Source organism: Myxocyprinus asiaticus, chromosome 3, assembly GCF_019703515.2.
Source record: "Myxocyprinus asiaticus isolate MX2 ecotype Aquarium Trade chromosome 3, UBuf_Myxa_2, whole genome shotgun sequence".
Classification (NCBI taxonomy): domain Eukaryota; kingdom Metazoa; phylum Chordata; class Actinopteri; order Cypriniformes; family Catostomidae; genus Myxocyprinus; species Myxocyprinus asiaticus.
Window position 1 is genome coordinate 45,578,252 of NC_059346.1, and position 121,896 is coordinate 45,700,147.

Here is a 121,896-nt window from a genome sequence, read left to right on the forward strand (position 1 = left end):
AAAGTATTTACATGTCCCAATCAGGCAATGTCTTTTATTGAAACAATGGGTGAGGAACCATTGGGTGTTTTTCTTGTGAGTGGATTGACTCACTGTACATACTCTGGCTTTCGGAGGAAGCTAAGTGCCATTTTTGTTTCTTTTTGCATTGGCTCCGCCGAGTGGTTGGAGTTTGTTTTGTTTTGTGGATTAACACTATCCTTTTCCTTAAAGAAACATTTGCATTGATGGAAGATCACATTTACAATAAAGTTCCCGGGCAGATTGAGAATAGACACTACGGATGACTGCAAAATATCTACATGCCCACACAAAGGATGTATTATATAAAATTGGCGGACTTTGTAAATCATGGGATATACTTTTATGCAGCCTCCGAGTGAATTGACTCTTGACCATCCGAGAAACCGGGATGCATGTTTCGTTTCCTTTTGTGCTGGTTCTGCCTAGCGGTTGGAGCTTGTTTTGTTAAATAACATTACTTCGGGATAGTTATGGATGAATCTGTCAGTTCCTTTGCTTATGCCTCCTGCTGGCTGGAGTGTGATTTGTGGAGTATTTTTGTTGGACATTGGAATGATTATGTCATCTGCTGCACTCATCAGCTGGCTCACTGAAGATTCGTTTGTCTGACCGAGGAAACTGAATGGCTTTATATCGGCTGGAATTTATTTTGTGAAGGAACACACCTTTGAGACAGTTCTGTGACTGAGTCTACACGTTCTTTGTGTTTATTCTGCCTATTGGCTGGGGTTTGTTTTACAAAATATTTGATGTTATGTAATTTTGCCTTACAAATTTGTGAGGCAAAATTGAGCAATCCGATGGCAAAGTTGTCGCGGGGGCCCTTGTAGGCGTACATGGACTCTTTGAGTTTTAAGGGATTGATGCCGGTTGGCGCTTTCGTGCGTGGGGTTAATGCGCACGTTTTTCTTTTTTCTGTTTGTTTTGTTCGGGGCGAAGTTTGGGGTTTTATTGTTGCATTGATGTTGAAATGTGGTCTTCATAATTGTGTTTTTGGCACACAATTTATTTTTTCTATTATATCAAAATGTCGAATGTTGGTATGAGTGTACTATCTCTCTCCATATGGAATGTAAATGGGTTGGGGCACCCCATAAAAAGAAGGAAGGTTATTACTTTTCTTAAGCATAAGAAATATGATATAGTGTTTCTTCAAGAAATCCCCGCAGGAAGCTGAAAAATTTGGGAAGATATGGGGTGGACATGTTTTCTTTAGTGTTGCTCAAGTAAGAGCAAGGGAGTCATTATATTGGTAAATAAACATTTAAAATTCAAATTTCTCAAACAGTTTAATGATAAATTAGGAAGAGTCATTAATGTTTTAGCAGAAATTCAGGGGCAAAGTCTGATTTTGGCTAATATTTACGCACCTAACGCTGATGACCAGATCTTTTTTATAGATCTTGAAGGAATGTTGCAAGCCGCTGGAACCCCTCATGATATAATTTTGGGAGGAGACTTTAATCTTTTGATGGACTCAGTCCTTGATCATAGTGAAGCAAAAGTGTACAAGCCTCCTAAAGCAACATTGACACTTCACAGGATGTGTAAAAATCTTGGTCTTACAGATATTTGGAGACTTTTGAACCCATCTGGTAGAGACTATAAATTTTTTCATCAGTCCATAAGATTTATTCTAGAATAGATTTTTTTATATATCCAAATCCCTCATTTCATCTGTTGTTGATTGCTCAATTGGAAATATCTTAGTCTTGGATCATGCCTGGTGAGTTTAGAGGTGTTGCCACATATATAGAAAAAGAAATCATATAGCTGGTGCCTTAATGTGTCCCTTTTGCAAAATCCTGATTTCCAACAAATGATAAAGACTGAAATCAGTGTTTATATGGAGACCAACTGGTCCTGGGTATCCTCTGTGGGCGTGGCTTGGGAGTCACTTAAGGCGGTTCTTAGGGGTCGGATCATACAGTATGCCTTATTCATCAAAAAATCCAAGCACGAGAACTCGTGGAGTTGGAAGGAAATATTAAAAGTGCAGAGGCAGAGCTGAAGCGCCGTATGTCATCTGATAGCCTCAGAGAATGGACTCGATTGAAATACAGATATAATACTATTTTGTCGCAGAAAGTGGAGTTTTGGCAAGTCGGGGGACAAAGCAGGGAAGCTTTTGGCTAGATATATAAAGCAGAGGTGGCCTTTTTCTACCATTCCCTCAGTGAAATCTGCTGGTGGTGAAATATTTACCTGAGCCATTGATATTAATAATGCTTTTAAAGAGTTCTATCTTGCTCTTTATAGTTCCACATCTTCGTCTACTGATGAAGATATTAGAAACTTTGTGGAGCCATTAGATCTTTCTAAACTGAAGACTGAGCAAAAAAACGCTCTTGATTCTGAGATAACCTTGGAGGAGCTTGACGAGGTAATTGAGTCCCTACCTACTGGCAAGGCTCTGGGGCCAGATGGTTTTGCTGCAGAATTTTTTAGATCCTATACTACAGAACTGACTCCACTTTTGTTAGAAGTTTATACTGAATCATTAAAGAAGGGAAAGCTTCCTCCAACCATGACACAAGCCCAGATCAGTCTGATTCTTAAAAAGGACAAAGATCCGAGCGAGTGTAAAAGTTACCGTCCAATCTCCCTGATCCAACTAGATGTAAAAATGTTGTCAAAAATTTTGGCTAACTGATTAAGTGAAGGTATGACATCACTTATACATATTGATCGGGTGGGGTTTATTTGGGGCTGCAGCTCTTCTGATAACGTCAGGCGTCTCATCAATATCATGTGGTCAGTAGCAAATGATCAGTCTCCGGTCGCTGCCATCTCACTTGACGCCAAAAAGGCATTTGATATGGTAGAATGGGATTATCTTTTTAAGATTTTGGAAATGTATGTTCGGGAGTACATTTATTAGTTGGAGTAAGTTACTTTATAAACACCCCGTAACAGCGGTACAAACAAATTGATTAATTTCAGATTATTTTACTCTGAATAGGGGCACTCGGCAGGGTTGCCCTCTTTCCCCATTATTGTTCTGTCTTGCCCTGGAACCATTAGCAGCCGCGATAAGAAAGGAGGATGATTTTCCAGGGGTGACGGCGGGAGATGTGGCACATAAGCTTCTGCTTTATGCAGATGATATTTTATTATTTGTCTCTGACCCAACTAGATCTATGCCTTGCCTCCACAGAATTATTAATTCCTTTCCCAAGTTCTCAGGATACAAAGTTAATTGGTCTAAATCCGAAGCTTTGGCTTTGACAGCGTACTGTCCAGTAACGGCATTCCAGCCGGGCGCCTTCATGTGGCCCAAACAGGGCATTAAGTATTTGGGAATTTTATTCCCAGCAAATTTGTCTGATTTAGTCAGAGTTAATTTTGATCCCTTAATAAAAAGGTTTTCAAATGATGTGGACAGGTGGGCTTCATTACACATATCGATGATTGGGTTAAGGTTAATGTAATTCAAATTAATTGTATTCCAAAATTCAACTACCTGTTACAATCTCTCCCTATAGATGTCCCCCTCTCTTTTTTCAAGCAATTTGATAGCATAGCGAAGTCCTTCATTTGGAATGGTAAGCGTGCCAGGTTAAATTTCAATAAGTTACATAGGCCAATTGACAAAGGTGAGTTAGGCCTACCCAAGATTTTGTTTTATTATAATGCATTCGGTCTCAGACATTTGGCTCATTGGTCGCTTCCACCTGAGAGAGCCCCTCCCTGGTTTTGTATTGAAAAGGAAGCTCTTGCCCCTATCTCGCCTCTGCATAGTTTTTCAATCAAATTAATCGGAGAAGTTAAGTCACACCCCGTTATTTTGCATTTACAAGTCCCCTTTCTGTTGGTCAGATTGGATTGTGAAGGGGGTTAATACACTCGGTGACCTATATGAGAGTGGAGTATTGAGACCTTTTGAAAATTTGGTTCAAAATTTATTTTGTTCAGAAGTATTTACAGCTGCACCACCTACTCTGCACTGTTTTTGGGAGTGACACGCACCCCCCTAGTGCGGCAGATACTCTGGGAGTGGTGATTACTGCTTTTGGAAAAGGTCATGAGGCATCAGTGTATTACTCCCTGCTAATTCAGAGTCTGGGGGACGGAGCTTTAAATTCCCTCAAAAGATTATGGGAGGAAGATTTAAATTTGTTTTTGGAGGAGGGAGTGTGGGCTAGGATTCTTAAAAACATCAAGTCTGCATCTAGAGATGCAAGGGTGCGCCTTATGCAATTTAAGATTCTACATGGATTTTATTGGACCCCTGCTAAATTGTATAGACTTTGTCTTAAGGACACACCCACCTGCTGGCGTTGCCATTTATAAGATGGAGACACCACCCATGTTTTTTGGGGATGTCGTAAGATACAGGAGTTCTGGATGAGGGTCCAGAATTTTATGGCCGACGTATTGGGTACTCGGATCTCCTTTTGCCCCAGGCTCTGTATTTTGGGTGACGGGGCGGTCATTGATGTAGGAGATAAGTACATGAAGAATTGTTCCTGGCTGGTGTTATGGTGGGCAGACAGATTATCCTTAGAGGGATGGAAGTCAGTTGGAGCCCCTTCATTTCGTGAGTGGTGCGAGGAGATGGGCAGGGTGGCAGCTTGGGAAGAGTTGTCAGATAGAAGGCTAGGCAACATGGATATGTTTATCAGGAGATGAGGCAGCTATTTGGCCTTTTTGGAGGGCTTTCGGGGAGGGACATTGGAGGGAGATGTGTTGTTTTAAATGTGTATGTTGTAGCCTTTTTGTTTTTGAACATATACTTTTTTAAATTTATGTCTAAATATTTTCTTCTGTTTTATTGTTTGTTTGTGTGTCTTTGTCAATTGTATTTGACCACTGGGGTATCTATTTGTGTTGGGTTTTGGGGTGGGGTGGGGTGGGGTGGGGTGGTTAATGTTCGGGAGGAAGGGTTGAAAATAATATAATGTGATTCCAAATATTCTGTTATTTTTATTTATATATATATATTTGTTGTTATATGGAAACAATTAAAACTTTTAATAACAAAAAAAAAAAAGAAAAGGCTGTCTTCCATTCATCCCCCTCCCAGATGCGGATTAAATTGTAGGCATTACAAAGATCCAATTTGGTGTAGATTTTGGCATTTCGTAACTGCTCCAATGCTGCTGGTACCAGGGGAAGGAATAGCGATATTTGATGGTGACAGTGTTCAGGCCTCGGTAGTCAATACATGGACGAAGACCCCCGTCCTTCTTTCCTACGAAGAAGAAGGCAGCAGAAGCAGGAGAAGTGGATGGTCAAATGAAACCTTTTTCAAGGGACTCCGAAATGTACTCCTCCATAGCTTTAGTCTCAGGTTCGGCTAAGGGGTATATCTGTCCGCATGGAGGAGAGGAGCCTGGCAGAAGGTCAATGGCACAATCACAGGAACGGTGAGGAGGAAGCTGTGTAGCCTTAGATTTGCTAAAAGCCTCCTGGAGATCAGAATAACAACGTGGTAGGATCGAAATCTCCTTTTCAGGGAGAATTGTCGTGGTGCTTACAGGAGGGAGAGTGATGGGTTCAGGAAGGTTGAGGCAAGACTGGAAACAGGAAATACTCCAACAAGTGATTTGTCCATCTCTCCAGGAGATCTCTGGGTTGTGAAGTCTCAGCCATGGCAGGCCAAGAACAATTGGATTCTTAGGAGAGTGAATGACAAGGAACTGAATCTCCTCATGATGAAGGATCCCAACTTGAAGACAAATGGGTTGAGTGATTTGTAGAATCTTGCCGGAGCCCAGGGTTCGTCCGTCTAGCACTGAGACATGTAGAGGAGGGACACAAGGGACAAAAGACAAATTTACATTCGTGGAGAGACCCAGGTCAATAAAGTTACCTGCAGCCCCTGAATCTAAGATGGCAGATAATTGATGTTCACTATTTTGAACATGCAATGTAACAAAAAGTTCAAACTGTTCAATAAGAATTGTGTTTGAAATTTCTAAAATCACCGCCGCGAGTAGGGCAGGCAGCCAGTAAATGTCCCGACTGTTCGCAGTAAATACACAATCTCTCTCGAAGACGGCATTGTCATTCTTCGGAGGAGAGAGAAGAGTGACCCACTTACATGGGCTCATGATGACTGGTTACAGTGATATCAGAGTGAAGTGTCTGAAGGGGACTGACTGAACGACGGGCTCCGATTAGATTATCCAGGTGAATGGCTAGTTTGATGAATTCATCAGGAGATCTCCCCTCATCACAACATGCTAGCTCAGTCTGAAGATCAGGATTTAACCCCTGATGGAACAACAGCTTCAATGTGTCCTCCACCCACACAGTTTGCGCTGCTAGTGTACGGAAGGATAAGGCGAATTCAGCAGCAGACCTATTCTCCTGTTTTAAACTCAATAGAAGTTCTCCTGGGACCTTCCCACCCTCAGAGTGCTCAAAAACCTCCCGTAAACGAGCAAGAAAGTGAGACAGGGACCCCTTTAGAATGTTCTCACGACTCCAAACTGCCGTAGCTCAGTCTAGTGCTTTTCCTGACAGTAGTGATACGATGAAGGAAACACAAGCTTCATCACTGGGATACATGAGGGGTAGTTGAGACAGAAAAAGCTCCATTGTAAGAGAAATCCTCGACACTTACTGGGTGATCCATCAAACTTCTCTGGAAGCGAGAGTCGAGGATTTACAACAGCTGAAGAGTGCGTTGTGCAGCAGGCAGAGTTGTTAGTGGAAAACCCCTACGGAGATACTTGCGGATTTGGTTGCACGGATTAAAACATTTCTTCCATGATTGAGGTGAGCTTGCACAGCTGCTGGTGTAGCAAGGACGCCGAGGCAGGAGTGTTAAGATCCATATGCAGTTTTAATAATGGTATAAATAGTAAAACAAAGTAACAAAACAACAGAGAAAGAAGGCAGGCAGTGGTTCGGTACACAGGCAGACAGTCCAGAAAGGCAAATCAAGTAAATCCGATAGGCAGAAGGGTAATCCAGTAAACAGACAATAAATCCACAAAACTCACAAGCAGGCTGGGAAATACGACAAACAGGCAGGAGTGAAAAGACAAGGAAACCAGGATGGGTAAATAAAGCTCAGAAATGTTGACAAGGCAAACAAGACTTCGTACTGAATGCGAGAAAACAGGGAAATTAAATAACCAGAGTTAATGTGAACCAGATGTGAGAGTAATCAGTCTGAGCAGAGGATTATGGGAAATGTAGTTCGTGAGAAGTTAATACTCTGGGGATGGCGACCTCCAGTGGCGTACAGGAGAAATAGCAGGTACTGCAGGTGTAATACAAATAGCCACAAAGCAATAGCTAGCAGGCGCATTATTCAGCAAGGTGTGCGATCTGTGTCTAATAATACTGTAATAAGAAACCACGCTCCAGTTCCCTGCAATGCTTTGCATCATGAATGAATTATGCAGATTAGTGTGTACTGCTTAGCTTTACTTCTTGCCGATTTTAGATATACTGCTATTTTATTTGTTGTAACTTTCAAAACAGCAGAGAAATTCAAAATAAAAGTCATCAATGTTTCGTAACCTTATGACTTATTCATTAACTTTGCTCGTGTTCGCGGGGCCCCCCAGGCACATCAGGGCCCTAGGCCACCGTCTGTATCACCTGAAGTACGGTCCGGCCCTGAGTAAAGGGTAAGGATATCTGTTTTGTTTACCTGTCATTTGCGTTTACGACAATGTTGGTTAGGTTTAGGTTAAAGTTTTAGGTTAGGGAAGTACGTTTTACTCATTAAAACTTTAACCTAACATTCACCTTCAAAACCTTGTCTGATTACAACATAATTTCACTCGCTTTGCACCGCTGTTAAAACGCTCCTCGCATTGCATCATTTATATGTATAAATGTTTTCCAACTGAAAAGACTAAATATTAAATGAAACAAATGACAATAAAATGCAAAGCAATATCTTCAGTAAGTACAATACATATTTATATTGTAACTGAGGTAGAATACAGTTACTTATATTTTGTTCTTAAAAATTAAATTCTTAAATGCATTTTGTTTTTCAGCAACAAAAGTTAAAAAAGTAGGCAGTGACTTTCAGGATTCCACAGGGACAAATTACTTTAGGAGAGATCCACTTAGCCCTCATTTAAGTGGACGATCGTAACAACAGCAAGTTCATCCTTGAGAACACTGAGAATGAACCAGTAACATAACCTTTTAGCCCCTGCCTTTAGTTTTATTCCACTGATACAGTGACTAATAATAAAAAGAAATTATGTGAAGAAGTGTGTCATGCATTGTTGTTTTGTACTATCAAGTAATTCTCTTTCATATAAACATTTTACCATTCTGAATTTACCAGACATCCTTTTAACTTCCATTTCGACAGATACACAATTGATGGATAACATCAATCTTAAGTGTAAAATTTAAATGACAACAGACTATAGTCTGCCCATTTCCAGCTTATCATTAAAAAGAACAATATGCTCATTCAGAAGCAATTTAGCCGGTGGAACAGCAACAAGCAGGAAACCAGCCTAGTACAGACAATACTATATCCAGAGCACTGCACCTTTATAACACTAACAGAAATGTAATAATTGATGCTTGTGAGGTTTTGTGGAGCCTTTTGTGGACATATTCATATTAGTACTGGGATTCTATATTAAAGGCAGGTGAAAGCATACTGTACAGATACATGTGTACATTTCCCCAAACCTGTCAAGAACATGTCATATTTCACCCCCAAAAACTTCAGTTTCCTGGGAATAAAACCCATTAACTTGGCATTACTACTGCCATGATAATCACCAATACATCATAAATGAAGTCAGAATACACTACTAATCTGTTATATTTATGATTCTATTTAATGAGTGTCTGAATCCCATTTTGATACTCTTTTTATTAAACTATGGAAAGTTCCACTTTAAGTGACAGGGCTAAAGCACTATGCTCAAGCCCTGGTCACCTGTCTCTCATATGTTAAAGAGAACAACTGGATGTCCATCTAGGGCCACAGTTGTGTCGCTCAGTCTGTCAAGGCTTTTCCTTAAGGGCCTTCAAATGAACCTGAACACATGGCCCGCCAGCCTTATCTGTCACTGAACACGTACATATATTAGCCTGTGGTTTTATCCAAGGGTTCAACAGATGCTGTCATCTTACAAAATAACCTTCCCTTGCCTGTTAAACTCTACGTGCATAGAAGCATGTAGACACAACAGAAAAAGCTAGAAACTAGAGCTGTTACTTACAATTACTTAAAGGGATAGTTCACCCAAAAATGTAAATAAATAATTTACTCACCCTCATGCCATCCCAGATGTGTATGACTTTCTTCTTTCTGCTGAACACAAACAAAGATTTTTAGAAGAATTTTTCAGCTCTGTAGGTCCATACAATGCAAGTGAATGGGTACCAAAATTTTTAAGCTCCAAAATACACATAAAGGCAGCACAGAAGTAATCCAAACGACTCCAGTGGTTAAATCCATGTCTTCAGATGCGATATGATAGGTGTGAGAAACAGATCAATATTTAAGTCCTTTTTTGAAAATTGTACATCTGCCTAAAACAGTAGTCCCACAACTAAAAGGATAAATTAGACTTTACAGCTCAGATAACACACATTTTTGTATGGAATAATTATTAAGTGCTTTACAAAAATACAAGTTTCATAATTCTGCTTTTAAAAAGACTAACACTTTGAATTCAAAGTCCTTCTCCTGAAATCGTTGTGTGTGCTTACCAAAATTCAGACCTCTACCCCCAGTGGCAGAAGATGGAAGTGTTGTTGAGGTGAAATGTCCACAGGGTGGCACCAAAAGCTAGTTGTATTTTTAGTTGTAAATTATGTAATACAACCAACAGGAATATATTTTATTAACCCTACTCCCTAAGCTAAACCCCAACCTTAAACCTTATTGTCAGAGAAGTAAAAATTTAATTTTTAGAGCAAAAATGCAACCTCTGAATCGCGATGGGAATGCAATTGCTTCCTGTTTTCCATGGGACCAGAACCTGTGTCTCAGAGGATGCTCGTGCAAAGCGCTATCAGCACTCAGCAAGCAAACAATCGTTGCCAGTCCCCTGAATGGCCACTGCGAATGTTCCCTGAACGCCTTCGTGTAGGGTTCATTAAACGTTAAAAGAACGTTCAGGGGGATGTCCGCAGGGCTTCCAGTGAACATTTGGTGACCTTTAGGGAACGTCCCATGAAAGTGGTTTTCAGTGCTTTTCACCCCAGATGGAAATGGGTCCTGTAACGAATGTCCAAAATGGCCTGCATCCTGCATCGAACGTTACAAAATTAACCAAATGCAGACCTAAGTGGACGTTGGTGAATGTCCAGGGACATCCCCTACTTGCTGAGCAGTGCTGTAGGGAAAGGTGACCACAGTTCAAATGATGAAAAAAATCTGATGGGGGATGGTGCTTGTCAGTAATTCAACAGTATGGAGTTGATTTCAGGGTATGTCAATTTCCCGTGTGATCTTGTTGTTTTAAAGCCTCCAGAATGCCTTGCCCCATTGGCTTGAGTCGTTATAGCATTACTATACAGACAAAATTATTGTCTGTGGTAATCGACAGGATAAATTGAGCTTTAAATGACTAAGTTCATGCAAGCAATTCTGAATGATGTAAGCTGGTAGGTTCTTTGAACTTGTTATCTGTTAGCCAATCAGTCGCTCAATATGTCAAACCAATCAGTTCACATGATGTAAGATGATAGGTACTTTGGCATGAAATAAGCTAGCCAGTCAACTTGTTTACTCTCTTTGCCTAACATTTTATTTTGTTTAGTTTGCAAGTAAGCCGGTTTCACTGCAGTACACTGTAAGAGTTTTCTCTGAAACCCTCCACCTCCCCAGCTTCACTTGTCTAGATCGGCAGCTACATGGGGATTGCATTTATGTCTAATTGTGCAGCAGCATGCCATACATGCCTGATACAGCATGTCTTGTGTTTTTATAATTGTACAGCAGCCCAATGAGTTAGTGAGTGAGGCTCTACACACACATGCTTTACTCAGCAGCAGCGTAGAAGATCTTGTCCACCAAGACCAATATCCAATCAATATGTCATACCCACATTAACATACTAAACCTTTCATAAGAATTGTCATGACTGAACTGGTTTTGAACCCATTTCAGAAGTCTCAAAACTAAGTTCAAGATTCCGAAGTTCATTTAGAAGAGTCACTGGCCAATTTAATTGGAAATCCTGTTGCATTTGAAGGCACTGAAAATGTACCATGTTTTTCTGCATGCATTTGCATCTTATGAGATCTCATCCAGTGAGACTGTTTTTAAAAACAAACACAGTTTTACATTATCTGTTGACATTTGAAAGCACAACACACATTCAAAGACATCTCAAGGCTTCTTAGTGTTTACTGTAAATAGAAAGGTCGGCTAGTTATCATTTTCCACTCATGCCCCTTAGTTCCCAGGGTCTGGAGGAATTTGGCTCAGTTGCGGAACCAGTTGAACTGAGCTGAGAAAAGAGATATCAGGTTGGATATTAAGTACGGTTTGCTGCCTCTATCTTGCTTTCTTTATTTCACAGAACAGCCATTTGTAATGATCAGGTGTGGATTTAGGCATGGGTGACATGGGCAGCATCTTGCCAGGGGCAAGTCCACCATTCATCTCATCTCCAACCACCCACAACCCCCAGCCCCCTCCCCCAAATGAAAACGTGCTGAAGGGAGTTTCGCCCAGGGCAGCATACAAGCTAGAACCGCTACTGGCTGTGATGGTGGACTGCATGAGGGCAGGTGACAGGTGAGGTGAATCTGAGTGCTGTTTACAAACACATACATACACACACACACACACACACACACACACAAACACACATATTAACACACACAGCTAAGTCAGCAAGTCAAATGGAAAACAGCTTTCTAACAAAACTACTTTGTTTGTTTGCTTTTGTGAGTGAGCTTGAAGATCCTGCTGGGAGTCGCAGATGCAGATGGTTTTTCTCTCTCTCTCTCTCTCTCTCAATCAGGCCACTTCCACACACTAAAAACGCATTAATTTCATGATGTCTTGGCATTCCGTTCACACTAACACAGCATTTTGACAGCAAAAACTGAGCTTTTTGAAAACACTTTCCCAAGTGGATACATTTGAAAACGGCATCTTCGCGTTGTAGTGTGGACAGGGAAAATTAGATATTTGAAAACGATGACATATTTGTTGTCATGTGACACAGTCATGTGATCCATTCAACACAAAACAATCAAGATGGCGGCCCATGTTGTAGCAGAGTTGTTGTGCCTGTTGTCCACTTTTTTACACTAACAGTGACAATAGTGTTACTTTGTACAACCTTCACATTGCATTCCTTCAAAGGCTACGTGAAGTTTACTCGGAATTGCTGTCCGTCGACAGAACAGGAGACGAAAACGTCCTTTTCAAATGTATCCAGATTAATATGGATGTAGCCTCACTCACTCACTCACTCACTCTCTGTTAAGCTGGCTCTACACTAGCTGATTTTTCCAATGATTTTCAGGTATTAGCTTAATTAAAATCACCAGCAGTGCAGTGCTGATGTATATTGATCATGAGAGATCAAGAGTTCAAAAGTCTGATTGCTTGGGGGAAGAAGCTATCATGGAGTCGGCTGGTGCGGGTCCTGATGCTGCGATACCGCCTGCCTGATGGTAGCAGTGAGAGAAGCCCATGGCTCGGTTGGCTGGAGTCTCTGATGATCCTCCGAGCTTTTTACACACATCACCTGGTGTATATGTCCTGGAGGGAGGGAAGCTCACCTCCAATGATGTGTCTGGCAGTTCGCACCACACTTTGCAGGGCTTTGCGGTTGTGGGCGGTGCTATTGCCGTACCAGGCAGAGATGCAGCCAGTCAGGATGCTCTCTACAGTGCTGGTGTAGAACCGTGTGAGGATGTGGCAGTTCATTCCAAACTTACTCAGCCTTCTCAGGAAGAAGAGGTGCTGATGAGCCTTCTTCACAATGGCCTCAGTGTGGACAGACCATGTGAGTTCCTCAGTGATGTGGACACCCAGGAACTTGAAGCTGCTGACTCTCTCCACTGGTGCTCCACTGATGGTGATGGGGCTGTGTTCTCTTTCTCTTCTCCTGAAGTCCACCACCAGATCCTTTGTCTTACTGACATTGAGGGAGAGGTTGTGCTCCTGACACCAGCGTGTCAGAGTGTGCAGCTCCTCTCTGTAGGCTGTTTCATCATTGTCAGCGATCAGACCTACCACCGTCGTATCATCAGCAGACTTAATGATGGCATTGGAGCTATGTGTTGCCACACAGTCATGTGTGTACAGGGAATACAGGAGTGGGCTAAGAACACAGCCCTGCGGGGCTCCAGAGTTGAGGGTCAGTGATGAGGAGATGTTACTGCCCATTCTAACCACCTGGCATCTGCTTGACAGGAAGTCCAGGATCCAGCTGCACAGCGAGCTGTTTAAGCCTAGAGCCCGGAGTTTCTCATCAAGCTTGGAGGGCACTATGGTGTTGAATGCTGAGCTGTAGTCTACAAACAGCATTCTCACATAAGTGTTCCTTTTTTCCAGGTGGGAGAGAGCAGTGTGTATTGTAAATGCAATGGCATCATCAGTGGAGCGGTTGTTGCAGTAAGCAAACTGCAATGGGTCCAGTGATGGAGGCAGCACAGAGCAGATGTAATCTCTGATTAGTCTCTCAAGCATTTGCTGATGATGGGGGTCAGAGCAACAGGACGCCAGTCATTTAAGCAAGTGATTTTAGATTGCTTTGGTACAGGCACAATGGTGGACGTTTTAAAGCATGTGGGGACTACAGACAAAGAGAGGGAAAGGTTGAAAATGTCCATAAAATCACCAGCCAGTTGGTTCGCGTACGCTCTGATGACGTGGCCCGGAATGCTGTCTGGACCTGCGGCTTTACGGATATTCTCCTGTCAGAAGGATCGGGTTACATCCGCTACAGAGATGGAGAGTGAACTAACCTCTGTAGGTTCAGCTGTGAGAGCTCTCTCTGCTAGGGCTGTGTTATTTCCCTCGAACCATGAATAAAAAGTATTTAGCTCATCCGGGATAGAGGCAGCGGTGTTCACGGCGGAGTTTTTATTCCCTTTAAAGTCCGTGATGATATTAATTCCCTGACACATGCTTCTAGAGTTGGTGGTGTTAAACTGTCCTTCAATCTTGTTTCTGTACTGGCATTTTGCTGCTCTGATAGTTTCTCGGAGGGCATAACTGGCTTGTTTATGCTCCTCCGCGTTCCCGGAATTAAAAGCGGAGGTCTGTGCATTAAGTGCCGCGCGAACATCGCTATTAATCCAAGGTTTTTGGTTTTGGTAGACCCGTATTGTTTTGGATGGAACAATGTCCTCTACGCACTTTCTGATGAAACATGTTACGCTATCAGCGTAAACATTGATGTCGTCTTCAGAGGTGGACCGAAACATCTCCCAGTCCACGTGATCATGTAGCATAGAGTCTGATTGGTCCGACCAACACTGGATCATTCTGAGGGTGAGTGATTCCTGTTTCAGTTTCTGCCTGTAAGCGGGTAGAAGCAGAATGGAAGAGTGGTCCGATTTGCCAAATGGTGGGCGGAGGAGGGATTTGTAACCATCCCGGAAGGGAGAATAGCAATGGTCCAAAACCCAGTCCCCTCATGTGTTAAAACTGATGTGTTGGTGGTATTTTGGTGCAGTTGATTTAAAATTGGCTTTGTTAAAGTCCCCGGTCACAATGAACGTGGCCTCAGTGTGCGCGGTTTCCTGCTTGCTTATAATTCCGTACAGTTCCTTGAGTTCCCGGTCTGTGTTGGCTTGTTGGGGGATGTACACAGCTGTGATAATGACCGCTGTGAATTCCCTCAGCAGCCAGAATGGTCGACACAGAAGCATGAGAAATTCCAGATCAGGAGAGCAGAAAGACTTGATAGAATGTATGTTCCTCTGATCACACCAGGATTTGTTGATCATAAAACATACACCACCACCTCTGCTTTTACCTGAGAGGTCTTTCGCTCTGTCCGCTCGATGCACAGAGAACCCCGCGGGTTCAATGGCTGAGTCTTGAATCTCCGCAGACATCCAAGTTTCTGTAAGGCAGATAATGCAGCAGTCCCTCGTCTCTCGTTGGAAAGAGATCCACGCTCTCAGCTCGCAGAGCTTGTTGTCCAGAGACTGAACATTTGCCAGTAGAATACTGGATAGCGGGGGTCGATTTGCGCGATGTCTTACTCTGATGAGAACGCCGGCTCTGTTTCCCCTTTTCCTTCTGCGTTTTCACGGCTGGGCAGCCCAGACAAAGGGCTCCGCTGGCGTGTTTGTAAACAGCGGGTCGGCATTGAGGAATTTGAAGTCCGGTTTACGGTGTGTAATTGCAGAACCAATGTCCAAAAGTGTTGATCTGTTGTAGACAATAAGGCAGACAACATCCAAGACAAAAAACATAAGAACTGTAAACAAAACAAACAAAAAACTACAATGTTGTTTTGGAGCTCGCAACGCAGCAGCCATACTCATCCCCGTCTTAAGTCCAGTCGCCTGCTGCAAATGGATCATTGAGTCAGGGAGTTTAACTTGAGAACTGGATCTTTGGTGAATCATTCTTTTGAGTTGTATCATTTAAAAAAGATCGGTTGTTCCAGTTTACAGAACCAATCTGAATGATCCGTTCACAAACCAGACAATGCTACTTCCCGCATGAACTCTTATGAATGTGCCAAGGAGAGCTAGGGCGGATGTCAAGATTTAAATCTTGGAGGTCTGTTCCTCACAGAAAGCTACGCATTAAATGGAATATAGTTATACTGACCACTTTTATTAAAATGTTATGGTGTTTTTTTTTTATTTATTTTTTATTTAAATATATGGAAAAGCCACAGTCTAAGGACAGGACATTCTGTAAAAATTCATATCTCCCCAATTTCCATAGTTTTTTCTTAAATTAAGCATAAACTCCACTAAATTCTGTTAGAATTATCTGAAATCAAGACTTCTTATGTCACTGAAATCAAGATATCTTTTGTCATTCTGCTTTTTAAGATATTTTGTCTTGTTTTAGGGATTTTTTTATATTTTTACCAGAAAATAAGACAAAAATACAATTCTTTTTTTAAGTGTAGTTATTAAATCCTCTGAGGATAATTCAGTATATGTTCAGTTAGAAAGTGGAAGACAACCACAAACAGATACTCTTTACATGGGTATTGAATAGAAGATGTTGTACAACAGAATCATTAAGCAGGATTAGTGAACATAAATTGGCCTTTTGTTTCCGTCCACCTTTCTCACAGTAACACATCCTCCCACATCCTTTATAAAGGATTTTCCTTTGTGGTTTCTCATCTGAACGAAATTTCCTCAGCAAGACTTCACACCAGCCCCTGCAAAACGTGAACAGACTTGAATGGTGTCAAAAACTAAATGTGATATCGTTTGACCAGCATATTCACGGACATTTGAGGAGCCTGTGAACGGCATAACACAAGAACCCAGCTGAAAAAGACAGCTTTAACCAGCGTAAGATGGCTTGCTGGTCTTAGTTGGTCTCCTAGGCTAGTCTGTTTGCAGGTTTTAAAGGTGTGTTGGGCACTTGTATAGTAACCAGCTGAACACCAGGCTATGAGACCAGCAAACCAGCTTAGGCTGGTTTAAGCTATTTTGCTTTCCAGCAGGGAATATTTCTGAAAGGTGGCTCATGTGTGAAAAAAACTGAATTAGATAAGACTTAAGTAAACAGAGAAAAGTTTAAAGAGTGACATCTTCACTGTCATTCTTTCTTGAACCATTACACCATTCTTATCACTCTTATCACATAAGTACATTTTATCTCACCTCAGCTCTGTTTGACTTCATGAAGAGTGATAACAGTATCTAGCGATGGAGACAAGTGGAAGTTTGGTCATGGAAAGGAAAGCATTGATTTCTCATGAACACAACAGTGATCCCAAGGTCTAAAATTAACACTTGCCAAGCACCAAATGTGAATAAAAATGGCTTTGGTTAGTAAATAAAATTGCCAGTGGCTTGTAACTTTGTTAGAAACTGCAATATAATACATAGTCAAAGTTAAATGTTAGGAATGATAGTCTGAATAAGTTGATGTAAGTGAAGTGATCGATTCAAATAAAGGGCTCTATTTTCATGACTGCACAATGCGCAATGCACTACGACCCTGCACAACGTCTCCAATTTTCATGAGAGCGCTAATTCTAAGCGCAATTTTCGTGCCAGCGCATATGGCCTTGGGTGGGAGTGTTTGCGCTACTGTGGGTGTAAGCTCGCAAACTATAAACGAAGTGGCGCAAAGCGCAATTTGCTATTTTCCTAAGAATTTGGTCATTGCGTAAGACGTTTCAATATCACGTCTTAACTCAGTGCAAAGTCCAAATTCAGTTCCAGCATTTGCAGTTTGGAGGTCAAAATATTTGGATTTGGTATTATATTTTTGACCACTTTGTCACTTTGATTATATTTTTGTTTCGTTTGAAGTGTAATTTGAATTTAGAAATATTTTAAAATATTTTTCAATAAATTAATTTAATTTGTCAAAATCAATGTGAAGTGCATGCCAATACAATAACTGTTAATATTAGCCATGAATTTTGTGTCATTAGATGAAAAAGATTAATAATACTTACATTCTCTGTAATTTAAAAGAGCCTACATCCATATCCTGAACCACATTTTCCATGTGTATAAAAGGAAAGTGTCCCATTTAACAAGGATGCACAAAATAATTTAAATCCATATTTTTATTCTCCCAGTTCATTGTATACAGTCCCAGTCCATTTACACTATATGCTTGTACTGTCTTTGCTTATATCGTTGGTGGTGGAGGGAATGGACTGTATAATAGGATGGAGACGTGCCGGAGAAAAAAATCCACTAACCCGATTAGTGCCTTGCGTGCTCGATTTCGCCAAACCCACTTGCGCCTAGACCTAGCGCCCACTTGCACGAAAATACCAATACTTCATGGCCATGCCCATTGACTTTGCACTTATGAGTTAAGGCATTGCGCTTCGTTTAGCCCTTGCATGCTTAAAATAGGGCCCAAAAGCAAATAAAGAGCACATCTTTTGCAAATCTAGCATCTTATAGCAACTTATACCTCAGTGAAAATGTATCTAGAATCCCTAAATTTTTTTTTCTTTTTTTTTTTTTTTACACGTGTTGAATATTAATCATATCAAGCAACCGAAACTAAAATATGAGGAACTAAATCACAATGTGTTTTCATGTTTTTGTGTGCCGTTTCAATAAGAGATGGCCTGTGCTGTTTGTTACAAAGGAAAAACAGCTAAATAATCAGTAGAAAAATCTATATGTTTAATTTTAACCATTGGCAGATTGATCCAATTTAACAATGCTAGGTTAATTGCTGAAGTTTAGAGGAGACTTAATCTACCTGGGGTATTGTGACCTGAGATTTCAACAGGAAACTACATCAACATGATTCATGTTTAGCAACATTATCTTACATAAGAACACCCAGGGGTTCTCAAAGTTCATAGACTGTGTATGTTGTATGTTGACAAGGTTTGTAAAACTCTGCTTGCAGTGCTGCAAACTGAGACTTGAGAAAAGTTGTTATATGCTATTTATACAAAGACACACCACTAAGACAAACTGAGCAAAGTTATAATAGAATTGAATTTAGCTGAATTCAAAGGAAAAGGGAAAACAAGCTAAAGATAGATGTATTCTAATAGCATCTCTATAACAGAGGCATGTGTCATAGTCCCAGTGGTGGAACTTTATTTATGCTTTATTCCCATGAATGAACTGCAGATATTTACCCTGAGTTCCAGACAGCATGGAGCCAAATTGTTCTTTCTGATCAGTGATCCTTTAAGCTCCCATGACATCAAAACATTAGAACAACTCTTCCCTTTCAACAATTCAATTGATTAGAGCTTTTGAAATTAATGTGTTAAAGCTGAAGTATGTAATTTCTGCGACACTAGCGCCACCGAACAGAATTGCAAAAATAAACAATGTTTTCAAAATAGCTTTCCGAATACAGCCCTCGTCTGCAGTTGTTCAAACAATCAGGAATTTTTATAGCACCACAGAGACACAGTGTTTACAGTTGATGAGAAAATGAACGTATGAATGGCTTACTTATAGTTGTCTCTGCATATTAATCTTAATTCTTTGTCATTATTATAAAGTCCTTCCAATTTGTATTTTTGGAATATAAATTGTATTTGTGTTACATGGTTATAATTTGCCACTTGCCCTTTCCCTCAGTCTCAGCTGCCCTCAGCCCTCAGGTGGTTTAAGGTGGTCTCACAACCTGGAAGGTGCCCTTAACCATAAAACCAAAGATCAGCTAAGGCCAGCTAACCTGCTTAGGGTAGTTTTACCTTCTTTTTTTTTTTTTTTTTTCCAGAAGGGTAGTTACTAATATTTTGTTTTTATTATTCTGACACATGTAAGATCAACAGTAAAGTAACATATTCAAAAAGATTGTTATCATCTATTTATAGATCAAAAGTGAGGTCACATCACATGATTGTGGATGTGCAATGAGATTGGTGAGAATTAAGAGACATGGGGAGACATGGGGTCTGTACCACACATTTTCACTCAACCTCCAACAAACAAAAGGGGGAAGTACCTCTGTGTGACTGGCCCAAAGCAACTTCCTGTTTGTGATTATGTAGCCAAAAACAAAGGCCATGAGGGAACTGTCCTGCAGTTACAGCTCTATGGTGCATTACATGCGCACTGGGTGTCTGTCCACACACGGTATCTCTGTACAATGATGGGAAGCAGCTGTGGCCCTTTAAAAGAGACAAGCTTTTAGCCTCATGTGCAACCAGCTGTTAAACATGTAGCAGGTTCTATTGGTTTGATTATTGACTTAAATTGTACAGTTTGCTATTTCGTTACAGCCATTTCATTCTCATATCTTTGCCTTTCTACAAGAACAAATTCTTTAAAGTCCTTGGATTTTTTCATATTCCAAACATTAAGAAGCCAAGCGACAAATCAGTCTGAGAAGAATCCAGGGGGTCAGGATGCATAAACCAATCAATGATTCACTAAGGAAACTATTAGACTACAATAGAGCCACAATAGGACATTGTAGCAGTTTTTAGTGGGCTGTCCTAAAGCAACACCAGGGACCCTTATATGAAGATCACTAGGACAGCTATGAAGGTAGAATAGAGCAAAACATTAGGATTCCTGAAGCAAAAATGGCATTTATGTTCTTCATAGAGAAATTTATTTTTAACTTTTACATACATTACAACTTATAAACCTTACCATATAGACTTACTATGAACTCTGAGGTTAAAAGTAAGTGTTATTTCAACTTCAGTTACACATACACACACACACACACACACACACACACACACACACACAAAAGTCACGTTTAATAGTATTTAAAAGAGTTCCTGGTTAAGAACTACACTACCCATTATCCCGAAGAAGGACCACCAATCAGAGAATTCAATGTAAAAAATCTCAGGAGCTCAGCAGGGACTGCCTACCCCCATTAAGCATTGCAAACTTCAAACTTCTGTTTTTTATATATATGTTGTGCAATGATCATACAATATATTGTTTTGATTTACCTTTAATCATTTAGCAGATGCCTGTAATGTTTTCAAAATATCTTTATGAATATGCCCCTTGTCTTCAGTTGTTCAAAAAGTCAGATCCTGCCCCAGGTCACGTCATTGGTTGAGTAAAGTTGTAGGGGCGGGTCTAAGAGGGTCGCTCAAAACAAATAGGAATTTTTATAGCGCCAGAGAGACAGTGTTTACAGTTTTCGAGAAAATTAACCAATGAATCGCTTACTTAAAGTTGTCTCTGCATATTAAGCTGGGATTGAAGTAAGTATTTTAACACTAAAAAAGTTATATATTTCAGCTTTAAAAGAATTTTACGTTTTTTTATTTCTTTTTTTAGGATAAAAAGAATTTAAACTGACATAAACCTTATACTAAGTAATCTAAAGCACATGGAGGAAAACTACTTGTACTCAGAGGAGCATTACAATATTTAAGTAACATGTTACATAAATAATATCATGTTATTGAGCATTTTAATGGCACAGCTAAAGATTATCTGCATTAATAAATTTCAATTTTCATGTTTTTATTAAAAAAATTTCATGTTTTACTTTACACAACTGACATTATATTCATTGAATAGGACAAATTTCATAAATAGATGCAGAGAAAGACACATTTATACTGTATATAAGCGATATGAACTCAAACTTAAAAAGCACTTGGCATAGTAAAAAATGGATAATGAACAGAGCACTCAAGAGTGTTTACTGAAAAGTGTCAATGTCCTGCATAAAGAAAACACTGGGGAGAGGTTGGGACAATTAGACCAGTTCACTTAATTCACTAAACTCACTTATGTATTTTCATTTATAAGCCTGAAGATCTCTTGAAACTCTGCAGACAGAGATTTTGGTGGTAACTGATTGTCTTCAGTTACTGTGCTGGTATGCTGTATATGTAAATGGTTTTTAATCGGTGACTGGACATAAATATAAAAAACAGACTATATTGTAAAAGTTTGAATCACTGCAGACATCAGCTGAACATTACTGTTTGGCCTTGGTTAAAAGACTCATGTTAAATAGACCAAGGGGGCACCTGGTCAATTGCAGTGAAGGTCTCTCTTGCTGTTTTCACACCCTGGCAAAATGCCACTAATTAATCACTCTGCACTTCACACGCTTTTATGGTCAGAGGTGTAAACAGCTTTAGGATGTGCAAAATGTTTTTTTGTGTGTCAAACTTACATTCATGGACAGTATTTACTTCTTCACTTTAGATTAGCAGCCTGCTACTGTAGCTTCACTTTCACATTCAATATTCTTGATGGATTATCTCTTTAGCTGTAGAAAACTCTAATAGCACACAGTGCCAACTGGAATGTTGTGGTTTTCATTCGATCCCCCACAGATATGCAACAGAGTCCATAACAACAGACTCCACGCAAGAGAGAAAACCTTTTTTTTTTTTAGCTTGACATAGCTGTTTTGGTTGACTGTTGCAAACCACAAATGCTGTTTACAAGCCCTTAAAACACATTTGTTTAAGGAATGTTAGTGAATTTGAATATTTATGTTTCATGACATCCTTGTGATTTCTCAAGAAGAAATTGGGAGAATTTAGCTTTTCGCTGAATCCGATTCAATTAGTAAAAGGGCTTATCTGTGCATGTTTTCTGAATGAACAACATTTGATAAGAGAATGAGTTGTTTAATTAACAAAAGGATCAACCACTGAAACTGGATTACTTATTTGATCAATATATATATGTGTGTGTGTGTGTGTGTGTGTGTGTGTGTGTATGTGTGTGTGTGTGTGTGTGTGTGTGTGTACTGCATAAAAAAACATTGTAGAAACTCCCCTTATGGAGCAATTATATTCTCTCATCGTTTACCCTCATGTCATCCCAGATGTATATGACTTGCTTTCTTCTGCATAACACAAATGAAAATTTTTAGAAGAATATCTTAGTTCTGTAGGTCCATACAATGCAAGTGAATGACTTTAAAGGTACAAAAAACATATATAGGCAGCATAAAAGTAATCCATAAGATTCCAGTGGTTAAATCCATGTCTTCAGAAGTGATATGATAGGTGTAGGTGAGAAACAGATTAATATTTAAGTCCTCCCTGCCCAGTAGGTGGTGATATGCACAAAGAATGTGAATCACAAAAAAAAAGAAGAATGTGAAAGTAAAAGTGGAGAGTTACAGTAAAAAAAAAAAGGACTTAAATATTAATCTGTTTCTCACCTACACTTATCATATCGCTTCTGAAGACATGGATTAAACCCCTGGAGTCAGATGGATTACTTTTATGCTGCATTTATGTCCTTTTTGGAGCTTCAAAGTTTTGGTCACCATTTACTTGCATTGTATGGACCTACAGAGCTGAAATATTCTTCTAAAAATCTTTGTGTTCTGCAGAAGAAAGAAAGTCATACACATCTGGGATGGCATGAGTGTGAGTAAATGATGAGAGAATTTTCATTTTTGGTTGAACAATCCCTTTAAGAAACCCATTTATACTGCATGGAATTAAGACAAGCCGCTAACTTGACAAAATTAAATGCACAAATCGAAACGCAAACAAAGTCAAACATTGCAAGTACATGCAGGTGCCAGATAGGATGTCAGTTCTCATGCTTCTGATGCCAGCTTTAAATGTGGGAAGTGTTGTTGCATGTCCATACACAACTCTAATTATCTCCTTATCGTGGGTACCTCCTCTCCAAGCTCTTAGTTTTCCCTGGCCCTGAGGTCACACTACATCTTGAGACATTTCCCGCACACCCTCACCTTACCTGCAGCCTTTTTACATTCGAAAACACACACATACAAAGGTTCATAAGGATATGAAAGAGAAAACAATGCTTGCAGGTGCTAAAATATGCAAGTCACACCCATTGTTTGTTAACTACTCAAAGATGTCAGTCTTCTCATTTGTTACAGAGAGTCAAAAGTTTTTGCACATTCTTTCAAGGTCTCATCAAGAAAATTTTAGAACATTTTATCACTATAATTTCGAGAGATTAGATTCAATATTTTTCATCTGTTGTGTAAACGTTAAACAAGACAAAGAAGAATAAGCACGTGACTGGTCGTAATAACAGACAATTTTGGGTAATTTGGTCTGTTAACAAAACAATGCACATTTGTTTTATTCCATGTTGAAATCCTTACAAACATATGTGAAGCAAAGCTTAATAACAGACTGAACTAGTTTATATTTTAACACTAAATCTTGTATCCACTAAGAATAAAAAGAAACAAATCTCTGAATGAATTATTAGATAATATATTTAACAAAGCAACATATAGGCCTGCTGAACTACAAAACTATAAATAATTCAGTTCTATTTATTTATTTATTTTTTACATACTTAAAGCTACATATTACCATCTATTTACAGATCTTATCTTGTTAAGTCATAAAACTTATGCTATGGAATTTTTGTATTCATTGTAGGAGGAGTGGAGATTAACTGTGAGACGAAAGATAAAGCTCAACTCTAGCTTTTCTCTGTCAAAGGGTAAAACTAACATTATGCAGGTACTAATAAGAAAACTAATCATTAATGATATGGATGTTTCTCTTCACTGCTTTGGGGCTTAGGAATGGCCCTTGTGACATGATGAGGAGGCTCTTAGGAACCAGTTATACGTTTTTGAAGGGTTGTAGGTCCACTGGCTATAAGAAGTTGCTTAAGCAGCTTGGCATTACCACATCTTTGAAATGGACATGGACATTCTCAGTTTGAATCTTCTTTCCGAGTGTGTGTTTCATTGCAAAGGGAACAATTCACAACCTTTTAAAATCTTGCCCAGTGGTGGTGTAATACATTCAAGGATCTTCTAGCTGAAGGTTGTTATTTTTATCTTTTTTTCAGTCCATATGAAATCTTGGAGAAATCCCTTGGTGTCAATTGTTCAAGCAACTAAACACTGATAATCCATCTTTTCAAAAAGTTTCCAGTGAACTCCAGAAAACATGGATTATAAAAATATTAGACATGACCTTAAAGGGATTGTTCACCGGTCAATGGAAATTCTCTCATCATTTACTCACCCTCATGCCATCCCATGTATGACTCTCTTCTTCTGCTGAACACAAACAAAGATTTCTAGATGAATATTTTAGCTCTGTAGGTCCAGACAATGCAAGTGAATGATGGCCAGAACTTTGAAGGTCCAAAAAGCATGTAAAGTTAGTATAAAAGTAATCCATAAGACTCCAGTGGTTAAATCCGTCTTTTGATCTGTTTCTCACCCACACCTATCATATAACTTCTAAAGACATGGATTAAACCACTGGATTACTTTTATGCTGCCTTTATGTGATTTTTGGAGCTTTGAAGGTCTGGTCACCATTCACTTGCATTGTATGGACCTACAGAGCTGAGATATTTTTCTAAAAATCTTTGTTTGTGTTTAGCAGAAGATAGAAAGTCATACACATCTGGGATGGCATGAGTGTGAGTAAATTATGAGAAAATCTTCATATTTGAGTGAACTATCCCTTTAACTACTATGTACTTAAGCAAGATTCAATGTACTTATTATGCACATACGTGTTGTTGCATTGTACTTACCTTTAAAGTACCTGCATTTAATTACATTGGTAGTTACACTGTTAACCTAACCCCTAATCCTAAACCTAACCCTACACCAATTCTTACCCTAAACCCTAATCTAAACCCTAACTCTAAACCTAGCTGTACCTCAACCTCAGCAGCAACAAATGTGAATCTTGTAAGAATTTTGCAGAATAACATGTATTTACACACATAAATACATTGTATTGTGTGTATTTTAATGTTAGTTCTAGAGTGACCTGATTTTTAAAGTCTCAAACCGGGACACCTGGTTTGAGACTTTGTAATTGTATATATATATATATATATATATATATATATATACAGGTGCATCTCAATAAATTAGAATGTAGTGGAAAAGTTCATTTATTTCAGTAATTCAACTCAAATTGTGAAACGTGTGTATTAAATAAATTCAATGCACACAGACTGAAGTAGTTTAAGTCTTTGGTTCTTTTAATTGTGATGATTTTGGCTCACATTTAACAAAAACCCACCAATTCACTATCTCACAAAATTAGAATACATCATAAGACCAATAAAAAAAACATTTTTAGTGAATTGTTGGCCTTCTGGAAAGTATGTTCATTTACTGTATATGTACTCAATACTTGGTAGGGGCTCCTTTTGCTTTAATTACTGCCTCAATTCGGCGTGGCATGGAGGTGATCAGTTTGTGGCACTGCTGAGGTGGTATGGAAGCCCAGGTTTCTTTGACAGTGGCCTTCAGCTCATCTGCATTTTTTGGTTTCTTGTTTCTCATTTTCCTCTTGACAATACCCCATAGATTCTCTATGGGGTTCAGGTCTGGTGAGTTTGCTGGCCAATCAAGCACGTCAACACCATGGTCATTTAACCAACTTTTGGTGCTTTTGGCAGTGTGGGCAGGTGCCAAATCCTGCTGGAAAATGAAATCAGCATCTTTAAAAAGCTGGTCAGCAGAAGGAAGCATGAAGTGCACCAGAATGTCTTGGTAAACGGGTGCAGTGACTTTGGTTTTCAAAAAACACAATGGACCAACACCAACAGATGACATTGCACCCCAAATCATCACAGACTGTGGAAACTTAACACTGGACTTCAAGCAACTTGGGCTATGAGCTTCTCCACCCTTCCTCCAGACTCTAGGACCTTGGTTTCCAAATGAAATACAAAACTTGCTCTCATCTGAAAAGAGGACTTTGGAACACTGAGCAACAGTCCAGTTCTTCTCCTTAGCCGAGGTAAGACGCCTCTGACATTGTCTGTGGTTCAGGAGTGGCTTAACAAGAGGAATACAACAACTGTAGCCAAATTCCTTGACATGTCTGTGTGTGGTGGCTCTTGATGCCTTGACCCCAGCCTCAGTCCATTCCTTGTGAAGTTCACCCAAATTCTTGAATCGATTTTGCTTGACAATCATAAGGCTGCGGTTCTCTTGGTTGGTTGTGCATCTTTTTCTTCCACACTTTTTCCTTCCACTCAACTTTCTGTTAACATGCTTGGATACAGCACTCTGTGAACAGCCAGCTTCTTTGGCAATGAATGTTTGTGGCTTACCCTCCTTGTGAAGGGTGTCAATGATTGTCTTCTGGACAACTGTCAGATCAGCAGTCTTCCCCATGATTGTGTAGCCTAGTGAACCAAACTGAGAGACCATTTTGAAGGCTCAGGAAACCTTTGCAGGTGTTTTGAGCTGATTAGCTGATTGGCATGTCACCATATTCTAATTTTTTGAGATAGTGAATTGGTGGGTTTTTGTTAAATGTGAGCCAAAATCATCACAATTAAAAGAACCAAAGACTTAAACTACTTCAGTCTGTGTGCATTGAATTTATTTAATACATGAGTTTCACAATTTGAGTTGAATTACTGAAATAAATGAACTTTTCCACGACATTCTAATTTATTGAGATGCACCTGTATATATATCATGAAAATTGCATTTTGTTTTCTATGTAGTACTACCCTGAAGAAGCTATTTGACATACCAGATACTCACATATATTCCACAAGACAAAATATTAACTGAATTTACACAAATTATCCTGTTCAAAAGTTTACATTCCCTTGGTTCTTAATATGATGAATGGGTTGCTTTCTTGATGATCAATGACTGTTTGTGTAATAATTGTTCAAGAGTCCCTGCTTTGTCCTGTGCAGTGAAGCTGTCTACTTTACTTAAGAAAAATCCCCCAACTACTGTACATTCTTTGGTTTCCCAACATCTTCTGCACATTTTAGTTCTTCAGTGGCTATATGATGTTGAGATCCAGCTTTTCACACTTAGGACAAATGAGGGACTCATACACAACTATTACAAAAGGTGCAAACTTCATTGATGCTTAAGAAGGCAACACGAGAAGAACCAAGGGGGTGCAAACTTTTGAACAGGATGATTTGTGTAAATTAGAGTAAATGTTGTGTAGTGTAGCTTCTGAAAGGTAGTGATATACTATGATCTTTTTATCTCTTATATTTGTATACATTCTGAAAGGGGTGTGAAAACTTATAAAACAAAAGGGGCATGCAAACTTCTGCACTTAACTGTATATATAGTTTGTGAAAACATATATTTTATTTTATATTTTGTTTTTCAAGATTTAACCACATTAGTTTTTTTATTTAAATTTACAAATTCCATATAGCCTATTCTATCCATATGACGTCATATTGCATGTGTATTTACGAAATGACTTGTCATGTCAGGACAGGAAAACATTTTAACATTGGAACACTGGAACCTAATATTCAAAACACAACCCTCACATCTCAACATATAACTGCTTGTACAATGTAAAAAGTGCAGTGTATCTGTGACATTGTCTGATTTACCTCCATGGTGGTTGGGAAACAAACATTTGCAGTGACAGCAAAAACACCTCGTTTACATTTTCATGTGTTGCACGAAGAAATGGATCGGCTTCTTTCAGCTCGTTGTTGATAACAAATTTTTATTGGTGCATTTCTACTTGCACTGACTGACAGGACAACAAAGAGTGTGAGCGCCAAGCACATGACGTCATTGCCATGGTAACCAGATAAATTTCAGCTGATTTGCTGAAAGACTAGAATAAAAGTATGGTCAAATCAATATGCGACGAATCGAAATTGCAAAGTCTCGCAGCCCATCAACTTTGAAAACAAACGTTTGTATATGCTTAAATATGTGGGCTCCACAGCTTATACAAGGGCCCCTCAACAGGGTCCTGTGACTATGAGGGCCCCCAGCCCCCTTGCAGAAGCCATATCACCCTGTAACTCAAGACTGGTTGCCCACTGAAGCTAAGCAGGTTTGAGCCTGGTCAGTACCTAGATGGGAGACCTTCTGAGGAAAAACTAAGGTTGCTGCTGGAAGAGGTATTAGGGAGGCCAGCAGGGGGTGCTCACCCAGCAGTCTGTGTGGGTCCCAATGCCCCAGTACAGTGACGGGGACACTATACTGTAAAAAGGCACCGTCCTTCGGATGAGACGTTAAAACGAGGTCCTGACACTCTCATTAAATCTCTCTGTGACCAGGGCACTTCTCGTAAAGAGCAGGTGTGTAACCCCGGTGACCTGGCCAGATTCCACCCATTGGCCCTTCTCAATCATGGCCTCCTAATAATCCCCATCCATTTATTGGCTCTATCACTGCACTCTCTCCTCTTCACCAATAGCTGGTGTGTGGTGAGTGTAATGGTGCACTATGGCTGCCGTTGTATCATCCAGGTGGATGCTGCACACTGGTGGTGGTTGAGGAGGGTCCCCTGTTCACTGTGTAAAGCGCTTTGAGTGTAGTGTCAGAAAAGCGCTATATAAATGTAACGTTCATTCATTCCTTATAGGACCCTTTTGTCTTCCTGTTTCTAATTACATTTTTTTGAGCCACTCTTTAATCCTGTAATGCCGCCTGGTGAAAGTTCCCATGCTCTGCTGGAAGTAGAAGACCTTGTAAAATAAGTTCCAAAATAGCTATCTTCATATTTTGATGCACTTTGATGCATAAAGTAAAATTAACAATTACATTTATATTGTTACTGATATTTCAAAATTAGTATTTATTGAATTCAAGCAACATGTGCTTTAAATGTCATTGTTTTATAGAAAAATAGATTTAAACAGGTTTAAAAAACTATACATTTCTGACTATTATTTCAGATGTTAGTCTTTATAGGGTTAAAGCAGATTAAAGGTGCTGTAAGCGATTTTTTTCATGGAAAACTATGCAAAAAATGTTCCTACTCCCTTAAAGATATTAATGAAATAAGTGCCCTGGAGGGCGTGGTTTTGGAATGAGGGGCCATGGCTAATTCGACAGCTCAGTCACGTGAAAGCTTCAGAACACTAAAATCACTTACAGCACCTTAAAAGGGCTTGTGTGAAAGTTTTGACAGCTGAAGTTTGAAATTACAAACATTCCAAAACAGACTCGTAGCTCATTTAAATATTCTGTCAATTTAATGTAGTCTATGGGATTTTTGGACACTTTGAAAAGGCTTAAATAATGCCTTAACAGGGCTTTTCGATGGAAGAATAATAATAGTAGCCAAGCTGTAGGGTCATTCCATACACAATTTTCCAAAAAATGACCAAATGACCACTATTTTTGAGCCCCACACCTTTCAGCCCTTCAAAGCTCTCACAATGGAGGGTAAAGGATTTGTAGGAAATAGGGTGTAGGGATAATCACTTCTGAATGGAATGCACCCTATCATTCAGATGAGTTAGAAAAGATATAGCAGCACGAGCCAGAACTACCTAAACTCTTTGCTGAATTTCACCAAACCTACTGTATTTGTTAAATTCAGCAATATTTAAAGTGTTTGGGGGCCTGGGTAACTCAGCGAGTATTGACGCTGACTACCACACCTGGAGTCGCAAGTTTGAATCCAGGGCATGCTGAGTGACTCTAGCCAGGTCTCCTAAGCAACAAAATTGGCACGGTTGCTAGGGAGGGTAGAGTCACATGGGGTAACCTCCTCGTGGTCGCTATAATGTGTGGTTCTCGCTCTCGGTGGGGCGTTTGGTGAGTTGTGTGTGGATGCTGCGGAGAATAGCGTGAAGCCTCCACGCACGCTACGTCTCTGCGGTAATGCGCTCAACAAGCCACTTGATAAGATGCGTGGATTGACGTTCTCAGATGCGGAGGCAACTGAGATTCGTACTCCGCCACCCGGATTGAGGCGAATCACTACGCCACCATGAGAACTTAGAGCACATTGGGAATTGGGCATGCCAAATTGGGGAGAAAAAATATATATATATATATACATATTTAAAGTATTTGATGAAGTTAAAATATTTCATAATTTATTATGGCCCCTTTAAATATATGCATTTTTTATGCATAATTTGTAGCATTTATATTGAGTTCACATTATGTATAACATTATGTATAACAAACGTCACTTTTTAAGAACAGTGGCTGTTCTGCAAACGTGTTTGCAGTTTCTTTACCACATTTGTGCGGTGTGTTTACATTTACATTTATTCTTTTGGCAGACGCTTTTATCCAAAGCGACTTACAAAAGAGGAACACATAAGCGAATCATCTTAAGGAGACAGTGGTATGAAAAAGTGCCATATTACAAAGTTTCACTAGCATTAGAATAGTAGTATTCAAAAACAGATTTTTTTTTTTTTAGTGACTGGTTAAGTGCTCATGGAAAAGATGTGTTTTTAGCCGTTTTTTGAAGACAGAAATTGAGTCAGCTTCACGGATGGAGTTGGGAAGTTCATTCCACCAATGTGGTACGAGGAAGCCGAAAGTCCGGGAAAGTGTTTTGGTGCCTCTTTGTGTTGGTACAACAAGGCGACGTTCCTTAGCTGACCGCAGGCTTCTAGTGGGAACGTAGCTCTGCAGAAATGATTGTAGGTATGCTGGAGCAGACCCAGTGACTGTTCTGTATGCCAGCATCAGAGCCTTGAATTTGATCCGTGCATCAACCGGCAGCCAGTGAAGAGAGACAAGGAGTGGTGTAACATGCGCTCTCTTTGGTTCATTAAAGACCAGACGTGCTGCTGCACTCTGGATCATTTGCAGGGGGCCTGCAATGAGAGCATTACATAGTCCAGTCTAGTTTGAATTAATCTGACTCTAAATAACAGAACAGGTATTAAAAGAGACTTAAATCAATGAAAATCGATTGCGTAGAAAAGATAATTATCCGAAATATACAATCTCACCGTGAAAAACGCAATAGAGATTGTACCTAATTGTCAAGCACAAAAAGGGATTACAGGTGTTATTTTCTTGTTCCAAAGAAAGACGGTGGTCTTTGGCCAATCCTGGATCTGAGACATTTAAATCGCGCACTCATAAAGCTGTAAAGCAAAAAATTATTACTCAGAAACGGATCTTATTGCATGTACGCCCACACGATTGGTTTGCGTCAATAGATCTGAAGGATGCGTACTTTCATATCCAAATCGTACAACATCACAGGATATTTTTGAGATTCGCGTTCGAGGGAACAGCGTATAAATTCAAAGTCCTGCCCTTTGGACTATCTCTGGCTTCTCGCACATTCACAAAGTGCATCGATACGGTTCTCGCCCCTCTGAGACTGAGCGGCATACACATCTTGAACTACCTCGATGATTGGCTGTTACTGGCGCAATCAGAGGCTCTGTTATGCCAGCACAGAGACTTACTGCTTCAGCATCTAAACAGCTTGGGCCTCAATGTAAACTGGGTGAAGAGCACGCTCTCCCCCAGCCAACAAATCTCCTTTTTGGGAGTCCGCCTCGACTCCACGAGCGGGCGCGTGCACCTCACAAGCGTGTGCATTCAGGCCATTCTACAGTGTCTGTCTCAGTTCAAACTGGGGAGAACACTTCCACTGAAGCTGTTTCAGAAAGCATTGGGATTTATGGCCGTAGCATCAGCCATCATTCCTTTAGGTACCTTACACATGAGACCTCTTCAGTGCTGGCTGAAGTGCCATGTGCCACAACATGCTTGGCACCAAGGGCGCATGCACATCACTATATCCCGCCACTGTATAGCTGCTTTAGCACCATGGACAGCTCCTGAGTTTTACCAGTGAGGTGTCGCTCTGGGGTAAGTTGTCAGATGGAAAGGGGTGACCACGGATGCTTCCAACACAGGATGAGGGGCGGTGTGCGATGGATGCCCGACTTTTGGCACCTGGCAGTGGCGAAGAAAGCGTGGCACATCAACCGCCTAGAGTTATCGGCTTTATTTCTAGCCTTAAAGGCTTTTCAGTCAGAAATAGCGAGCTGTCATGTCCTGGTTCACTCAGACAACATGACATTTGTGGCATATATAAACCGCCAAGGCGGAATTCATTCACCGCCACTGTTGAGGCTGACGTGTCACCTCCTCCTATGAAGCGAGCATCATCTCCTCTCCCTGAGAGCGACATATGTCCCAGGCCGCCTGAATTACGACGTGGACCTACTGTCATGCCAGGTGATGATGCCGGGAAAATGGAGACTTCATCCTCAAACTGTATTGAGGATTTTGGAAATATTCGGCAAAGCAGAAATTGATCTATTTGTAGAGAATGCCCACTGTCCCCTCTGGTACTCGAAGTCCCAAGCCCTGTTGGGAGCAGACGCAATGACACACAAATGGCTGGCGAAACGCAAATATGCATTTCCCCCAGTATGCCTGATTCACTCTGTCATATGCCAAGTCCGAGAGGACAAGAAAACGGTTCTATTAGTTTCGCCAAAATGGCCCAACCAGCCATGGAGATGCTGTACAGCTCGCCATGGGAAATACCGCTGAGGAGGGATCTCCTCTCTCAGGTGCAAGGCACAATCTGCCATCCCCAGCCCCAGCCCCAGCTGTGGAACCTGCATGTGTGGCCCCTGAATGGGACACACTAAATGCACCAGAACTAACGCGTTCAATCAAGAACACCATTTTACAGGCCAGAGCACCATCCACAAGACACTAAGATTTCTTCAAGAGCGATTAGACACAGGACTCACTCTGTCAACAATCAAAATGTATGTGGTAACTATATCTGCGTATCACGCACATGAAGCCGGCACCTCAATAGGCAAGCACGATTTAATCATAAAGTTCCTTAAGGAAACAAGAAGATTAAACCCACCTCGGTCGGCTACAGTCCTGACTTGGGACTTAACTTTAGTCCTAAATGCTCTCGCAGGGCCCCCTTTGAGCCTTTGGACTCTGTTGATTTGCGCGTGCTCTCCGTAAAGACCGCACTACTGCTGGCTCTGGACTCAATAAATGGGTAGGTGACCTGCATGCACTATCAGTCGAAAATTCATGTCTGGAGTTTGGCCCCGGTCTTTCAAGAGCCACTGTCAAACAAAGGAAAGGCTTATACCTAAGATCCTAACCATGCCCTTCAAAGTGCAGGTGGTTCACCTTCAGGCCTTCTTCCCTCCTCCGTTTAATTTGGATGAGGAACAATCATTGCATTTGTTATGCCCTGTTCGGGCACTACATGCATACATTGAGCAGACTTGCCAGTTCAGACTGTCTGATCAGCTGTTTATATGCTATGGAGGATGCACAAAAGGAATGTCCATCTCCAAGCAAAGGCTCTTTCACTGGATTGTCGATGCAATTGTCCTGGCTTATGAGTCGAAGTGTAAGACTTGCCCAATTGGTATTAAAGCACACTCAACTAGAGGCATGGCCTCCTCATGGGCATGGACGAATGGTGTGTCCTTACAAGACATATGTTTTGCAGCGGGATGGTCCTCTCAAAACACATTCGCAAGGTTTTACAACCTAGATATAACGTCTCTTTCTTCATGAGTCTTCTTTGTTTGGAGCACTTGCTATTCATTGGCCAAATATATATACTTATGCCCCTCCCTTTAAGTATGGGCTCCCCATCATTAAAACAACCGTCTGCATTCAGGCCGTTATAATTTACCATAAAGTCACAAGTACTTTCATTATAAATAAACTCCCTTCCCAACTGGGTTCTTAAGGAGTTAATTCATACTATATGACTATAATTCATATATTGTTATGAGTGCTCTCCTCCTGACCATCACGAGGATCACTCACTGCGGCATACTCATGTCGGTCGCCGTCCCACAAGACTGCTTTTCCTCTCTGGGAAGTTATGCCGTGTAGTGCGACATGATGGGATTCTGTTCCCCATATGTGTTACTATGCAATGACGAGTGTACTGAGTCGTGAGGGAACGTCTCAGTTATGGACGTAACCTTGGTTCCCTGAGATGAAGGGAACGAGACACTGTGAACGCTAGCCACACTACAAGACTCAGAGTTCTCGAGGCATGTGCGAGGCGCTCCTTGTTCTCAGTCAGAAAATTGAGGAAATGGTGTTTGTGCACCTGTTTTTATAGCAGACAGTTTCACGCCAAAACAGGTGAGGCTCAAACACCATAGCTAATATTAGAATATTGGCATCATTGTAGAGAGGTTTCAACTAGGTCGTGTAAGAAGGCATTCCCATATGCGTTACTACGCAATGTCTCGTTCCCTTCGTCTCAGGGAACCGAGGTTACGTATGTAACCGAGACAATTTTTTAACATTACCTAGATCTTGCCATGTAAACAATTCAACCTTATGACAGAATCTTACTGGCTTATCCAATGTATGCAAGTGTTATGCGCATGCCTTTCACGGTTTGATGTCAAAACCAGAGAAACTTTTTTTTTTGCTTTGTCAGATTTGTTTTTAAATAAGCTGATTTTTGGGAGTATCAGTACTGTATTGGTGTAAACAGGCTATGTCTAATGCAACTAATTGGTACACTTTACCAGAATAACTAATGCCAGTCAAATAGAGAAAAAATCTGTAGCCTTAAACTGTATCTTTAAACCGGTTATATAGCTATCATACATGTTGCCTCATGAAGTTTCAGCCAAAATTACTGTACCCCACTTTAACTTTTTCAAATTGCCTTTTTAACAAATAACTTAAATCAAGTTCAGTCAACAAGAAAAAGTAAAAGCATAGTTTAGTGTAAAATTATTTAGTCAAAGATTTCAGATATACAGTATGGATGTATGTTTCACGCGTTATCAAACGATGTTAACTGAAATCATAGTTATAACAACTGCATCGAGTTGCAAACTGAAGTTGAGTACAGAAGCTTTTCCCGCGTATTTGTTTTTAAATCCCCCAACAGAGTTTAAAGGGGGGCGTGTTTTTCCCACTGCCATTTCAGAAAGTTTGTCAAGTAAATGAATAGCTAAAGCCGCTGATCGTAAAGTAGTGTGGCGGAAGGAGCACGCCTCTGGATGAGAGCAGGAGAATACATGATTTAATTCACACAACTGAGACTGCACGAGCAGCACCGGACGCACCGGAGCTCGTGGGGACAAGCCGAAAAGTGACATTTTTGGACCTTTCTTGATATATTGCGTGATTCATTTCCCTTTCTTCAACAGACCCAATGCTGGATATATGTTAAGTCTGCGTGGAATCCCACAACTATCCATAGGAAGGAATGCATCTTTTCCTCGTGAAACTAATTCTTCTGATATCACTCATTACTTGGACGCAAGGTAGGTTTCTTTAGAAGTTGCTTTCCATGTTATCGGAAATTCTTAGTTTCTACTCTAGCCTTACATTATGATAAACGTCTTTACTAATTATTAAATTCATTACTATAATTTATTGTAAATGAAACACCTTGTCCAAGAATGAATCACTTGTTGCGCGCTGATGCAGTAGGGGTAGGAGCGGCTCTCGGTTGTTGCACGCTACATCGATATTCGAAATATCAAAAAGAGCAGATAAATCGTTAAAAAATATGTTAAACTGAACAACTAGATGTCTTGTAACTTTAATTATTTAGATATATCAATATATTGTACTAGAACTGCTAAATTCCAACTAATTTGTAACTGAAGCAGCATATGACCTGTTTTCGTATTTTGTCAGCGCGAGATATTTATATTTAGGTCGTCACTCCGGATGATAAACAAGTGAACGCGCCAGACCTTTTTGTTTAATTGCTGTCACTCCGCATGCATGATCGTTGCTTCTGAGATGACTTTAGTATTATTGAGTGAAAATGGGCATAGGCTGCAGTCACGCAGTTTGAGTGAAGTTTCACTGAAACACTTACAGCTCGATGCTACCAATCAAATATAGTACATTCCCCAGAACAGCTGCAGAATGAAGAAAGCTCGCAGCAGTGTGCTGTCAGTTCCCTCTGTCCACAAACATCACTTTAAGGTGTTAGGAGTCACACTTTCCTTCTGGAGTCTCGCCAGTATTGCTGATTTTTGCACAGATTTCAACCAAAACGAAATTCCAGAAATATGTAGGCTATAATAAATATTTATAATGATGATTAACTTTAATGAACTTTAATAATATTAATTCCCAATTTTAAGATTTTATTTGGATTATTTAGATGATATCACTAAACTTCTAGTAATATTTAATCATTTTATTAAGATGATGCAACACCCAGTATTACCTCTGTATTACCCTCTTTCTATTTTTCCAGGCCTGGAATGCTTGGAAAAATGCCTAAATGGCGGTACATGTGAACCTAATGCAGATGGAAGAGGAGAATGCAAGTGAGTACTTAGAAGTCAGTTACATAAAAATTGCTGTGTCTGAACCATATCAAAGTGCTGGAGGAATTTATGGTGGGCCTGATACAGTGTTTTTGAATTGCGCATAACACTGATATGATTTCCTTAGGATGTGTTTCCAAAAGTTTGCCACTTAAAAACTTAGGTAAACCAAAATATTTGCTATTAATCAGAATCCCAACTTTGCAAAACAAAAATAGAAGTATGTTTCGCCCCTTAAATAATATGGCTCTAATCAGCTAATGAATGACATACCCAACCACTGATAAAGAGTGTCTGCCACCACCACACCCCCTCCGGGCCGCTTGTAAGAATGGGCCCACTTCTCCAGCCGAAAGTCTCAGAGACACCCAGAGCCCTAAATCTTATTTTGCTTCTCTTTTATGGAAGGACAGCTGGGGTTTGCCAGAAGCTCGGTGACCATTATTCTCCAGTCTAGATTAATTCTGTGTGACTAATCTGTTTGAGTCTTCCCAGAATGCCTGAGCCCCCTCCTTGTGCACCCTGCCCCTGCTCGGGTGTTTTGTCCTAATTTGAATGGCCTTTCACTCTCTGTGATTTACATTAGAAGGACAGATGGCAGTAGAGTGTAATTGGACTGGATGTTTTCATAATTGGTAGCATTGCACCAGTGGAAAATCCAGAGCTAACAGGAATCCGTAGCACGCATAACATCACTCTCCGTGCACAAATTCACTTACACATAAACACAACAGTTGACTGCTACTATTTTTGTGTTGGTTTGATTTTTTAATAGGGTTAACTCTCTTTGGCCCTGTGCACTTTCCTACTTGCATTCATCAGGGATGTGAATGCAGTATTGGATTGCAAGCATTTGGCCAGGGTAGCATTGTCTTTCTCTGGTTATCAGTGAGTTTATCAGGGTGGCTATGGAGGAGCACACTGGCAGGGCTCATTTGAAACGGGTTGGTGGCGGCTCTGTTTTTGGCCTCTCTCAGAGGACTGTGAGCACATGGAGCCGCACTGGCGGTGGGCCACATCTTAATTCTGTCTGGCGGCCTCCCTGCCTCAGTCGGGCCACAAAGCTACCATTGTGCCCTATCATACTCAGACTCCTCTAATTAAACATGGAGATACAACAAAGGCCGCTCTCCTGCTTAGGATGGCACATTACTATGTCTAGGACCTTTTATCTATTGTTCAAATGCAACTGATGGACAGACCACTTAGTTCTTCAGCATGTGTTACAAACTTTGGCAAAAAGTGAGTTCATAGGTTATTTTTGACAACACTGTCCCTCTATAATCAAATGAAATAATTAATGGCAACATACTTTGTGCATTAGGTGCCTGTACTGTAAAAAGGAAAAATGTTACTATTTCTACTTATTCTAATTTTTACCTTTCTTAAGAAGCTATTTATACCTAATCTTACCCTTTCACTGGTGTAACCTAATGCAGTCAGGTTAATTCAACAATATTACATACTATTTTTGAAAATGTATAGTATTTCCAAATTTTTTTTGTGTCTGTTTATCTTCAGAGACCATTCTCTTGTGGTCTCATTTATCAGCAGCAGCTATTGTATAGTTATGCAGTATTTTGAATCAGGTGTTGTTCAGATTTTTGAAAGATGTGTTGGTTCCACTTTACATTCCATGCCAGGAATACCAAACACTCATATCTGCTGCTTTGACAGTCATGCAAAGGGAGTGAATGAGCTGTTATCTTTGACGCTTTGGCAAGGCCAGAAGACCAACTGACAGTAATACAAGCCAGCTTCCACATCTGAATTCCATTTATGAGAGACGGCAGATTCAAATAAAAAAGATTAGTGTTCGACAAGGAGATGAGAGATGCAAGACCAGAGGGAGATGCTGAAAAGTTCACATGCGAACTTCAGGCCTTCTGACCTAGTCCTTGATGAGCTGTTGATGTAGTGGTCAAAGTTGCCATACTGTCTTCTGACTGGGTCCACATAGAGTCATGGAGATTTAAATAAGAGCGTTTGATGTAGGTGGGAAACACATTGTTGTAACTTATCACATGTGTCTGTGTCCAACTAATACATTTCAAACTAAATGGAGCTCAGATACGTAATCACAGTTTTGTTCTAGTGTCTGTACTTGCAGCGACATATTGCCAACCTTTCCCGTATTTTCTTTCCACAATTTTCCTGACCAACTGCTAAGCACTGCCATGATGACTCATGTTGCTGCTGCACTGTTTTCTAGTTCTAGTCTCCATAAGAGGCAGTGTAAGAACTACCAAAAATAGCTATCCAGACAAAGAACCACAACCATTTTTAATGTTAATTGGAATAAAAAAGTTCAGGCTCAACTTGTGTAGTTGTTAACTCGAAGTTGTTAATGATAGCAACGTAACTAACCTTGGGTCATAGCTTTATGTCATCAACCCACTCTTTAAACTTTGATGCCTGAGTCAGTTTCAAAAGACACATTTTTACAAATGTAATACGCTAAACATCACATTATCTGCTATGAACATGCGCTGATATGAATAAAAACACTGGAGACTGCAAAACTAAAACAGACTTCTGGAATGAATTGGGAGACAGTTTTGCATCCAGGAAAAAGGTGGAGATGAATATCTTGAGGTGTTTGAGATGTCCTAGATGGTTGCATGAATCCGTATAAATCTGAAAACTGCGTTTTCGTTTTCGAAATGCTCTCTGTCGACACTGCCGTTTTCAAAAGTTTTCCAAAAGTTGCTCGTACACACTGAAGTGTTTGAAAATGCTTCAATCCCCTTACTGCGTATGCGGGAAAAAACGCAACAAGTGTGGCCCTGCGTCATTTCCATGCATGGTCTGAAAACCAATTGTCCTCGTGTTCCATCACTGGACAGCAATTCTGAGTAAAGTTCTCGTCACCTTTGAAGGAATGCAACGTGAAGGTTGTACAAAGTAACATTTATCTTTAACAATGCTATCAAAGTGGATAGCAGGCACAACAACACCGACATCTTGATTGTTTTGGGTTGAATGGTTCAAATGATTGTGTCACAAGAAAACAAATACTTCATCTTCGTTTTCCCTGTCCACACTACAATGTGAAGAGGGTGTTTTCAAATGTATCCATTTGGGAGAGCATTTTCGAAAAGCTCAGTTTTTGCTGGACAAAAAGGCCAAAACATAGCTAAATTAATGCGTTTTCAAAAGAATTTGAAATTTGGCATAGCTAGTCTTTTGGGTAGTTGCTAGAGTGTTGCTACGGTGTTTCTAGAGTGTTGCTAGGGTCTTGTTGGTGGTTGATAGGGCATTTCTAGGTGTCATTAAAAAAGTGAAATCTCAGTATAATCAGTAGGACTGGGTTTCACCAACCACCTCACGATTCGATACTTATCACAATACATATGTCACGATTCAATAAGCTTTATTGCGATACATCACGCTATCATAACTGGATCGCAATTGAAACTGCACCAAGCAAGTGAGAAAAGTCCAACTTGTCCGCACCAAGAAACGCCGGTCTCAAAGTTTTTTTAGACAACCTCCTTCTTCATTATTAAACTGTTGGAAATGATATGAATACATGAATAGAATACAAATACCGATGCAGGGATCTGAAGTATCAATACAATATTGTGATGTGTATCTGCACAGCCCTAATAAACTATACATTTTACATATAACAAAAACTTGGTTTTGCATTTCTTTTAATTATTTGTAGAACAATTTGATACTGACATACCAATTATGTATATTTAGAGTCAGACATATAGTCTTTTAGTACAGATACAGGATGTTATCCCAAATTTGAGAATTTGTAATTATGAACCAGTACTTACAACCAATTTGTTATTGGTTGTAATTACCATTAGACAACCATGGTGTCTAATGCTGTAAACCAGAACTATTCAAATGAAATGGCCACTTGTCCTTGCAAGACACTTTCAATGCAAGCTTTGTTTGCTTTCTGGAGATGAGTTCCTCTGATTTCCTTGCTGCATTTAGATACAGGAAATACTAGACGTCCTGTGCCAAGGAAGAGAAGTTGTTGTCACTTATTATATTGCTGCAGAGACTTTAATGTCTTCATAGAGCTGCTGTGTGTCTCATTCTTGGCTTGAGCTTAATGGCAGAGCCACATAATATCTAGATTGACCAAAGTGACTTGTGTAGGCTAGCCTCCTGTTTGAAATCTGATTCTGCTGCTTTGTCCCTTATTGCATTTAGGAATTCAGCAAATTTTGATTGTATATTTTGTTATTGCAGATTGTTGTAGATTGTGTTCTGTATGTACAGCTGGCCAAGTAGAAAAAAGCAGAAGAAAAAACACCTAGGCGTGTGTTATTTTTGTTTGATGCTTTTGACCTGAGCCATCTGTCTGTGGAACACTGAATTACAAGTGATCAGTATCAAGGTAAATAATTCACAGTGTACAATGGCTGGTACATACATTCATGCCTGGCAGTGGCAGATGTTTTAAGTTGTTGTAACAGGTAAAGGGTGGGCAAGGAGGAGGCGGGAACCAGCAACATAACTTTAATGACACAAAAGAACTGAAACATAACATAAAACACATAAATGCACACATAGCGGCCGCGTGTGGCCTCTCTCTCTCGAACTGGCGTCTCCGGCTCCCCTTTATCTCTCTCTCCCGCTGAACCACACTCTCCTCCTTGTCATATTCCTCCACCGTCAGATTCAGGCTGGGGTGCCATCCGTACTGGCTTACTCCACCCCACCCCCCCCCATCTCTGGAGGGGAGATGCTGCCCTTCCAGCTGTTCTGCCACTCGATTGTCCTCCCCGCCTCCTGGTAACTTGGGGAGAGACGAGGGGAGGGAGAGGTGAGAGAGAAAGGGCGAGTGGGAGGGACAGAGAGAGACATGCCCCCGACACGCTGTCGCCTGGTCCTCAGCCACTCCTCCACCTTCTGGCGGACGACAGCCGCTCCTCCCCTGGTGGACGGAAAAGCTCCTCCCCTTGCTGGCGGATGGCAGCGGTTCCTCCGACTCCCAGCGGCCGGAAGCGACTCCTCCGTCCCCTGGCAGACGGCCATGGCTCCTCCTCTTCCTGGTGGATGGCAGTGGCGAGGATTCCGCGACTGCACATCCCTCCTCGTTCCCGGGTTTTCACATCAGTGTAACAGTTAAAGGATGGGCAAGGAGGAGGCGGGAACTGGCAGAACAGTCAACATAACTTTAATGACACAAAAGAACTGAAACATAACATAAATCACATAGACGGACACACTCAAACTGGCGTCTCCGGCTCTCCTTTATCTCTCTCTCCCGCTGATTAGGTGACTCAGTGCTGGCCATGCACCCTTAAGGCCCAGCCATGCCCTCCTCCTCATCAGAGTTGTTTATGATGTTTAATTTGGCTTTCATATCCTAACTATCAGTGTGAAATGACATGTATGTTTTAAAAAAAAAAAAATAATCCTTTTCCTTTTATATGTCCAGGATCATTTCACTCAATTGCAGAACTTTGTGTAGGGACATCTGCATTAACCTAGTTCTTAGCCTCATAAAAGCACCAGGAACAGCACTCATTAGAAGAGTATTGGGTCATTTAATGCCTTCTCCCTGTCCCCTGGCGAAACTGTCGTTCCCATAGGGTCCCTCAGTAATAGGGACAAATAAACAGAGTCCTAATGAACACTAACAGATGTAAGCCTGGAGGATCAGGTCTCCTCTAGTGGTTACAGAGGGAGTGCGAACAGCTCCGGGCCACTGTTTCATAAAGACCAGACAAGACTCAAAGTTGTTTGACTTACCTACAGGAAATTAGGGCTTAAAAGGGAGTAGAGTCTGTGTTATTGTTGTTCTGCTTAAGGGGAAAAACAAGTTAATAGTACAACCACCTCTAACAAAACTCAGATCTATCTCACAGGTAGCTTCATCACAGAAAATTGCTAATTCGTTACTTTTGGCATAGTATTTCAGTGCAAAAACCTGCATTTTATTCTCTAACCATTGCACTGCTCTTCTGGCGGGTGAATCTCATGATTTGAGCTTACCTGGACATCACCTGTGTGTGATCATGTCTGGGAAATATTCAGAACCAGAGTCACAACGTGCTATTTTCATGTTGATATTATGTTATACAATTAAACATTTAAAACTGAAACATTACTTGCTTTGATGAAGATAAAAAACACTCCTATTTACATATTTTGAATGAATGAATTTGACACATATAGCGCTTTTCTGACACTACACTCAAAGCGCTTTTACATAGAGAACAGGGGACTCAATCACCTCAGTCACCATCAGTTACCAGTATACAGTATATTACAATGATTATTCAAGCGTTTCATCTACAGTACTATTAATATTTGTATTGTACTACACTTATCAATTTAAGAGTTGAAACTCGCGATATGGCTGATACGAGATCAATGGAAGATGTTTTTTATTTTTAGAATTATATTATTGTACAGCCTCAGTTGATAATGCAAGTGAACTGAAATACTACAATAGTACGTCTATGCAAGGCACACAATAACACTGTAAACTAAAAACATAAAATGAGAATTCAATATTGATGAGGATAAAATATACTTTATTAAACATGAAAATAATATGCTTAAATATGCAATATAACAATTACAAGAAGTCAATTTCAGAAGTCATAAATATTAGTAAACATGTCACAGTACAACGTAGAAACATTGCGATCGGTTAACAAATGTTCAATTCATGCAAGCTTAAAATGATCTTCAACAACCCTACCAGACAACATATCCAAGCATTATAGCAGGCAAACAACTTTGCCAAATGGATAACAGATAACATCTATCCAGATTGCTGCAATGCTGTCCTGAACTGTGTGAGTGTGACTGACTGAACTGAATGTAGTTTTTCCAGCCGGAACATTAGCCTGCCGGTACTTCTTTCCTGTGTTTATGGACATGACGTAACGATGCAAGGATGAAAGATATTTTGTGCCAAATCTGACCCGACAGATCAAAAGACAAATAATTTTTATAGATTTACCGTAGTGAATTGGGGTAAGGTAAGGACATTGTTTTGAACCCTGATTGTTTATGTTCTCAATCAATAATGGCAATTTGTTAATTTTTAACCAAAGAAATCGTAGTGCAGCTTTAATTCAGCGCATTATACAATAGATTGCGCTTCATTCACAAAACTCTGTGCAATTTGCCTGGTGCAATAACATCACACTATTACCGCCCAAGGAAAGCAGGAGGTAAACTGAATATTATTTAAAAGAGATGTTTGTGTACATTTTCAAATGGTCATTTAGTGATAATTCATCAGATATTTTCCCCCATCTTTTTAATTACATTGAGGACCACAATAGAAAAAGCCTTTGGCTTTATTGTGTTTGTTTATCCTCTACGTTTTTTTAAATTGTATGGGATGTTTTGTATTTATCATTCTTGTACATTTTATAAAGCTTTTCAAATGAATCAAATCAAAATATTCAAATGATAGAGAAAAGCATTATAACCTTGCCTATATATCCAGATGTGCGGTGTAGTCAATTGCACTTTCAGCATGTTGAAGAGATGATTCATGTGTCTGGATCACAGTAGTGGAGGGATGCTGTACAGTCCCGACAGAGTGTGTCAAATCGCAGTGGTCTGCTGCATCTTCTGCTATATAGCACTCCTTTATTCCTGTAGTGAATTGGGCATTAAACCAGGGCAGACAGCGCGTGCAAATAAACTGCGTTTTTACCACGGCCAATTCATTCTTTGTGAATTCCCACCTCAGTTTTTAGGGCTGGCAGTATGAGGTTAGTGACCGTGCAAAAGTAGAAATATATCAACCAGTAAAAGTTTTACTTTACCGTTAAAGGGATAGTTCACCCAAAAATTAATTTAAAAAAATTTAATTCTCTCATCATTTACTTGCCATCCCAGATGTGTATGACTACCTTTCTTCAGTAGAACACATTTGAAGAAAAATAGAAAAATATCTCAGCTCAGTAGGTTCTTATAATTGAGGTGGATGTTAACGCTTTTTGATGCTCCAAAAAGCACAGACAATCAGCATTAAAGTCATCCATATGACTCCAGTGGTTAAATGAATGTCTTATAAAGCTAAACTATCACTTTTGGTGCAAAAAAGATCAGTATTTAAGTACTTTTTGTTGCCTACATGTGCACCACCTTGTCTCCTGAGCTCTCTGTCACTCTGAGGCTTGTTGGTCCAGCCTCCTCCATCTCCCTGTGCTCCTGGTCAGAGTACACAGGTTCAAATAAATATGGCTGTGCAAAAACAAATCTCCTCTTCTCCTAATAAATCAAAATCTTCAGTCTGGTCTGTATTGTTTGGTCTGTATAGTGTTCCTCCTACTCAGTTGTAAACAGCGCTGCTCTTCCGGGTGTGTCGCGCAGCATCACTTCTCGCGTGAACATGCCAACGCCAATACGTCACAAAAGAGACCGCGTGACCACAGCCCTCTCGTGAACGCGTATACCACTGCTTAATGGAAGCGATTATTTACAGTTAAAAGTGCTTAAATATTTATATTGTTCGCACCAGAATTGATCGTATCGTATAAGACATTAATTTAACCACTGGAGTCATACGGATGACGTTAATGCTGATTGTCTGTGCTTTTTGGAGCATCAAAAATTGTGTCACCATTCCATTATAAGGACCTACTGAGCTGAGATATTTTTCTTCAAATATGTTCTGCTGAAGAAATGAATATACATCTGGGATGGCATGAGGGCAAGTAAATGATGAGAGGGTTGCACTTTATTTTACAGTACGTATATTTTCAGTATTCTTACAGTGTACTTACCCAAGAAAATACTGCGTAATATTAGGTATAGTTGTTGTAATTATATAATACGCAAATGTAGAACAGTACTGTAAATTAAAGTGCTACTGATGAGAGAATTTTCATTTTTGGGTGAACTATCCCTTTAATAGCACGGTAGATGTTTTGCGCTGATATCAGGGCAGGGTTGCTTTATGTTAATTACGCATGAGAGGGATGAAGAAATTTGCAATAATGCAAAAATGGAGAGTAGAGACCCAAACAAGTCAAGACATGGAAGAACTTGTTATTAAGGGTTGTTGTTAGACTAGGGATGTTAATGAATAATTGATGATCGAGTTTTCGTTGTTAATAATTTGATCGATCGTCGATTAATAAATTTCAGCACAAATGCGTTCAGTAATCATGCGTTCAGGAATCATGTCAGCAGATACATTTCAAGCTCAACTCAACATATGTTCAACATTCGAAAGCTGTGCATCACTATAGAAGAAATAACCTTGCTATTAAAATGGAAAGGGATGTCATAACGCGGCTCGAGTGTTTTAATCATAAGCTGAAGTCCCAAATCTTCATCATCGAGTATGACAACATAACTTTTTCAATGAACACCCCAACGCTTTAGTAATTGTTTCATGTCTGTCCGAATTAGCACTGTGTGCCTGCTTAAAAACTAGTGGGAGTGTGTGCAGTTTCGGGTCACCTGCTGATCATTCCCTGATTAATCATATATCGATGTTGAGTGGTGTTTGCAAACAAAATGTTCCTAGACAGGAGACTTGAATAACACAGGAGGCTTCTCTATCAGCGGCTTGTTTTCTCTGCTAGCCATTTTCAACTACACAATACATGAATGCATTGAAAGTCTTTGGGATGTGCTGGAGAAGACTTTACGGAGTTGTTCAATTCTCCCGTCATCAATTCCAACTTTAGCTTTGATTACGGCATGCATTGGTCATGGCATTGTTTCAAAAATCTTATGCAACATCACAACATTATTTCCATCCAGAATTGCATTCATTTTTGGCCGAGATCTTGTATTGATGACGAGAGAGTCGAACCACTCAGTAAAGTCTTCTCCATCACATCCCAAAGACTTCAATGGGGTTAAGGTCAGGACCCTGTGGTGGACAATTCATGTGTGAAAATGATTCCTCATGCTCCCTGAACCACTCTTTCACAATTTGAGCCCGATGAATCTTGGCATTGTCGTCCTGGAATATGCCTGTGCCGTCAGGGAAGAAAAAATCCATTGATGGGATAACCTGGTCATTCAGTACATTCAGATACTCAGCTGACTTCATTTTATTAATGTTGCTGAGCCTAGACCTGACCAATTGAAGCAACCCCAGATCATAACCATTTTTAAATACAAACGGTGACTTTTTTTTTTTTGGTCAGGCAGTGTATATTTACAGTATTCTGTATCCGCATGTTTTTTTCCAGGAGTTCAAGCATGAAAGGGCTTCCTAGTTAGACTTTAACTTTTTGTTGTAAAAGACAGCCCCCTTCAATTTGTGACCTTTCAACGGCAGATGGCAGATTGGGCCGCAGTGGGTGGAAACCCCCTGTGTTTCATCTGGCTGAGGGTCAGGTGTCAGCAAAACATCTGCTCTGGCCTTGGCGAGCATTGCACAGTAAAACCATGTTGTCATGGGCTACTGGAGAGCACAGAATGAATCCCATCAGTTTACAAAGAACAAAGGTATTTCTGAGGGGATGGTTAAGGTTGATAACAGTATGGGCTTGACAGTGGGGTCATTCTCTGGTCACCAATTCTAAAATGAACTAGGACTGTTTACAAAACATTTGATTTATTTTTATGAACTTGTTTTGTCTGAATTAGAGGTAATCTAATCTTCATAATTTTAAAGAAATATCAGTGTGGGAAAGCCTGGTTTGCACTGTCTCTTAGGGAAACAAGTTTTAAGAAATGCATGCTGATTTTGTTTTTAGGACTTGAGGAAAACCATAAAATAGTGTATTTCCTGCTTTTATTTTATATTTGTGCTCTGTTGTGGCTTTGAAAAAGTATGCAATTTTAGGTAGCTTGTTAAACTAATGTGACAAGCATTTGCCAAGTTAATGAGCAAACTGGCAGAGTTTCCTACTGAAGTCCTCAGTGTACTCACCCTAATTCCCTAATATGTGATTTACTAGTGGGAGCCAGGGCTGACTAAGAGCCCTATGTATTTACCCCCTCCAGAAGTAGAACCATTTGCCAAGACGGGCAAGCATAGTAGACTTTCAAATGTGGTGTGACTTTTCACAGGGTACCGTTAAGTGCGGCTGCCAGGAGTCTTCATTGAGGAGTGTTGTCAGAGATGGGGACACAAAATGGGGTGAATTTTTAATGTAAACGGCTACATTCCACCATGGTCGCCAACTCCTCCCCTCAGGCAATAGAAAAATCCATTAAACCAGGTTCATATTCTTTCTTTCCGACAGCTTAAGTATATGAGACAGTGATCCATACATAATGGATTCTTACTAGACTTGTTTTTGGAAATAAACCTGAAAAACTAATTTATTTATTTATTTAGTTTTGGCAGACTAGCACAGTCCCGACATTGTTAATGTAATCCAGACTGTTAGGTATTGAAAGTATTTGTTAGGGCTGTGACAATATTGTATAAATACTTAGATCCTTGTATGAACAATTTAAAAATGTATGTGTGTATTTATATTATGTCGTACAGGGGTGCATTTTCCAAAGCCATATAGTTGCAAGTTCCATCGTTGCCAACATAGTTCCTTGATTTGGTGATTCCCGAAACTGTAATTCTAATGAACATTCGCAAACAGCATCCCAAATTGTGTGGTTGGAACTAGAGCTATTTACCTGTGGTTAGAAGCATAGTTCCTTGTTAGTTTGGTGTGTGTACATCATTTCACTTCGCTGAGGCTTCTATATCTTTTATTCCATATATATCTTTCATTCTCTCAGGATTTGACAACGTTTAAATGCACTTAAAAAAATGCTTACTCTGAGGTTTTGCAGAAAGCGGTGATCTGAAATGTAATGTAAACACGAATGCGGCCGTTTAAGGGATTAAAGGCTGTTAAGAGAAAGTGCTTATAATGCACATGGTTTCTGTCGGTGAAAACGGCTTATGTGTCCATGTTAACGTATACCGGTAAGTGAAGGTCATATATGTTTTTGAAAGTGCGCATGTACAGTTGAAGTCAGAAGTTTACATACAACTTAGCCATATACATTTAACTCAGATTTTCACAAGTCCTGACATTTAATCGTAGAAAACATTGCCAGTTAGGATCACTACTTTATTTTAACAACGTGAAATGTCAGGATAATAGTAGAGAGAATGATTTATTTCAGCTTTTATTTCTTTCATCACATTCCCAGTGGGTAAGAAGTTTACATACACATTGTTAGTATTTGGTAGCATTGCCTTTAAATTGTTTAACTTGGGTCAAATGTTTTGGGTATCCTTCCACAAGCTTCTCACAATAAGTTGCTGGAATTTTGGCCCATTGCTCCAGACAGAACTGGTGTAACTGAGTCAGGTTTGTAGGCCTCCTTACTCACACATGCTTTTTCAGTTCTGCCCACAAATTTTCTATCGGATTGAGGTCAGGGCTTTATGATGGCCACTCCAATACCTTGACTTTGTTGTCCTTAAGCCATTTTGCCACAACTTTGGAGGTATGCTTGGGGTCATTTGGAAGACCCATTTGCAACTGAGCTTTAACTTCCTGGCTGATGTCTTGAGATGTTGCTTAAATATATCCACATCATTTTCCTTCCTCATGATGCCATCTATTTTGTGAAGTGCACCAATCCCTTCTGCAGCAAAGCACCCCCACAACATGATGCTGCCACCCCCATGCTTCACGGTTGGGATGGTGTTCTTCAGCTTGCAAGCCTCACCCTTTTTCCTCCAAACATAACGATGGTCATTATGGCCATTTTGTTTCATCAGACCAGAGGACATTTCTCCAAAAAGTAAGATCTTTGTCCCCATGTGCACTTGCAAACTGTAGCCTGGCTTTTTTTATGGCAGTTTTGGAGCAGTGGCAAATGTACCACAATGTGTATGATATCATGAACTATTAGGCAATACCCAGTCTTAGTATTTGGATAGTTTTCTTTGTTTCAGGCTGGTTTTGAGTTCAACTGACCCCAAACTAATGCACTTATTAGGGGACCTTTGCATAAAACATGTTCTTGCATTCAAAAGCAGCTAAACGGAGCGTAACGGAATCAGACAGAATAAAGGGGTGTTGAGTCTTGTGTTTTTAAATGTTGGACTTTTACTTTACACATGTTTTAAAATGCTTGTGGCGATATGCTAAAAAAAAACAGTGCAAGATGCGATGCATTGACCGAAGGTGTCCGTTTGTATGGCTGTAGCGGTGGTGATTTAAAAGAATAATTCACCCAAAAATGAAAATGCTCTCATGATTGACTCACCTTTAAGCCATCCCAGATGTGTATGTCTTTCCTTCTTCAGCAGAACTGAAATTAAGATTTGTATAAGCACATTTCAGCTCTGTATGTCCACACAATTAAATTGAATGGGTGCCGTGAGGCTGCTGGCTGTTTGATGGTCCAAAAGGCATATTTAGGCTGCATAAATGTAATCCACAGGACTCCAGTTGATCAATGAATGTCTTCTGAAGCAAATCTATAGGTTTGTGTAAAAAATAAATAGATAATTAAAACTTTAGTAACTTTAAAAAAATGCTTTCTGCTACCAGTCGACCCATCACGGAGCTGTCACGTGACATAAGCGTGATGGCGCATTCACGTGAAATGACGGAAGTGTGCGCTTTGTTTACAACCAGCAATAAAGTGCTGGCAGAATGTAACAATTTAATTTTAATTATCGATTTGTTTCTTACACAAACCTATCAATTGCTTCAGAAGACATTCATTGATCAACTGGAGTCGTGTGGATTACTTTTATGCAGCCTAATTATGCCTTTTGGACTGTCAAACAGCCAGCAGCCTCATGACACCCATTCAGTTTCATTGTATGGACATTAAGGCTGAAACAACTCATTTATAAAATCGATAATTATCGATAATGGAAATCATCTACAATGAATTTCATTATCGATTAGTTGGATATTTTCAGTATGCACGGAGAAGCCCCTTCCGTGACGTCACTTCACAGCCAAGTGAAAAATGTGTTGCATTATGAATAGAGCCCGACTGATATGGAATTTTTGAGACCGATACCGATTTTAGAGAGGGAAAATTCACTGATTACCGATATGGTGGCCGATATAGTAAATTTTTGAGCTGGAATGAAAACAGACCATTTCTATGTGGATTGTGCACCGATATGACTATGCAAAGATACTCAGAAGGCTGCTTTCTTAAACAAAATATTTTTTTTATCAAAGAATATTTAACATTATTATTATACATTGTCAACAAATTCTAGAAATGAACACTGAGAAAATAAAAATAAATAAAAATACAATAAATAGCTTAATAAACATCAGTACTATATGTTTAGTATCAGTCAATTGCTGAGCATTAAAATAAAGAATAAATAAAAATAAAATAAATAGCTAAATAAACATCAGTACTGTTTAGTATCAGTTAAATGCTGACCGTTTAAATAAAGAATAAATAAAAATAAAATAAATAACTAAATAAACATCAGTACTGTTTAGTATCAGTTAAATGCTGACCGTTTAAATAAAGAATAAATAAAAATAAAATAAATAGCTAAATAAACATCAGTACTGTTTAGTATCAGTTAAATGCTGACCGTTTAAATAAAGAATAAATAAAAAATAAAATAAACAGCTAAATAAACATCAGTACTGTTTAGTATCAGTTAAATGCTGACCGTTTAAATAAAGAATAAATAAAAATAAAATAAATAGCTAAATAAACATCAGTACTGTTTAGTATCAGTTAAATGCTGACCGTTTAAATAAAGAATAAATAAAAATAAAATAAATAACTAAATAAACATCAGTACTGTTTAGTATCAATTAAATGCTGACCGTTTAAATAAAGAATAAATAAACATAAAATAAATAGCTAAATAAACATCAGTACTGTTTAGTATCAGTTAAATGCTGACCGTTTAAATAAAGAATAAATAAAAATAAAATAAATAACTAAATAAACATCAGTACTGTTTAGTATCAGTCAAATGCTGACTATATTAATACTGCCGAGTCAAGATAAACAGATAAGCAGCGGTGTTACACCGTATTCTGCTATACAAGTTCAGGGTTAAACTTTCAACGGTGGAAAACCAGACTTTTAAATATTACATTTTATTAATGCAACAACTGGAATTTTTGGTTGAAGGGGGTACCAAACTGTGAATCCTGAACAAAACAGTTTGGTGAATACATGTTTACACACTAGCTTCCACTCATCTGACAACAATGAAAGTAGCTACGTGATTAGCTAGTTAGCTATAAGCTCGTTGTCATGGAGAGTAAAAGATGGACGTTGTTTATTTACTTTCCAGCATTGGGTCTCACCAACTAGGTAACAACATAGCGTGAGTTCAACACTCATCAGACACAATCCACCACTGCACCATTGTCTGCTCAGCTGCAAAAAGATGCTCTGATGTTTATCTTTCAATCTGCTACATTACTTACTGCACTGACAATCTATAGCTAGCTAACAGCAAACAGACATGAGTTACATGGTTGTCAGGGACAGGGTTAACATTATATTAGTTATATTGAATAGGGAAAATGATGGGGTCATTGTTTATTAAGTTTCCAGTATATATTTCACAAACTAGTTTAACTTACTGAGACACCGCTCAACTCCGCCCTGTCTGCAGAGCCACCGTCAGCTCAGAGTCAGCTCTGTAAACAATGGAGTCGGAGTGCGCTCTGCTGGACAAACTACGCTATGACACCAATTCTAAAGCATTGTTTTCGGCAATATATATTCTGAAAAAAGTTTTCATATTGGTGCATATCGGTAAAATATATGCCGATACCGATAAGGCCGATATATCGATCGGGCACTAATTATGAAATTTGTTTGAAAAACAATGGAAACAAGTTGAAGCGGACAAAACACGGCCCAAGTTGTCCAGTGCATGAGAGCGCTTTATAAACACTTCAAAGAAGATCATAATAAGCATACAGTTTAATGTGGAGCGGTTGCTGCATCAGGTGCATTTACACAGAGTGCTTGTGCTGTTTGATGCGCGAGAGTTGTTTCTCTCCAGCGCATCACTTACATTTGACTGCTATTTTCTATGTTTTATAATGTAGGCTAAACATGTTATGAATTCAAAATCAGCTGTGTATTTCGCAAAACTGTTTGTTCTTACCACAACCGAGTCTCCGTTAAACATTAATGAGCAATCGAGCGCGCGCATCTGCGTCAATCAACCTGATGGCAATGGAGAAAGGGAGCGCAATCACTTTGATTAAACAATCCAACATCATACCATGATTTCAGTTTCAATGTAATCAATTGTGCAGCTTTTGTGGATATCAGACTGAAGTCTCAGCAGTCAAGGTGTGCCGGTTTTTAAAGTGTTTTCTCCTGCTCATGTAAGCACATGTAAAACAGTGAGCACAGGGATGAGTCTTTTCAGCACAAGAGCGAATTTGCACAGGTTTGACAGATGATTGTACTATATTAAACTGTATTTAATGCTGAATATAATGTATAATAATGCTAAGGGTCCTGATATTTGAAAGTCCTCCTGATAATGCCGCATGTAATGTCTGATTTCACTAGTAAATATATCCTATGGCAAACATTATTTTACTGGATAAACATACACAATTTTTTGACAAGAATAGTTTAGAAACATGTAATAAGTGAAAATACTATTTTAAAAACTATAAGATTAAAATACTTAAATGTTTGTGATCAGTGACAGTGTGCAAGCATATGTATCTAACAAAATTGTGTTTTTTTCAGCTGGGCATAATTATTAATATTGCTATTCTTGTGTCACTATTGCCCTCTGCTGGGTTGATTTTTTGTCCCACTCCATCCCCGATGGATCTTTTTACTCTTTAATGATGATAATTTTTTGTTAAGTTTTACAAGTAAAGGAACTGTTTCACATACACCCTGAAAGAAATAATAATAAATTCAAACTTAACTTTTCATGATTCAGGCTTTGTTCAAAGTTTTGTTTGTGTAGAATCGTAATTTCAGTCATGTAAATCAGCCAAAATCCTTACCACCTTTATCATATCAGTTTTTTGAAAAATCATATTTTAATAAAATATAGGGAAAACAAATGTCTTTTTTTTAATCCGATTAATCGTAGAAATAATCGAAGATTAATCAATTATCAAAATAATCGTAAGTTACATTTAATAATTTTCATTTTTGGGTGAACTAATATTTTAAAGGGGATGAATCTAAAGAAGCAACTTTTCCAAGAGTTTAATTGTGCAAACTTAACAAGATGGAGATATGCCCAAGAGTTTACTGGACATGCTTGGACATGTTGAGTCATGTTGTTTATGCAGGCAGTGCAAGTTTGAATCTGACTTACAAAATATCCCATTCACCCCATTGTTTCCTGTCATATGTACATTCCCTTTAAATAAAAAGATGCAAACAAGTCTAAAATATATAAAAATCATTGCAACTTCTAGGAAAGTTAAAGGAATTGTTATCTGTTAAACTAAGGGACAGTCAGCCCACTGCTGTGGTGTATGACTCAAGTCTGACCTCATCATCCAGATATGAACTGCTGAAGATAGGAGGAGAACCAAGGGAGGCAAAAGGTAGGAGGTAGTGAGAGTCATACATGGTGGAGTGCGATGAGAGCTCTACACCAGCCAAGTAGGAAGGAAGTGAAGAGGAGTCTAGAAGATAAAAAAGGGAGGCCATGTTGAGAACGAGAGAGATAGAGAGGTGATCGAGGGATCAGATGCAGGGGAGGGAAAGAAGAGTAGGTTTAACAGCTGAATGCACACTCAGAAGGGCTAGATGCACCCAGACTGTGATCGGCTCCACTCTTAATGGCTGCTGGAACAATGGGCCTTCTCATGGAGCCTGTCTGCTCTGCTCTGTGGTGGGCAAACCATTCAACTGCCTGCTGCCTCGGCCCTCTTATTCTCTTTGGGAAAGTGTGGGGGGAGTTTATAAGTAGAGAGTCGGGTGTGCTGTGACCAGCAGCTGCCGCTCCCTCATTAGCATGCACACCTGCTCCCTGAGGCCTTTTTGGAAGGCCGACACAGGTCCTCATTGCATTGTTCCAACTCATATCTGAAAATATCGATGCACTGTCTGGGTCCAAACTGGCCTAATTTTCCTGCATCAGATCTCAGATATTTCTTAGGTCTTAAAGGGGTCATTTCAGGAGGAACTGAAACTTCCTTGATCTTTTGAGGTAAAAGTTCTTGATGTACTATGAAAACATACAGTAACTTTTCAAACTCAAAACTTATTCAAAACTGTAAAAATCTTTCAGATGTCAGACAGATAAGTACATCAACACGTTGTCTCCATTCACACATCAATAATGCTTAGGCATGTGCCGATGTCCAATTTTCATATTGTGATGATTGCTGAAGCTTTTATGGTGGTATTTGGTATTATTGCTGTGGTATTACATTACAAACAGGCTGAAAGATAAACAAAATTTATTGTTGTTCTTAATAACAAGTTAATTGCTTTTCAACACCAAATTTGCCTTTTAAATTAGAAGATCACAAAGAAAGTAACTTTGAAAAGAACCTTGAACTTTTAAGAAACTGAATAAACAGTTAAAGAAATGCACAAATAAACTATATATTAAAATATCTCCACACTTCACACATATCTAACACCTATTGGGTGATAAGAAACTTGGCCCACCCAGTAGGGTTGCTCCGATACCAAAATTTTGACATTGGTACGATACCAGCCCTGGTACCTCGGTATCGATACTAACTCTCGATCTACTTAGGCAACAAATAAAAAACTCAGATTTTTGATGAAATTACACAAAAAAATTACTTGTCTAAAAGAATTGCATAAAGTCTTATAGATACAAATTATGCCTTTTCTGTTGAAATTTTTCTGGATTCCATGTTAAATGTTTTAATTAAATGTTATGATCAAATTGTGTTTAATCAAATACATACTGTACAGCTTTAATCAAATGAAAATTTTATATATATATATATATATATATATATATATATATATATATATATATATAAATGATTTTATTATTATATTATTTTTGGAAAAAAAAAAGATGCACAACAGAGCTTTACAGTATTAATACATTAAATGAAAACAATCTGATTACCTAAGGAAAAAGGCTGCCATGGCTGAATCACAATATGCTGAAATTCAGTGCACATGCTTATGTGATATTTTTCAGTCGTAATGTCTTAAATTTCATGAATCCATTTAAATAAAGCTCTCATTTCAGGGGGACTTTTATTTTGAAAGTTCTTTGAAATTCTTCCTCTTTGTGAAGGGTTTGTTATATCAAACTTCCCGCAACTCGCGAGCTGAAACCTCTGAGCTGCAATGGGGAAAGGGTTCATTTGAGAGTTCACAGCCGTTTATACACTCAACACTGATCTGTGGCTCTGCAGATGGATTCTATTGGACACACTGCATGAAAATCAAGCATTAGTAGTGTGTGTTGCATTTGTATGTGTGTTTCGTGCCTGTGTGTGTGTGTGAAGGAGATGACAGGGCAGAGAGGCGCCTCTTATTCATACTGTGGTGCGCAGCGCATGTGACTGTATATTATTTCATTAAATGACATCCTTCTGCTGTTTAATGATCACACTTGGCAATATAGAGGCTTTTTTATTATTATTTTCAAATGGTCTTTGATTTAATCTCAAAATTCTTACATTACATGACATTTTGCTAAAGGCAGCATACTTTAATATGGTACCGAAATTAACAACAAGAGGACATCGTACCGTTTTTAATTTTTTGGTATAGCGATATTTTGTTAGTACCGGTATACCACACAACCCTACCACCCAGTCAAAAATTGGTAATAAGGAGGAAGTAGGAGAGATACTATTATTCTATGTTCCATTCAACTCAGAAAAGGTCAGAATTTCCAACTTCCTACTTGGAAAATTGCAATAGAATGCCACTTGAAGTTGGACTTTCAACTTGGAATCTCGGGATGCAGGTGCATGAAGTCACTGAAACATGTCAGTACCCAGGCAGATGTACAAAGTTTATGATAAACATTAACTTTTAAGCTAATAAAAAGCATCAGTGAGTCAAAGTTCCTAGATTACATGATAATAAAACTTCGATTTAAGGACAGGTGTGTAAAATATTCTAAACAATACTCTCTTTTGATAGTTGCACACCTGTAGAACAAATGCTAGCATTGCATAGCATCATTTATCCTCTGCAGTTTGGTTGCTAGTGCTAGAAGACGTCTCTTGTGACTATCGAAAACATGCTAAACTTTCGAGTGTTGCAGATGTTTCTTTAAACGTCATCTCCTGAGCATCGGGCAATGGAATGGCTTTATGGTCGGAGATCGGACAAATCAAGTAAGAATATCCTACATCCGACTTTGAAAGGGGAGCAGCATTAGTCTTAAACACCATAAGAACTAACAACAATAGTAAAATGTGGGTACATCTGTCCAACTTTGTGCTGTTCCTAGCTGTGTGTAGCACCTGCCCCTCTGCACATCCTTGTGAAAAATACCAATGTTAGAAATCGGTCGCTGTGGTCATTTTTAACTAGGACCTTAATCATTTCAGTCTGACATTTACATTGCACATTTCAGCACAGATTGCTTCATGAATCTGTCAATGTAATGTTTTGAAAGGCTGTTATTGAACTACGGGGCAGTTAAAAAGTATATTGGGTCCAACAGCCAATCGAAGCCTTTGTCTTAGTGGAGTTATGCGCTGTTTCTGAGTTCACATATGAAGGGTGGAAAATAGTCACCATTCACTTGCATTGTATGGACCTACAAAGCTAAGAGATATTTTTCTAAAATTCTTTGTTTGTGTTCTGCAGAAAGTCATACACATCTGTGATGGCATGAGGGTGAGTAAATGATGAGAGAATTTTCATTTTTGGGTGAACTATTCCTTAAGACATCAAGATTTATAACACTTATGGAACTTAAGAGAATTTGTTGTTGTGCTAGTGATGTTTAAGAGGTTTGTGTTGTTTATTTAGTATTGCAAAACCCTGAACTAGCCTCCAAAAAGAGTCAGAGTGGCAATGGGACAATGAGAGGAAAGGTAGCATTGTGGGCAGCAGTGCAGTTCCCACGGCGCACTTAATGGTTTTGTCGTGCCTGGCTCTCAGTCCCCTGTGTTTTCTTTTTCCTGGTTGAAGTTATTGGCCATCCTAATCCTGTTAGAGACACTGTAAAAACACCCACCCCACTGAGGGGGGCCCTGTTTGGATCAGACAACAGTGCACTGGGAATGTGTTGAGATACTTGCACTTCCCCCTGAGGCCAAAAACATGGCTTAGGTATTCCAGAGGCTCTGGATGGCTTTAGCTTTTTGCAAAAGGTTATTTCAGCATAGTCATGTTGGGGAAGGGCCTCTTTTGTGTCGCTGAGTAAAACTGGCAAAAGATTACTTTCAAGCCATCCGAGGACAGACCTGTTATGAAGTCTGTATGGCTCTTTTACAAAGTTTTTGTGGTGCCGTCTCTGTATTCCCAAAGTCCTGATTGATGCTGGAGAGAGCTACTACTGTAGAAGAATAGCAGGCATTGAGGTGGTGGAAGACAGCTTTGAAGTCCTAATAATGTTAGCCTGAGTTTAAAGACCCTTGTATAGACACTGCCTTGTCCTTTGAGTGAATGAATTCATATTCATTCAGAAAGACTGAGGTGCTCAGATTTTCTCCTAAGAGCTGTTGATGGATGGCTGCCTTTCATGGATCTGTTTGAAACAGGATTAGACCTGTGAATCAGTATCCATATCTGTTAGAGGTGGGAAAAATATTGATATGTTAAAGTATTTTTTGCATGCCAAATATCAATATTATTATTTAGCCAACATTTTTTCCACATTAATATTGTGGTGATGGGAAATGTTTTCTCTTTGCCAAATCAACCTAGGAATTCAACAACTGTCCCTTAGAAGGTGCAGTTATAATGCTTTACACATAATCACCCTCCCTTGCTAAAATGTATCATGATTTTACAGTAGTAACATTAACTGAGGTATTTTGACACAAATGTTAGTATCATACAAAATAGGCTTACCTTTTAGGTGAAATAAATTTTACCTTTGTGTATTGAAACTGTGTTGTAATAAATCATGTTTTTAAAATGTTAAGGCTACTACTGTATTCATAAATACTATTTATTTTCAGAAAGACTAGCCACATTGACCTAACCACAGAAATAGGGAGCCAGTATGGTCTTATAAGCTTATGGCTTTGCATTGTACATAGATGTTAGGAAATAAACTGGCCTTGTTTTGTAAACTAGCACTTTTATATTAATTTAACAATGCATTTGGTGATTTGGAATCAGTTCTCTTAAGTCCGATGAAGACGAATGAGAAACATTGAGTGAAATATCGCAATGTGTTATAGTTTTGATTCGCAATACACCAAAAATAAAGGATCACAATAATAATGTATCGATATTATATTGTATCGCTAGTTACCTTGTGATTCCCACCCCTAGTATCTGTGAGGGAACCTTAAAGGAAAAGTTCACCCAAAAATGAAAATCCTGTCATTATTTGCTCAAATTCATATGACTTTCTACTGTGAAGCACACACACACACACGCACACACACACACAAAAGATGTCTGGCAAAATGACAGCTTCAGTCACCATTCACTTTTGTGTATGGAAAAACGATGCAATGAAAGTGAATGGTGACTGAGGCTAACGTTCTGCCTAACATCTCCTTTTGTGTTCTATGGAAGAAAGAAAGTCTTACAGGTTTGGAACAACAAGAGGGTACTTAAATGATGATGCAATTTTTATCTTTAGGTAAACTATCCCTTTAAACGGTCATTATACTTTTATATGTTCAGATATTTTAGTTTGTCAATGCACTCACAGTGGACAATCATTGGATAATCAGTTACCAATACCTCTGTGCCATTGCACTTTTGTCAAAAGTGTTGTGTTTTTTCTCAAGTATACATGATATAGATGGTTCAGATTAAATTTCAGTGGTGCATTGAATTTTTTATTTTTTTTATTTTTTCTACTGTATTAAAGTTTTAATCTCTAGTAGTACATTTGCCATTTTTTTAAATGATGTACACTTACATGAGACTTCAGTCATATCAGTGGTCTAGAAAAGGCTATTTTATTCTACAAAAGGATGGTCCCACCTTATGGTGGCCAGTACTACATATGTTTTCTCGGTAACCTTAACTATTGTAGGATACTTTTGGTTGCAGAACAAATCAATCGTAGGTGACAGATACACCTACAAAGAGGCATCAGGAATGAAAAACATTTGCTTTGTTGTGAGGCTGAATCCACAATGTGATCACACTGGAAATGACATGCTTCTTCCGAATTTTCATGTACCCTGAAATTGACCCCATTGTAGCTCATTACTAAATGCCATCCCCCATCAGACATTTTTGCATCAATTCAAACTTGTTTACATTTCCTTGTGGACAGTGTTGGGGGTAACGTGTTAAAAGTCATGTACGTTACGTAATCGGATTACTTTTTCAAGTAACAAGTAAATTACATGAATTTTTAAAAATAATTTAGACCATAATATCTTGAGTTATTTTTTAAAACAAGTAATGCGTTGCTTTTGTATACCTCTCCTTTCCCCGTATTGCGATAAATCCGGAGTAAAATTGTGCAAACTTTGGGGAGGGCATTGTAGTTCTAGAGAGTGTGAGGCTTGCCTATCAGAGATGCACAATGAAGCTGTAGTATGTGTGCGCGTGATGGGTATTGTATTTCTAGAGAGTATCAGCCATGCTTATCAGCGATGGGCAGAGCACAACAAGTCTTCTTTTAGCCCACCCTGAGATTTGTTTTAAAAATGGCAAAATATTGCTAGTAAAGGAATGTAAATCTGAACGCTTCAGTAAAATCCAGTTGTAGTCATCATTTGCAGCGGTTGATATGTTGTGCACTGGAGCTTACATGAACAGCCCCATACACTTTGCCTTGTCATGACAGTCACACTGAGAGTTAAGAGATGTGTCCTCATAAGGCTGAATAAAATTCGGGTAAGTGATACTTTGATTCTCGCGATTGATTCATGTACGCTGCATTTAAAAGTGAGTAAACGTACGTTTTCGTGGTATAATATAGCACAGGCATAATCCCGGAGAAGTCTTCCTGTGGCCATGGCATGATTATACAGTTACATACAACGTGGAATGATCGCTGACTGTTTGTGCATCTGAATTGCTTTGTTTTAAAGCTGCCTGTAACCACTACTCTAGGATCACTTTGCATCCTAACTGCTCCGTGTTAAAGCATTTAACATTCAATATTCAGTTGAATGAAACACGATTGATTCATGTGTAAATACACGCTGCATTAAAAAATCAGTAAACGCGTTTAGGCAGAGAGATTATAAGACTAGTCTTCCACTGGCCACGACATGATGCACAGGGTGAAATATTCACTCAATTAACTTACTTACACAGCCAAACTGCTCTGTGTTACAGCTCCCTGTAACTGGGAGACTGGGATGAGAAAAGCTGACTCTGGATCAGTGGCTCCGAGCAACGTTCTACATGGTTTGTGTAAGCAGAGAAAATGTCTTAATTTCTTAAAATATTCTACATACTTGTTCTATAATAAATAAGTAATTTGATTCGTGAAACATAACGTTTTTAAGACACTTTGTTAGCATTAAAAATGATTCCATTCAAGTTGTATCAACATGTGCATTTGAAGTAGGCTGTAGGCTACGCAGTACTCACCGTGGATCAACAAGCTTGCACTGAGATGACTTAAGTGAAAAATATTCATTTATTCATCAAACTTATTCCTTGAACATGTTAAGTTGGCATTCCTCACTGAATTTTATCCTGACTTCTGAAAAAATCTCAAGTTGACACTGGCATTGTCGATGGGCACCGCATATGATTACATATATGATGCAGGTTCAGATGTTGAACTTTACTGCTTTAGGTAAGACGGTGGTTATTCTTCATTATACATGTTGGCTGCCATGATGATGGAAAAACAAATCATGCATTTTCCTGTTATTGAGTCTTTATCATAAATATCCAGTGAAGACCTACTGACTGTAGACTTTCTAAATATCTGTTTGTTTAGTAGCCTATGTTTCTTTTTACATGAGTGTTGTACAGTAGCTAGTATGAACTGTAATATCTCTACATATCTCTTGTATTTGTATTGAATGCATAGCATAGCAGAAGAGAGAGTGGCGGTGAGAAAAAAGCAGCGCAAAAATAACGCAAAAGTAACGTTATGCTTTACTTTCCATAAATGTAACTTTTTAATTAATTTACTAACGTTACCCAACACTGCCCGTAGATCAATATCTGAGACACAGGTTCTGGTCCAATGGAAACCAGGAAGTAATTGCATTCACAGATTCAGGGCCCGTGGAAACCTCGAAGTAATCACGTTCACATAAACAATGGTGAGAGTGCGATTCAGAGGTTGCATTTTTTTACTGTAAAATATCATTTTAACTCCATGACGGTTAGGTTTAGGATTGAGGTTTGGGTTAGGGAGTAGAGTTAATAAAATATTCATTCCTGTTGACTGTATAGACCTTATTCACAGCTGAGCCATCTTTGATTTTTTGTGGGAATCAAAACGAGGCTGTGAGGGATAGACTTACTGTCTCTTCAATGTCATGCACTGTATAAAGCTATCAAAAAGCTCCCAGATCACATCTAATATTCCACAACTCATGTTGTCTGGAGTTTTTTGTCTACTAAAATTTTTTAGAAAGATATTTTTTCAATGTTTCGTCAGCGGAATGATCCAAAACACTTTAAACAATTGTACAACCCATTGAAGAATCTGTATGTCTCTCCCTCACAGCCTCGTTGTCATTCCCGTCAAAAATCAAAGATGGTGCTGCTGTGAATAAATTCGATTACGTAATTTACAACAAAAAATGGAACTCACTTTTGGTGCCACCCTATGGACATTTCACTTCAATAACAATTCCAGTATCAGTCACTGGGGGCAGTGATTTAAATTCACAGTGTGATCAGTCTGGCATCTTTGCTGATAAGTGTCATTGTAAAGTCCAAGGCCACTGTCATTATTAATGTGTCATTTTGGGTGGTCCAGATTTGCATATACAGGTGCATCTCAATAAATTAGAATGTCGTGGAAAAGTTCATTTATTTCAGTAATTCAACTCAAATTGTGAAACTCGTGTATTAAATAAATTCAGTGCACACAGACTGAAGTAGTTTATGTCTTTGGTTCTTTTAATTGTGATGATTTTGCTCACATTTAACAAAAACCCACCAATTCACTATCTCAAAAAATTAGAATACATCATAAGACCAATAAAAAAAAACATTTTTAGTGAATTGTTGGCCTTCTGGAAAGTATGTTCATTTACTGTATATGTACTCAATACTTGGTAGGGGCTCCTTTTGCTTTAATTACTGCCTCAATTCGGCATGACATGGAGGTGATCAGTTTGTGGCACTGCTGAGGTGGTATGGAAGCCCAGGTTTCTTTGACAGTGGCCTTCAGCTCATCTGAATTTTTTGGTCTCTTGTTTCTCATTTTCCTCTTGACAATACCCCATAGATTCTCTATGGGGTTCAGGTCTGGTGAGTTTGCTGGCCAGTCAAGCACACCAACACCATGGTCATTTAACCAACTTTTGGTGCTTTTGGCAGTGTGGGCAGGTGCCAAATCCTGCTGGAAAATGAAATCAGCATCTTTAAAAAGCTGGTCAGCAGAAGGAAGCATGAAGTGCTCCAAAATTTCTTGGTAAACGGGTGCAGTGACTTTGGTTTTCAAAAAACACAATGGACCAACACCAGCAGATGACATTGCACCCCAAATCATCACAGACTGTGGAAACTTAACACTGGACTTCAAGCAACTTGGGCTATGAGCTTCTCCACCCTTCCTCCAGACTCTAGGACCTTGGTTTCCAAATGAAATACAAAACTTGCTCTCATCTGAAAAGAGGACTTTGGAACACTGGGCAACAGTCCAGTTCTTCTACTCCTTAGCCCAGGTAAGATGCCTCTGATGTTGTCTGTGGTTCAAGAGTGGCTTAACAAGAGGAATACGACAACTGTAGCCAAATTCCTTGACATGTCTGTGTGTGGTTGATGCCTTGACCCCAGCCTCAGTCCATTCCTTGTGAAGTTCACCCAAATTCTTGAATCGATTTTGCTTGACAATCCTCATAAGGCTGCGGTTCTCTCAGTTGGTTGTGCATCTTTTTCTTCCACACTTTTTCCTTCCACTCAACTTTCTGTTAACATGCTTGGATACAGCACTCTGTGAACAGCCAGCTTCTTTGGCAATGAATGTTTGTGGCTTACCCTCCTTGTGAAGGGTGTCAATGATTGTCTTCTGGACAACTGTCAGATCAGCAGTCTTCCCCATGATTGTGTAGCCTAGTGAACCAAACTGAGAGACCATTTTGAAGGCTCAGGAAACCTTTGCAGGTGTTTTGAGTTGATTAGCTGATTGGCATGTCACCATATTCTAATTTTTTGAGATAGTGAATTGGTGGGTTTTTGTTAAATGTGAGCAAAATCATCACAATTAAAAGAACCAAAGACTTAAACTACTTCAGTCTGTGTGCATTGAATTTATTTAATACACGAGTTTCACAATTTGAGTTGAATTACTGAAATAAATGAAATTTTCCACGACATTCTAATTTATTGAGATGCACCTGTACTGTTTGTTAAGAGATATTCGGTTAAAAACTATCTTTTGTTTTCAGGCTTTCATTCATATTAGATTTAAACTGAAGCATATTTCCTGTTAGTAGTCTGACCCAAGAGACCTATCAACTAATGTCTAGCTTTCTCAATACTCTACAGTTTCTTTTTACTACAAACTGTTTGGACATCTCCATATATACATGCAAATAAAATGTAGTCTAAAACAGTTCTCAGTATAGCCCAATTACCACCATTTATGTTGACATTTTATCCAGTACTATGCATTTACTTGCCAATGAAATTGGCCTTATGACTATGTACACAGAAGGCAGTATATACTAATTCTGCTGTTGTTGCTGTCCACTCTGCAGGTGTCTGGGGATGTTTGCTGGGTCGGTGTGCCAGTTCCGCAACCCTTGTTTCCACCCCCCATGCAGAAATGGCGGATTGTGCCATTTGATTACTCAAGTCAACAAGGTGGACTTTGTCTGCAACTGCCGCTTGGGCTACACGGACCGACTGTGCCTCACTCCCACCGATAATGTGTGCCTTAGCAACCCGTGCCGAAATGGAGGGACTTGTGAACTCACCAGCATCCATAATTACAGGTGTAAATGCCCACCTGGCTGGTCAGGTAAGAGTCCATGGCAAATGTGTCAATCACTTTTTAAATTTGCCTGCTTAAAATGATGGATATGAGAAGTATAAATGAAAACTGTAACATTACAAGTTGTCATTCTCAAAGTCCTAACATCCCAAAATCAGACAGAGAAAAGCATATTCTGAGTAGTGATGTGTCAGGATGGTCGACTAATTGATTGGAAGACTAGTCAATTAGTAAGGACCACTAATGATTTTTTTCCCTTTTTTTTAACTATAATATTATTTTAGTGCTGTTGCAATTAAGAACATAAATTTAGAGACAGTAACAGTAACTGTAAAACCCTCTCTGAGAAGTTGCATTTCTAAATTCATCAGCTATAGAGATCAAAGCTGTGTTTTTGTAACAAATCTACTGCTTTCAACAATACATTAAAAACATTTACACCTGGACTTCAAATATTTTTGAATTGTTGGTCTACGTACACATGCAGATGTCTCTGAACGTTGTATCTTTGCTTTTTTTAGTGTCTTGCACCATGAGCATTGCATTTCTAAGAAGTTAAAAATAGATAAACTTTTAAAAATGCGTCTTGATACACCAGCATTCTGTTCCATTCTGTTGTGCTCCATCCAGTGGTTTTGAATGCAAGAGCGCATCCTGTGTGAATGCCCCTAAATAAATGTGTCTGATCGGTGTCTAGTAGACCCTAAACCAGCCTAATAATACAGGAAATTAACCCAAAAATTAAAATACTGTCATCGTTAACTCACCCTGATGTCATTCAAAACCTATTTGACTTTCTTTATTCCGTGGAGCACAGAATAAGATGTTGGGCAGAGTGTTTGGAACTGTCAGCCTCAGGCTCCATTCACTTTCTTTGAATGGAGAAAAGAGCAGCATCAACATTCCTCAAAATTTCTCCTCTTGTGTTCCACGGAAGAAAAAAAGCCATGTGATTTTGGAATGAATTGAGGGTCAGTAAATAAGAATAAATTTTTTTGGGTAAAGTAATCCTTTAAGACCGACTTGTTGACTAGTCATTCAGACAACCCACCGATATTTGATTTTGAAAATACATTGTTTGCTCTTTCTGAAAGCTGAAGCTCTTCTCTATCACTAGGTAAAAACTGCCAGCAAGCTGATCCTTGTGCCTCAAATCCATGTGCCAACGGCGGTCAGTGTAGTCCCTTTGATTCCGACTATATCTGCCACTGCACGCCTTTCTTCTCAGGCCAGACCTGCAAACAAGACATCAACGAGTGTGCTCAGAGTCCCTCGCCTTGCAAGAATGGCGGTGTATGTGAGAATGAGGTGGGCACGTATAGCTGCAACTGTCCTGCAGAGTACACAGGGAAACATTGTGAGACCCTTTATCAGCCTTGTAACCCCTCTCCGTGCTACCACGGGGGCACCTGTGTACAGAAGGGAGAGACAAGCTATGAATGCTCCTGTTTGCCAGGTAGGTTTCATAAAGTCTATCTAAATGCTGTATGTATGTATATACAATATATATATATATATATATATATATATATATATATATATATATATATATATATATATTTATTTCTTATGCAGTTAAAAAATTTAGTATAGTGAGGATGTTTTCAAAAATAATGGCATGCATAATTTGTGTTTAAAGGATTAGTTCACCCAAAAATGAAAATTCAGTCATTGTTTTCTCATCCCTGACCTGTTATAGCCCCATATGACTTTTTTCTTTTTCTTAACACAAAGGGAGAAATTGTGAAAACACACCACCAAGCTTCAAAATAACACAAAAGTATAATTCAGAAGTCTAGTAAATTATTCCATGAGACTCATGATTGTTATGAAAGCATACAATAAGGTTTGGTGAGAAACAAAGTGAAATTTATGTATTATTTAGTGAAAATGTTCACTGACTGTTGATCTCCTGTGCACATTCATGATAGAGCACGAGAGCAACAGTGCACGCAGCCCCCTCACATCATTGGGGCGTTCAAGCGAAATTTGTTTTGTTTATCTAAAAACAGGTCCTCCACAGCAATAGCGACAAAAAAACTAACAGAGCTGTACACAAAACAGAGAACAGAAATGACTAAACATGTCTGAAGAGTTTGTAGTCGAAGAATTGATGTATTTCTTTGCCCAGCCTTATTTTAACCCTAAACAGAAACATAGAGGAGGCTACAGGCAGCCACAGTCACACCGTGTCCTAACATTACCTTTAATGACACGTGATAAAAGGTATCTTTTCTATGTTAAATCAAAGTTTTTGTTCTAACCAGCAATAACAAGCGACGGTACATTGTATCGATCGGCTGTTTTTTTTATTTTCGGCATTGCGCGGGTAACTCCATCCGCTGTGAACTGGCACCGGTCCAAAAAATTAAATAAATATGGCTGGACGTAGAAATGCATCAATTCTTTGACTACAAACTCTTCAGACATGTTTAGTAAGTTCTGTTCTCTGTTTTGTGTGCAGCTGTGTTGTGTTCTGATGTTGCTATTGTTGTGGAGGACCTGTTTTTAGATAAACAAACAAGTTTTCTCTTGAACGCCCCAGTTTTTCGAGAGCGCTTTGGGAACTGTTACTCTCGTGCCCTATCATGAGATCAACAGGAGATCAACAGTCAAATAATTAGGGCTGTCAGAATTAACGAGTTAACGCATGAGATTTATTAAAAAATTTAAAAAAAATAAATTCTTAATCGCATTTACCATTAGTACAGCATAAACCCTGGTGTGAAGGGCAGTATCCGCCCGGAGTCATTACACTGACGCACACGCCACAAACAGACACACAACAGTGCCAGAGCCCTTTTACCAAGGGGAGCCTACAAAGCTTAGCATAAAACAGCATAACGCGGCACTCCCATACGCATTCTATGGGCGGTACTGTCGTAACACACTAGTTGACTGTTACGCTTTCTTCTAAGATTGAGCTGTGGATGTTGTTATCTCAGTAAATAGAATCTCTGACAGCGATCCCTGTCAGTGATAAAATGATGGCGAAAGGAGCTCTTAGCACTATTTGATGTACAAAACAAGACCAGATGGGACTTGTGATAGAAATCAAGTATTTGTCAGCCTATGTAATGCACATTTTAGTTACCACAGAAGCACACCAAATCTTAACTATCACCAAAACGCAGAATGAGATGTGTTTGTTTACAAGCGCTTTTCATATTAAGTTCAAAGTGCTGCTGGGCGCTGGTGTTGATGCTCTGATGTGAAAAATCAACGCAGCTTCACGATTACTGTAACAAAGTGGATAGCCACAGCCTACCGGCAGATTAATAACTTCCTTAAAACTTCAACGTAAACACCCACTGTTATGATTGGATAACATTGTGCAGCCCCTCGAATATAGCCATATTTGAAACTCAGTCGACGGGGATGAATAAGCACCAAAACATTATAAAACTAAATGTCAGGGTTTACACATAACGCACATCCAACACATTGCATCTGAATATATTAAACTGTTCATCTCAAAAACAACTGTTAACACTCACACCCTGTCTACACTGGATGCAAGAGTCTCATCAAAAGCATTAGAACCCATTATAATCCAATGGTATAAAATGGTATGTCTACCACGGAAGCGCCCGTTGCTGTGCATCATGTTGCGCCGACAGTAAACAGATGTCCCGTTACATTTTGCGTTACACATGGTGGTGATACTACTGCCAACAACACAAATAAACGATTTAGAAAGTTTGTGTCGACGCATCCAGTGTAGACAGCCTCAAGTTGTTGCATCGCGCCACGTCAACGGACGCGCCCGGTATAAACAGGTGTCAGCAAAATAAGCCATCACACAGTCATGACATATGAAATATTCATAAATTAAACTATTTATTCTCGTTTTTTGCAATCGCGTCCAATTGTGAGCCGAAAATACAATCCACTCTAAAATACGCTGAAGACAAATCCACGTCTAGTTTCCAGTATCATTCCATCATGTTTTCATACACCAACAACTAAAAATAGCGCAGATGAGTGAAAGAGCGCAAGGCAGTAGCTGAATGAGAGAGAGCTTCTCCTCTTCAGAGTTGTAACTTGACAACGCATCTTTTAAAAGCGGCCCTGATATGTCAAAAATGTCTGCAATGAGAAAAACATTTAAATTCAGACAGTCACATGAAAGTGTCCTATCTAAGTCCACTTTGGATGAATCTCCCATGAGAGGCCCTTTCTCTCTCCTCTTCACCTGTGTGACTGACTGAGCACCAGTGGGCAGGGACAAGGGTGTAATGATGGAAAAATAGCCATTGCATATTGTGGCAGGGCGGAGGGCGGGGCCGGGTCGTGATTCCGCACACCCGGCCCCTAATTGGGCTGATTAGCCCGAGAGGGATAAAGGCCGACTGGAGATGGCAGTGCGGCAGAGAGAGAGTTACGGACAGCTGTCCGACACCTATGTGTGTGTTTGTCTTTTTGGTTTAAGTTTCTTATTAAAATATTATTTAAATTGTCAAGCAATTTAAACATTGTTGTGTTACACTGGTTACACTGGTGCCGAAACCCGGGCTAATCATCCCAATTAGGGTGTGCAGAATCACGACCCGGCCCCGCTCTCCGCCCTGCCACACATATGCATTGCACATGACTTGGAGGATCTTGCTGTGATACGTCGATCGATCACTGCCATGGTGGCGAAATTTACTGATGTGGTCACAAGAGTGGGGGATGTCGAGAAACGGATCAATTATCTGGAGTCATCGGAAAGGGAATTATCTGCTAATCAGCTAGCGACCAAGGTGGATTTGGAGCGTGTCTGGGAGAAGTTGGAGGACATGGAAAACCGTAGCCGGCGGAATAACATCCGTATCGTGGGAGTCCCAGAGGGAGTGGAGGGACAGAATATGGTGGAATTCCTGGACGGGCTCTTTCCAAGTCTGCTTGACATAGCAGGCCATAAGCTGGAAATTGAGCGAGCTCACAGGGTTCTGGCTCAGTGATATGCTGAGGGAGACAGGCCCCGATCAATTCTGGCCAAATTTCTGAGATCATCCGATAAAGATCTTGTGTTATGTGAGGCGTGGACTAAAGGAAGGCTTTCTTGGAAGAACCACAGCATTTTCTTGTTCCCAGACTTTGTGAACTCGACAAGAGAGAAATGTGATCAATTCAAGGAATGCAGGAAACTTTTACATCAACGGAAGGTCGCTTTTGCACTGATATTCCTGGCCAAATTGAGAATAGATGCTAAGGATGGCCGTAAAACATTCACATGCCTACAGCAAGCGATGTCCTTCATAAAGTCAGTGGAGTGAGTGGGTCATGTTGTGGTGCTAACGTTGCAGCCGAATGGACCGGCTCACTGAACATTCGCTTGACTGTTTGAAGATTCTGCACGTTCTTTTTGTGCTGGTTCCGCCTAGTGGCTGGAGTTTATTTTGTAGAGTAACACACCTACGGGACGGTTTTTTGGATGAATCTACGCGCTCTTTGTGCTTATTCCACCTATCGTTTGGAGTTTATTTTGTGGAGTATTTCTGGCAAAGTCATTGGCGTGAGTAAGTCATTTGCTTACAATCATGTTTCAGCCGAATGGGCCGGCTCACTGAACATCCACTTGAAAGTTTGAGGAACCTGCATGTTTTTTATTTGTGCTGGTGCCACCTATGGGCTGGAGTTTATTTTGTGGAGTATTTCTTGCAAAGTAATTGGGAGTGAGAAGTCATTTACTTGTTCTCACGTTGTAGCCATGTGGACCGGCTCACTGAACATTCGTTTGACTGTTTGAAGAATCTGCACGTTCTTTTAGTGCTGGTTCCACCTAGCGCCTGGAGTTTATTTTGTAGAATAACACAGCTTCAGGACATTTTTGTGGATTAATCTACATGCTCTTTGTGTTTATTCTGCCTATTGGCTGGAGTTTGTTTTATAGATTATCTTTTGCTGTGTAATTCTGTCTCACAGAATTGGTATAGAAACACCGGACTTGAGCAATCCGATGGCAAGGTTGTCGCGGGGGCTCTCGTAGGCGTACACGGACTGTTTGAGTTTGGAAGGATGGGCGCTGTCGTGCACGGGGTTAATGCACGCTCTTTTCTTTTTTCTGTTTTTTTTTTTTTTTTTGTTCTAAGGGATGTTCGGGGTTTGATTGTTACACTAATGTTGGAATGTGGTCTTTATAATCCTGTTTTTGACACACAATAAATTTTTTCTTATATGTCAAAATGTCAAATGTTAATATGAGTGGATTGTGTCTCTTCACGTGGAATATTAATGGGTTGGGGCACCCCATAAAAAGAAGGAAGGTTATTTCTCTTCTTAAGTGTAAGAAATATGGTTTAGTGTTTCTTCAAGAAACACACCTTTCTGCTGAAAAATTTTGAAAGATATGGGGTGGGCATTTTTTTTATAGTGCTGGCTTGGGTAAAAGCAGGGGAGTCATAACATTGTTAAGTAAACATCTACAATTCAAATGTCTCTAACAGAGTAAAGATAAATTAGGTAGTCATTATTGTTTTAGCTTAAATTCAGGGACAAAGTCTTATTTTGGCCAATATTTATGCACCTAGCGTCGATGATCAGGGCTTTTTATAGATCTTGAAGTGATGTTGCAAGCCACTGGCACCCCTCATGATATAATTTTGGGAGGAGACTTTAATCTTTTGATGGACTCTGTCCTTGATCATAGTGAAGCAAAAGTGTGCAAGCCCCCTAGAGCAACACTGATGCTTCACAGGATGTGTAAAAATCTTGGTCTTACATATATTTGGAAGCTTTTGAACCCATCTGGTAGAAACTATCAATTTTTTTCATCAGTCCATAAGATTTACTCTAGAAAAAAAATATATATATATATATATATATATATATATATATATATATATATATATATATATATATATATATATATTTAATATCTAAGTCCCTCATTTCATCTGTCATTGGTTGCTCAATCTGAAACATATTAGTCTCAGATCACACCCTGGTGTGTTTATAGGTGTTGCCACATATGAAGAAAAGGAAATCATATAGTTGGGCCTTTAATGTATCCCTCTTGCAAAATCCTGAATTCCAACAAATGCTAAAAGCTGAAATCTATGTCTATATGGAGACCAACTGGTCCTCAGTATCCTCTGTGGGCGTGGCTTGGGAGGCACTTAAGGCGGTTCTTAGGGGCCAGATTAAACAGTATGCCTCATTCACCAGAAAGTCCAAAGCACAAGAACTCGTGGAATTGGAAGGGAATATTAAAAGTGCCGAGGCAGAGCTGAAGTGCTGAATGTTGTCTAATGACCTCAGAGAATTGACCTGATTGAAATACAGATATAAAACTATTTTGTCGCGGAAGGTGGAGTTTTGGCTATTCAGGGCAAGGCAGTCATACTTTGAGTCAGGGGACAAAGCAGGAAAACTTCTGGCTAGATATATAAAACAGAGAAAGTCTTTTTCTACCATTCCCTCAGTGAAATCTTCTAGTGGGGAAATATTTATCTCAGTCACTGATATTAATAAGTCTTTTAAAGAATTCTATCTTGATCTTCATAGTTCCACATCTTCGTCAACTGATGAAGATATTAGAACATTTTTGGAACCATTAGAATTTCCTAAACTTGATTCTGAGATAACCTTGGAGGAGCTTGGTGAGGTAATTAAGGGGGACAGACAGCTTTGCTGATGAACTTTTTAGATCTTATGCTACAAAACTGGCTTCACTCTTGCTAGAAGTTTATACGGAATCATTAAAGAATGGAAAGCTACCGCCAACCATGACACAAGCCTGGATCAGTCTGATTCTTAAAAAGGACAAAGATCCAAGCGAGTGTAAGAGTTACCGTCCAATTTCCCTGATCCAGCTAGAAGTTAAAATATTGTTAAAAATGTATGACATCTCTTATACATATAGATCAGGTGGGGTTTATTCGGGGCTGCAGCTCATCTGATAATCAATCAATATCATGTGGTCAGTGGCGAATGATCAGACTCCGGTCACTGCCATTTCACTTGAGATGGGCAGTGAGGGGCAGTGGAGGGAAATTTGTAGTTTTATTTTTTTTTTTATCTATTCTTAAGTGTTTCCTCTTGTCTGTTTTTATTTTTTATTTTGATTTGTATGTGTGTATACTTTCATTTTGTGTCAGACCTTATCATTTTGTGTTATGTTGGGGGGGGGGATGTTCAGGGGATGGATATATAATTTTATTCTGTGTGTGTATGTTCTGTTTCTTCAATCCTGTTTTGTGAATCAATAAAATGTTAATATAAAAAAGCAAATATCTAACCGCATAACACGCAAGCAAACAGTGACCAGCTACACACAAAACTCCAACCAATCGCACTTCCGCTAGCCAACTAGAAATTCCACCCACCTTTCGAAATATAGTGAACTCGCTGAGAATATTGTGGATACATAGTGAATTTTCAGTATATATATCCTAGTCCTAGTGTTAATGTGATTATATAATTAGCTGACTAGTGCTGAATCATCCTATTCCTTGGCTTGATAGGCATTAACCGTGGTATCAATTCAAGGCCTTGATGTCGTAAAGCTAGGAGGAACATCTTAAAAATGCTCACAGTCTATAACTAGCTTTGAAAATCACCTCTCATGATAAAAAAAGTGTATGACTGGAATCTTAGAGGGCCTTTTAATTATAATGAGGGCTTTAACTGACATCACTTACATAATAGATGAGATCATTAAATGACAGATCAATGGCAGCCTCTTACACTTTGACTCACACGTGTCCTGTTGACGACATATGTTCCAGAAGCAAGACAAATGTTACCGGCCTGATATCCGGGTCAACACTCGAGGTAGAGATTTTAGAGTTTGCAACAACAAAGCAGTATCTGTGTTTTCCATATCTATGGGACACAGAACAGCCTACCTCTCCCAGCCTGCTCTCCTCTCAACCTGACACAAGTCAAGCCTAGCTGTAGCTGTAGCTCTGAGTGTGGGTGCAAACAAACCAGCAGGAGAGTATTTGGGCTTATCGTGAGGAAGCGTGTGAAGGACAACATCTTTCTGCTGGTGTCCCTGGGTTAGAGTCAGTGTAGGGAGAATTACATTTGCAGAAACACACACATTGCTTTGAGTCACCTAAGTGGACCTCACTGGACCTTGTACCATGCCTTGTACCAGTCACCCTCATGTTGTTTCAAAAACATATTACTTTTTTTCTTCAAAGTAAAAAGAGGCAGCATGTTAGCCTCAGTCACCATTCACTATTATTACATCTTTTTTCCAAATAATGAAAGTGATGAAATGATGACTGCTGCTGTCATCCAAACATCTCCTTTTGTGTTCCACTGAGGAAAGAAAGTCATGCATGCATGCAGAAACAACACGAGGGTGAGTAAATGATTACAGAATTTTCAGTTTTGGGTGAACTATCCCTTTAAACAATTTCTGAAATATATCCTAACTGCACATTCTGGAGTGAAATGGTAGGAAATTGTGGTTGAGTCGGTTGAGTCAGTTGAGTTGTTTTCGTTTGTGCCTCCAAGTGAGACCTGGTTCTGCCAATCTTTTCAGAAGAGGAAGACCGTTGACCGCAACAGCAATAACATCTGTTTTTGAATGTAATAGGGAGTTTCACAAACACTTGATCCTTTTGTTTACACTGGGAAATAATCGAATCGAGATTTAATGCCCATTGCAATGAATATGCAACCTATGTGGGGGCTAGTTTTTTCAATTAGTCAAACTCCCACATGTTACTTGAATTGGTGCTATTTTAGTGCATTTCTATCTTTATACTATGGAAGGCTTTATTTGGAAAACGTTAATAAAGCATTATATTGTTACATATTGTTCTGTTTTCTTTCCAAAGAAGGAGATAAATTCATTTTGACAGGAAAATATGTATATTTAGTCATATTTCAGCACTTTCAAAATCTGTGATTAATCACGATTAAAAAGCGACTGACAGCACTTCTAAAAACTTTTGAATGCTAGATTTGTTTTCAATATTTTTGTTTATATTACCTCTTCCTTTCCAGGCTTTAGTGGTCAGAATTGTGAGGAGAACATTGATGACTGCCCAGACCACCGCTGCCTTAATGGAGGGACATGTGTAGATGGAGTCAACACTTACAATTGCCAGTGCAAGCCAGAGTGGACAGGTACTAATTCTTATTCATGTTTAAGCAATAATGTACAACAGGCCGTGAGACATTGGAAATATATTCACTGAAATAGCATGACCATGAGTACGTTACTGCTTTTTTAAAACAATTACTACAAAATATAAATATTAAGGACACAAATTCTCCTCACACACAAAAAGCCATCCTTCCATTAGACTAGAGGATATAGTCCCTGGCATTTAATTAAACGTGCAATATGTAACAATTTTCATGTAATATTCGGCTTTTTTTTGCCAATGTGTGAACGGCTTGTAACGCAACTTAAAAAAATGAGCCCTTCCCGGACTTCCTAGGTTGCCTATTAAAGCCTGTAGACTGATTTTCATGCAAAGGGAGCGGGTTGCTTTTGCCGGGAAAATCCAAAGGATGTGACGTTTATGCGCGCTCCCGAGAGCCTTGCCTCAGACAGTAGCGTCTCTTCTGCTATTCAACAGCGTCAACAAACTGCAACACTAGGTAACGTTATCTTAGAGATGGAATCCAGCAAACGTCCGGCTCCCAGCACACCACCGACTCCTACACAAACTCAGAATAAGCCAAAAAAATAAACAAACAAAAAACATTTATCTACTGAATCCCGTCTGGCTAAGCGGGAACGTGATCGTGGCCGAGCAAAAACTAGAGTGAACATCGGAAGGGCATTTGATTCCTGGAGGGACCTTCATTCGGTTTTGGGGACCCTGAATTGGCATTCTTCTTATTGGACAGGTGAGCTTACATAACTGCAAAACATGTGAAATATAGTGCCATAAGGATTGATCTGTGTAATTTTAGCTAAACTACAATAACACATGAAATGAATGCTAGCCAATGTTCAAGATAATGCAAAAAGCTCCATTCATTAGTGTAACATAACTTGGTTATACAGAAAATATATACAATCTATTATTATAAAACAATAGCGCATTGATATATCAAAACAACAGTTGTGATTGTATCACATCAATACTGAATTGTGTCAACATATTTATAATGTACAGTCTATTTTATAAACAGCTACTGTCATCATCCACCAAATTTAGCTAACAGCTATTGATAAAGCTGGCTAGCTAGCTAACACCGACATAGGCTATCGTATAAATGCAGTCAATGTATCATGCAAAGAAAAGTGATTACTTCAAACTACAGTCTCGCATAGCCAGACCTATATCCACACTTTGTTTTAGCCCTGTTCCAGCACTGGAGAGTCAAATATAATATACAGTCTCAAAGTTTGTAGTAAAACAATCATAACTGTGTAATTTTAATTATGCTATCTCATCTGTCAGCATGATGTCGGTGAATCATGTTGTCTCTTTGTATGTTACGTCATTGTTTTGTCCGATGCTCATGTCCCTATGGAGTGTGTGCGTGAGCAAGAGCAACAGGTAGCTGGCTGCAGTTCACTTAACGGCCACAGGTGTCATTAATAACAAGGGTTTCGGAATCTTACATACTGCACCTTTACAGAATTGTGGGTCCATATACAGTAGTGTTTTAAAATGAATGGTTATGTACTGAATGCTAATTCCTCAGGTCAGTTTTGTACTGAAGACGTCAATGAGTGCGATTTGATGCCCAATTCCTGTCAGAACGGTGGCACCTGCTTGAACACGGAGGGTGGATATCACTGTGTGTGTGTGAACGGCTGGACAGGGGATGACTGCAGTGAGAACATCGATGACTGCGCTGATGCTGCCTGCCATGCAGGAGCCACATGTCATGATCGGGTGGCTTCTTTCCTCTGCGAATGCCCACACGGTCGCACAGGTGTGCATAGCTGTTTTCAGCTATGTTTTCATGGCTGTATTCTCATGGAATTATTTGAGCAAGCTTTGTGCAAATCCACTGAACATAACTTAGAATCTGCTGTGCTGTGCAAAATTTATTAAGCAATTGTCTTATTTTAGATTTGTTTTAATTTGGTTTAGGTCTGCTGTGTCACTTGGCTGATGCTTGTATTAGTAACCCCTGTCAGAAAGGCTCCAACTGTGATACCAATCCAGTCAACGGCAAGGCCATCTGTACCTGTCCACTGGGTTATGTTGGCCCAGCATGTGACCAGGATGTTGATGAATGCTCGCTGGGTGAGAACCGACTTCTTTTTAAAAAACAAAAGTATACCATTTATTGTCTCTGTAAACATTGTTAGTACTGTTGTGGAAAAAAGTACAATTATTTTTTGGACATGTTACCATTGGAAGACCATGGTTTCTTGTACACCTACCATGACAATATCATGTTTTAGGACATAGTATTGTAGTACCATGGTATAATATGAGGTACTATACCTTGGAATTACATTCAGATAATTCAATTTTAGTGTCAGAAACGTACTTTTTATATATATATATATATGTATAAAGGGGCGATATTTTCCTCCTATAATTGACTGTCAGGGGCATTTTTACCTACAGTATATGAGGGCAATATAAAAACACCTTTGTCATCCATTTATGTCAAATACTTCAAATGAATCAATTAATTTAAGTACACTCTCTGGCTCTTTTCTTTAAAATCAATAACTACTTCATATTAGCTACATATTCAACAACAATGCATATATTTGACAGCTACAGGTCCCTGCAGTGTCTGAAGAGGCACTAACCAATCACTAAATAGGCCTAGAATAGAATTTTGAAATATATAATGCATTGTTTGATAATAGATAGTAAGTACTACAGGGTATTTTTTGCCTTCATATTTTAAATATCTGGGGCATTTTTGTCACACGACAAAAGTTATTTTTTGACCCTATTCAGTATTATATACCTAAGTATCATGGTATTATAATCTGATACCATCCAAAGGTACCTCCACTTTTTGTAAGGGATGTTTGAAAGATTTTTTTTTTTTTTTTTTTACTGTCTCTGTTCTAGGTGCAAACCCTTGTGAGCATGCTGGAAAGTGTATCAACACAAAAGGCTCCTTCCAGTGTAAATGCCAGCAGGGATATGTGGGTGCTCGATGTGAACTGGACATAAATGAGTGCATGTCCAATCCATGCCAGAATGATGCTACATGTTTGGATCAAATCGGAGGCTTCCACTGCATCTGTATGCCAGGTAACCAAATGACCCTATAAGATTTTATAGAGATAAAATCCGAGCGAGAAGATAATTAACAACATTAAAGCAATGGCTGTGTCCAATTGAAATTGAACTGAATTGAAAAAATGGTGATGTCATTACCACTCATACCAATCTGCGATCCAATAAATAGCTTCTTTGGGTCTTAACACTAATGAGACTGACTCCTGATTACATAAAGCTCATATATTCAGTTTATTATACACAAAAAGAAATACTGACGGCATCACTAAACATGCTGAATTTTCTTGCTAAATCTGGAGCTTATTCCCCTATGCTAATTGGCAGGCTATGAGGGAGTCTTCTGCCAGATCAATACTGATGAGTGCGCCAGCATGCCCTGCCTTAACAATGGGAAGTGCATCGACAAGATCAACAACTACCAATGCGAGTGCCCCACAGGTGAGCACACAGGGGTCAATCACCCCCCAGGACAAAACAGAGAGGAGCACACTAATCCTGCCTTGAGGCAGGCTTACTCAGTTCTGGCTAAAATACTCCATATAGAAGCTTCTAGAAATTTAGAATTTCAGTCAGTTTTTGTTTGAATAAGTTAATGTGTGTATTTTATGATGCATAGCATGGTTTTGCTTATGGCTTTTATAGTGCATTTATAGTATAATGTTAGTTAAATATGCATTGCTTTGTCCCAAAAGGAAATTTTAGCAGTTATTTTTAATGGAAGCAGAATAGTTTTATAAGGCGAGGCAAGTTTATTTATATAGCACATTGCATACACAGTGGTAATTCAAAGTGCTTTACAGGGAAATGATAAAGAAAATAAAAAATAACAAGAAAATAAAAATAAGAATAAAATGACATAAGTATTTAAAACTAAGTATTTAAATTAAATCACATTTACAAATTGTTATGAAACTCACAAATGCAAAGCAAGCACATAAAGTGTGTTAACAAATATGTTTTTCCCAGACAAATATTTCTCAGTTAAATCACCTAGTCACATATTTTTTTTATTATTAAATTATAATATAATTTATATAATATATATATTTTTATATATTTTTATATATTTTAATTTTTTTTATATTTTATATATACATTTTAAGAATTACAAATTTACAAAGCTTTGAATTTTTTTTATTAAAATGAAACTTAATTCAAAAATGTAAATGTAAAAGTTATGCAATTTTGTATCACTTGAAATTTACTTTGATTTAGATATATATTTGTGAAAAAATATATAAAATATAATATATTTATTAACATTTTTAATTTAATTGAAATGTTAAAATTCTGAAAATTTGTATTACTTAAAACTTTTGTATTACAAAAAAAAATAATGTTGTTTACAGATGACCAGCATTTTTTTTTTTTTTTTAATGTTTGATTATTATTATTAGAATTATTATAATTTCTTTGGTAGAGATTCTCTCTACCTCTAGCTTGATTTACTTTTATTCTATGACCAGTTCCAGGGGCGTGAAAATAATTTTGGTGAAAATGTAGCATGCAACCCATAAAGAGATCAAAGGGAGGTTTGTGAAAAAGGCTCTTCTTGGAGGTAAAAAACACATTTAGGATGCAGAAATATTCACGCATACATGAAAGGGTGTAGAGCTGAGGTACAATATCAGGCGTGATGAGGTTGTGTGAGCAGAGGGGCCTACAGGGACTCTAAATTTCAAGAGTGGTGTTGGAGTTTGGGAGGTAATAAGCTGAAGAAGTGCAGCCTAGGCCCCTTCACTGTTTCAGATGGAAATCAGAGCCCCTTTTCAGCATGCCATGCAGGGCTCCTTTTCAGTAGTGTACACACTGAATCCATGGCAACCACAATGGGCACTTTTTGAAATGTGGCAATAGGAAGAAATTCCTGTTTTCTTGAAGATGCATCCAACAGACCTTGATTAAAGATAGCAGGGGGTCTCTGGGAATGACATGCTCTGGTTAATAATTACTTTCTTAGTTTATTGGTGGCTAAGTTAAACAACAAATGTCTTTTCTAAATGACTGGACATACAATCTTTGCGTGGCGTACGATAAAATGGTTTAAAAAAACAAAACAAAAAAACACCCTAGCAATCGCCTAGCAATGCAAGAGCAACTTCCCAGAACACCTTAGTAATGCCTTAGCAACCACCCAGAACACTTTTGCAACCACCTAGCAATTCCCTGGCATCCTCCTAGAACACCTTAGAAATCATCTAGTAATGCCCTAGCAACCACCCAGAACACTTTTGCATGCACAAGCCCCACTCCTTAATCATTAATGTAGTTGTTTATTTATTGTTTTTAAGAACTTTAGTCTTAAACCATGATATATGCACCATAAGTCCCAGCACTGATGGATTTGTAGCCCTTAATGTGTTCAGACTTTATATTTGAACAGCAGACGTATTTAGAGAGGGATTAAAATAACTGAGGGAGAAAGCTCTAATGTTGGAGGTTCCTGAGCAACGGGGGAGCTGAATAGCAAGAGGTCAGGGGTTGCATGGGGCTCTGTTGGTAAGACAGACTTAGAGAGGGGGAGAGGCAAGGCTGGGTGGGAGAATGCACATTGTGATGGAAAACTTCCACAGGACAAAGGAGGCAACTGGCATGGCTTGCCGTTCCATTAAATAGACAGTTCCTCTTTGTCTGGTGCCCTTGGCCAGGAGAACTTGGAAAGTTTTCTACCCCCCCTTCTACCAGTTCTCCCCTTCTTAATATGATGGTTTGTTGAAAAGCAGCTTGAAAAGCTGAGAGAGGGAAATGGAAAGTTTGTAGTAGAGTACTAATGAATGCTAGATGAGTGTGGAGGAATGAAGCCTTTCCACCTTTGCCTTTTCTTTCTCCCCACACCTCCTTCTGTTTCTCCCCTCAGGATTCTCTGGTAGCCAATGCCAGTTCGACATCGACGAGTGTGCTAGCACCCCCTGTAAAAATGGGGCCAAGTGTATCGATGGGCCCAACATGTACACCTGCCAGTGCACTGAAGGTATGAAGATGCCAGCTTGTTGTTTTGTTTCTCAAATACAGGGAAGATTGCCTAACATTGCCTTGTCATAAGGACACTTAGAAAATTATAAATTTAGTACAACTGTTAAAGTTTTGTAGAACAATTGCATGTCCCCTTGAATGAAAATATCACCCAGTATCTCATATAAAACAAACATATTCACTGTCATGAAAAATCTGGGAATATCTGGGAATTTTACATTTTTGATTTCCAGGACTAAAAACATCATGGAAATTAAAGCTAAAGTGTGTAATGTTCGAACAGGTTTCCCTGAACACTTCCCTCACCTTAAACTGGTCAATCAATAGTCCTGCCCCAAACTCACACCATTGGTTGAACCAGTGTTGCTGCGTCATGCTGGTTGGGATACTCAAACAAACTCAAAAATGTTTTATAGCACCACAGAGACACAGTGTAGGGGCGGATCTAGAGGACAAAAGCCCGGCCACCCCCCATGTGCCCCCACACTCACAGTGATATAACACTCCCCCCGGTCCCCCCCTCCCCGGTCGGATGGAATTTCAGTACCACCACAGACTGATGACGGTACCCTGCCCGGCCCCCCCATGAAAAAATCCTGGCACCGCCCCTGTTAAGGTCGGATAGGAGAAAGTATTTTGACATATAGAAATTACACATTTTACTTTTAATAAAAATGTTTGGAAAGTCATGGAAATTTCTATTTTGTGAATATAAATTTGTCCAGTTATGCAAATTTCTAAAATATGTATTGGTCTTTGTGAGGGCAATCACTATAAAATGATTTCAAAAAAATTTATGGAATGGACATGGAAATTAATTGGACAAAGTTACGAGAGCTCGGTTTTATAAATGTGTTTTTTCCTTTTAGGTTACACTGGGCAGCACTGTGAAACAGATATAGATGAGTGTCTATCAAACCCATGTCACTATGGCACCTGTAATGACGGCTTGGCGTCTTTCACCTGTAACTGCCGTGCAGGTTACACGGGCCGTCTGTGTGAGACCAACATTAATGAGTGTCTGAGTCAGCCTTGCCAACATGGAGGCACCTGCCAGGATCGTGAGAATGCCTACTTATGTGTCTGCCCCAAAGGAACAGAAGGTGCCACTAGAACTCTATTAGGCTGAAATTTGCCAATTATTAAGATATCAATCAAAGTCGAACGTTTTTCTGGACATTTACATTGCCTACATTTTGTGTTCATAGGTGTTAACTGTGAGGTCAATCTAGATGACTGTAAGAGCAATCCATGCGATTATGGAAGGTGCTTTGACAAGATCAATGGTTATGAGTGTGCCTGTGAACCAGGATACACTGGTGAGTGGTGTCAGAGTGTGTTTTTAAAAAACTGAAAACTGAAAAGTGAACCAAGTGAAAAAAGACCCAGTTCTCTTTACACTAATACTGTCCTTGGCTTTGGAAGTGGACTCAGATCTCATTTTGGATAAAAGTAGGTTTTCCATTCACACTGTGTTTGTATGTTTGTTTGTTTGTTTACTTTGTGGAACCCAGGCCATTTAAATATTACTGTAATATAATATTGATTTGACAGCCCTAGGCTCTGTAAACAGCATAAAGTTCGGGTAGTGGGACATGCATTTTTATCCAGAAAATATAGCCAATCAAAGAGAGCTCCCTCTGCCTTTTTGCCTTTTATTTTGCCAACATCATGTTGGAGAGAGGGTGTGTGGTTAAAGAAAGTGGGGTGGGTCTAATTTTAAAGTCTAGTGAAAGTTAGCATAACAATGTCAAAACTGTGCTCAGATTTACCAAGATGCCAAAGTCTGCAAACAAAAATCAGAGACTGGATATAAACTCAAACATTTCTCATCAAATTCTTTATATTATCTGGGCTATGCACATTAAATCTACATAATTTTTTTTAAGCTCTGTACTCTAACTGTATGTTAACATTTTTGTCTCATCAGTGTCAATTGTCCTATCGTCCCTTAGGAATTTTAGAGTATCTAAAGTATCTAAGACAAAGCTGATACTTAATTAAAGCATAATATATAAAAGGAACAGTTCACTCAAAAAATCATTTACTCACTTTCATGCTATCCCAGATGTGTATAACTTTCTTTCTACTGCTGAACACAGACTAAGTTTTTTAGAAAAATATCTCAGCTCTATAGGTCCATACAATGCAAGTGAATGGTGGCCAGAAATTTGAAGCTCCAAAAATCACATAAAGGAAACATAAAAGTAATCCATACATCTCTAGTGGTTAAATCCATGTCTTCTGAAGCAATGCAATCACTTTGGGTGAGAAACAGATCAATATTGCAAATTTTTGAAAATGTGAAAGTGAAAGTGGATATTAATAGTAAAAAGGACTTAGACTTGGATATTGATCAGTTTGTCACCCACACTTATCATATCACTTCTGAAGTTATGGATTTAACCACTGGAGCCTTATGGATTACTTTTATGTTGCCTTTATGTGATTTTTGGAGATTCAAAGATCTAGCCACCATTCACTTGCATTGTATGGACCTATAGAGCTGAAATATTCTTCTAAAAAACTTAGTTTGTGTTCAGCAGAAGAAAGAAAGTCACACATCTGGGATGGCATGAGGGTGAGTAAATGATGAGAGAATTTTCATTTTTGGGTGAACTATCCCTTTAACACTCTTGAGCTTTGAAAAAGCAACTTCTGTATGTGGTTTCAGCAGCTCTGTCTTGAGTTGTAGGTGGTATGTTTAGCCCAGGTCTTATTATTGTAAAAGAGAGGTGGAGTCAACAAAGAGTTCAACAGGTGAGACAGGGTGGGGAGAGACAGCTGGCCAGCGAGCACACACTTTGCCCAGGCTGCGGTGTTGTCTTACAGTCTCACCCAATCCCTCACCTATCAAACAGACACACAAGCCAACCCCACTCCCCCATTCAGCCAAAAGATCTCCAGGACATCTGGGAGTTTGAAAGAAGAAAAGATCTGCAAACGATTTGCGAAAGTCGATCTTTTAAAAGGGGAAAGTTGGCCAGTGCTTTAAAGACAAGTGACAAATGAAACCCCTGCCTTTATGCTAGGCATTGCGTTTGGTGAATTGTGGTGCTGCCTGAAGTGGAGCCTAAAAGCTGGGCCTTAAGCCTAGGATTTCAAGAAAAATAGGGAATGGCCAAATGAATGGTGCCAATTCAGGACTTACAGTTTGATTTTTGAAGAATAAGTTACTATATTACTGTACTGTACTGATACTGTAAATTATAATACTCAGCAAAAACATCAACAACAAAAATTTGCTCAAGGATTTGAAAATACGACACTCTTTAACCTTTGTTATAATCCTTTGTTTTTTGTAGGGAAAATGTGTAAAATCAACATTGATGAATGTGCCATCAACCCCTGTCACAATGGTGGAACCTGTGTTGATGGAGTCAATGGCTTTATATGTTTGTGCCGAGAGGGCTACCATGACACAACCTGCCAATCACAACTCAATGAATGCCTTAGCAACCCCTGTATCCATGGACACTGTGAAGACAAAGTCAATGGGTCTGTTCTATTTCCAAAACATATGCAGACTGCATATTTAATTTCCCTGGCATGTAATTCTTACAAAACAAACATATAGTCAGCTACAATTTGTACAAATCATAGTTTTTTTTTTAACGTAAACTACACAAATTTATGACTGATACAAACTGAAGGTGGTCAAGCTGGTTTTTGGAAAATGGCAGCTAGTTTTTTGCTGGTCCAAGATGGTCTACCAGTACGAATCTGTTTCCACTTTCTTGACACCCAGCTAATCAACCATCTAGACCAGACTGCACCAGCTATTGACCATAAATGACCAGCTTGGACCAGCTAGAAACCATGTACTATAAAACCGGCTACCACTTTAAGCTGGTTTTAAGTGGATTTTCAAGCCAGTGAAGAAGCTAACAGGTCCAAGTCTATGAGTAAAAAAGTAAATATCTTGTTTCTTACAGATATAACTGTATTTGTGATTCGGGCTGGAGTGGGGTCAACTGCGACATCAACAACAACGAGTGTGAGTCCAACCCCTGTATGAATGGAGGCACCTGTAAGGACATGACCAGTGGTTACGTCTGCACATGCCGTGCTGGCTTCAGTGGTTAGTATGATTCACACTGCTAATGGACAACTGTGTGGTCTCCTCACTGACCCTGACTCAAACTCACTGTGTCTTTTTAACCTTCGATTGTAGGTCCTAACTGCCAAACTAATATCAATGAATGTGCCTCCAACCCTTGCTTGAACCTAGGAACCTGCATTGATGATGTGGCTGGATACAAATGCAACTGTTTGCTACCTTACACTGGTATGTGTTCAGTTTATTCAAGCCATTTTGTGATTGTTCTTTGTGGATTGTAATGTTAATTTGTTTCTCACCCACATCTATCATATCACTTCTGAACACATGGATTTAACCACTGGATTCATATGGATTACTTTTATGCTGCATTTTTGTGCTTTTTGGAGCTTCAAATACCGTGCCACCATTCACTTGCATTATGAGGACCTACATAGCTGAAATATTCTTCTTAAAATCTTCGTTAGTGTTCTGCAAAAGAAAGAAAGTAATTCACATCTGGGATGGCATGAGGGTGAGGGTAATTTTTGGGTGAACTAAACCTTTAAGTACCCCACAGCACCATCAGTAAGGCTCAAGTTCCCCTTCATTGACACAAAACCAAAGACTGGTACCAAAAACTAAATATTGTTTAACGGCATCATTAATATAGATTACAATTCATCAATCAGTACTGAGTTGATCTATTGACATCCCTATTAGGGGCTGGGTATTGATAAAGAATCACAAGCTCTTGATTTGATTCAAATCTGATTTCATTTTGACATATTTCAGTTATAATGTCCATTTTGTATACATATGAAAGAAATTCTGTCTCAGCTAATGCTGTTAATTATACAGGGAACCTTCTAACTTCATTCATTATGAAATATTTATTTTACAAATTGTATTTTATCATTATTTTGATTACATTTTAGCTTTTTTAAAAAGATTTTTTATTTTTTTATTCCATAAATAAATATGATGTCTTCTTTTGAACTAAAATAAAATGTTAAATTTTTAGCCATGCATTTTGCTTTATAGGCTCAAAATAGTTGCAAAATCCAATTCTTTTCTTGTACCCCCTGGAACCTCTTTGGGGTAGGCGTAACCTCTTTGGGAATCACTGCACTAGCAAATAGTCGACCTCAGAGCTAACAGATGAATCTGATAAACACAAGATTCCATTTTTGATTTCAAGGTGTCTTTAAATAGCTAGCTATTTTTTGTTATTAGCTTGTGGTTGTTAACTACAGTACTTTAGTAGTTTTAGTGTAGTGTAGTCCCTGTTTGTTGACAGTGGCCCCACAATGAGCCTTGCAAGCATCTCTGGTGACAGTACAGAAGATGTGTTTTCAGTAGTCAACACATTCTTTCCTCTCATTGTGTTATGACAGAACAGATAATGATGTTCTGCCTCTGGATTCCAAATCATATTTATTCCCAGTAACTTGCTTTTTTGGAAAAATCCACATGGTGTTATATCAAGAATAACAAAAATCTACTCCTATCCAGGGTGGGAACAGTAGCCTGTCACATTTCCTGTTTGCCCTACTTCCTCTCTCACAGAAATGCAAATGGCCAGACAATGGCAGGAAAACACACTGGCTTCCTGCAGGGGATGGTCATCGTGGAAACTGATAGGCCAAATGTGCTTTGCTTGCTAGTACTGACAGTCTAATCTCCAGCAGAGTATCTTGAGAGAACGAGTGTCGTCTTCAAAATTTAGGACTGTTGAGATTGCAAGAATGTCTAAGAACGTTTCCTAAGAAAGTCTTAAATTAAATATATCTATATATTTATATAAAATAGCCTTGAATCCCTCGATGATTGAAATTTACAGAGTTCACTGTAATCAATCATTTTCATAATCAGTATTTTTGTCTTGTTTTCCAGTAGAAAAAACATCCTTAAAACAAAATAATTTTACATAATAAGCAAAATTTCACAAGATAATAATAAAACGAGAAAACTAGAATATATCTTGAATTGTTCATTTTTCTTACCCTCATTGGCCATGAGTTTTTTCTTGTTTAAAAGCATAAATCTGAGACAAAGTTGTGAGGTTCATGATGAAAACAAGACAAAGCAATTTGCCAATGGGGTAAGAAAACTAAATTTAATTAAATATACACTACCAGTCAAAAGTTTTGAAACACTTGACTGAAATGTTTCTCATGATATTAAAAATCTTTTGATCTGAAGGCGTATGCGTAAATGTTTGAAATTAGTTTTGTAGACAAAAATATAATTGTGCCACCATATTAATTTATTTCATTATAAAACTAAAATGTAATAATAAAAAAAAAGTTTTTGAAATTGATGACATGGACCAAATAATAAAGAAAAGCAAACAATAAGTGCCCAACATAGATGGGAACTCCTTCAATACTGTTTAAAAATCATCCCAGGGTGATACCTCAAGAAGCTGATTGAGAAAATGTCAAGAGTACATGTCTGCAAATTCTAGGCAAAGGGTGAAGATGCTAAAATATAACAGTTTTGATTTATTTTGGATTTTGTTTAGTCACAACATAATTCCCATAGTTCCATTTATGTTATTCCATAGTTTTGATGACTTACTATACTATTATTCTAAATGTGAAAAAAAAAATTATAATAAAGAATGAGTAAGTGTTTCAAAACTTTTGACCGGTAGTGTATATATTCTGAAAACATGCCTTAAAGGTGCTGTAAGCGATTTTTTTAATGGAAATGTATGCAAAAAATGTTCCTACTCCCTGAAAGATATTAATGAAGTAAGTGTTGTGAGATATCTCACCGGCCTCTGTGACAGCTCTAGACTGTAAACAGCAAACAAAAATGTGTCCGCGGACAGTGACGCTTTCTGCCTTTCAATCATTTTGTGTGATCTCATAGCATTGTAGTTGCAGTGAATTATTGAGGCATAATGCATTTTTATGCCATGTTGTTCATAACAGTTGTCAGTTGAGGGAGCTATTTTACTTCTGTTGTTTTTAACAACCGTTTCTGCTCTCAATAAGGCTGATTTTGGTATCTTTGGAGTTTGGGGTTTTGGAAAGAGGGGGTGTGTTTAATCCAACGGCTTAGTCTCGTGGAAGTAGAATGCTGAATCGACAGCATATGTGGCATAATATTGATTACCACAAAAAACTATTTTGACTTGCACATCCTTTTCTTTAAAAAAAGCAAAACTCTGGGTTCCAGTGTGGCACTTACAATGGAAGTGAATGGGGCGAATCCATAAGCTGTAAAATACCCACCATTTCAAAAGTATACCCACAAGACATAAACAAAATGCATGTTAACACAATTTTAGTATGATAAAATCACATACTAACCATTTCTGTAAAGTTATATCCAATTTTACAACTTCGTTGCCTTGATGATGTAATGTCAACAAACTCTAAAACCCTAAAATGACTGTGAAAATTATGATTATGAACTTTACAGCTCAAATAGTACATGAGTTTTAACAGAATAATTCATGTCATCGCTTTTTTTAAATTGTAAGCTTCACATTTCTGGCTTTAAACCCTCCAGAAATTGGCCCCATACACTTCCATTGTAAGTGCCTCACTGTTACCTCGAGTTTTGCTTTTGTTTTTGTTTTTTAAAGAAAAGGAGGAACAAATGCTGTCGATTGAGCTTAACTTGTATTGAACACAGAATATTCCTTTAAGGTTGTTTCGATGTATTTTAAGTAATACTGATTAAGAAAGTTATTGTGGTGATTAAAAAACCCTCTTAAATAAAAATAAATATTTGATCTGAATTGAAATTTCTGTAAGATTTTATGTTTTGACATTTTATTCACTAGGTGAGAACTGTGAGACATTGTTGGCTCCATGCAGCCCTAAACCCTGTAATAATGGAGGTGTATGCAAGGAGTCAGAAGACTACGAGAGCTTCTCTTGTGTGTGTCCTGAAGGATGGCAAGGTAATGAATCACACACTTCACACACACACACACCAACAGCGAATTCTGTCATCTGTGCTTATAAGACCAACATTGATGGTCACCCAGTGTTTTGGGTGCTGGTCCTCCAGCATGGGATGCTGGTGTCTGCACCAGGGTTTTAAAGTATCTTAACCATCTTCATCAGAAAGACCATGCTGGTAAACCAGCTTCAATGGCTAGGTTTTGCTGGTTAAAAGCATGGCTATGCTGGTCCACCCGCTAAACCAGCACCAAACCAACATTAACCAGCAAAAATAGGAATTGCATGCTGGTTAAGCTGGTCTTTTTAGCATCAACATTATGCTTCATTGATAAATTATATTTATACTTTGTGCTTTGCTGTAAACCTGTCCCACTGTAGGCCAAACATGTGAGGTCGACATCAACGAATGTGTCAAAAACACTTGTCAAAATGAAGCAACCTGTCAGAACTCTGTTGGCAGCTACAAATGCAGCTGCAAGTCAGGCTACACGGGCCGCAACTGCCAAACAAACATGGACGACTGCAAGCCCAGTGAGTGTCCACTTTTTGTCTTATTTTTTCATCTCATTTATCTTGCCCTGATGTCTAAACCTTTGTCTTTTTCCTTCAGACCCCTGCAGTAATGGCGGCTTCTGCAAAGATGGTGTGAACACGTTCACCTGCACCTGCCTACCAGGTTTCCGGGGCACCAGATGTGAGGAGGACATTAATGAATGTGACAGTAACCCGTGTAAAAACGGTGCAAACTGCACTGATTGTGTAAACAGTTACACCTGCACCTGTCCACCTGGCTTCAGTGGGATACACTGTGAGAACAACACACCAGACTGTACGGAGAGGTAAAAAATATGCACTCAACTTTAAAGCGATTTGTTTCTTAAGGGTAAATATTGACCATTACCAACAGTTTGTTACTGTTTTGGCTACAATAGGCAATTGTAAAAAAAAAGTGAGACAAAAAAGGCGACAAACAAACCCAACTCTGCTCCCTTTAGACATAAACAAACAGTAACAGATACATACCAGAGAACAATTGGCCAACCAAAAATTCACAATTTCTGCACAACAGTGAAGGTGTCAATGTGATATAAGGTCTTGGGCAAACTAACAAATTCAATAAATGCAAGAATACTCAACTAACTCTTGCAGTACTGAATTAGGACTATAACTATTTAAAAATTAATTAATTAATTAATTAATTGGAAATATGCTATCTGTCCCTTAAATACAGAAAACAATGGCCAACACGATCAGTTTACAGAGACATAAATGATTACAAAGTGTTTGTATATACACTACTGTGCAAAAGTCTTAGGCACATAAGATGTTTCACAAAAACATTTGTCGTAAGATGGTTATTTATATCTACTACTTTAGAGTGTCAATAGGAAATATACATTTTATACTCCCAAATATTACTTTTGCAAATAAAATAGAATAGAATAGAAGAACAGGGAGCCCTGCAACAGATGTCATGGCCCTCACAGAGCCCCCCACTGAACATCAGGTCATTCTGAGATTACATAAAGAGACAGAAGCAACAGAGACAGCCTAAACAGATAGAAGAACTGTGGTGAATTCTCCAAGAAGCTTGGAACATCCTATCTGCCAACAACCAAGAAAAACTGTGTCCAGGTGTAAGTAGGAGAATTGGGGCTTTTTTGAAGGCAAAGGTGGCAACACCGAATATTGATTTAGCTCTTTTTCTGTTTACTGGACTTTGTATGACATTAATTGATTAATGAAAACTATTTATGTCATTATTTTTTTAAGAAATCCTTACTTTGAAAGTTTTTCACAAGTGCCTAAAACTTTTGCACAGTACTGTACATATAAATTAATATAATGTCTCCATAAAACATGGTCATCATAAAACAACAGATCTTAAGCTAAGTTTTCTCATTGAAAATAAGTAGATAATAGCGTTGGTGCTGCTTCCTCCTCTGTTGCCTATTAGCGCCTCCTCTGGTGAACACATGACAATGCAACTAGATTAGATCTGTAATCAAAGAGTTTAACAACATGGATTGCTTGAGCTAGTTAATCTGTCACTTTGTAACTGATATCTATTCTTGATTTCAGTTCTTGTTTTAATGGAGGCACTTGCGTGGATGGCATCAACAGCTTCACTTGTCTGTGCCCAGCGGGGTTCACTGGCAACTACTGCCAGCATGACATCAATGAGTGCGATTCTAGACCCTGCATGAATGGAGGCACCTGTCAGGATAGCTATGGCACATACAAGTGCACCTGCCCTCAGGGCTACCATGGCCTTAACTGCCAGGTAACACAACAAAGATATGGACAGATTGCTAAATGGACAATAATTTACAGTAAAATTTGGCATTCATAAAGCATTCATGATACTGTACATTCATTGTATTTTCACAGTCTTATATTGTAGCCTATGGAGGTTTATATTAGGTGTCTTTAACTACTATGTACTAACATTAAAATGCATACAATGCAATGTACTTATTGTGTAACTCCATGTTGTTCTGCAAAAATTCTCACAAGATTCACATTTGCTGCTACTGAGGTTGAGGTAAGGGTAGGTTTAGGGGTAGGGTTAGGGTTAGGGTTAAGATTAGGGGTAAGGTTAACAATGTAACTACAGATGTAATAAATTGCAGGTGCTTTAAATGTAAGTACAATGCAGCAACACGTATGTGCATAATAAGTACATTGTATCAAATGCTTAAGTACACAGTAGTTAAAGACACCTAATATAAAGTGGGTCCCAGCTGCATATTGCATGTATATTAAATGTTATGAATGTTTAAAATTATAGATATATGGCATATATTCTCAATGCACATTGAACAATTTATAATTACAGAAAACAACTGATCCTTCTATATTATATTTAGTGATCAACTGTTATAGGTTTAGTGTTGGTGCCAATAACTAAGGATATCCAATGACCATCAAAATAATTAATAACACAACAATTTAATAACCTTTTATCTTTCACAACATTAACTTAAAATTCCCCTTAAAAATATTTGGGGAATATAGAAATGCGCATTATCCACTTTCAAAGCTGCTGGTTGATTTATATTAAATTCCACTTGTGTTAAGTGGTCGATGCAATATTCACTGGTTAATTGATATATTAATCTCTTATTAACAGCAATACTTTCAGATGTTCCCAAAAGGATATCAATTTAAAAGCAATTTTAGATCATTAAGATTTTAAGAAATTCATTTTTGAAATTGATATCAATGTGTGACTGCATGTATTTCATGTGTTAAAATGTGACAGCACTGTATAAATTCTTGTTGATTCCCAGGAGCTGGTGAACTGGTGTAAACCCACTCCCTGTAAGAATGGAGGGATCTGCAGACAGAGTGGCACCAGGTATAGCTGCCAGTGTCAGACAGGCTGGACGGGTCACTACTGTGACGTCCCTAGTGTTTCTTGCGAGGTGGCGGCCAAACAGCAAGGTAGGTTTAGTCTCTGTACATGTGTCTCAAAGCTGTTAGCAGTCCGCCTTACAATTCTGTTGGTTCACTCAATCTGTTCAAAATTATTGAACATTTTCTGTGTTGAACTACCCCCCCCCCCCCCAACCACTTTTAGGTGTAGATGTGGTTCGGCTGTGTCGCAACTCTGGCCAGTGTTTGGATGCAGGAAACACACACTATTGCCACTGTCAGGCCGGATACACAGGCAGCTATTGTGAGGAGCAGGTGGATGAATGCATTCCCAACCCCTGCCAGAATGGAGCAACCTGCACCGACTACCTGGGCGGATATTCCTGTGAAGTAAGTCAAAATTCATTTAGAACATCTATTAGTTAGGATGAAGGGTGAGGTTATTAAATACACATTTTATCGCTTTAACAAATCCCATATTAGCATGATAAAGAAGGCCAGTAACATACTGTATGCAGCTATGCAAATACATATGCAAATGCCTTGCCAATGCATTGCAAGCACAGTTTCTCTTTTTTTAACTACAGTCGAGATACAATTTAAGTTTTCAAACAAATACTATTTGCCCCGAGACTGAGCACTTTTAATAAAATTAATGGGAGAAATTGGGACACCCAATATGGCAGATGTTGAAAAGGAAGACACGTCTTACATGTAAAAAAAAACAAAAACAATCACCTTTTAGATACAGATATCACCTGTCAGTCAACTCAGGAGCAAGCATGCACATTAGCTAAACCAGCCTGAAAAATAGCGTTTTTTAGCATGATCAGAGCTAAAGAAGCACAGTTTATGATACCATTGTTGTCAGATTTTACTGCTGATTTGAAATATGTTCTTTGTTCGTAATCTTGACCAACCGTTTTTGAGATTCTGTTCTTTCCCCATTCAATTAGATTGGATATGTACTTTATGCAGCTTGTATACATAGAAAGTAGCTGTCCGGGAGCATTTCTAAGATTGTGGCCTAGTGGACTGATTTACCTTGGTTGCATTCTAAGTTGTGTTCTGACACATTAAGGAAAAATCAAACTTGCGTAGCTAGAAGCGTTTGCATTAATGTACTTGTACAGAGTATGCTCTGGGCCTTAGAAAACAAATGAAAGAGAGAGAAAGTTCTAGTAGAATACATGTTAGTAATAGTAATAGTCTTTGAACCTTATGATGTAAATCTCCCTTCTTTGTAAAATAATTGCTTGTTTTGCAAAGAGAGCAGAAACTGCCAAGTAAACAGAAACAGGCTTGTTTCATGTTTGGCATTCATTTGCCTCACTCTTTTTCTTATTTCTTGAAGTGCGTGCCAGGTTATCATGGAGTGAACTGCTCCAATGAGATCAATGAGTGCCTCTCTCAGCCCTGCCAGAACGGGGGCACATGCATCGACCTGATCAATACCTACAAATGCTCCTGTCCCCGGGGAACACAAGGTCAGCTTTCACTTCCTCCTCTGTTTTGCTTTCTTTGCCCATCCCAATCTTCATTAATTAGGACTTAACTGTTATCAACAGGCTTAGATGTTGTTGTTTTTTTCTATAATTGATTTAGTCATGCATGTAAAAAGCATATGCTTAATTACATCTCATAGTTGGACTATACAATAGAAACATAATCTGCAACAGTGTTATATTACCCAGCCCAATTTTAGCTAACTGCCCTTTCTCGAAGTCAACAGTTCTATTCCAAATCCTAGACAGCAATTTAATCTCCTGAGACCCTTTTTGATTTGAAACAAGTAGCACCTAATAAACATGGAATAATAATAATAATAATAATAATAATAATTCTAGAGCAAATAGTTTTCATAAACATTGATGGCAACATATGTGGACAGCAGGACTAAATTGTGAAATTTTAAATAATACCAAGCTATATTTTTACAGGAGTGTTGGTTATTCATGTTTTTGAGACGTTACAGACATTACATCAGAATTAGCATGATTAATTCTGATTCAAATTAATGACCAGCATTATCCAATTGCTGCCAACCATGTTAAAATAAAATTATGCATTCTAAATTCTGAATCGATGTACTGATTACCATTGTCCCATGTCTGCCAAACATATTGAGTGGTCCAAACATCATCTGCAGCCTAAAACTGAACTTTTGGTTGGATTTTAGGAGTGAATGCACTTAGCTGCAGAGAGAGCTATAGGATACCCCCTTGCTCCCTGTTTAGTAAATTACTTAACCTCCAGTGTGCTGTCTGTCTGCACTGGTCTCAGAACCATTCGAAATTCACCTTATTTTAATTCTAACTCCACATTAAGCCCCTGAAAGCTAAATTTTTCAGCTTTTGAATGACAGGAAAAAATGTGCTAAAGTACACATTAGTGAACATTGTGTTTAGTAGCGTGGCGTTTTGCGATAAATCGCAAAAATTTAAAAAATGGCATATCGGATGAAACTAGAGGCTCATTCTTTTGACTCAAACAGGTTTCAGTGTAAAAACGTAATTAGGTGTAATGTGTGGCTGGAAACAGGCAGATGAAGAGATGATGACGTGAAGATGAAGAGAACCCAAGTGCAGTTTATTTACAAAGTGCAGTAATCCAAAACCCTAACTATAAACGTAAAACATGAACTTGACTAGACTTAAAACTTGACTTGACATAAACATAACGTGGCTTGACTTTGCTAGAACAAAACACATCCACATACATTCAATACTTGACAATCGACAATGGCAAACACGAGGGCTTAAATACAAGACATGGGAGAACATAAACCAATGAACAAACAGAACTGTAACAAGATAATTAAACAATAAACCAATGAAAACATGACACATGAACATGGAAAGAAAACATGAAATCACATGACAAGGGAACAGGAACTAAACTTTTCAAAATAAAAGACATGAATCAACAAAATACACATGACATTAGGTTTCTTACTAGATTAATTTTTGTTGGAGTTTCTCCAAAAGACAAACTCCGCTGTGGTCGGTGCCATGTTGTTTGGTTGTTTAGTCTCCTGAACTGAGATCAGTCAGTTTAAATGAATTTAAATTATGCGTTGTATAAAGCAAAGCCAAATTACAACATCCGCGCAAGTAACCTCATGCGGGGTCGCAAGAGGTTAAGGTATTATACAATAGGCATGCTTCCAATTGTGAATTGAAGCAAGAGAAATGTTTTTATAAAATGTGATTATAGATATATTTCATTCACTGCTAAAAACATTCTGATTAAAAAAATCTATTTAAATCTTTAAATGATTAAAACAAACAAATTTCTATCTTTATTGGAATCCATATTCAGTCAAGTCTTCTGTGCTGAGTGCTATTTATGTCGCTGTGCATTCCAAATAAGTTACTTTTGAGGTTTGATTTCAGTTAGGATGCTGCCTTTGAATGTAGATGACTATGTGGGTGGTACACAGCAAGGCAGCTCACTAGGTTTTAGAAAAAAGCCTACTATATCTACATCTCTGCAATAGTAAGAGGTTTACTCTCTCCCCTCTCTCAGGTGTGCACTGCGAGATCAACATTGATGACTGCACACCCTTTACTGACCCAATCACCCAGGAGCCCAAGTGCTTTAACCAGGGCCGCTGTGTGGATCGTGTGGGTGGGTATCACTGCATCTGCCTGGCGGGATACGTGGGGGAACGTTGTGAGGGTGACATCAATGAATGCTTATCCAACCCTTGTGACCCCCGCGGCACACACAGCTGCATTCAGCTCACCAACAACTACCGCTGTGACTGTCGTACCGGATACACAGGTACAATACAGGACCATAATGTGTTGATTTAGAGCACTGTAACAGCAATGCTACAGTAAGGCTATGCAGTTCAGTGTGTTTGAGCTTGTGTGCTTCATGGTTTGAAACTAATATGAGCTTGTTTTTGTGTTCCGACAGGTCAACACTGTGACAAAGTGTTTGATGGGTGTAAAGGGAAGCCCTGTCGTAATGGAGGCACCTGCGCTGTAGCTAGCAACACACCTCATGGCTTCATCTGCAAATGTCCACCGGTTAGTACAATACTCTGGGTTGACACGATGAACTGATTAATAATTAATAAAATATCTTAGTGTATATTATACCTATTAAGACAAATAAAATATGAAATATGGAAAAATCTGAGCTGTGGCCTAGCAGTTAGCACACATGCAATGAGCCATGTTGCTCATCATGCATCACAAGTTTAATCTGGCTTGCAACATATCTTTTTCTTGTCTCTTCCACCCCATCATTTCCTGTCCTTTCTTTACTGTGCCTATAGATTAATGTGGCAAAATGGCAAAGAATAAAATTGAAATAAAAGAAAAAGCTTTTCTATTTCAGTCATGAGGTCACAGATATATTCAAATATAAAGTAATTTATATATTCTGAACACAGCATTACAGCCTGCATATTACACGTCAGTTTATCATAATAATGCATTTTGCAAATAATCTATGTCTCTTTTAGGGTTTTACAGGCTCAACCTGTGAGTATGACGCTCATGCCTGTGGGAGCCTCCACTGCAAAAATGGTGGTACTTGTGTTTCTGGTCACAAAAGCCCCAAATGCCTGTGTACCCCTGCATTTACTGGCCCTGAGTGCCAGTATGACACAGAGGGCCGCTGCACCCCCAATCCTTGCTATAATGGAGGCACCTGCGAGTACATCTCAGAGGCCCCGTACTACCATTGCATCTGTCCTGTTGGCTTTAATGGCCTCTTTTGCCACATCCTGGACTTCAGCTTCCCAGGTGGCTCTGGACGAGACATCACACCTGCTCCAGAAGTGACGGCGAGCTGCGAGATTGCAGAGTGTGCCAGCAAGAAAGACAATAAGATCTGTGACAGCGTGTGTAATAATTATGCGTGCGACTGGGATGGAGGAGACTGCTCTCTGAACTTCATTGATCCATGGCAGAACTGCTCAGCCGCGCTGCAGTGCTGGCGTTATTTTAATAACGGGAAGTGTGATGAGCAATGTCACAACGCTGGATGCCTCTATGACGGGTTTGACTGTCAGAGACTGGAGGGCCAGTGCAAGTGAGTGGTGCTTTATATTTGAGAATTTGGTTTTAATCTATTGAAATACTGATATATCGGCCAGGACAATTAAACCAGACGATCTTTGGCTATTTTGAGTTAATCGACTGATAACTGTGCAGTCTTGCCCAATAAACAGAAGCCATAGATGAATAATGCAAAAAAGGCTCATGCTACTCTCCGCGATACACGCACAACTCACCACGTGCCCCATAGAGAGCGAGAACCACTAATCGCGACCACGAGGAGGTTGAACGTGACTCTACCCTCCCTAGCAACCGGGCCAATTTGGTTGCTTAGGAGACCTGGCTGGAGTCACTCAGCACACCCTAGATTTGAACTCGTGACTCCAAGGATTGTAGTCAGCGTCAATACTCGATGAGCTACCCAGGCCCCCTGTAACTGTAAACTTCTTTTAGCACCAGCCACAAAAGAACACAGAGAAATATAAAATAAAAAAGTATCGCAACTATCGGCATAGATTTTTGCAGATAACTGATCCAAAAATATCGGCACCGATTGATTAATCGGTTAAACCGATATATCGGTATACCTCTAATCTCTATCATTAGAATTAAATGCTTTAACTAGGCCTGTCGCGATTATTAAAAAATCATCTGATCGGGGTTATTTGATCTAACCGCCGTTATTTGAGATAACCGCGAATATTGTGCACTTCAAATTCCAGTCACATTTAAATGCCCAACTAAGGAAATTTTAAGCGAATATATAAATGCCATCAACTGAATGACACTGAGCACTGCGGATGTCAAATAGAGCTTTCCCTGTCCGGAAGTGCTCTTGAAGAGCTTCTCAAGCGCTCTGAAGCGCGTGCCGAAAACAGAGGCTCACGCCAAAATATATTAAAAAAAACAAATATAAACTTTGATAGTGAATGCAAAGCTCTCTGGCTTCACTTTACATGAACGTGTAATGCAAGTGTTCCTGGTCAAAGCGGGTTAATTCACATAGTATTAATGACACACAGTGACACAGAGGAGGAAACGCGTGCTTACTATATTTCTTGGAGTGATACAATTATGAAAGAAAATCTCTAAAGGTTTTGCTTCATGAGAAATAAGAGCTCATGTGTTTAATCCAAGTGCATTAAAATAGCATGTGAAATAGGGCTGCAACTAACGATTATTTTGATAATTGATTAATCTAACGATTATTATAACGATTATTCGACTATTCTGCGATTACTGTAATGATTAATTATTAGCTCTTAACTGATTATTCAGCTTGTGCTCCGACTTAAAAAGTTGTATTAAATGTGCTTGCTAACAATAAAGAGGACAAAATTAAATTTTTAAAATACCTCTAAATGACATTCACTGAATTAAAGGGGAAAAATACTTTTTATTAAGTTTAATTCAGTAAAGAAATTCACTGCAAAAAATCCTATTGTTACCAAGTGTTTTTGTCTTGTTTTCCATTTAAAATTGCCTAAAAATCCTTAAAACAAGATGCATTTACTTGAGAAGCAACATAAGTTATTTAGACTTGCTTTAAGAGAATGTATCTTAAATATAAGTGTATTTTGTATATAAGTGTATTTTTTCACTTGGTTATACTTCTGCGAGTGCAGTTAAGACAAAATAAACTCTCTCTTATTAATAAAGCTGCGTATTGCTAATTTTCTTCACGATAAGAAATGCACAGTGACATATATTATGATTCAATAAGTCCTGAGCCATCACGTTATAATCTAGCTGCATTAAGCACACACGCTTGAGGGATGAGCGTCAACGCGACAGTGTTCATCAGCCAGGTGCAGTTTCAATCTCTCCCCCTTAGATCGGGACATTCGGGCAACTCATAGAAGAAGCGCTGACCGCACAGAGAAATGCCAGTTTCGGAGTTTGTAGTTATTTACATGATCTGCTTCCGTATTATTTGAACTTTAATAAAGCTATAACGCATTAAATATAACTGCATTTAAGATGTAACACCAGGGTGTTTCCTTTAAAGATGCTCGACACGCAAGTTTTGCTGCAGTGGAGCAGCATCTCCAGCTCCGCTTATTCCACAACCAGAGTGCTTCTGTATTTACTTATTTTGTATTTTTGTATAATAATTCCCTCATATTTTGCATATCTACATCACCTGAAGCTGTTCGGAAAGTTTAGAGTGCATCTTGACTGTGAGCTGTGTAATTCTTCCTCTCCTCAGTGAGGCTCGAGCTGCAGTGCTGCTCTCGCGCATCATCATTAGTTTCATATCCGTTCTCATGTTACGTTAATGAGATCAAACGACTATCCGACAACGAAAACATTTTTTGACAATGTTTTATTGTCCACGTTGTCAGTAACGTCGACTAATCGTTTCAGCCCTAGTGTGAAAGTGAAGAAACAAGAACAGAAATATTTTACTATTACATAATATAATATAATATAATACAAATATAATAGAAATACATAACACATTTATATTTAATTTTTTATAAAAAATATACTGTGTAAATGTAAAATTGACCAAAACTAAAGTTGACCAAAAAGAGACATGTGTTTCAAGTGTTTTTTGTTTTTTTTTCACTTTTCCCTTTTTCACCCTAAATTGGAATGCCCAATTCCCAATGCGCTCTAAGTCCTCGTGGTGGCATAGTGACTCTCCTCAATCTGGGTGGCAGAGGACAAATCTCAGTTGCTTCCGTGTCTGAGACCGTCAACCTGTGCATCTTATCACATGGCTTGTTGAACGTGTCACTGCGGAGACATAGCACATGTGGAGGCTTCACGCTATTCTCCGCGGCATCCACGCACAACTCATCACGCGCCCCACTGAGAGCGAACCACATTATAGCAACAAAGAGGAGGTTACCCCATGTGACTCTACCCTCCCTAGCAACCGGGCCAATTTGGTTGCTTAGGAGACCTGGCTGGAGTCACCCAGCACACCCTGGATTCAAACTCGTGACTCCAGGGGTGGTAGTCAGCGTCTTTACTCGCTGAGCTACCCAGGCCCCCATGTTTCAAGTGTTTTAAGTATTTAGAAATATTTAGATTTTTAAAACATGATTTTTCATTCACATGTTTTTAAAGCGTTAAAAGGAAATCATATATCCCTATTTTATTACTTGATTTATACTGTATATTTGAAGTTAAATATATAAAAATTACTTCTTAAGAAAGATGTATGAAGCACACATGCACCTGAAGAAATATGACAATTTAATAACAATAAATCGTCATAGCCCTTAAACAGACAATTAATCATCATAATTGCAATTTTTTTTTTGACAATTAATCAACAACCAAATTTCATAATCGTGACAACCCTAGCTTTTACTAAACTGTATTAGCCTACTTCACATATATCTGCATTATATCGATTATATTCAGATCAACATCAGCCAAAAAGAGATTCCTTGAATGACTTTCCCCGCATGAGTAATTTTATTTTATTCAAACATGCTGCATTCCATTGCTTAGATCTTTGCTTTAAATTTCAGTATAGCATAGATTAGCCAGTCATGTGTAAGCTCCTCTTGAATATAGTTCTCATGGCGTTCAGTACTTGTGGATTGCAGGATAATCTGATAACAGATGGGTCTCCAAATGCAACATTGTAGACAGTTGAAAAAGAGTATGAAGCAAAAAGTAGAGTATGAAAAAGAAATCAATCAATCAATCACATTTATTTCTATAGCACATTTAAAAACTACACATGTTGACCAAAGTGCTTTACATAAAGGAAACAAATAAATCATGCATATTCAGAGAACATATATACTAAACCAACACAAATAAATGTAGTTGCACACACTAGACACAGTCAAAAGCAAGAGAGAAGAGACGAGTCTTCAAATGAGATTTAAAAACATCAGCTGTGGTACAGGATCTGATATGGAGAGGCAAACTATTTCAAAGGCAAGGGGCCACAACAGAGAAGGCATGATCTCTTTCGATTTTAAATTAGATTTCGGAATGATTAAAAGAAGACTATGTGATGACCTTAGAAGTCTAGAAGTAGTATATTGCTGAAGGAGTTCCGCAATGTAAGGAGGTGCCAAGCCATTAAGACCCTTAAAAACAAATAGTACAGTCTAATACTGAATTCTGAAGTAAGAAGAAATAAGCTATTAAGCTATTATTAGCTATTACAATATACAATTTTTTGACATTTTTATTAATTATTCAATACTATCCAGGTCATCCAGGTTAAATGGATAGTTCACCCATTGTGTCAGCATATTTTGTCTTTCAAGAAACACAATATTTAGCAATATTTTTAAGAATGTCTGAGCTGTTCTTTTGCATACACTGAAAGTAAATGGTGAGTTTTACTATCAAGTTCCAAAAAGGACCCAAAACATAATAAAAGTGGTACTGGTCCATAAGATATATTCCAAGTTTGAAGCCATACTTCATGTGAAGAATATATTGTTTTTTTGGAAAAGAAAAGAGCAGCTCAGACATACATTCTGCAAAATATCTCCTTGTGTTTCACATAAGGGAAAAAAGTGCACTGTTTAAAAATAGCATAAGGATAAGTAAATGAAGCCTGAATTTTAAAATTCTGGTGATCTATTCCTTTAGTGTGGTCATGCTGGTTTTTGAAACATGATTGCTGGTTTGTTCATGGTCCAAGCTTGCCTACCAGGTCAAAACCAGATCCACAAGCTGATAGTCCAGCTAATCAACCATCTAGACAAGCTTGGACCAGTCAAAAACCATGTAAAACCAGCTACCATCAGAAACTGATTTTAGCTGGATTTTCCAACATGGATGTCATTTCTAATCATCCTGCTCTCCTCTCTCATAGTCCACTCTACGATCAGTATTGTAAGGACCACTATGCAGATGGCCACTGTGACCAGGGATGCAATAATGCAGAGTGTGAATGGGACGGTCTGGACTGTGCTGACAACATACCTGAGAAGTTAGCTGCTGGACACCTGGTTGTGGTGGTCCACATTATGCCAGATCAGCTCCGAAACAACTCCTTTGGATTTCTGCGGGAGCTCAGCCGAGTGCTCCACACCAACATTGTTTTCCGGCGTGACGGCAAGGGAGACGCAATGATCTTCCCATATTACGGCAATGAGCAAGAGCTGAGGAAGCACAACATCAAGCGATCTCTGGATGGCTGGAACGATGTTTCTACCAATGCTTTAAGCTCAGAAAAAAGTAGCATTTACAATATTATGGTGGAAGGAGGGAGAAGTCGCAGAGAACTGGATGAGTTGCAGATCGTAGGGTTAGTATGTGTATATAGTATAGTATATTTAAAAATATTATAAGCTAGATTTAGAGCAGGGGTCTTCAACCTTGTTCATCCCCTGTTACATAATGAGTGTTTCATTTTAAAGGGATAGTTCACCCAAAAATAAAATTCTCTCATCATTTACTCACCCTCATGCCATCCCAGATGTGTATGACTTTCCTTCTTCTGCTGAACACAAATATTCTTAGAAGAATATATCAGCTCTGTTGGTCCACACAATGCAAGTGAATGGTGACCAGACCTTCAAAGCTCCAAAAAGCATATAAAGGCAGCATAGAAGTAATCCATATGACTCCAGTGGTTAAATCTATATCTTCAGAAGCAATATGATAGGTGTGGGTGTTTTTACAATGGGAAAGAAAGTGAAAGTGGAGATTTATAGAAAAAAAGGACTTAAATATTAAATTTGCATTTATGTGTTTGGCAGATGCATTTATCCAAAGTGACTCACAGGTCATTCATTCATTAAATTTTGTCAGTTTGTGTGTTTCCTGGGAATCAAACCCATGATCTTGGCATTGTAAGCAGCATGCACTACCAATTGAGCTACAGGAACACCTAGTCTACAAAATATTGATCTGTTTCTCACCCACACCTATTATATTGCATCTGAAGACATGGATTTAACCACTGGAGTCGTATGGATTACTTTTATGCCACCTATATATGTTTTTTAGAGTTTGAAAGGTCTGGTCACCATTCACTTGCATCGTATGGACCTACAGAGCTGAGATATTCTTCTAAATATCATAGTTTGTGTTCATACACATCTGGGATGGCCAAAAGGTGAGTAAATGATGAGAGAATTTTCATTTTTGGTGAACTATTCCTTTAATGAAATATATTTACATGCTTTGCTATCATGTGTTCATTGCAAAGCCATCAAAATAATCATTATTGATGTACATACACATATATTATGTCATATACATTTTGGTCACGGTCCTGTCTTTCTGTCAGTCTGGGTTTTGGTCTGACAGGACCGTGGCATTATCCACCCATGTCTGTCTTTGTGTGAGCGTGCGGTCTCTGTTTGTTGTGTTTCATGTCTGGAGTATGGTCTGGGTCCTGACTTCCTGTCTAGTTCTGTTCCGGTCTGTGTTGGGACCCAGACATTCACACTCCTTGTCTGTCTGTTATTGGCGTGGGTGCATCATGCTCGTGTCATCTTGGCTGCATGCACTCGTGTCAATAATCTATGTCAGTCTTTGCATCTGTCTCTCGCATCCACAGACACGCGTTGCGGTCGCTTTACACCACGTGCCCGGGTCGCGAGCTGTCTTCATGTTTGTGCTAAGGTTCGGTCACTTCATTCAGGTGTCAGGTGTGTGTATGGCCGAACTCTCACACAAGTGTCTTCTCTCGTCTTGTTTGTCGATTGGTATGAGTGTATATCGCATCATTGTCTTGGCGATGTGCACTGTTTTGCCTTCTTGTGAGAACCCGTGGCTTTGTTTCGGTATCGTGCATGCTTCTCTCTGTTACGTCACACCCCGCCTCCTTGTTTGCTCATTATTGTTTTATTAGTAACACCTGCCCTTTATTAACCCGCTTGATTTTTCTCCATATTTTAGTCTTGTGTATGCTGTCCAGTGCCAGTTCGTCTTGTTCTCTAGTCTGTCCTGTATGTCTTTTATAGTGTTCTTGTTGATCATGATCCCCAACCTAGTTCCCAGTCCGGTCGGTCCTGTTTTCCTCTGCCCCAGTCTGGATTCCCCTGTTTCCCCTATGGGGTAGTTTTTTTGGTTTCCCCCTCATGGGAGTTTGGTTTATTGTAAATAAATTATTTTGTTTTTTCATCTCTGTGTTTGGGTCCTCATCTCTGCTAACAAACGTGACATTATGAACTGGCCATATTGGACCCAGCAGAGAATTTTTATTTCCTTCAACTGGTCACTCAATGCACTGCGCTATTAAGCAGCTTTACGGGCTATGGCACGAGGGCACCCCTCTCATAGAGATGGAATCACGCCACTCCTCAACCTCCATTTTGCCTGTTTGTGCAGACTGGGCTCAGGGTCCAGCAGCCCCAGAATATTTTGATGGGGATCCAGACACCTGCGAAGTGTTAATGGCCCAGTTCCACCTGCTTTTGAAGGAGCCATCTTTTCTGGTCATGGCCGAACATCAAAGGGTCACTAACATCTCCCTTTTTCTGACCTGGCGGGCAAGATGTTGGGTAAAATCACTGCAGTACCTTGACTCTCCTTGTCTCAGGAGTGTGGCGCTGTTTACTGAAGGCATCAGGGCTGTCTTCAGTCATCCTTTCGTAGGCAGAATGGTCTCAGGGGGTCCCATTCTGTCCACTGCTGCTCCCTTGGAGGCATCCGCCTCACCTGAGCTTGCTGCTACAGACCACCAGGAGGCAGAGGCTGCGTCAGCAGCAGTGTCACACACTGCCTGGAAGAGGAGGAGGAGGAGAAGGGCAACTGCCACTCAAATGCCCATACCTGCCACTGCCAACGAGCCAGCGCCCACACCTGCTACAGCCAACGAGCCAGTGCCCATGCCTGCCATGGCCAACGAGCCAACACCCACACCTGCCACGGCCAACGAGCCAGCGGCCACGCCTGCCACGGCCAACAAGCCAGCGCCCACTCCTGCCACAGTAAACAAGCCTGTTCCTGAAGCCTCGTCCATCCCAGAGCCAGCGTCTGAAGCCTCGTCCATCCCAGAGCCAATGCTTGAAGCCTTGGCCGTCCCAGTGCCCAGTCATGACAGACACTCCCATAACAGTGCTCCCGGTTGTCCAGAAGAGGAGGAAGAGAAGGGCTCCTGTTCCCCAGTCGCTGCCAGTGCTCCCGGCCACGGAGGCCATTCCCCAGTCACTGTCTGCGCTCCCGGCCACGGAGGCCGTTCCCCAGTCACTGCCAGCACTCCCGGCCACGGAGGGCATTCCCCAGTCACTGCCAGCGCTCCCGGCCATGGAGACCGTTCCACAGTCGCTGCCAGCACTCCCGGCCACGGAGACCATATCCCCAGTCTCTGCCAGCGCTCCTGGCCACAGAGGCCGTTCCCCGTCACTGTCTGTACTCTCAGGCATGAAGGTTGTTCCCCCATCACTGCCAGTGCCCACGACCATGGAGGTCATTCACCCGTCATCGTCTGAGCTCACAGCCACTGAGACTATTCCCCCGACACTGCCAGAGCCCACGACCACGGAGGTCGTTCCCCCATCACTGTCTGAGCTCACAGCCACTGAGAGTGCTCCCCTGCCATTGCCAGTGCTCACGACCAAGGAGACTGTTACCATGTCACTGCCCGTGTCTGAGCCTTCCATGGCTTCGCCCCCTAAGCCTTCCATGGTTCCACCTCCTAAGAATTCCACATCTCCGCCCCCTGAGCCACTCCCTCTTGAACCATGTCCTGTGGCCACTGTCCAGTTCCCTCCTTACCCCTGTCCAGTGGCCGCCGCCCTGAACTCTGACCCCTGTCCAGCAGCTGCCGCCCAGTTCTCTGTCCCCTCTGCCTTGAGGCAGCCTCCCAGGCCTCCTGACCCTGTCCCTGCCCTGTGCCCACCTCACAGGCCTCCAGACCCTGTTCCTGCCCTATTGCTGTCTTCTAGGACTCCAGACACTGTCCCTACCCTGTGGCCGCCTCCCAGTCCTCCAGACCCTGCCTCTGCCCTGAGGCACCCCCCAGGCCACCGGACCCCACCCCTTTCCTTAAGTTCCCTACCTGGTTTCCCTCCCTTCCCTCCCTTTTTGTTGTATCTTCTGTTCTATGTTAGTGCTCGTTTTGTCTGACTTGTGTTTTGTTTGATGTTCCCATTTTAGGATGCCAGGTACTGTCACAGTCCTGTCTCTCTGTCAGTCTGGGTTTTGGTCTGACAGGACCGTGGCATTATCCGCCCATGTCTGTCTTTGTGTGTGCACACGGTCTCTGTCTGTTGTGTTTCATGTCTGGAGTATGGTGTCTGCTGACTTCCTGTCTAGTTCGGTTCCGGTCTGTGTCGGGACCAGGACATTCATATTCCTTGTCTGTTTGTTATTGATGTGGGTGCATCACGCCTGTGTCAACTTGGCTCTCGCGTCAATAATCTATGTCGGTCTTTGTGTCTGTCTCTCACGTCCAAGGATGCGTGTTGCGGTCGCTTTGCGCTGCGCGCCCAGGTAGCGAGAGACAGACGCAAATACCGACATAGATTATTGACGTGAGTGCATGCAGCCAAGTTGACACAAGCACGATGCACCCACATCAATAACAAACATTGTTATTTCTCTCCCTGTTTTAGTCTCCTCGTGTGTGCTGTCCAATGCCAGTTCGTCTTGTTCTCTAGTCTGTCCTGTATGTCCTTTATAGTGTTCCTGTCGATCCTGATCCCCAACCTGGTTCCTGGTCCGGTCAGTCCTGTTTTCCTCTGCCCCAGTCTGGATTCCCGTTTCCCCTATGGGGTAGTTTTTGTTGGTTTCCCCCTCATGGGAGTTTTATGTTTGGTTTATTGTAAATAAAGGATTTTTGTTTTTCATCTCTGCGTTTGGGTCCTCATCTCTGCCTACAAACGTGACACATTTTAATTTTACTTAATACATTTTAATTTTGGAGGGACATTGAAAGCTAAACTTTAGCTTCTTCTTAGTTGAAGTTAACTTTTATTTGATTTTTATTTATTTTTTACCATTTTTATTTAATTTTTTAGATTAAACAATAATTTAATAATAATTAACTAAGACCCCCTGTAGTATCGCCATGCCGTGGGCACCTTATGGGTCAATGACCCCATGTTAAAGACCCCTGTTTTAGAGGAAGGAAATCAGTGCAAAAAACTGTCTTATTTAAAAATTATGAACATTTCAACATTGATTCATTTGATTATTCAACAGCTCTGTAGTGTACCTGGAGATAGACAACCGTCAGTGCTACCAGCAGACCTCTGAGTGCTTCCAGAGTGCAAACGATGTGGCAGCTTTCCTCGGAGCCTTGGCTTCTAGTGGCAATCTGAATATGCCTTACATTGAGGCTGTCACAAGTGAGTAATCAATGTGCACGCACACCTCTTCGTTGGCACGAGCATTGTCGTGTGCCTGACGTCTTTCTCATAATGCCCTTAATCAAGACTAGGCCTCCCATCTCACTTAATATATTCTAACATCATTCACCACCAACAACCCCCAGCCTTTAACCCCACATTGCCTCCTACAACGGATTACAGGGATCACTTTGAAGTTTGTGTGCTTCTTCTATATAACAATGAAGAAAATGTGCATTAGACGGACTAAACAATCAATGCTGTAGTCTGGACCCAAATCCACTGGCTCCAGGCACCAAAATAGTTAATTGATGTAAATCATATCAAGACATTTGTCCCAACAATATACTTGCAAGTACATCCATACATGCATATAGCCTATACGTATTTGACACGAATCTGAAATGATGGGGGCTGGTGCAACCTTAACCTTGTTGAATATACCAGGACTTAATGCATCCCCAAGGGTTTAGGTGAGCAGAGTTTATCATTTCAAAATCGTTAGTGGAGAGAGTGTGAAAAAAAGAGGAGGAAAATTGATCGGGAGTGTGCTAGAAGTTGGGAGTCTTTGTTATCTTGAAAATCCTAATAAATCCTTGGTCTTTACAGCTTAAAGTGTGCGCAGTAATTTGAAGTTCATTAATCCCTCCCTTTTTTTCCCTTAAAGAAGAAGTGGTAAAGTTGTCTCCTGGTACCCTGGGCTGAGAAAGGCGAGAGGAGGTGTTCTTTCCTTGCTTTTTTCTGTCCTCCACTTTTTCCTATTTGCTAGTTCCTTTTTTGATGAGAAGCGGTTAGCAAATCTGATTACCACAAATGCACGCCACACTTTAGTTCATCCGCTCATCTCCGGGATTGTACAAGCAAATTGTGCCTCATCTTTGGGGCGAGGAACTGGACCCATCACACCTGTCCCGCACTCTTCTGTTGGTCTGACATGTCATCTTTTATTCCTGTGACAGGTAAGACTGAAGGACAGTCGTCTATAGAGCTCTATCCAGTCTATGTGGTTCTGGCAGGACTGGCACTGCTGGCCTTTGTTGCTGTGGGAATGGTCGCCTCTCGCAAACGCCGCCGTGAACATGGTCAACTCTGGTTTCCGGAGGGTTTCAAAACCAGCGAGCCCAGCAAGAAAAAAAGGAGAGAGCCAGTCGGTGAAGACTCTGTTGGTCTGAGGTCAGTTCGTCAAGTCAGCTTTGGGGATCTTTGGTGACATAATATTTTCACAAATAAAAAAAACTGGAAATATCAGGGAATTTTAAAATAGGGATTTCCAGGCCTGGAAAAGTCATGGCAATTAGGTAAATCTTAAAAATTATGAAACAGTCCTGGAAATTTCAATAGTGAGGATACATTTTTCAAGTTATGCTGTGCTCTAAATAATTTAATTGACTATAATTTTTTTTTTTTTTTTTTTTTTTAAATGCTTATCGAGTAACCTAAGCGACTGAAAAAGTCTTGAAAATTAATTGGTCAAATGGTGTGGGAACCCTGAAGATGGAAATCTTTGATGAATTGCACTAATGATGGAATTGGTTAAGTTTAATTAATGGAAATGTTTTTGAAAAGGGGAGGAGGCTGATTAATGACAGCTTCTGGTACTGGGGCACAAGCTTTCAGGTAGCTTAGCTGAGATGTGGTAAAATGCCAAAAGAGGTTATTTCAGCTTGTTATAATTTTTGTAATAACAGGCCACTTAAGAACTCTTCAGACATATCATTAATGGATGACAACCAGAATGAATGGGGAGAAGAGGAAACATTAGACACCAAACGCTTCAGGGTAAGCAGAGAACTAATGAAAATGTCTCATTTATAAGATAAAAGAAGCACAACAATTATTTTTATTAATTCATTTACTTCATTTAACACTTTTTTTTTTTTTATTTTGTTTTACTTATTTTGTTATATTTATTTGTTCCATTTAAATTGTGTAATAATTTGTAACATTATCTGATGATTTTGATTTTAACAAAAACTCTTACATGTATTGATTAATAAGGATGAAAAAGTCTGTGTTTTCGACTTATTGCTGTATCCTTCTTGTCTTTTAGTCTGAGGAGCAGGCAATACTTGAATTAGATGATCAACCAGATCAACGGCAGTGGACGCAGCAGCACTTGGACGCAGCTGACCTGCGCATCCCATCCATCGCTCCCACACCCCCTCAGGGCGAAATAGAGAACGACTGCATGAATGTCAATGTCAGAGGACCAGGTTGGCCATGATTATATGATTTCATTATATGAACCTACTAACAGTTTTTTTTACATTTGAAAAAAAAAAAAAAAACATTTCCTGTAATAATATATATATATATATATATATATATATATATATATATTTTGTTGTTGACTATTGCTGGCTTTTTGACGAGAACAGTAATTACTGTATATAGCAAATTTAATAATGTTTCCGGATTTAATGAATATATTTATGTGTAAATAATTTATTATATTATATCATTTTTTAGATTATATTATGTGTAAAATAATTTTACATATATAGTTAGTATTATTTATTATTATATGTTATTTTTATTATATTTTATTTTTATTTTATTTATTTACAAATTTATTTCAATTATATTTTATAATTATATATTATTATAGCCTCTTTAACAAGGCTAAAATACATCATCATTTTGACTGGCTCTTTTTTTGAGAGAGAGATTGCAATTTTATTATTTATTTGTTTGTATTTATATTTATTTGTAATTTCTATATTCAGTATATTTTTGCTGTTATTTTGTTCTACAACCACACATTTAGGCAGGGAAAATTTGATATTTCTAGCAATCACAGAGATGAGGAGATCATATTCATTCGGATTTTTTTTCAACCAGTGTAAAAGATATTCTTTGCTCATGAACTACACCTGTTCTTTGGTTTACATATTGTGTGTGCGCATGTCAAGTGCTGAGATGAGGAACTGAATTGAGCTCTAAGTAGGAGTTAATGCTCAGGGCCCTGTGGGGAAAGGAATCCACTTCAAAGGCTCTGAATGAAAGCTATAAACCCTAGGGAGTGAGCAAATGTTACCAGTTTTAACGATTCATTCTGTGATATCATTCTGCTTAAATGTGTTCTGTTAATTAAAACATTTTATGAGATGCCCTTTCCTTCCATAAGCACCAATATATCCCTGACAGCACTTGAAGATAGTCAAAGGCAACATTCTTTTGCAATATATTTGCAAGCTTTTTCCTTTTTTTTTCTACTCTTTGTGTGGATTGATGTTTTTAAATCGACCAAATCAGGCCTGATCTGGGAATAGCTATTCTTTTGAAGCTCAAAAGCCCCTGTCGAAGTCAGCAAAGAAAGTAGCTTCTCAGAGATGATAATACTCAGTTTTACCAGTGGTTGAGATTTCAAAGCCTGGCTTGCTTTCCTGAACTTCGCCAAATCGCCACGCTTGATTAGAATCCGTTATCGAAGTGATCTGAGGAGATTCAAAAAGGCAATGTGTCAAATCCAACTTCGATTTGTTTGTTTCTTTGCCGTTTGTTACTTTGTTCCATCACTTTGAGAAAAACTTTTAGCTTGTTCTCAGACTAGCCCTGTTTTATGGTTTAGAGGTTGCTCTTTTATAACTTTGTTTTTTTTTTTAAATATCTATTTTGTCTCAAATGTTTATCCTAAAATTCCTTATAATGAGTAATAAAAATGGAAACAGATGAGAAAATTGTCAACATGAAGCATGAGAGCTATAACATGAATGTGGATAACATAGAATATCTGAGTGAAGTTTGTTACATAGGTGACGTAGACACTAGAAGAGACATTGAGATTACGAGCATCTTTTTCTGTCTAGGAGAAACAACGAGATATTAAAGGGATCTAATTTGTAAATGTTTTTTTCCAGTGGATAGTTCAATGTACTGTCTCTCTACAGTTTTGTGTTATATTAGTATTAGAGTACCGAGATATGTATAATCACTCTACATTTCAAACATGTTATATTCATGTTCTGAAGAATGGTTTTCTTGGAACTTAGAATTTGCTAAATTTAATTTGGAAAATGCATTTGCATCATGTTACTTTCTCCTTAGGACAAATTGCTTGTAGTATTCCACATTTATGTCACTTTGGAATAAAGAGTTGTTTGAATGAATGTAAAAGTAATGGACTTTCTCTCTTTTCTCTCTTTAGATGGCTTTACTCCTCTCATGATTGCATCCTGTAGTGGAGGGGGGCTAGAAACAGGGAACAGTGAGGAAGAGGAGGATGCTTCAGGCAATGTCATAAATGACTTCATTTACCAAGGTGCCAACCTTCACAACCAGACAGATCGCACAGGTGAGACTGCCTTACACTTGGCTGCCCGCTATGCCCGCTCAGATGCTGCCAAAAGACTCCTGGAGGCCAGTGCAGATGCCAACATCCAGGACAATATGGGCCGGACTCCATTACATGCTGCTGTTGCTGCAGATGCACAGGGTGTCTTTCAGGTGTGTGAGCTAGAAGGCAATACAGTGTGATATTAAGGGGGTGTAATATTGCGTATTTGCACTGATATGAAAGGGATAATGTACAGTAAAAATAAACATTTCTTAATGTTTTATCATTAATAATGACTAAACATTCACCGGCTTATTACATGGCTACTTAGCAATTAAATAAATTTACATGAAATATTGAAATGCAAATGATTTATTATGTAAGAAGAACAAGACCGCAGGGTAATACGAAAGACATAAAACTAGCACAGATTTGTTGGAAATACACTAAGGCTGCCCCCTAATAGTCGACCAAATGTTAGTCGATGAGAAGAGTCTTGGTCGACCAAGTTTTGATTGGTCGGTTGGTCACAGAAAAAAAAACTCCACAGGAAACCAACGAACACCGGTATTACCACTGGTTGGATGCCAGGTGGTACTATGGGGCAATTTTCGTTAAGCAGGGTTAGGGTTAAGCCTACACAATAAAGCAAGACACCTTGATTTCAAACTTTATTTTTTATTTATTTTAATTAAAAATTCAAATGAAACTGGAAAAAAATTAAGTACAATTAAAATGTGAGTTGTTCAACTTTTTGAAAGATGGCTTTACAACAGTTGTGAAGGACAACATCTCTCTAGCAAAGAACCTACTTTGTCTGTGCATTCTCTACCGGTCAGGTATTTCGTTGTCTGGGAAAATACATCATGTGTGTGAATAAATTTGTTTTGTTCCCTCCTTCACGATATATATAGCAATATCCAATTACATCGGCAACCCCTGGGCTGAGGGATTGGTGAATATTCCTGATTTGTTCAATAGAGGGGCGAAGCCGTGGAAGGCAGAGCCGTGGCAGGCTCGAGACAATGAGTCCTGGATAACTGGGAAATGATCTTCGTGGTCGCGAACATAGGAAGAGACTCGGGAACAACCTCTGGTCGTAAAAACTGGCAGAGACTCGGGAACAGTCTCTGTGGTCGTGGGCATGGACAGAGACTCGGGAACGACCTCTGTGGTCATGAACACTGGCAGAGACTCGGGAACGACCTCTGTGGTCGTGAACACTGGCAGAGACTCGGGAACGACCTCTGTGGTCGTGAACGTTGGCAGAGACTCGGGAACAACCTCTGTGGCCGTGGACATTGGCAGAGACTCGGGAACGACCTCTGTGGCCGTGGACATTGGCAGAGACTAGGGAACGACCTCTGTGGCCGTGGACACGGGAAGAGATTGGAAACGACCTCCGTGGTCGTGGACACAGGAAGAGACTTGGAAACGACCTCTGTGGTTGTGAACATGGGAAGAGACTTGGAAGTATAGCCTTTCTTCAGGCTGGCAACGCCGGCTCTGGGACGGACGAGGCTGGCAACGCCGGCTCTGGGACGGACGAGGCTTCCAGTTCGTTGGCTTTGGCAGGCGTGGGCGTTGGCTCGTTGGCCGTTGCAGGCGTGGGTGTTGGGCGTTGGCCGGCGTGGGCGTTGGACGTGGCAGGCGTGGGCGCTGGCTCGTTGGCCGTGGCAGGTGTGGGCACTGGCTCATTGGCCGTGGCAGGCATGGGCGCTGCCAATTTGTGAGGAAGGGTCTTCATGGCCCTACGTACCGACATCAGTGGCAGATCATTCAACTTGGAGATGGGCCGTGGAAGGCGTCGAGACAGGGGCCACGGGAGGCTTGGAGCAAGGAGTCACGGAAGGCTTGGCTGTGACATGGCGTGGAGCAGACTCAGACTTGGCTGTGACATGGCGTGGAGCGGACTCAGACTTGGCTGTGACATGGCGTGGAGCGGACTCAGGTGTGGAAGGCTCAGTAGCCGGGAGTGAGAGAGGAGGATCCTCTGAAGCAAGAGTTTCTAGAATTAGCTTCACGTATTCCTCCCATGTGTAATTTGTGGTCTCAGGTAATTCCCTCCACTGGCAAGCTGTGAGTCCGATCTGGTATATGGATTTCAGAGTGGAATCTTCAAATCCTGTGTGGCTGGTAATGGTGGTGAAAAAATGGGAGTATTCCCTTATAGATAAATCTGCCTGGCTCAGTTGGACGAAGTATGCTGCTAGATCCATTTGTGCGGCGAGTTGTTCTGTAACAATTCGAAGGAAGTCACAAGAGCAGGATCTAAGTATAGTCCGGGGAAAACAGATGACAGAGGCAAAACATAAGGCGAAACAACAGTGAATCATGACATATGTATAAGTAACCACCGTTCCACTAAACATGCAGGCGGAAAATTATTTACACAAATGACGCCATAAAAATAATTATAAATGTAAAAATAATAATTATAATGATGATAATAATCACTGAAATATAAATCATGGTTCAAGGTGAATGTGTTTTTGTATTATTTTATGTTTTAATCACAGATGTTTAGGCTGCAGAGTTGTGGTCACAATGAACTGCTCTGTGGAAATAAAACGAACTCAAAGCACCTCCTGAGCTGAGATGTCTGAGATCATTTGCAGCACTCATAGACAATACTGTTCTTGCAAAAAAAATTCAGAAGACAGAAACAAAGAAAGAGTGAGAACCTTTTACATACGTGTTTCACGAGACTGTACGCCTCCAAACAAACTGCGTGTCATACATGTGCATAGACGGCTTTTCTGTCATCTGTTCTTAATAATATAATAAAGTGTGTTTCTTCAAGCGAGTATCTGTGTGTCTACGAGCAAATTATTTGTAATATTAATTTGATAATAATAATAGCCTAATAATGATAATAATAATTGAATACATTAATGGGAAAACGAGCCAAATATCGTCTTGACATCATCAAAGGCTTCAGCTATTGGCGATCACTCTGACCAATGTCGATCCCCAAAATCATCGTTTGTCGGCACAACCCTAATGTGTCGAAATAACCCATTTCTCTATAAATTAACAAAATGTTCAGACAGTCTCCTTGCTGGTTTTTCCCGACACATTCAGAAACATTAACGCTTTTGCCGGTGTCGCTACGGCTCGTTTCGTGCGTGCACTTGTAAAATTTATATTTTAAAAGCTCATTATTATGGTTTAGGTATTTCTCTGTAATGTAGAACAGTGTTAGCAATGTTACTTATAACATTCTTTTTCAGCCCTGGAACTCAAACCATTTTCTGATGCCCCCCAAAATATATATATTTAAGTTTTAAATTAATATCATAAATGTGCAACAACTAGTCGACTAATGGCTTAAACTAATGACTACTAGTCGACTAGGAAAATCTTTGGTTGGGGGCAGCCCTAAAATACACCACTTATTACACGGGTCTTTGGAATACCCGATTCTGATTGGTCAATGGCGCCATCTAGCGGTCTGATAATTCTAAGTAACAATTGCACATCCAGGGATTAAGACATATCAGAGCGGTCATCCGGGTATTGCGAGTCATCTTTCCTAATTCTCGTATCACTCTGCGATCTTACAAATAAGATGATAAAATAATTTAAACTCATATCAATGTTTCATGTCCATTTATTTATTTATTTGGCAAGTAGTCTTGTAATAAGCTGGATAATGAGCAGTCAGACAGACATTTTCGCAAAATAAAAACCAACAGAACTCTGACGCAAACTAAAAGTGCAAATCAGCTGTTTCTTTCTTCACACATAATAACATAATTTCAACGCAACTCAATATTTCATGTGCATGTACTTATTTATTTGGCAATTGGTCTTGTAATAAGCTGGATAACGAGCAGTCAGATGGTAATTTTTGCAAAATAAATACCAACAGAACTCCCAACACAAACCAGAGGTGCAAATCAGCTGTTCAGATATTTCTTTCTTCTCACATAATAACATAATTTCAATGCAACTCAATATTTCATGTGCATGTACTTATTTATTTGGCAATTATTCTTGTAATAAGCGGGATAATGAACAGTCAGATGGTCATTTTCGCAAAATATACACCAACAGAACTCAGAGTTGGAATTCAGCTGTTCCACGATTTCTTTCTTCTTACATAACATAATTTCAATGCAAATCAATATTTCATGTCCATTTATTTATTTATCTGGTTAGTAGCCATGTAATAAGCAGAAAATTGTACAGTCAGGGTGATGCAAGATGCTTTCTGTGTTTATTTTGCGAAATCAACCTGCTGACTGTACATTATCCCTTACTTAATGGTCGTTATACAAAAAATATTTGTTTGCAGAATGCTGCAAATGACCAATCAGAATCAAGTTTTCCAGAGAGCTGTGCAATAAATTATGGAACATGCTCATTTTTCTATTGAACAATTATGCTGTATTTTCCAAAACGTCTTAACCATTGATCCTTCTGCAGATTCTAATACGGAACCGTGCCACAGACCTAGATGCCCGCATGCATGATGGCACCACACCTCTGATACTGGCAGCGAGACTGGCGGTAGAGGGCATGGTGGAAGAGCTCATTAACTGCCATGCTGATGTCAATGCCATTGATGACTTTGGTATGAATATTTCCATGGGCATTTTTAATTTATTCACTATGTACACTTTCAGTCAAAAGTTTGGACACACTTGACTGAATTTATGTTTCTCATGATCTTAAAACCCTCTTGATATTTAGGCATGTGCTTGAATGCATGAAATTAGTTTTGTAGACAGAGATAAATTATGCCTATGTACTGTTGCAATCAAAATGATTCAACCCCCCCAAGACAGTAAGGATTTTCAAAGGTAAGCTTTTCTGATGACCCAGAATTTTTAAACTTTACATCTATATCAGTTGAGTGACACATTCAAAGTCATAGTGTGAATATATAACCTAATATTTCTAAATAGCAGGATTTTTAAAAAATACAGCCATGTAATAATTATTCAACCCCTATTGCATGTTTCTTAAATATGTAAGGCTACACAAGTAATTGTTTTAAAACTAAATTAAGTCATCAATCTGCAATGGCACTAATTTAAGATTTAAAATTTAAGTTTAGCGTTGTAAGCAAAAATGTATTCTATGCAAAAAATGCAATTAAAAATAATCTGTCTCAAAAGCTAATAGAGATTATTTCATTACACAAGAAAGGTCATGGTTAAAAGTACATCTCCAAGGCACTTCAATTTCCAATAGACAAATTTGGCAGCATCATTCACACATTTTTTAAATATGGTACAACAGCAGCCTTCTTGGGGTGTGGAAGAAAGCAAAACTTCACCAAGGGAAATGTTGACTTAAATATTCAAGAAGTAATTAGGAAAGACCTGTGGAGTCCTGGAAGAAGGTTTTATAGACGTATGACACTAAACTGAAAATGAGATTTTAGACCCATGGGTCAGCAGTACATCTGGAGTAAGATGACAAGGTGATGACAAGAACAACACCATCCCCACAGTCAAGCATGGAGGTGGGTCATTCCTGTTATGGGGGTGTTTTGCGGCTGCAGGAAACGGCTATCCTGACAATGTGACTGACCCCATGGATTCTTTCAGGTATCAGGCCATTTTGGCATGAAAAATGTGATGCCTTCAGTGTGTAAATTGAAGCTCGTGATCACTGGACTTTCCAGCAAGACAATAACACCAAGGATACATCCAAGTTGTCCAAAATCTGGTTCAGGGATAGGTCGTGGAATGTCCTTAAATGGCCCTTTCAGTCCATCATTAAAATCCCATTGCAAACCTTTGTTGGGATTTCAAGGAAGCAGTGGCAGCACAGAAACCAAATAATGTCAATGAGCTGGAAGCTTTTGCTCATGAGAAATGTGTAAAAATTCTAATAGAGAGGTGTCCGAAGCCTGAGAACACTTACCTGAAACATTTATTTGCTGTTATTACGGATAAAGGATGCTCCACAAATGATTGACTTTGGGGCTGAATATTTTTGACATGACATTTGTGGAGAGAATTAGTTATTTTTTATTTTAAAATTTGGGTAAACTGAACTCTTTGTTCTCAAAATCACTCAAATGTGTATTAAAAACTTACTTTGACTGTTTACTGAGGTTTTAGTTGATGTGTTTTAATTCACATCACCAGAATGTATTGCTGGTCGGGGGGGTTGAATAATTTTTATTGCAACTGTATGCATTTCTTTAAAAAAGTGAAATTGAAATAAAAAAATCAATCATTTGTACCTGATATAAAAGGAAAAGCAGCCAATAAGTGGCCAGCATACATTACTGTTTAAAAAGCATCCCAGATGTGTCATCCTGAAAGAATGGCTGAAAGAATGCCCAGAGTGTGCAGAACTGTAAACTAGACAGAGGGTGGCTACTTTGAAGAAGCTAAAATATAAGATTTTTGGTCACTACATAATTCCCATAGTTCCATTTGTGTTATTTCATAATTTTGATAACTTTAATATTACTAAAATGTGGAAAATTTTTAATAATATGGAGCTGGTAGGTGTGTCAAAACTTTTGACTGGTGGGATAAATGACCTTTAGTTATCTTGACTGAATGTTTATGTGAATGTAAGATTTATTACAATTTCATATTGTTTCTTCTAAATAAATGTAACTGAGGACATGCTGAAATGGTTTCTGTTTGTGCTACAGGCAAGTCTGCCCTTCACTGGGCAGCAGCTGTGAATAACATCGATGCAGCAGTGGTATTGCTGAAGAATGGGGCAAATAAAGATATGCAGAACAATAAGGTAAGCAGCACTTCATTGTATTTAGTTTTGTATATACTCAGAAATGTTCATGAAGTCTCTGTGTGGCATTTGTAATATAGTAAAATGTTTTTGAATAACATATGTAAATGTAGGTGAATATTGCTGTATTTTACCATTACGTATTGTTATATTGGTGCATATAAATGATATTGATTCAATATTATTCATGTTCAATTAGGGAAAACTGTGGAATATATGCCGTGATCATTTTTAATTAGATATATATTTCACTTCTTGCACCAAACATTTTTGATATAATTGGCCACTATGTCTGGTTCCTTTGAAAAAACAACAATAACATCCTTTTAAGCCATTACAGGGCAAATACTGTACATATATGACAAGAGATATATCGAACAGGTTTAAAAGGTTCAGAAATATTGAGATTTTTTATTATTTACTTTTGTTAAAAAAAATCTAGACTAACACTGTGGTGCAAAAATTTATTTAAAAAAATGCTTTTGACTTACAAATTCAATGCTAAATCACAATTATTTATTTATTTATTTTTTTCCCATCTTTCTCATATTTAGGAGGAGACTCCTTTATTCTTGGCGGCAAGGGAAGGAAGCTACGAGACTGCTAAAGTTCTCCTTGAGCATTTCGCTAATCGGGAAATCACCGATCATATGGATCGACTCCCACGAGATATCGCTCAAGACAGAATGCACCACGATATCGTGCGGCTCATAGATGAGTACAACCTGGTCCGTAGCCCTCCCATGCACAGTGCTCCTCTCTGCACCACCCTTTCCCCACCACTCTGCTCTCCCAATGCCTTTATGGGCAGCATGAAACCCTCCATACAGAATAAGAAGCCCCGCAAGCCAAGTGCAAAAGTTATTAGTTGCAGGGATGGCAAAGATATGAAAGTCAAGAAGAAGAAGGCACAGGATGGGAAGGGAAACTTACTAGACAGCTCGGCTGTGCTCTCGCCCGTGGACTCCCTGGAATCGCCCCACGGGTACATTTCTGACGTTGCCTCCCCACCCCTTATGGCGTCGCCGTTCCAGCAATCACCTACCATGTCACTTAATCACTTGCAGGGCATCTCAGACACCCACATGGGCATCAACCACCTAGGTATGGGCACCAAGCAGGACCTGGCACATATAAAGTTTGATCCGTTACCCCCACGTCTCACCCATCTGCCACTGGCTGGTTCTAACGGCATGAATGGCCAATGTGAATGGCTTGGCCGGATGCATGGTAATATGGCTCCGCAAAATCAATTTGGAGCCATGAGGAACAACTCAGGTCACCAGTCCAGCCAGCGTGGCCTAATGACGTCTCTCCACAATGGCCATCCCACCGCCCTGTCTCAGATGATGAACTATCAAGGCCTGCAGAACACGCATCTCACCACACAGCCGCATCTAATGCAGCCGCAGCAAATGCAGCAGATACAGCAGAACATGCAACAGAGACAGCAGCAGCAACAAAGTGCCCAGCTGCAGCAGCACCACAGCTCAAATCCACCCAACAGTGTGAGCCAGAACTACATCAGCAATGAGTTGAGTGCTCCGGAGCTCCAGCAAGGCACCGGAAACAGCATGCCCATCCACACGAAAATCCTCCAGGAGACCCAGCTTCTGAACCCGTCCTCTCTGGGCCCAGGCATGGCTGGTACGCAGTTCCTCACGCCACCCTCCCAGCACAGCTACACAGCCACCATGGATGCCAATACTCCCAACAACCAACTCCAAGTGCCTGACCACCCTTTCCTTACGCCCTCTCCGGGTTCACCCGACCAGTGGTCCAGCTCCTCGCCCCATTCCAATATGTCCGACTGGTCAGAGGGTATTTCAAGCCCACCCACCAGCATGCAGTCACAAATCGGACACTTACCTGAAGCGTTCAAATAGAAGGTTATCAAAAGTGGTGCTTTTTCAAATGAGAAAACCGTAAAGCCTGCTTACTGAAGGGTCTTTTATATGCCTCTCGTACTAACCGTATTTATTTTTATTTTTTTATTTATTGAGGTTTTCATATTTATACTTTTAGAACTGTTTTTATTTTTATTTGGGCAAAAGAAAAAACAAATTATCTTAATGATGAGTTACATTTTTATGATGTAATGCTTTTTGTCAGCAATATACTGTACTCACATGTACACATTGGGTATTTATTGGTCTTAAAATTTGCCTCTTTTTTTATTTCTGTTGATTGGCCATAATTTTATTTTATTTTTTTATTTTTTTACTTAATACCTATTATTGTATAAACTTGTAAAAATACAAAGTTGTTGTACGGGCATTTTAGAGAGCGTGTTTTATATGACAAACTTCAGTGTTACAGTGCTTAATTAGATTTATGTTGTCTGAAATAAGCTGCTTTTCCATTATTAGAAGACAAATGATTGAACAAGTTATTATTATTTCTATATTTGTTTTGGTTAGGTTCTCATTCTTTTGTGTTACAAGGTCTATACTACATATAAGTAGTAGTATTACAATTGAACATTTGTATAGTTGTTCAAAGTGATTTTCTTTCTTCCTTTCTTGTACATTAAATGCCTGCAAAAAGCAGATTTCTAAAAGTCCACTGTGAGTTTGGATGTGAAAATGAGGATCTGAGCAAATTTCTTGCTTGTTTGAAACAAGTGCCAGTATCTAGTGCTCTCTGTCTTTCCTCTAATTTTGTAGAACTGGTCACATGGCCAAAAGTGTCTGGGGTTTTGTGGGGGTGTTTCTGATTGAACTTATCTTTACTGTACTTCCAGTTTTGTATCTTCGTTTGAGCCTATGGCTGTTGTAAATATATACTGTATCCGTTTGTCATGTAAACAGGATTTTGTTTCAGAAATCTTAAGTGTGCCATGGAAATTTGGAATATTTTAATGCTACGTAGTTATGTTTTCTATTATACACAGAATATATATATATATATATTTCTCAGTATCACTTGGGTAGAGACAAATATTAAGAGATGTATACATAAAAATGATTAGAGGGTATGACATATAGAATAACATAATTAGATGATTTATGACTCACTATTTATTGACCAATAGTTTGCCACAAAATCAGAAAAACAAGGGGACATGGTGGTGTCATATATTATCCTCTTTAAGCCATCAGAAATTTGAACAGCACTGAGTATACAATATCTTTAAATGTTACCTATCTGCAAAACTTTTTTTTTTTTTTTTTTAACCTGCAGAGTATTTTCTGTCAGTTCTACTGTCTGTAAATGTACCTTTGAATAATAAAAGATACCAATGTGTATTCAGATTTCCGCCTCTTTTGTCTCTATTATGCCTCTTATTTTGTCCTTGCACTAAAATAAAAACTATTTTGCACACACTTTTTATTTAAAATAAAAACTATTTTGCACATTTTATCCTTATACAGTACTTTGGAAAAGTCTTAGGAACATTAGATATGTCACAAAACATTGTCTTAAGATGGTAATTTTATATCTTCTGATTAGTTTGTAAGAAGAACACATCCCTTTTAGATTTCCAAACATTACTTTTACAGATAGAATAGAAGAAGAACAAGGAGTCCTGCATCAGATGGCATGGCCTCCACAGAGTCCTGCTACAGGCAACAACAACAACAAAAAAAAAAAGAAAACATTA

At 39.2% G+C, this 121,896-nt stretch overlaps 1 protein-coding gene across 1 annotated transcript; it reads left to right on the forward strand.

Moving 5' to 3' along the window:
• Positions 1-35,286: 35,286 nt before the first annotated feature.
• Positions 35,287-121,546, forward strand: LOC127425499 (neurogenic locus notch homolog protein 1-like). Its single transcript, XM_051671569.1, has 34 exons — positions 35,287-35,505; positions 36,459-36,531; positions 64,365-64,627; positions 65,718-66,056; positions 74,549-74,671; positions 76,211-76,444; positions 76,606-76,761; positions 77,554-77,739; positions 78,052-78,165; positions 80,585-80,698; positions 81,570-81,803; positions 81,909-82,019; positions 84,006-84,198; positions 84,636-84,781; positions 84,875-84,988; positions 88,542-88,661; positions 89,044-89,196; positions 89,276-89,504; positions 90,748-90,949; positions 91,959-92,112; positions 92,249-92,433; positions 93,398-93,530; positions 95,572-95,829; positions 95,968-96,080; positions 96,521-97,092; positions 101,860-102,294; positions 107,145-107,290; positions 108,250-108,463; positions 108,979-109,069; positions 109,341-109,503; positions 111,438-111,736; positions 115,998-116,145; positions 118,195-118,292; positions 118,847-121,546. The coding sequence occupies exons 1-34, from the start codon at positions 35,448-35,450 to the stop codon at positions 120,176-120,178; spliced, it is 7,503 nt and encodes a 2,500-aa protein (XP_051527529.1). The 5' UTR covers positions 35,287-35,447; the 3' UTR covers positions 120,179-121,546.
• The last annotated feature ends 350 nt before the right edge of the window (positions 121,547-121,896 follow it).

What these genes read in the sequence shown, in the direction of transcription:
- LOC127425499 (XM_051671569.1), top strand. Translation starts at nt 35,448, where the DNA reads ATGCATCTTTTCCTCGTGAAACTAATTCTTCTGATATCACTCATTACT. An exon ending in CACCTGCCAGTGCACTGAAG is followed by an intron (nt 80,699 to 81,569) that starts GTATGAAGATGC and finishes TTTTCCTTTTAG; the next exon opens with GTTACACTGGGCAGCACTGT. An exon ending in TGGGCGGATATTCCTGTGAA is followed by an intron (nt 92,434 to 93,397) that starts GTAAGTCAAAAT and finishes TATTTCTTGAAG; the next exon opens with TGCGTGCCAGGTTATCATGG.